Source organism: Homarus americanus, unplaced genomic scaffold, assembly GCF_018991925.1.
Source record: "Homarus americanus isolate GMGI-L3 unplaced genomic scaffold, GMGI_Hamer_2.0 scaffold48406, whole genome shotgun sequence".
NCBI lineage: Eukaryota > Metazoa > Arthropoda > Malacostraca > Decapoda > Nephropidae > Homarus > Homarus americanus.
In genome coordinates this window covers 5,970,633-6,114,811 of record NW_024753828.1, presented here as the reverse complement: position 1 = coordinate 6,114,811, position 144,179 = coordinate 5,970,633, and the positions used below count along the sequence as shown (strand labels likewise).

The 144,179-nt window shown below is 40.5% G+C and overlaps 13 protein-coding genes across 19 annotated transcripts; 10 read left to right on the top strand and 3 right to left on the bottom strand.

Annotated features, from left to right (window-relative positions):
* Nucleotides 1-20,057: 20,057 nt before the first annotated feature.
* Nucleotides 20,058-36,515, top strand: LOC121855572 (endoplasmic reticulum resident protein 44-like). The gene is made up of 11 exons (XM_042350577.1): nt 20,058-20,155; nt 21,338-21,410; nt 21,908-22,063; nt 24,256-24,440; nt 24,819-24,934; nt 25,383-25,548; nt 26,730-26,850; nt 27,827-27,952; nt 29,467-29,588; nt 30,004-30,144; nt 30,990-36,515. The coding sequence occupies exons 1-10, from the start codon at nt 20,111-20,113 to the stop codon at nt 30,133-30,135; spliced, it is 1,242 nt and encodes a 413-aa protein (XP_042206511.1). The 5' UTR covers nt 20,058-20,110; the 3' UTR covers nt 30,136-30,144; nt 30,990-36,515.
* Nucleotides 36,516-46,462: 9,947 nt separating this feature from the next.
* LOC121855545 (U-scoloptoxin(01)-Cw1a-like) lies at nt 46,463-48,042 on the top strand. The gene is made up of 2 exons (XM_042350536.1): nt 46,463-46,524; nt 47,250-48,042. The coding sequence occupies exons 1-2, from the start codon at nt 46,503-46,505 to the stop codon at nt 47,624-47,626; spliced, it is 399 nt and encodes a 132-aa protein (XP_042206470.1). The 5' UTR covers nt 46,463-46,502; the 3' UTR covers nt 47,627-48,042.
* A 7,383-nt stretch (nt 48,043-55,425) lies between these two features.
* On the top strand, nt 55,426-55,806 carry LOC121855508 (U-scoloptoxin(01)-Cw1a-like). The gene has a single exon (XM_042350482.1). The coding sequence runs from the start codon at nt 55,426-55,428 to the stop codon at nt 55,804-55,806; it is 381 nt and encodes a 126-aa protein (XP_042206416.1).
* A 3,515-nt stretch (nt 55,807-59,321) lies between these two features.
* LOC121855563 (U-scoloptoxin(01)-Cw1a-like) lies at nt 59,322-60,060 on the top strand. The gene is made up of 2 exons (XM_042350562.1): nt 59,322-59,355; nt 59,525-60,060. Exons 1-2 carry the CDS (start codon nt 59,337-59,339, stop codon nt 59,908-59,910), a joined length of 405 nt encoding a protein of 134 aa, XP_042206496.1. The 5' UTR covers nt 59,322-59,336; the 3' UTR covers nt 59,911-60,060.
* A 1,747-nt stretch (nt 60,061-61,807) lies between these two features.
* Nucleotides 61,808-62,546, top strand: LOC121855562 (U-scoloptoxin(01)-Cw1a-like). The gene is made up of 2 exons (XM_042350561.1): nt 61,808-61,841; nt 62,011-62,546. The coding sequence occupies exons 1-2, from the start codon at nt 61,823-61,825 to the stop codon at nt 62,394-62,396; spliced, it is 405 nt and encodes a 134-aa protein (XP_042206495.1). The 5' UTR covers nt 61,808-61,822; the 3' UTR covers nt 62,397-62,546.
* A 1,799-nt stretch (nt 62,547-64,345) lies between these two features.
* Nucleotides 64,346-65,280, top strand: LOC121855556 (U-scoloptoxin(01)-Cw1a-like). The gene is made up of 2 exons (XM_042350555.1): nt 64,346-64,373; nt 64,543-65,280. Exons 1-2 carry the CDS (start codon nt 64,355-64,357, stop codon nt 64,926-64,928), a joined length of 405 nt encoding a protein of 134 aa, XP_042206489.1. The 5' UTR covers nt 64,346-64,354; the 3' UTR covers nt 64,929-65,280.
* A 5,355-nt stretch (nt 65,281-70,635) lies between these two features.
* On the bottom strand, nt 70,636-73,027 carry LOC121855544 (U-scoloptoxin(01)-Er1a-like). The gene is made up of 2 exons (XM_042350535.1): nt 72,995-73,027; nt 70,636-72,214 (listed from the first exon to the last, which is right to left on the bottom strand). The coding sequence occupies exons 1-2, from the start codon at nt 73,011-73,013 to the stop codon at nt 71,826-71,828; spliced, it is 408 nt and encodes a 135-aa protein (XP_042206469.1). The 5' UTR covers nt 73,014-73,027; the 3' UTR covers nt 70,636-71,825.
* A 1,805-nt stretch (nt 73,028-74,832) lies between these two features.
* LOC121855529 lies at nt 74,833-77,070 on the top strand. Its single transcript, XM_042350507.1, has 2 exons — nt 74,833-75,277; nt 75,875-77,070. Exons 1-2 carry the CDS (start codon nt 75,188-75,190, stop codon nt 76,748-76,750), a joined length of 966 nt encoding a protein of 321 aa, XP_042206441.1. The 5' UTR covers nt 74,833-75,187; the 3' UTR covers nt 76,751-77,070.
* A 9,109-nt stretch (nt 77,071-86,179) lies between these two features.
* LOC121855524 (U-scoloptoxin(01)-Cw1a-like) lies at nt 86,180-87,065 on the top strand. The gene is made up of 2 exons (XM_042350502.1): nt 86,180-86,300; nt 86,435-87,065. Exons 1-2 carry the CDS (start codon nt 86,282-86,284, stop codon nt 86,809-86,811), a joined length of 396 nt encoding a protein of 131 aa, XP_042206436.1. The 5' UTR covers nt 86,180-86,281; the 3' UTR covers nt 86,812-87,065.
* A 3,382-nt stretch (nt 87,066-90,447) lies between these two features.
* LOC121855561 (U-scoloptoxin(01)-Cw1a-like) lies at nt 90,448-91,528 on the bottom strand. The gene is made up of 2 exons (XM_042350560.1): nt 91,428-91,528; nt 90,448-91,191 (listed from the first exon to the last, which is right to left on the bottom strand). Exons 1-2 carry the CDS (start codon nt 91,444-91,446, stop codon nt 90,806-90,808), a joined length of 405 nt encoding a protein of 134 aa, XP_042206494.1. The 5' UTR covers nt 91,447-91,528; the 3' UTR covers nt 90,448-90,805.
* A 19,061-nt stretch (nt 91,529-110,589) lies between these two features.
* LOC121855580 lies at nt 110,590-120,349 on the top strand. 3 transcript variants are annotated; one of them, XM_042350594.1, is made up of 9 exons: nt 110,590-110,868; nt 112,950-113,015; nt 113,830-113,901; nt 114,017-114,193; nt 114,373-114,512; nt 115,058-115,194; nt 116,733-116,939; nt 118,462-118,599; nt 118,982-120,349. In XM_042350594.1, the coding sequence occupies exons 2-9, from the start codon at nt 112,998-113,000 to the stop codon at nt 119,167-119,169; spliced, it is 1,077 nt and encodes a 358-aa protein (XP_042206528.1). In that variant the 5' UTR covers nt 110,590-110,868; nt 112,950-112,997; the 3' UTR covers nt 119,170-120,349. The 3 variants fall into 3 exon arrangements, with proteins under 3 accessions (XP_042206528.1, XP_042206529.1, XP_042206530.1); XM_042350595.1 differs by lacking the exon at nt 113,830-113,901; XM_042350596.1 differs by lacking the exons at nt 110,590-110,868; nt 113,830-113,901 and having other exon boundaries at nt 112,945-113,015.
* Nucleotides 120,350-122,883: 2,534 nt separating this feature from the next.
* On the bottom strand, nt 122,884-130,278 carry LOC121855577. Of its 5 annotated transcripts, none has more exons than XM_042350588.1 (9): nt 130,160-130,278; nt 129,266-129,422; nt 128,049-128,117; nt 127,514-127,690; nt 126,760-126,899; nt 125,915-126,051; nt 125,243-125,449; nt 124,236-124,373; nt 122,884-123,501 (listed from the first exon to the last, which is right to left on the bottom strand). In XM_042350588.1, exons 2-9 carry the CDS (start codon nt 129,281-129,283, stop codon nt 123,314-123,316), a joined length of 1,074 nt encoding a protein of 357 aa, XP_042206522.1. In that variant the 5' UTR covers nt 129,284-129,422; nt 130,160-130,278; the 3' UTR covers nt 122,884-123,313. The 5 variants fall into 5 exon arrangements, with proteins under 5 accessions (XP_042206522.1, XP_042206523.1, XP_042206524.1 ...); XM_042350589.1 differs by having other exon boundaries at nt 130,145-130,267; XM_042350590.1 differs by having other exon boundaries at nt 130,133-130,230.
* A 2,748-nt stretch (nt 130,279-133,026) lies between these two features.
* Nucleotides 133,027-139,431, top strand: LOC121855579. The gene is made up of 8 exons (XM_042350593.1): nt 133,027-133,183; nt 134,260-134,331; nt 134,966-135,142; nt 136,262-136,383; nt 136,500-136,633; nt 136,844-137,050; nt 137,463-137,600; nt 137,752-139,431. The coding sequence occupies exons 1-8, from the start codon at nt 133,178-133,180 to the stop codon at nt 137,934-137,936; spliced, it is 1,041 nt and encodes a 346-aa protein (XP_042206527.1). The 5' UTR covers nt 133,027-133,177; the 3' UTR covers nt 137,937-139,431.
* The last annotated feature ends 4,748 nt before the right edge of the window (nt 139,432-144,179 follow it).

The window sequence follows — 144,179 nt, the reverse complement described above, 5'->3', positions numbered from 1 at the left end:
ACACCTTACACCTCACCATCACGTGGGACACAACTTTAAGCTCGTCGTCAAGATGTCACGCAGGAAATACCTCTTCACGCAGAGGGAGGTAGAGCTATGAAATACCCTACCAGCTCAGTCTGTGAAATAGAGAGCAGTATTGGGCTTCCTTATAACCCTAGACAACATTACCAAGAATAATAGGGAGATCCTACACAAGCCATTAACCTCCTTCCTTCGACATGGCCATCTCTAGTTTGGGTGGCCAGTAGGTAAATATGGTAATGCAATGTGAGCAGGAACATCAAGGAACTTTGTAAACACCCACTAGAAATATGACACTACCATACCATGAAGTTCACCATACTATCATCAAGTCCACCATATATCATAAAGTTCACCATACCACCATACCATAAAGCCCACCGTACACATAAACCATTAAGTCCACCATGCCACCATATTGTCAACTATACACATAAACCATTAAGTCCACCATACCACCATAGAACCCAAGTGTATCCAGTAGGACCGGGAACATTACCATGAAAAAGTCGGTTTTACTGATAGGTGGCTAAGTTATATACCTAATACGGGTACTTCATTATTCACTAGAAATGAATATGTATCTATCCGCCCTTGTTTTACTACTGGCTGATGCTGGCATTTTGTAGCTTTTGTGGAGGCCATGGTGGCGATGGTGACACGTAGGAACTATGGTGGTGGTGACAACGGGGGAACTATGGTGGTGGTGACACGAGGGAACTGTGGTGGTGGTGACACGAGGGAACTGTGGTGGTGGTGACACGAGGGAACTATGGTGCTGTGGAGGTTATGGTGCTGATGGTGACACGGGGAACTATGTTGCTGTGGAGGTTATGGTGCTGATGGTGACACAAGGGATAGAACCTGATACACCTTACCGTTACATAACACACCATACAGTTACATAACACACCATACAGTTACAAAACACACCATACAGTTACATAACACACTATGCAGTTACATAACACACCATACAGTTACATAACACACTATGCAGTTACATAACACACCATACAGTTACATAACACACCATACAGTTACATAACACACCATACAGTTACATAACACACCATACAGTTACATAACACACCATACCGTTACACACTATACAGATACCTTACACTCGAACCGTGTGAGTACAATAGATAAGGTGGTTGGTTCATTGCTTCTGTGGTTTAGAGGAGGTGTGTGGAGGACGGTGGCGCAGGTGTATGTAGGTGTGTGTACAGGTGTGTAGAGGTATGTGTAATTGTGTGAAAGTGTATATAGGTGTGTGTAAGTATGTATAGGGAGATAGGTCAGACCGTGGCAACTCCCGCAGGATCTCGCTGCTGTCCGTAGCTGACAAGATTGTCGCCCGAGTCCTCCTAAACAGACTTCTTCCTGAGGCGGAAAACTTCCTTCCAGAATTTCAATGTGGCTTTAGACCATCACGTGGCACCACTGACATAATCTTTGCTGCCCGTCAGATACAGGAAAAGTGTTGGGGACAGCGTTGTGACCTGTATACATGGCCTTCATCGACCTAACCAAGGCCTTCGACTCGGTCAACAGGGAAGCCCTCTGGCTGACCTTCAGCCGTTTTGGCTGCCTACCAAAATTCATCGCCATTATGTGGCAACTCCACGATGGCATGAACGGCAGTGTCCTGCACAATGGCACCCAGCCTTAGTTCTTTCCAATCTAAACGGGGGTAAAATAAGGATGTGTACTGGCACCAACTCTCTTTTCCATTTTCTTGGCTGCCAGTGCCAATTTAGCCGGCGGGGTGGACATCCAGTACCGGATAAAGGAACTTTTCAACATAAGACGACTTCAGACAGGAACAAAGGTGTCGGCCGCTTCCATCATCGAACTTCAGTATGCAGACGACCTCACCCTCGTCGCTCACGCTGTACGCGACCTACAGCAGATCTTGAACACTTACGCAGATGCGTATGCACACTCTGGCCTTGAGGTGAATTTACGTAAGACTTAGCTTCTCTTTCAGCCTGCCCCTGGTTCAGCCACACCTCCACCATCCATCCAGGTTAATGGTACTACTCTCTCTAACGTTACCCATTTTCAGTATCTCGGCTCCCACCTGTCCACCACCGCAGTCATTGATGAAGAGATTCAACATCGGATCAGATGTGCATCTCAAGACTTTGGCAGACTTTGTACCCGTGTTTTCAGCTGTAGGGAGCTGAAATTATTTACAAAGTTGCACATATGTCGAGAAGTGGTCCTGCCCACCCTGCTGTATAGCAGCGAGACGTGGGTCACATACAAGATGCACCTCAAGACACTTGAAAACTTTCACCAATGTAGTCTACGATCCATCCTCCGAGTTCGCTGGGAAGACAAGAGAACAAATGCAAGTATTCTTGCTGACACCAACTGTAGGGGCATCGAGGCTACCATTATCCATGAAAAACTACGTTGGACTGGCCATGTTACCTGCATAGACGACAGTAGACTGCCAAAGCAGCTACTTTACAGTCACCTAACGAATAGTAAACGTAACGCCGGCGGGCAACTAAAAAGGTATAAGGATAGTCTTAAGACAAACCTGAAAAGTGTCAAATCGACCCCCCTCACCTGGGAGACGATTACTCCACACCGTAACGCTTGGAGGAGCGCGACTGCATACCGAGGCAGACAAGCACCAGTGCCGGAAAGACGCTGCCGCCGCCCCTCCCGCACTAGATGTAGCCCTCCACACGTGTAGCCTCTGTGGACGGTCCTGCAGGTCCTATCAGCCTCTCGAGTCACCTCAGAGCTCACCAACCTAGGTGACATCCTTAATAACTCATATCATTGAATAATAGCTGGATGATCGTCATACTTGATTCCGATTGACAATAAAGTAGTAGCAGTAGTAGTAGTAGTAGTAGTAGTAGTAGTAGTAGTAGTAGTAGTAGTAGTAGTAAGTAGTAGTGTAGGTGTGTGTAGGAATGTGTTTAGGAGTTTGTAGGGATGTGTAGGGGTGTGTAGGTTGTGTAGATGTGTGTAGGAGTGTGTGTAGGTGTTTGTAAGAGTGTGTATGTGCATGTAGGAGTGTGGATAGGTGTGTGTATAGGAGTGTGTAGGAGTGTGTAAGTCTGCTTAGGTGTATGTAAGTGTATGTAAATTGTGTACGTTGTAAAGGCATGTATAGGTTGTGTAGGTGAACCTATTTGTGTGTGTACGTTGCTTATATTGTGTAGGTGTGTGTGTGTGTAAGTTTATGTAAGTATTTAAGTGTATGTACGTTTGTAGTTGTGTGTAGGTGTATGGATATATAGTAGGTGTGTGTAGGTTTGTGTCGTTATGTGGTGGTATTTTGTATGTGTACAGCTTTTACTATAAATTAATGTAGTTACCGCTGTAAACTGTCTCATGTCATCGTTTTCTGTAACCCCCAAATACCTAATCTGTTATCATATCATTGGACTGTTCCATTGGTAACTCTTGGTCAATTTTGGTGTCATTTATATCAACAGTTTGTTCTATGGATCTGGTCACAAGTTGTTTAAGCTTGCTGAGTGTAATGCAAATTTGGAAACTCGTTATCTAGTTATTTTACACACACACACACACACACACACACACACACACACACACACTAGTTTGCTCAGATAGTCATTAACTCTTCAGGTGGATAGTTAGTGTCCCCAGGATAGTTAAAGAGCCTCAGGTGGATGGTCAGGGATGGTAAGGAAGGGAAGGAGGGAGAGTTTGTACACGTGAGGGCAGTTAGTGACCCACATAACACGACCACTGTCATGACCTTTGTAAACCCCGGATGTTCACTGATTACTTAACTAACTCACGGTCGTCTACGTGGTACACACACACACACACACACACACACACACACACACACACACACACACACACACACACACATTTTTAACAGTAATTATTCAAAGCTGTTAATGGGTGGAGAGGTGGAGGGATGGAGAGGGAAGGTGGATAGGGAAGGTGGAGAGGGTATATGGTGGAAAGCAAGGGCGAAGGGGAGAGGGGGAAAGAATGGAGGTGGAGTATTTTAGGATGGAGTGGTGAAGGGAGTGAGGAAGGGATAGTGGAGTGGTTGAGGCCTTAGTCTAATAAGATCCCAGGTACCTGTACTGTGTATGTACTTTGCTTACATACAACGAAACCTCTATTTAACGGATTATGTGGAGAAAGTCCGTTATATCGAGGGTCCCTTGGATGTGGAACACCCCTGTCTAACGGTTTATATGGAGAGAGAAGTTCGTTATACGGAGTTTCACTGTATCTGCAATTTGTATGAACATTTTCTGTATACCTTCACTGTCTGCTTAACTAAGCCACTCAGACTTCAACACGTACAGTATTATAGAATCTCATAGTCTCCTGCATCACTTGATCAAGAAACTCTGTCGTTAAGATAGCGGCAGGAAATGACATCAATATTATAATGATTGGTGTGGAAGTGAAGACGTTCTCCTAGCGAGCCAGCTAAGGCGAAAACATTTACATACGCACTGTGAAGAGTCCAGCAGTCCTCGACCACCGTAAACAAGTAAACAAACAGATCTCTTGTTTGTTTGTTGTTGTTACTGAGAGATAGAGACAGCAGTGATGACAAAATAATGTGGCTGATTCCTGACCTTTGTGGGTGACTGAAGTAAGAAAATGAAAAAAAGCAAGAGGATATATATATATATATATATATATATATATATATATATATATATATATATATATATATATATATATATATATATATATATATATATATATATATATATATATATATCATGTAGATCCACAATGGAAACGTGGACAAGATAAATCTTGATAAAACCTCACAGAAAAAGGGAAACACTGGAGCGCCTTCACTTGTGCGTTTACAGGGGTGTCGTCAGGTTTTGTGCAGTGTGGCAGTGCTGTGTTTGTTTGCATTCGACAAAAGGAAACTCACAATAGTAAACATATTATGGAATCAAAGTCAAACAATATTAAAGTAAATATTTCAATGTTATGATTTTTGGAATGTTTATGTGATGAGCCCCTATAAACGCACTAATGACTGGGACTGTATATATATATATATATATATATATATATATATATATATATATATATATATATATATATATATATATATATATATATATATATATATATATATATATATATATATATATATATATATATTCAACATGTACTTTACATAGACAATGTAGTGCAGGTATATAAATAATTATTTATGTATTTATGTATTATACATATTATAACGTGGACAGACAATTCAGATATAGTTTACATGGACACGACTGCCCGTTAGGGACAGTGTGGATACAACACACTGTACCCTAAGTCTTCAGTACACAAGGAGACAGCCTGGCCGGTACTGCACTCGACCGCATTCACTTCCCCAAGTTGTAAACTTAGATACCCATTTACAATTAGGTCGACTGTGAGTGCCCGGGAATCGGAATTGGAGGCGAGCTCTGTCAGTCAATTTGACCAACGAGAGAGCCCAAGAAAGCTGTAAAAACCTTAAATCCAAAATGAAAAATAAACTTTAAAAAATGTAAGTTGCAGCCCTGCTCAGCTTTATGCATGAAAAATGAGTGACAATCAATCAGTCTGGCTACGTAGGAGTAGTGCCTGGTGCCTGGGAGGACTGTAGTGCAGTGCGACATATATATTACCACACGATACAGGTGAGAAATATCATACGTCCGGCAGCATCACACAAGAGACACTACAGCCAAGTACAGTATAGGGCTGGCGACGCACACCAAATGGTAACATGCACCGTGAAGTTTCAATAAATATTGTATAAACGATGGATTATATTCAGCTTTTCATTGTTGTCTGTAAATAAGAATTGGGGACAGACGTATTATCACAGGCTTACCACCTTAATCCTTTAAAAGCTGACGCGCCACACGTATAAACAAGGCGAGAGGCACAAACACGTTGGGGGCTGGCATCACAACACCATCAATGTTTATGACGTCAGACCACAGAGACCACTAGACCATCAATATTTACAACGTCAGACCACAGAGACCGCTAGTTCATCAATGTTTATGACGTCAGACCACAGGGACCGCTAGATCATCAATATTTACGACGTCAGACCACAGAGACCGCTAGTTCATCAATGTTTATGACGTCAGACCACAGGGACCGCTAGATCATCAATGTTTATGACGTCAGACCACAGAGACCGCTAGATCATCAATGTTTATGACGTCAGACCACAGGACCACTAGATCATCAATGTTTATGACGTCAGATCACAGGGACCAGCTAGACCACCAATGTTTATGACCTCAGACCACAGGGACCGCTAGACCACCAATGTTTATGACGTCAGACCACAGAGACCGCTAGACCACCAATGTTTATGACGTCAGACCACAGAGACCGCTAGACCACCAATGTTTATGACGTCAGACCGCAGGGACCGCTAGACCATCAATGTTTATGACGTCAGACCACAGAGACCACTAGACCATCAATATTTACAACGTCAGACCACAGAGACCGCTCGATCATCAATATTCACGAGGTCAGACCACAGGAACCGCTAGACCATCAAATTTTATGACGACAGACCACAGGGACCGCTAGACCACCAATATTTACAACGTCAGACCACAGGGACCGCCAGATAGGTTAGGTTAGGTTTGGGTTTTCTATCTACACATAAGAGAAATAAGAGTGGTAGGATCTGAGGGTGTGGATGGTGTGTAGTGTAAAGAAATATCCTCTACACTTCCTTATCTGAGGAAGGTGAAGGCTCAACGAGGTCCAGCCACCAGTACTGTGTTGATACATAGACAGTACAGGTATACAAACAATGGTAAACAGTTGATCTGTCCAAACACGGGGCGGGGTTCAGATCGTACAGCGGTAACTAGCGTATCTCTCACCGATATGACAAGGGTTCAAGTCCTGCCTGGCGGACGCACGTTAGAAGGGTGTTTATCCATGTAAGATATTGCAGTAGTAACATAATCAATATAACCCGGTCTGGCTGACGTATCTATTCCCGCAATATTATATGTACTAAAGGAGTTACTTACATATACGTCGAGTTTTTTTACACACACGTATGGAAGTTGTTTGCATACGTTTACTAGAGTTCTTTATATATATATAGACTAGAGTTGTTTACACACACAGGATACTAGAGTTACCACGTATAGACACCTGCACGTGATGCTAGGCATATATAACACTTACCTCAAGATCAGCTTTTCAGTAGAAAGATGAACAAGATGCGAAAATCTGCGTAGGCAGTCTTGTGGGCATGCGAGGGACAGAGTGCAGGGGCGTGAGTGTGGGCGTGTGTGGGCGTAGGTATGTGAGTGCCACGGGTTTCAGAGGGTGAGTGAGGGGGTGGACGTGGTGGTGTAGTGTGGCCGCGGGGGGTCCTCTGTCAACCCCCACCATCGGGGTCGGCTATTTACATACAGTACTGAGGGTCGCGGGGGGGCGGAGGAGGGTCGCGGGGGGCGGAGGAGGGTCGCGTGGGGCGGAGGAGGAGGGGGGGAGGTGGAGGAGGGTCGCGGGGGCGGAGGAGGTCGCGGGGGCGGAGGAGGGTCGCGGGGGCGGAGGAGGGTCAGGAGGTGGAGGAGGGTCGCGGGGGGCGGAGGAGGGTCGCGTGGGGCGGAGAAGGGTTACGAGGGGCGGGTAAAGGGTTGTAGGGCGTCGGAGAAGGGTCGTAAAAGGAGAAGGCGAGTCACAGGGGGCGAGAGAGGGTCGCATGGTGTAAAGGAGTGTCGTAGGGGAGGAGACGGTAGCGGGGAGACGGAGGAGGGTCGGGGAGGCTGTGTAGGGGGCGGGTGAGAGTTGAAAGGCAGGAGAAGGTCGAGGGGTCATGGAGTGTCCGGATAAATTGGAGGTGAGACGGTATAGGAAGTGGTCACTTAGGGACACACACACGTACACACACGCACACACACACACACACACGCACACACACACACACACACACACACGTCACCTTGGTCTACACTTACACTCAGTGTCACCATCACGGTCAACACTCTTCAACACCAAAACCTATTGTCGAATTTAAGTGGTGTGGGACAGAAGGTGTACCGCTCTACACTTCCTTCTCAGCGATCAAAACACTCACCATAACACACTCAACACCACAACACACTCATTACCACCACAACACACTCAATACCACACTCATTACCACCACAACACACTCAATACCACAACCACACACTCATTACCTACACGCACTCAACACCAACACCACCATCACCACACACTAATTACATACACCCACTCAATACCACCACAACACACTTACCACAACTACACTCATCACCACCACACACTTACCCCACACACACTTACCATCACATATAATGAAGTAACAAAACCGCTAAATCACAAGATGCTGTAACCGCTAAACCTAAGGCAGTATTCCCCTCAGGCAGATGTAAACAAAACTAGATAACCAGACACTACATCTTAGACTGTGAGAAAATAACACCTCTTAGGGACAGATCCAAGCACACTGCTTTCACAACGGCACAGCACTTTGATGGCATGATAGCTGATATACTAAAGCTGTATCCATGTTTCCTATCTTATAGTTAAGTAAACTTATTATGTACAGAACTAAACCAACAATGTACAGTGTTGGGGTCTGGTAAACATCCTTTGTGACCTCTAGTCTAAGTATGGGGTGCACAATAAACTAGCTGCTGTTCTCGGCATAATTATAAACACTTGATTCACCACCACTACCACACGCACTTCTCATCACCACCATACACTCACCACCACCACCACGCACTTACTACCACTATACCTACCAAAACTCACCATCACCGCCACATACTCATCAACACCACACATTTACCATCACTATCACACACTCACCACCACCATATACTCACCACCACTAAACATTCACCATCAACACCACAGATAAGACTAGAGAGAGAGAGAGAGAGAGAGAGAGAGAGAGAGAGAGAGAGAGAGAGAGAGTCATTGACCTTAGTTAACAGATCACAGGAAGCTCCCGTGTTAACCTTTAGTGTAGTTACGTCTCCATGACCTTAATAAAAGCCTCCTGTTGTTATCTACCGTCACCTTCCTACCACTACTACCAATACTACCACTATTACTACCACTACTACCAATACTACCACTATTACTACCACTACTACCACTATTACTACCACTACTACCATTATTACTGCCACTACTACCACTATTACTACCACTACTACCACTATTACCACGATTACTACTACTTCTACCACTAGTACTACCACTACTACCACTATTACTACCACTACTACCACTATTACTGCCACTACTACTATTTTTTTTATAAGTGGCCTCCAGCCTCCACCAATAGCCACACCTTCGCCGCCATTGTATTACCTTAAAATTAAATATCCTAATACAACAGTAGCTACCCTGGCTGTGTTGAGTCAGTTGTGCCGCAGATCTATGCGGCATTCAGTGACTGTTGCCTCATAGTCGATATCTGCAACTGTTGTCAGCTTTGGGGCCGATTCTCTCGTTCCTCTGAGGCAAAGCAATGCAGACCTAAGCAGAGAGAAAGACAGTCAACATCTCAACCAGGCTGTAACATAACTTCTGGGCTGCTGCTTCCGTTCAGATAACACCTCCGCGAGTCTGGCGTAGAAGCGTCTTGCACTTGGTCCCATACCACCAGAGGTTGTGAACACCAGAGGAGTGAAGCTGCCTTGATCAACGTTTTGAATTCTCTCCCCGTATGCCCATATCTTGTCGTTCTCGTTCCTCCTGTGTGCAGCATCGAGAGCTAGGTTGCGGTGACATGCGGCCATGGGATAAAAAATCCTATGTCAAAAAAGGCTCACTGTCCCTGCGTCCAGAATCCTCGACCACTGACGTCCACACGGGCTTCGTTGGATGTGTTTGAAGTCCTGTGACGGAGGTTCTCGCCGTCCAATGGAAGGAGGAGCAGCTCCACCATGACGTCGTGGCAGATTTCCCTCAGTAGATTTGCTACTACTACTACTACTATCACCTACCATCACCCCCACTATCAGCACCACCACCATCACCACCATTACCAACACTACTACCACAACAACTACCAACACCAGGACTATCACCACCATTTAGTTACAAACTCTAACACATTAACAGTTGGGGAAATATATAACCCACGGGTACTAGTTGTTGTCCACTAGTTACCGGAAGTGTGTGTGTGTGTGTGTGTGTGTGTGTGTGTGTGTGTGTGTGTGTCAGCAGCTCACACAGATTACCGGGAAAGTGAATCATAGAGCTGTATAAAAATTGGTTGTGTGGTACTGGGCTGTTATCTCTTTGTACACCTGTGTGTGTTTGTGTGATGATACGGTACCCCTCTCTCTCTCTCTCTCTCTCTCTCTCTCTCTCTCTCTCTCTCTCCTCTCCGTCCCTCTCTCTCCGATGGCCTCCTTCCACCCTTCTATCTCTGTCTGCCTTCTTCCTTCCCTCCCTGTTTGTCTGTATCCCTCCGCCCCTTCCTGTCTGTCTCCCTCCCTCCCTGCCTACCTCATTGCCTGCCTGCCTGCCTCCATCCTCCCCCCTGTCTCTCTCTGTGCTTCCGTCAGTCCTTCCTTCCCTCCCTGTCTGCCGCTATATACGTACGAACTTATACGAATCCAGTTTTGTGTTGTTGCTGAAGTTAACGAAAAAATCCTACGTTCACACTTGTCTTTACCTCACTAATCCTCTTCACCAAATAGAAGGTCGGATGGCCAGTCAGTTTTCTGCTACACACTGTTGACAAGTACTGGAAGTGATGTAATGGCTCTTGCTTGTATACCTGAACATGCAGCAGTGTAGATCAAGTCACGTCTGGTGCCGTCACAACATTCTCTGGCAAGATAGCAGCTCACAAGTCTTTACTCCGAAGAATTTTGCTCTGAGGGCTTTCTGTATTGAGAATTTCTTTTACTTGCGGCTGTAACCACTAACTCCAATTAACTAATAATGTCCTTTGGGATGTTCATTTACTGTTTGTCTTGCTGTAGTTTACATTAGACAGCCGCTAAGCGTTATAATTCCTCTTGGTATGTGAGGCGTCTGAGTGCCGGCGCTAGTTTCATGACCCTCCTTTGGTCATCCCATAACCTAACTTAACCTAACTTAACCTAACATAACCTTACGAGAGACGGAGTAGATGCGTCTTGGTATGTGTTGGATCTTTGTCTTGTTGCCACCAGTGTATAAACAAGATTCACATTCTTCTCACTTGATCCGAGAACTTCAGATCGTTGTCAAAATAACCCGATGATTAATTTCAGTATCCATTCTAGTGACTATTCCTGAAGTCTATAGAGATCTTCCTGTAATGGATCCCAAGAATAGCTTAGCGTTATTTACACACATTTGCTACGTTAGGTTAGGTTAGCTTTTTAGTCATTAGGTGAAATAAGCAGTAGTTTCTAATATATTCAAGAGTTCCGAAATATAAATAGAATCTACAAAAACCATTTCTGAAACAAACGAACGCCATCGGTTCCGGCAAATACTCTCACACGGTCCACCAGTTGTCACGGGTACACAAGAAAATTCCAATCCTGGCTGTAGGACATCCCCCGGTATCCTTCTGTATCCTTCCAGTTAAATTTCAGTCTTTAGATATGTACAGTGTCATATACCTCGGTAAAACTAGAGTATATATTGTCATTGTTGCCTCCAGTTTCTGTGGTCACACATCCACCTCCTGGAGCAGTGTCAAGTGGGGGCGTTTGGGTGGCAGTCCTTCCCAAGGTTGTTCCGTTATAGACAGTCCATTGTGGCATTACTTAAGGTATTCTCTAGTACATCACACACACACACACACACACACACACACACACAAGTCAAACTCACCGCCTTGTAATTATTCATGCTGTACCGATCACCATCTTTATATGTTTGACTCCTTGTGAATCTTCTGCACATTTATTGTTTCTGCAGAACTATATCTTGAGAGGTTCACAGACATCATTACTTAACTTTCTAACTCTCTGGCCTTTTATGAGCCTGGAGTTTAGATAATTTAGTTCTAAGGCATTTTTCTGAGAACGCTATTTACGTATTTCCTATACCGAACTGTTTTTTTTTATCAAAGGCGAGTAACTTGTTTCCATCTTCTCTTGTAAACACCGAGGAAGATAAATCGTTTTACGCCTCCGACTTGTCCTGGTCTGACTCCACACACTGTACCTACTATCTTCAAGTGCTGACAGCCCATTGTTTTTTCCTATCTTAAGTTTGAGAGAAATATCAACGTAGGAACTTTGGACAATGATGTCACAAGGCCAGTGTGTGTGTGTGTGTGTGTGTGTGTGTGTATTACCACCTATTACGTTGTTGTTGTGATAATTACATAATATATTTACATTTCATTAATTGGAACACAATTTTACAGGGCGATGTACTGCACAGCTATACATGTGTAAGTACAAGTACAGACACAAGTACATGTATACAGATCTAGACGGAGACAAAATGTAACTACAAGCACAGTACAAGCACAGACATAGAGAAGGAGCATTTACAAGAACAAATACAAACATGAGGTAGAATTACAGTTACAACTACACATACAGGTACATCTTATGTATTTGTAACAGTTGGTGGGGTACAGACAGAGGTAAGACACAAATAAGGTACAGGGGGGAAACACAGGGTACAAAGATTTCACCATGATAACAGTACATAAACACACACACACACACACACACGTACAGACACCAACAAACCAAGCAACAGCTAGACGCTCCACCATAACGCTCACACAGACAGCTGGCCTGGTGTATGCGGGCCACGGGAATGACCTGCGAAGTGGTGGTGATGGTAGTAGTGGTGATAGTGGTGGTAATAGTAGTGGCAATAGTGTTGGTAGTAGTAGTAGTAGTAGTAGTAGTAGTAGTAGTAGTAGTAGTAGTAGTAGTAATAATAATGGTGGTGCTTGTAGTAGTGATGAACAGATTATGAGATTGTGAAGAGAAAAGTAAAGGTTGAACAACATTATCAATAAGAGTAAATGGCTTCAGTGTAAATAAACAAGAATTCACGGAGGGCATTGCTCTAAGGTAAGGCTGGCCAGTGGAAGAGATGCCCTCCCAATGCATGTCTGGAATGTCCGACGATATCCAAGCCCTAGTGTGCAAGAAGGGAGGTTTAGCGTGCAAGAAGGGAGGTTTAGCGTGCAAGAAGGGAGGTTTAGTGTACAAGAAGGGAGGTTTAGTGTACAAGAAGGGAGGTTTAGTGTATGAGAGACATTAAGAAATAAGTGACTTTACAGTAAACTGGTTGAAAGAGAAATGTCACGACGTCACTGTAGAACCAACCACCCCCCCCCCCCACTATAGTGTCCAGATGGTGGTGTGGTGGTGTGGTGGTGTGGTGGTGTGGTGGTAGTAATGGTGTGATGGTGGTAGTGATGTTGGTGGTAGTGGTGGTGTGGTGGTAGTAATAGTGATGATGGTGTGATGGTGGTAGTGATGATGGTAGCAGTAGTGGTGTTGGTGGTAGTAATAGTGATGATGGTGTGATGGTGGTAGTGTGATGGTGGCAGTATGGTAAAAAGTGTCGAATCATTGCTATTGTTTCATATGCTTCACTTCACTGCTTCGAAGGTTCAAGTCTAGAGAATATTTAATTAATACTGACTGAGGTAGCTCTGGTCACGGCAACATTACACGGAATATTAAGCAATTATTAATAGTATATAATTAAGGCCATTAAAGTGATATTTAATCTAATATATTTAACTTAGTCAATATTTTGATATAATTTTATTTATTTATTTATTTATTTATTTATTTATTTATTGCCAATTGCTAGTATGTAAACTGAATCCGAACCATTTATAGACAGAATAATGCATCAGTGTCTATCATTTGGGTTCAGGAATCTCGGTGTTTGTGAACAGCAGGAGACGTGACGGGACTTTTGCGGCTGACTGTACACTTTATTTAATTTTTGCTTCAATATATATAAAATAAAGTTTAGAAGATGTTGTCATTCACTGAAAAGTTATAGAGTATATCATTCATTATCTTTCAATCTTGAGCTCATAAAATTTATTCGTATTTTTAGATGGATGATAAATAACTTGTTTGTGAGGCAGAGGCAATGGTCGGTAGTGAGTTTAGCTTCACGCACAAATGTATTACATGATTTATAATTTATCGGTGTAATTATAGAATGTATCATGTTATTTAACCATTTATATTACTGAAAGTGTATGTTTATATCCGCCAAGACACGACAAATGTTCCTCGTAATTGAAGATATATAATTGAACTAACACTTCATCATAACCTAACCTAACCTTATAGTTTCAGTATAGTTTTGATATCATTTCTAAGCGATACTTTTGTAGTTATCTTAATTCATATTTAGTTACGAGCTTCAGTAAACCCGGGTGGAGCTGTCATCTGCCAGTGTATACCTGTTGCATGTGTCTGGTATCAGGGAACCAGACATTAACCCTCTACCTAAACACCTGGCTAATGAGCGTGTTGCACCTGCTAGCTCTGATTCCTAAACATTCATACAGTGTTTTTACCTGAACTTTACAGAACATTTCTAGTATCTGATACGTCTTGTGGTAATTGTGATGCCATTTTGTCCAATAATTGTTCTGCAGTTTATTTATGCTTGTTAGGTGCGATTTGGTGGAGTTAAAGGGAGAAAATAACTTATAAACCTTTGGAGAGAGAGAGAGAGAGAGAGAGAGAGAGAGAGAGAGAGAGAGAGAGAGAGAGAGAGAGAGTATATGAACAAACTGTCAGGTATGTAAACAATGTAAAAAGTGTATAATATATACATTCACATAATACTGGTAATCCAGGTATGAAAACAATATACATAGTTCAAGTATACAACATACATAGACAGTTTAGGTATACAAACAATGGTAAACAGTAAGTCCATTTAACCCATGATGACCCGAGATAGTCGTTCAAAGTTTATTACCATTGTGTTATTGTCTGAGTGTTGCCAGCAGCTGAAGGTGTGAGCAGTATAGGAGAGAACACTCTGCTTAGCTTCAGTTCCATGTGTATAAAACTAGTCTCTACATTATGAATATCTTTCAATCTGTTCACAAGCCAATGGTCTCCTCCCTTCGGTGTGGTCACCTTTCGTGGGTGGCCAATTTATAATAAGGTAACACATGTTCACTTCGTAAATACAACTGTTACACCGGTAAGGCTTCACAGGTGTGGTGTATTTACTGTATATGTTATTATAGAAACACCTGTTCTAAGTAAACACATCCTAGATTTAGTTTCAGAAACTTTAATCGTTATATCAATTCGCGTTCTTCAGCGTGTATAGAGACAATGAAGGTATACAATATACTCACAAAAAATATCTGTTCAATTGTGCAGCAGTTTAGGTTCGGTTGGTGTTTCTGACTGTGAGTTGCACCTGCAGTTATCATGGTTATTATCAGGTGCTACTCACAACCGAACCGAAACTCTGCTGTGCACCGGACCCAGGTAGGCAGTGTGTGTGTGTGTGTGTGTGTGATAACAACAATAATAATAATACCTGTAATAATGATAATAATAATAGTAATAATTAACCGTTTATTAAGATAACATGGCAGCCCGAGAGCTGAAAATATACAATGAACAGAGATGATAAGTTACATATGGTGGAATCGGGGAGTGGGTCACAAAAGCTTACAATAGAGAAACATAAGAAACATAGAGTCAACATATAGATTAACTACAGAACTGGTACTGTGGGAGCTGGTCTTATAAACATTCTTGTGACCTGATATTGGCGCCAACAGAGTTCTTCCCACTATTTGGATGGCCCTCGTACCTGGGTGCTAAGCCGCTCCCTCACTGCAGCTGCAGATGTTTAGCACATCCACCACGTGGTCCGGGTAGGTCCTTCAGCTCACACAGGGTGTTGGAGATGGTTCTTGTTCCTCATGTGACGTAGTTAGGAATTCATGATTCCTCACCTGGGTGGAGTAGGGAGTCCTCATTTCTCTCCTGATGGAGTTTGGAGTCTTTCTTGGCTTCTCATCCAGTGTTGGTCAACATTGGCCGCTAAGCACTGATTGTCACTCTTAACAGTTTTTTTTTTCTTTCGAGTTGAAATGTCACTTTTGTATATCACTTGTGGGTTAATCGTCAATCTTTGCACTGTGTGTGTGTGTGTGTGTGTACATAGAGAGTGCAGGTATACAAACAATGTACAGTTGTGGACAAAAGAATTCGTCAGGGAGGGAGTGTAAGCTTTATAATTATAATAAAAAAAATAATGTGTGGTGTGGAGAGGAACTCTCAGCTTTTAATCGCCACCTCTATGCTACGGTGCCACGTCTCCCTGCCGTACACCACCTCCCTCCCGCCCTGCCTTCCAAATTCTTCTTTTCCAGTGCAGGTATACAAACAATGTACACAGACAATTACAGTACAGTGCTACAGTAAGTGGTGACTGTAGCACGAAGATGGTGCCTAAACCTACATAATATAAATGGGAATTATATATATTTTTATGTATCTTAACCTTGTCACACACACACTTACGATTTTAATTAATATTTATCTACCAATCAAGTCATCACGGGACGCTTCTCTGCCCTGGAGGGTGTGGGACTGCACGTGGGATACAGCAACCGTAATCATAGCTATTTTGTGAATGACACTTTCTAGAACGCTGTCGATAAAGAATAAGATCTAGACGTCGTGACAAATTAATCACTGAATCCAGCGCAACAAGTGGAAACAGCAGTTAGCCAAACGAACTTTAGTAATTATACATTATACCGTGAAATACAAAGCAAATAAAATAATCCTTCAGCTGTATGAGTCTCTCGTTTGTCTCTATCTGGATTTCTGTGTACGGTACGGACATGGAGACTTCACCTTCAGAAGGACAACATCCCTGAAAAAGGTGCAACGCAGATCGACTAAGGTGATTCCTGAACTATGTCATCTTGATTATCCAAGCAGACTGAGGGCCTTAGGACTAACAACTCCTCAGACAAGACACAATAAGGACATTAAAAATGTTTAAAGGGCTGGAAAACGTAAATCTAGGCCAAATTTTGACACATGTCCAGTACTTGCCAACAGTGCGTAACAGAGACGTAACCGACCGACCAAGCGGTTACAAGCAGATCAGTAAGTAAAGTCACTAACACGGGAGGATACAACTTCAACCTCATTAAGATGTCATTTAAGATGAATATAAGAAAGTACTTCTTCACACAGAGGCTGGTAGACCTACGCCACAGTCTATCGGCTTACGGTGTGGAGGCGGGAACAGTACTGAGGTTCAAAATAGCCCTTGACAAGACGTCCAAGAAGAATAGAAGGATTCCATACAGGCCATTGGCCTTCTCTCAGCATGGCCACCTCTAGCTGGGGTGGCCATTAGGAGAATTAAATATATCTATCTGTCTGTGTATCTAATGACCAACCACTCTACGAGCACAGAGTTAAGAGATGGAGTAAAGTAGAGATTTGTTCCACCTTGTTGACAGAGTATTGGTGGAACAAGAAGTAAGGCCTGGCAGATAACAACTGTGTACAGGTGCGTTGAGTATAATGATTCAACACCTGTACATGTACACACCCACACACACACACATACACCCATGCACCCCTAGCCAACACACACACACACGGGGAAAGATAAAATAAGGGCATATATTCTGTACACACCCTTGGGAGAAATAGAGAGAGATAACAGATTTTATCAGACCACAGCTGCCACATTCAACTGAGTTTTTGTGGCAACTGTGGCAACCAGGTGCATGGTGTATGGCTGTAAGGGAGGAAGGTAGCAGAAGAGATGAAGTTGAGGAAAAAAGAGGATAAAAGGATGATCAAAATCGGGTATCAGGAGTCAAAATCGGGTATCAGGAGTCAAAATCGGATATCAGAAGTCAAAATCGGGTATCGGGAATCAAAATTGGGTATCAGAACTCTAAATCGGTGTGTCACAGTTAAAAATCGGTATGTCATGAACGGTAATAGTTAAAAAATGGGGAATATAGAAACTAAGCATGATAAATACACTCAATCTTATATACAAGCTTAAATAAATTATGTCACATGTTATAAATCAATTAACTCGAAAATCTACTTATGTACAAACGTGAATACTTTATGATATTAACACCAACAGGGAATTTTTTTCCAGGATAGGTCCCCAGCAACATGTTATAAAGGTTCCCAAGAATCCAGCTGGAACCTTCGTCAGAATTCGAGGTGGCGTCCAAATTGGTGGGCGGCAGAATCAATTAGGATAAAATAGCCATATTTTTAAAACCACTTGACATAGATATCTCATTTTGAAGGGTTTGCAACGATGCCCTAATTAAAACACACAAAGGGGACTCCATGAAGCTCCCATTGCAGCTCTGCCTACAAAATTTTTATACTCATTGCACAAGTTGAACATTCAAACAAGAAATAATAAGTGGAAACATGAAATATGACTGTCTTTATCATACTGTTTCGGTTGTGATCAACTCTGAAACATTTCCTCAAACGCAATTTTCACTGAGACGGAGAAGAGATCCCGGGTTGGTGCTGAAGTGAAATAACTGTGTATGTGTCAACTTGTAGTGAGGGTTGTAGGAATGTCTGAGTCAGCCCAGATATATTGTTTGAGTATGAGAATTTGACGGGAAGGGCAGAGAATTCCCAGATTTTTCTATATATTATTTTTTCATCCTAACATAAGAATAAGTGGGACGAGGGGATTTTCCATATGTTGTTTATATACACTGTCAAAGACTGATATTGTACAGTACTTGGCTGTCTTGCAATGTGCACACATCTTCTTAGTCTGTACTGTACATGAATAACAAAAACTGGTTTTATATAAAAAATTATCCTGTCCAGATTTACAAAAGAAAAAATAAAGAGACAAAATATATATTTTTTTTCGATTATAATAAATAATAAAGTCCTTGTGATACCAATCTTAATGGTTCTACAAATTTTATCAGTTTCCAAAATGTGGCATTTTAAGTTCTAATATAGTAACAGTCTGGCCAGAATTGTTCATGTTATGGTGAACACATTTAGAAGTTTTATAAACATATTTTAGTATTGTAGTAATTATCTGATGCCGGAAATACTGGACGGGTTACGTAATGTAGAGCTCTATTCTTGGTTGATGAGAAAGTTAGTTCTAAATAAATAATATAAATTTTAAAATAAAATTATAATTATTGAGTCTATAGACGTCAACAATAATTATCTAATAATTCTCATTATTTTTCTATTTGTTTTAGCTCCGTTACCCTGACAATGTTTGACAGCAGGAGACAACAACATGCCGACTTGGAAGTAAATATCAAAATAACCTAAATTAAAGGATGTCTATGAATTTAAATAACTTTATTACCTATATAAGTAATTTATATGTATTTAATGAAACATATTAAATCATAAAAAGGTAGGTAAGTGAAATAATAAGGAAGAATAATAAATTTTCAAGCGAGTGTTGGAAGTTCTCTGGAGGCAGTCTACGTGTTGTGCAGAGAGTGAGTCAACCAATGTTACATATATTCCACGAACAACACCTAATATATTTTTAAATGAAAGAAGCATAACCTAACCTAACCTAACCTAACATAAGTTATCAAAGACAAACAAAACTCTCGTATATTAGTTCAGGTTTGGTTATGAAAGGTTCGATTGGGTTTTATTATTGAATAATAAATAGCTTTGAGGTGATGTTAGTGGTGTTTTTTTTAATAACAGGTGATGTTAACCTACTAAAACCTTAACCTAATCAAGCTAAACTAAGCTTAACGATACTAGGTACCTTAGCTCTGTTTAAGGTAGATTTTGTAATATATTGTCGCCTAAATAAAAATAGTAATTTTAGATCATATTTATGGTTTTTCATAAATTTATAACTTTAACCGAATATAAACCTATTTTTGTAGAACAGAAAAACTATAAGGTAGATTAGGTAAGATAATTTATACATGTAATTATTATTATTGTCACTCAGGTAATAAATAACTTTACTGTCGTGTTCGCGGTACTTGTCAAACATCGTCCATTTTAGCCCAGAGAACAGCTGTTGTCGAGGCGAGACTCTGCGTGTCCCTTTCTCTCTCTTGTAAAAAATGACAAAATTAACATTACTCCAATTGGTTCTCTCTCTTGTAACGGTAAGATAAGAGTTTTTAATGTATTACTGTAACGTTATAACTACCATATGTTAATGAGTCTGTTATAGATAAGTAGTAGTGATGATAAGTGTGTGGTGGTAAGCGGCGTGTGGCCTAACAACCATTAAGGAGTGTTTTAATGTTTTACTGTTAATACTCACCTCTAAGACTCATACTGCTTATAAATATACTCACAGTGGTTCCTTAAAGTCGATGGTGTGGGTTATATGTGGTGTATGAGTGAGTTAATCAGTCAGGGTAAAACCTTAATGTCTTTCCTTCATTAAACTGACTATACCTTTATTAATAAACCTGTACTGACTGTATATAATGTTTGTGTATATCTGTATTTGTCTATAAATGATGAACTAATGTGGAATTATGTGATGATGTTATAAAATATTTCCTTTCTGTTATCACTAGTTAATAAAGTCAAGTTAAGTGTACAAGTGTGATAAAATTAATGATAATCTCCCAGGTTTTCCAGTCAATTAAGGAAGAGTATCTGTAAAAGAAAAACTTATTATGACTGAAGGAAATCAGGTGGAAGAATTTCACTCTTCTCATTACATTTTCTGGTTGAATTTAATTGATTTTAAGTATTTTTCAGGAGATGTTATCTGTTATTTGTGCTCCTACTATTATTTTAAGTTTATAGCCGAGTTTTACGAGAAAGACGATTATTCTATCTAATTCTTATGTATCCCTGGTCCTTCCACTTCTGGCATGGTGCGCCCCAAAGTTTTAATTTAAACTAACTATGTCAAAATAACAACATGAAAAAACACTATGATACAAAGAAAAATCTTAGTGAAATTGATAAAAATGTTAATGAAACTTCCTTTGCAACTACTGTACAATATTGTGTCATAGGTACATAGACAACACTAACTGCACACATTTTTTATTAGCTTTAATGGTGTTTTATTATTTTATAAACGAATTAAATACCCAGTAATAAGTACATAAAGTTTGAAGTTACCTACTACGTACATATGTCAGGCCTCTCACCTTAAGAGAAACTTAACTTACACAAGCACATACAGTACCATAATTGTTGTTGCTATGGCATGAGGTATCCAGTTTGACAAAGATTTAATTGTTTTGTGACACTAAACAGGACTGTACCTGTACTATACTCTAAATATAATAGAAAATAAGTCATAATTAATTTGATTTCAGCTGGTGTTACAGTTTACCAGAATACAAGGAGGGGCTCTGCAGTTAGACAATAGCAACTTTGACAGTATTATAGGTAAGTACACTGCTCATTATTATTGTTATTATTATTACTGTGTTATTATTATTACTGCACTATTGTTGTTCATAAGTGTTCTGTACTGGTAACACGAGCCTAAACTGGTCAATCAACTCAATGGTTATAAAGTTGTGAGAATTTAACTGGTAATACTGTGACTCTTAAAAAAGTAGCTATTGTATGTTCAGTACTGTAATCCTTGATATGTACTCAACTATAAATGCTCACTGGAGGTAATGATATCTCTGTATGGTCCTTGTTAGCCTGTGAGTAATCAGTTATAATGTATTCCAGACTTATCAGATTATCAGGAAATTGTGAAGGAATGTTTCTTTTTATGGTGTTGGCCGACAAGGGAGTGAGGGGTGTAAGGGTACCGTAGTGGGCATGTAAATTGACTTGGATAATCTTAAGGGTGTGCTTTTTAATAGATGCAGGGGGTAAACACTGCATCGGTTAGGTTTATTTTCTAATGTAATATTTTGTCTTAACAGGTGGTAATGAGCTGGTGTTCATCAACTTCTATGCAGATTGGTGTCGCTTCAGTAACATTCTAGCACCTACTTGGGATGAGGCTGCTGATAAAGTTCGAGAAGCATTCCCAGATGATGGACGGGTTGTCATCGGCAAAGTTGACTGTGATGCAGAGTGTAAGTTTTGTTTGGGGAATCTGTCATGCAGCAGTGGATTCATACAGGCTGTTTATGATGCTATTGACCATTAGGAAGAATATGACTATGCATCACACCATCACTCCTCCTCATGGATGGTTGTGTGTGTGCATTGAATACACATAAAAGTGATTTTAAATTTACTCTTATGTCCCTATTTATGTTGATGGATCTGTGTAAAGAATAAGAGAGGGGTGCTGCACCATCAACTCCGTTTATAGTACCACAATACCAGTTTTAAGGTGTTCGGTCCATAAGTTTTGTGGGACGAGGGATAATTTGCAAGATGCATGCCATAGCTGCCTTATTAGTCAATCTTAAAGGCCTTTGGAGGAGGTTTTACTTCAGTTCCATCACACTACAAATATCTGGGGAGACCTGTGGTGTTTTAGCAACTCTCTCCACCCTGGGAAATCAGATTAGTACTTCTGTGTTTACATAATACAGTATTCTCAAAAGGTTAGTTAGACTGTATGAAAATGGAGCAGTGAGCTCATAATAAAACATCACTAACTTTTGGTTGATCATGTGAGTACTGGAGGCTTGTAAATGTTTGACCTAATTTACTGTTGAGTTTTGCTGTTTTATTTTATGTACATGATGAATAAGTGCAGAGTTGTGTACTGACTGTAAACAGAAAGATACCACAAGCTAATGAAAAACTATTTCGTCCTTGACTTCCGATCATAAGGGTATCTGAGTTTTAGTGATTGAAATGACCCATCCTCTGTACGAACTCCTGCATGCAACTGATGCAGTGTCATAACCATAGTCCAAATACAGGAGAAAGTGCTGTGTAGCCCTTGGGGTTTGCATCCCTACACACCCTTTGGGTTGTAAATATGACAAATTGTGAATCAATTATTGTACACCTCTTGTAAAAATGGGGTTACCTTTTAAGGTCTCTAGTTTATACCCTAAAATTCATTGAAACCTGAAAATTATTGTTATCAGTTCTGATATTTTATTTAGTCCTAATGGGTCCTTGTATTAATCAATCTTAGTGGGCCCCATGTCCTATACTGTAGTCTGTTCACTCGAGTCTTGCAACTGAGGCCTAAGGTCAGTTCAAAGAAAAGCAATGGATTGGCTGGCAGACGGACATGCAGAAAGTTACTACAGTTCTGTATTATATAATTTATCGTACAGTATTTATATTCTGATATTTTAAGGGATAATAATTATTCTGCGTTGATCTCTGATAATTTCCGCACTTGGGGAAGCAAAAATCAGCACATGGAATGCTCTGGTAATAGAAATATGAGAAAGAACACGAACATGAGGAACAAGTTCTGGGAAGTAAATGCCTCCTTGCCACGTGACGTCACACAGTGAGGTAGACTATGTCGCTGAGATTTTGTGATCTTTTTGTGTTGTCTTTAAGATATTTATGTTACCAGAGTATTTCACTTGATAATTTTTACTTTTCTAAGTGTGTAAATTATCAGAGATCAACCCAGAATAGTTATTATCCCTTAAAATATCAGAATATAAATATGATAGATTAAATACTAATGAGCTGTAGTGACTTTTCCCATGTCTGTCCACCATCCAATCAGCTGCCCTGCTACAAACTGATCCTAGGCCTCAGTTGCAAGGTTCGAGTGAACAGACTGTAGTAAGGCCCAGTTTTAATGGAAAAAATAATGATTTAATCTTATTCCTTTGAGTGGCAGGGGCTTCTCTCAGCTGAATAAAATTTTCCGATATTAGCCAGAATAAATACATAGTGCAACACTGCTCCTTAAGGTGCCAACCTCTTGTGTATGGGATTCTTCCTCAGCTGAATAAAATATTAGCCAAATAAAATATCAAGAGTGTTCTCCCTATAGTGAAGGAGTAAGTTTGTGGCACATATACAGTAAGTTGAGTCTCACTAGGACATTGGAGCCCAGAGGACCCTAAGCTTCAATGGGCTTCAAATTGAGTAGCAAAATTTTTTTTTATTATGAAGATCAATTTGATCCTTGTATAGAATGTTCTTAAAATTTCTAGAAGGATCGATCTTTTATCTCATGAACTCACTTTATGCAGGCTCTGCACTGTAGAGACCCATACATGGACCATGGCTCAACAAATCCATGGATTGGTTAAAATTTCACACATTATACAATATATCCTCTAATTTGATGTTTATTAATAGGTAGTTAAAATGTGTCACTTTATTGCAGCAAGCATTGCCTCGCGTTTCCACATCACCAAGTATCCTACTCTGAAACTTCTCCGGAATGGTCAGACTTCAAAACGGGAATACCGAGGGCAGAGATCTGCAGATGCTTTTGCCACCTTCATAAAAGAACAGCTGAAGGACCCCATAAAAATAATGGAAGAACTAAATGAGATCCAGAATATAGAGGTGGGTCAGATATGTTTTGTTGCGAGAGATGGAAAGCTGGTGTCTAATGATGTCTTTACTAAGGGTAGGTATGACCCAGTCTGGTTTATGTTAATGTTATGTTGGTTTGTTGTTGCAGCACAGAAGAAGTCAATAATGAAGGAGTAATGAGGTGGATTGATATGATGTATGTGTAACATAGCCAACCCACCCATCACCACCTCTCACACATAGCTAACCCACTCATCACCACCTCTCACACATAGCCAACCCACCCATCACCACCTCTCTCACCCTCACATTACCAACCCATCACTCACTAGTATGAAGATAAGAAAGTTGTGTGAACAGATGTTTAATGTGTGTTCTGTCTTTATCAATACCTACTGTTTCTCTCAGGAGACCAAGAGAACTGTGGTTGGGTACTTCGAGCGCCAGGATGTGCCCGAGTACGAGGTGTTCAAGAAGGTGGCACTCAACCTCAAAGATGATTGTCAGTTCCTTGCAGGATTTGGGTGAGTTAGTTTTTTTTTATGCAGTTTTATAGACATGGTAATTATCCGATTAGTTATAAGGGTAATATGAACAAGTGATCCATATATCTACTCCATTATCCTGGTAACTTTTCTCCACTAAAGTATTGAAGCTCAGGATATTTCTATAAAGGTTTTTGGAAAGATACTACCGGACAGATAGCTTACTGTGTGTGTTAGATGGGTAAAGAGGAGGCTGATAGTCAGATGTAAGGAAACTGATGTGAATAAATTGTCAATGATACCGGTAGTAGCTACATTTATTGTCCCATCCACAAGGTATATATTATAACACGTGCATTGTTCTGCAAAACTAGTGGACCTTTTGTTGTGTTCCTGTTGAAGGTGGGAGACTCATTGTCTATTCTGTGTAGCATTAATTAGGGGCTTCATTGTTGGTGTTATTTATATATATTTTTTATCTAAACAGAGATGTAGTGCGCAGCATGCATCCACCTGGGGAAAGTATCATTGCTTTTAAGGCTTCTATAACTATGGAAGATGATGCCTTCATTGGTTCTCTCATGTCCTATGATGAGGTCTCTATTTGGGCCACCGAGCGATGCATTCCACTTGTGCGTGAGATCACATTCCAGGTGAGTGTCTGCTAATGTTCAGTGTCTCTTCTCTTACAGTAACAATGTTATGTCAAGAATGCCTCCTCTTAATTTACATAGATATGGTTTAATGTGTAATACTTGGTTGATGCTATTCCTGGTGGTCATTTTTAGAGATGATTACAATAATTTTCATCTCTTTCATGAAGTTGTGTTGAAACACCTAATGGAAAGCATTAACATTATAGTTCTTGCCTTTGGGATGACAATCAAAGGTATAATGCAATGTGAATGTTTAGAAAAAATAGCTTCGTGTATTCACTTATCATTCATTCATTTTTTTTTCTTCATAATGTACTACTGTATGACAATAACATTATATATAAATTAGGGACATGAAATTTGAAGTGAAAGCAATTTCTCAATAATAAGAATTATCAAAAGCTAATTTCGTACAGTACCAGGTATGTTTTATACTCAGTTTACACTTGTCATTTGTGGTCAGCTTTAGTCAGACTTTGTTTACACTATGGAGTCATAGTGGTGAGGTGAGGTGAGGTGAGGAGGAGGGAGGTGGTGAGGTGAGGTGAGGCAGGCAATTTGAAGAGGGAGAAAACTTAGGAGACTGCTGGTGATCACTTGATAATACAGTACATACAGTATTTCCCTACATCACTTAGTAGTACAGTACATACAGTATTTCCCTACATCTCAAGCCATTAAACTAGACTCTGTGCTGCAGTATTTATGAATTAATTAAAATTTTTAGCAGTGTAGAAGAAGAAGAATATTTGGTGTGGATGTTTGGTGCTTTTTTTCAGTGTAGTTTTATTGTGTCTTGGAGCCAAATTTTTCCCAATAGGTACAAGTCTCTAGTTACACAATGTGTGCCAGTTGGTGATTAGGCTTCTTTATATTTACTTAGGACTAGGACTGCAGTTATTTGGTAAAAACTGAATCTTGAACAGTACTGCTTATTAAGGGTGTACATCCCTGTTTTTTGTGAATGGTACGGGGCTGGTGCATTTTGTGAGATGTAAACAAACACACAGTTGCCACATCTCACAAAACTGTACCAGGTATAAGTGCAGGATTATTGTGTTTGGACAGTACAGTATAAATATCTTGATAATGATGCCAACACTGGTTGAAGAAGCTTTTTGAATAGGTCATTTACATATTTTCTTTGTTAATATTCATAGATTCTTGATTAATTTCAGAATGCAGAAGAGTTAACTGAAGAGGGGCTGCCTTTCCTGATTCTCTTCCATGCTCCAGATGATACAGATAGCATCAAGAAATACACAGCACTTGTACAAGGAGAACTTGCTGATGAAAAACGTGAGACAATAAATTTTTTCTTGGATGGTGTGTCTGTGGGATGGGAAAGCTTGGTGTCTAGCAGTTGTGAGGGGTGGAGATGCTGTTGATGGGTGATGCAGTAGCCTCGGGTTATTTCACAAGATAGGGACCGAGAACGTTCATGAAATACTCCAGTCATGATAAAAGACTGCCTTCCTGTGTTACCGCCAGTTATTCTTACAGCCGACTCGATTCCTGATGCCGTAAGTGTACCTATGTTAACACGCCTATCAAAACAAAACGGAGCTTTTCTAGCACACAAATGATGTATACCAAAGGTTGTTTGTTTCCTGCACACCTGAATAAACCATATATTATTTTACTGGGTTTCCTGCATCTTCCTCTATCATTTTGCAATTCTCCCTTCATTTATTCTGCCAAAGCTGATGCAGCCTCTGTAACAAGTCATACATCATAGCTTGGCAGTTTTAATGAAGCTGTGAAGCCAGATGTTCAGAGCATCATCATCCTTTCCTTTTCTCCAACTTTTGACCCATATAATATTTAGAGTGGTTCTTCATCTTACTCTCTTTTCTTCTTCTTCATTTTCTTGTTATTCTTACTCATACTCATTCTTCTTACTGTTACTCTTCCTTTTTACTCTTACTCTTCTCTTACTCCTACTCTTTTATCTTACTCCTATTTTCCTCTTACTCCTACTCTTCCTTCTTACTCTTATTCTTTCTTCTTACTCTTACTCCTCTGCCTCTAATTTTCTCCTGTTTCTTACTTTCTTCTTCTTACTCATTCCTCTTCCTGTGGCTCCTTACTCTTTCTTACTCTTCTCACTCCTTATCTTCTTATGACTCTTGAATAAAATGTGTGTTTTATATAAGATAGGTCATAAGAGACCATTTAGCTTGAGAAATTTCCAGCACATGAAATTCAAGCATTTTTCTGTGCTAGAGGATTACCTTGATGTTGCTGCTGCTGATATACCTTATTATGCCAACAGAAAATGTCAACTTCCTGACTGCAGATGGTGTGCAGTTCGCTCATCCTCTTCATCACCTGGGCAAGTCAAAAAAGGATTTGCCACTCATTGCTATTGACTCCTTCAGACACATGTATCTCTTCCCTGGTAAGTATTAGTTCGATGTTATCATGACATTAGCATTGTTTTGCCTTTTATATAGACAACCTTACAAAGCAGTTAGGATTGTCATGTCTTATTTTTTGTCATCACTTGTCTGCCAGTGTTGTTCTTCTGTTACTGTTGTTAATCAGACCACATTAACAGACAAAAGACAGATAGATAGATAAACAGATCAATTGATAGGTACATAGTTTTAAAGTAAAATTGTCATGCAAGTTGACATTGGTTCATCATATACTACAGTACAATTGCCCGCATATGTACAGTTGGCTCCACTCCTGGGTTTACCACCTACCGTTGCTAATCCCTTCTCTAAAGTGTGAATTCAAACCACTCGCTAGTGAGCGAGGGGAAGGGGAGGGGTGTGCCTTAACCCTTAAGCCCCGGGTTAGGGTGCTGCTGGCAGTATTCCCCCCGCGGGGATAAATCTAGAAAAAAATTAACTTTTCCAAAAAATAATAATAATAAAAAAAAGGCGGGAAAATGTGTGGACTTTCTGGAACGTCACCCAGGGATGCGCTGGTCGAACGTTCTGGAGCGTCACCGGGGCCTAAGGGTTAATGTGGGGGAGACTGAGTATTAGGGGTGTGGAGGGAAAGTGTGTATCAGTTGGGAGAGATTACAAAATGAGAAAAATGCTTTGACAATACCAACAATGTTCCTTTGCAAAAGGGGGCATTTGTGAACAAATGGATTGTGGATATGTTTGAATCTATATCTTGTAGAAGCAGCGAAGCTTTGTTTAACCCCTTGATTACAAGACGGAACTTCCCCCAGCTGAATAGAATTGTCTGGTGGTAGCCAGAATAAAGGAGATAAGAAGATATTCTAAAGGGATTAATTAACAATCAAAACAGTCAGGAAGTAGGCACCACATATTTATTGTAATACAAATTTGATGTAAACACAAATAGTTCAGTTGGCAGTTGTCCCGCATAGAATCAGCAAACCACAGTTTCAAAAACGATGTAGCTGTTGTTTAATGGTCTTAAATAATAAAGCCAAAGGAATATGTTGAATGTTTATTTTTTTTATTAACATTTCCCTTTTACTTATTCTTAAAAATAGATTTTTACAAAATCGTACCTTTATAAGGATCATATTAGGGTGGAGCAAAATGTTGAATATAGTTTCACATGTCAAAAGCTCAATTGATTAGGGTTGACATTATCCATCACTGTGTGGCTCATTGTCTGACTGATAGCTTTCTGTAAATTCATTCTTGGGTAAAAAACTTCTTCCCTTGACCAGGCAAACAGATACTGAATAAGATTTTAGCACTATTAAATTTTTTTAAAAGAAAGAATGAAACATATAGTACAGATTAGACCTTCCTCACCTGTTGGTATTACAGTTTTAGACTAATGAAACTGCATAAATGATGTGGGGAGATGGTTTGAGTATAGGTGAGTGGATAGGGATAGCTGGAGCTTCATTTGTTTAGGTCTTTGATAATGTGTTTTGTAATGATAATCTCCTTTTATTCTCCCTCAAATCAGATTACAATGAGGCTTATATTCTGGGGAAAATGAAGAGTTTTTTGGCTGATCTGTATAGTGGAAAGCTTCATCGTGAGTTCCATTATGGCCCTGATCAAGAAACTACTGAGGAAACTGCGCAGGTATGTTTCTGTGTTGGTAACTCACATAAGTCAGCTTCCTTGTTTCATCTCTCCTAAACACCGACTCTCTCCTAAGTCTCTCATGATCCTGTTATTAGGGATCCTGCTGAAATATTCCATCCCATGGCTAGTCTTTTTACTCTCTTTTTGATTCACTGGAGGGGTATTTAGGATTTATTTTTTGTCACTGTTATCCTTAATTTTTGTCATGTTACTCATTACACAGGAACAACCGAAGGAAGATTTTTTGGTGAGCTTTGCAAAAATTATAGCAGATGATACTAAGAAAATAATGGCCATCTGATGGTTTTTGGGGTAGATAAACATGACAGACTGGTAGACAGTAGTAGGTAGGAGACATGCAGTGTTGGACTATTGGACGTACTGTAATTACAACTCGTTATCCTTATTTCAGATTGCAGACAATTCAGACACTACGAATCCAAATGTGAAGAAGGAAAAACCGACCAATCCACCTGAGTCTTCGTTCAAGAAGTTGGCACCGTCTAAGAACAGATACACACTGCTTGACAGAGACGAGCTCTAGGAGAATAATGTACACTTTTGATTTTTAGAACTTACAAATTGGGAATGCTTTTTCTGTTTAAAGGGGGAATATTGGTTTGACAGTAATTTATGAGGATAAAAATTTAGATTTGTTATAAGGGAGGGTTGGGGAGGAGTTATCTAAAGGTAATGCAGCACAAGGGATGTTGATGGGGATAAAGAGGTCAGGTAGGTAAAATTTAATTTCTATAAGGAGCACTATGATTTGGTTTGTGCATGCATGCATGTATGTGTAGAGGGATGTGGCTCATGCATAGGTGTGTGTAAGGGGATGCATCTCATGTATAGATATGTGTGTATGTGCATATGCTCGGGTGTATGTATGTGCATATGTTCGGGTGTATGTGTGTGTGTATACATATGCTGGGGTATGTATGTGTATACATATGCTTGGGTATGTGTGTGTGCATATGCTTGTGTGTGTGTGCATGCGTGTGGGTGGATGTGTGTGTGGGTGGGGCTTTTTGTAAGTAATATTGGATGTGTTTGCAACTACGTGTATGTTTTCCCGACAGACTTTGTTAATAGATTAAGATGGATGAGAAGAGATTTTGGTAATTTATAAAGGTGGATGTGAATGACTATAGTAAGTGTTAATAGAGCCAACAGAAAATTTGAATGAGCTTGTGAGTATTGTCAATGCTTAACTGTTCCTGCTTAACAGATGATGAGAATTTTGAAAATATTGAAGATGATTCAGAGTGCAAATAGTAGGTTTTTTAGCTGTTTTTACTTCTATGGGTGAAATAAAAATACATTTAATATCTTCAGAATTTGATATCTACTCTGGTATATGATGTTAAGCAATCTTGAATTGATTTCTATCACTTTCAGGTCAAGAGGGTTTCAGTCTTACTGAAGTGCAATCTACTCTAACCATTAGGATTTAGGCCTATTAGAATTGGGGTCCATCGGATCTCGAGCTTTTTAGGAACTTGGCCCAAATCCTAATGATCAATTCAGACTAGGTTGGGAGCCAGTGGTAGTGAGGCTCAAGTGACCAGTGACTCCCGTGTCATGAGGGCTTTAATTGGCTGTGTCTGAGTTATGGAAGGTGGTTATAGCTAAATAATTAATATCTTTTTGTTTTTATTCTTTGGAGATTTTATTTAGAAATAAAAATGGTTATTCTTAAGTTATAGAAGCGGTCATTCCTTTTCATTTTTCATTTGCTCGGGAAGTACCGTACAGTAAAATGGTTTTAGTAAGTTTTCAAAAGACGTTTTAGGTTCTTGTGAATCCCTTTTATTTTTATTTTTTTCCTTCTGGCACACACTGCTGACAATCTCATAAGAAATATGACTCTTGTATATGTTCATTATGGTGTGTTGTTTTACACTCAAGATAGTCACTTGTTCAGAACCTTGTCCAGACTTTGTGGATGCCATATGTGTGTATGTGGAACATCTGGATATTACTGTGTCCCTTGGAGGGAATGGCGTATTATCGATATATAAATTGTAATACTATCATTGAAAATTATACATATAATGGTGATTGCCCAGGACAAGAAATATGATAGTATTAATGAATACCCATGTACTGTATGGTAACTTAAAATTCATGACCTGTTTGTATGAATAGATTTATTACAAATGACTTAGACTGGTTTCGTAAACCATTTCTCCGGAAAAGGTTGAAGTACTATATTTGTTTATACCAGTAACAGCTCTCAAGACTTTAAACATGGTACAGTACAGTAGAGATAATGTAGAAAAACAAAATCCTGTGCAAGCATTAGTGTTGCTCTTAGTAACCATGTTCTTTATTTGTATAGTTGAGTTATGTACCTTTATTGACAAGTATCTAGAACACATATAAAAGAATGTACCTACAGTTGCCTGCACTTATACCTGCTACAGTGTCTGGCGCATTTTGTGAGATGTGGCAACTCTGTAGAATGCTTATCTAGCATCCTTAGTCTGGCTACTATTGTGAGGTTCCTTAGGGCCATTCTGGGAGTTTTAATACAATGTAAACAGACAGTTGCTGCATCCCACAAAACGTGCCAGTCATTTTACCAGGTATAAGTGCAGGCGGCTGTACATATATCCATAGTTATGACTCATATGTTGGTAGCATTCCAAGTTAGCAGTTTGAAAAAATCTGGAAAATATCTAGTAATTTTTTAAATTCTATTCAATGTTAAATTTTGCACTTAGTCGCGAAATATTACACGGAATATTGTCATAAGATAATGTGTTGATTATAAATGCAGTAGAATTGTAATGAAATACTATAGTGATTGGATACAAAATGAGGATGGTAACCTGGTAAAAGCCTTCACCTGGTCATGATATGTAATAATGATCATAAAGAAGCTACAGGAATGATTGTGCAGTACTGTATATCCATAAATAAGCTCGGTCATGTGGGCAAGAAGAGTCATTAGTGTTGTGGGTGCTGGAGACACTACTTGACATCATAAGCTTTACCTCCTGTTCATATAAACTCACCTAAGGATTTTGAAATTTGTTGGAGAAAGAAATATTTTTTTTATTATTTAATGTTATAAAATAGTTGTAGAACACTTAAGTTTTTGTTGTAAGAATGTGTATATACAGTATATATATATTACTCTGATTGCGTGTATATATATATACATATATATATATATATATATATATATGTGTGAAGATCTTCATGAACATTTGAAGTAGAAATTATGGTACAGCCTTTCTTGATTACATGTACTGTATGTGCTTCCAGCTGATTTTAATGATTCAAGTTTTCTGGAAAGAATATTGATAACTAGACCTTAATTTGGTATGAAAGTAAATTGAACACACACACACACACGCATGCACATATATACACATACATTTTAATGCAAATTGTAAGGTACATTTGAGGATCAGGAATCTGAAAATCTATTTTTCAAAGCGTTTTCAATTAAAAATGCTCTCTAAATTTCATCAGGTGACCTAGCCTAGGTGGGATCAACTGATGAGGTGTTGTGTCCTCTGCATTACTCTTTTGTCACTCAGTATTGTGGGTGCTGACCAGGTATACTGCCCCTAAGATGTCTCAAAACAAATGAAAAAGTTATGATACTGAGTGGCGTAGTGCAAAAAGCAAACATGATGTGTTTAAAATCAAAGAAAAGGTGAAAATTCTTCTAAAACTCGTTAAGGAAACTGCCTGACAAATTACCTAAATTATATGCTAATAGCAAATCAGTTAAGGCCATGTGAAAAGAAAAAAAAACGGTGTAGCCAAAGTATCCAGCATGGATAAACATCATCTTGATATCATTATTGAAACAGCAGGAGCCACCGAGTTCATTTTAGCTCTTTGATGCTCCAGTTACGTACAGATACGCTAGCTGACTCCAACCTCCTCTATATCTTATCTATTCATTTTTCAACATTTCAGCTTTTAAGTTAATTAGCATACAGTATCTGAATAAAGACACAGAACATACTGCAGAATAATACTGTACTGTTGTATTTTGTTTTCCATATACGTACTGTACAACTTCAGTATAAATAAGGAAAATTTGGGTTACGTGCATGCTTGGGTAGACTGGCTGTGTGTGTGGCTGCTCTCTGGGTGAGTGTAGTAACAGTACTTTTTGAGTATTAAGAGAGGGAATGCTAAAAATTGAGTGAAGAAAAAACTTGTGAAATTACAAAACCAGTGATGAAATATGAGGTTGATAACATGCAGCTGGCAGTCCTACTACTGTACTGTACTGTACTGACTACAGCATTGTATTATGGAACATTCAGTAAAAATTTCAGTGACATTTTTTGTTAGTAATTTAGTGAAGTATGTACTTCTCCATCTTTATGTAAATACAGTTTATTGTATTGTCATTTGTTGTAACCGATCGTGGGCCACATTTTGTTAAAATAATATTTTTTTTTATTAGATATACAGTAGAGTATACGTACAATACTGTACTGTATATGTACTTCTAGAGTAACAAACTTCCATTATTTACCTCTTGGTCTCGTGCATTTTGGATTCCTGATACTCAAGTGTATTGCGATATTTTATTCATTATTTTCAATAACAGTAATTTGAGTAACCAATATTTTGTATAGGCCTATGTTGTTTCAGGTAAAAGAAAACTTTTTGAAAATCTATTCCTCATTATTGTTAAACTGTACATTGATTATTCCCATAAGTATTTATCTCTTAGATAATACTGTAATTGAAGGGCTTCTTGGTCATACAGTAGTTTGAAACAAGTCTAGTATATTGTGTACTTAAATTATATTATTGAAAGTTTTTCATCTGAAATTCAGTTTTACACACATTATAAACTTGTATACAGTATTATATTTTTTAATATTTTTCTTATACTTGAAGAGGAATTTTACTTTTGTATTTTGAGGAACACTTTTGGTTAAGGAAATGACTAAATGTTCTCAACTATTCATTTGATAATACTGTATATTCAATACAAATTCAGGGTAGAGGGTAGACTTTACTACTAAGTTGGTTTCAGTTAATTTATCAGACATTGATTATTCCATGATATGCTTAGACTTACATCTGCATTTAATGAGTAAATTAATTGGCTGTTACACAATCAAGTTCAAAGGTTCTAACATGCAAGTAGTTCATATTTCGGATAAGAACTGGGAGGAAAAGGATTTAAATATTTTTTTAATATCTGTAGTCTCAAGTCGGACCATTCTATATGTGAACAGGTTCATTCATTCACTTTTATTTGCAGCGCATTAGATTATCTCTTGTTGGTACTTGGCTACACATGCTGCAGCAACATATGGCGAGATAAATTTTATATCCCGTAAGATGGGACTTGTAGCTATATTTTGATGATGACAGGGACTCAGATATTAATTTTCTAAACATGGATTTCAGACGGTGATGAATGACCTTAATAAAACTACAGTCAAGGTTTGAGGCACTGTTTTGCTTCTACACAGTGCTTGAATTAATGCAAACTTTTGGACTTGACTTCAGTTTTGCTTTTGCATTTGTGAGTAGCTTGAGGTTCTTTAAGAGTGGGTGCACCGAGGAAGTGAGCGAGTGTGAGAATGATGGGTGCACTATTTCAGATTTTATCAACCTTTGCATCATCCTTCACCTGCTCTGAATAATACAGTAATTTACACGAGTCAAAGAGTATTTGTTTGCTAGACATTGTATATATATATAAAAATCTATGTGCAGTTGTAGGAGTAACAGTTTACTTAATCTATTTACACGTGCTCACTTCCCAAGGATTTATATCGATTTATGCATATGTTATAACAGTACACTCATACAAGGCCATAAAATTTGACTATACCTTATTGTATTATCTTGTAAATAAGACTGTTGCTTGTAAGTGTTCCATTCACTCCACCTTGATGAACAATGGGTTAAAAATTTATATTTGAGTCATGAATAATCAAAATTTATGAGATACAGTTTCATATGTTAAGAAATTATCAAAAACATGTTAACTGTAAGTATGTATACAGTATATTACATTTCTTTTAGTCTTGTGGAACACTGAGGTCTTCAAAATTTCACTGTAAACTTGATATCTTTAATGGGGTAACTGTAATACCAAATTAATTCTGTCCAAAAATGTGGAAGCTTCAGAATTTTTTTTATTAAATAAGGTACGGTGTTAGTTTTCTTTATGTACTGTCTACAGTCAGGAAGATATTGTGTTGAATGGTATTAACAACTTGAAGGTACCGTTACTGTATATTGATTGGTATTAACAACTTGTCTAACTTCCTACAGTACTGGTAACCTTTGTCATCTTAAAGAATTACTGTACTGTACTGTATTTACCTATTGTATCACCAAAATTGTATATTTTTTTTTTTAGAAGGATTGAGCATTTTTGTTGCTTATTTGTTTCACTTAAGTGATCTTCAACGGGAAATTTCTATTGAGGCTGCAGGCCAATATTTAGTGTGTAGTTCAGTAAGGATTTAATGCCCCATCTTGTCTTTTTTCTGCAAATTCTTAACTGTCATTACACTGTCATGGTGCAATATGGTAATTCATTCACTGTGGTCTAGGTTAGGAATTGAGTCATGTACATAATGAAAAGGTATAAATTTATGCTTTCTCCAGAAATCTGAAGAAAATATGTATTTTTTCAATTGATAGGCTTGGACCCTTACTGAGCTAAGCCCTGGATATATAAGTGTGAGATACGAGTTAATGGATACCTAAATAGACTCTCTCAAACTGTCATGTTGTGTACTGTGAAAAAATTACAGTATTGTTTTGATGTGGTGCTCTTGTTCTCATTTTGATAAATCCTGTCATGTCATTTGTGTGCCGCACCATGTACAAAATCATTCCATGACTCATTCCTCTGAGCTAAAAGCTTATGAATGTGTTCATCATGAAATCCATTAAAAGTTTGATATATATAAAGGTAATATGGACTTCCCCCCCCAAAATGATCATGATGTTTTAAATATTTCAGTGTACTATACAGTACTGTATTGTACTGTTCTGTATCTTATAACATGATTACTAGGACTTGCTAATTCTGGAGGGATCTAATATTCATGTCTTATTTTGTACACAGTGGAAGGTAACAGAAGCTGGATGCTGTAAAAAGTATTTAACAAAAACAGTTGGAGTACTAAAAATATAATCCTACAGTATTAAAGAAAATCCTGATTCATGGGGGTTTCTATGGCTGCATTTCTAAATATTGTCACTTGTAAGAAAGAAAGGCACAATATTTGTTGATAGTTAATTTCTCATGACCAAAAATCATGTGCCTTGATACTGAGAGAACTGCCTATTACTGTACAATAGATCTCAATGATGGACTTCTCGGTACAGTACAGAATATTCCCAGTAATGGGTGTCTTTTTTTCTTCAAATATTTAGGAACATCGTTGACCTTTGACTAGATGCAGTGTAGCAGCTGACAATTCCTACAGAACGATGTGTCAAGATACACTTGAGCTTACATAAGTGTTGCATCGTTAAAACACACCAGTATTTCCCCTAAGCACTATTAACATTATATTTTATAGATTATTATTTTCAATAAAAATCATAATATTGTATAAATTTATATAACAATACTTGGGTTTATTCTCACCAGTTTGTCAGTTAAAACACACTAATATTTCCTCTGAGCACATTTTATAGAGAAAGTATTAATATATTTTATAAATTAATAAAGTATTTTCAATACAAACCGATTAGCTATTATGATACAGTATACTGTATTATAATTACTGTATATACTGTACAGTACATACTGTATTGGTAGCAGGAGTGTATGTTCCTCTTTAGCTTGTGTACATTAAACACTATATTTCCTCAACACATTTTATGAAAACTTAATTTTCCAGCACATGTACTCATAAATTACTATTTTAAATGTGAATGCTTCATATGTTATGATATTTAAATATAAATCTTTAATGTACATATACACAGTGAAAAAAGTACCGCACGGATGATGTGCGAAACAATATGACACCACGGACGAGTGATAGTGGAATATGTGTGTTGGTCCTGTGTTATGGTGGTAGCCCTGCTGTCCTTGCCCGAGGGTGTCTTCACATATTATCTGTTGCCCTACCATAGGTAGAAGGAAACCTTTCCCATACAGGCATGCATATCAACCCTCCCGGCACATCAGGTGATGTACAGATCATTACAGAAGTCAGCAGACTTCCCTGTGCGATACTTTTATTACTGTGTGTACGCTACATATTGGTAGCTTTTTAATAACAACAATAATAATGATCTGGCTAAGTGTTATTCCATAACTGTGGCATAACCAAATGCACTAACATGCTGGTCAGTAAAGGAGTGGCCACTTCAAAGTAACATTGTTGGGACATGGTTAGAAACAGTGGACAACAGCTGGTGTAGGCTGTTGGTGTGTGTAACAATGATGCCATCGTTATTCCGTAATGTAAATGACAATGTTACCGACATTGTTACACTGATGTGGATGCAATGCAAATATTTTCAGTAACAGGTGTTGGCTACACTGTTAACAACAATATTATGACGATTTCACAAACATGTTGGCGACATTATAAATGGGAACAGTGTTGGTAACATACAACTGCTTCCCAGTGATGACATTTATATTAGCAACACTGGTAGTTAGCACTGATGTGGACTTCAGGTCGCAACATTCTGCCTAGGTGACGAGAAAGGTGTGTGGTAGATAGTTCCATAGTCTACCTGAGTCAGCATGAAGTGGAGTAAAGAGAACGTGTTCATACTAATCGAACAGTGAACTGTATATCACTCCAATCCATTGTTGTGGGATCCCACAAATGTAGATTACAACAAATAAGGTTATAAAGACGGATGCGTGAAAGGTTTCCCAAGTGTTAAATATAGACAGCAGAGGTAGAAAGGAAAAATTAAATAATTGAATCGCCAGTACCAGTGAGAGGCAAAGAAAACAGCGGAGAAGAAATCAGGTGGGTACAAATTATTACATGGTACAATACATCATCATTAACAAGGCGTACACACACATGGTGTTGACTATGATGTTTCTATTATCTTACCCTTACATATTCCTTGAGTATGTAGTGGAATTCTCCCCTACAAACGCTGTTTGTCGCTGAGTAGTCGACCCCACCAATTCCCCAGTGTATGCCTCGTGGTCTGGGTCAACCAGCGCCGCCATACATCACGGAGGTCAACTACTAAGCCACGCCTACCCCTGCTATTTAAGACCTGACCTCGTGGTGCCCTCTCTTCTTCTAGCTACAGCCGCAGCAAGCTACACCACCTCCTCCGCCGCTGCCTGGCGGCCCTCGCTCCCGCCGGCGAGCATGGCGACTCACAAGCTGGTCCTCCTGTGAGAACCCTCACCAACCAGCTCTCTCTACATCACGCTTGTAACCATGCTGCCTTCCCAGCACCAAACCACCTGTACCCCACAACCCCATACCGTGCTTCCCTTGCTGATGTGGCCAGGGAACTGATTGATGGGCTGTTTCCCAGTACAGTAAACTTGTTTATGCCAGTATTTGTATACATGCATTAATATTTTAAAGAACAATCTTCAATGGAAATAAAACATTTTTTGGTTTCTGTAATACATACAGTAATTCACAAAAAAGAAGCCTTTGAAAAAAAAGAGACAGTGAATGGAAAGGGGAGGGAGGTGGGGGAAGGATGACAGGAAATTAAAAGAGTTAGGAAGTGTGAAATAAAGAGAAATTAGAATAAACAGAAAGTGGTAAGTACTGTAATGTTTTTGGAACTATATCTGGGTAACTTTCAGCTAAGGGTTATTAAATGCCAGCGTCTGTAAGATGCACCAACAGTGTCACTTACTATTTTGATATATATTTTTTTTTAATTCACATCCTTCACAACACCATGTCCCGGGCACTGCGCCCGGAAAACAACCGTTTAAGGGATATAGAATTTGGGCAAAAAAATTCACCTCAAATAATTTCCGAGTGCATATCCTGGTAAACGATGTTATGAGAGTGAAGTTTTTGGCCGGTCATACAACTTTTGGAGTGCTTGAGCAAAAGGTGCAACCTCAACCCCCATAGAATATATATGGTGAACCCTCGTTAGATTGTGGGAAATAGACAAGGACCGAACACCACAGCCGCTCCTCTAACACACGAAGGATGAGTGAGAGCATTTATGCAAAAATCTGCAAACAATTATGTACAATTTAATACTGTAGTCTCCCCCCAAACAGACTACACGAGGTAATTGCTAAGAATAGTGGGTGTGCAAAGTACTAAACTGTAACTGGCTGTTCAACCCCCCCTTACCCACCCCAGATTCACCTGTTATGCTCTTGCCACCTGTAACATGATTAGTACTGGTGTACTGCACTGTGACACTAAATAAAGCGTAACATAAATCATTTTATAATTTTTGCCTTGTGTAATCACATTTATCAGTTTAAAACATATTCATTTGTTTGTGAGAAAAAGGTTTGTGTTGTAATAAATAATGCATCCAACCACCATTTATTTTATCCTACTATAACAGTACTGTGCATTTAAATAGTTGAATATATTCAAGAATTAATTATAAAACCTGAAATACTAAATATATTAAATTGGTAAATTTAATAAAATCGACAATAGTAGATAACAATACTATTTACAAGACTGACATTAAAGCAAATGATATCACTTGCAACAAATAATTACAACCACTGGAAAATAGGGCAACTGTTATCCAGCAAGTTTACTACAGAGTTCCTAACAATGTTACGTTTGTGTGGACTGGAGTCTGAACATTGTTCATAACACAGTCGCCATCACATGTTATAAACAATGGTTGTGTTTGGTGTGGCCATACTTTAAAAGTGGCGCCGACGTGGTGTCACTTGTCAGGTCAGGCAAGTGTCGGCCAAGAATTGGGCCATCTTCACTCTACTGTACTGTTTCCTATTTTTTTTCCGATTAGTTTAATGAAATAAAATAAAAATTATAATATTAATGTATTCAAAAAATGTAGAACACTGTACACAGTAGACATACCAAAGACCACACAGTCTTTGGCCCCAACGATGTCGTATGACCCGCCAATCAGCATTGCTCTCGGGTGTCACCTGATCCTGCCCATCCTCGGAGTATTTTTCTTCCTCGGAAGCTTGGCAAACCATTCATCGTATATTTGAAAATGGTGCCACTCCCAATGACATTTTAAGGTTCATGGTATTTTGTTGAGTGGTTTAGACTGTCACCACCGTCAAGATAAGAATGTTTAGTTTTTGTTTCTGTGTTTAAGGGCACTTGACTGGACAAAGCACGCCTGTCAGAGTGGAAGAACTGGTTATTTACTAAAAGTAAATACAGTTGAAGCTTTAAACATCACTCACAAGCGTTCTTGAATGTTTCATATGTAATCAGAAATATCTAATTTAATGTAAAACACATGCATTCACTCTCAATTTCAAATCTCTGAACACTATATGAGGCATTAAGAAATATCAGAGTCTCTGAGGTACATGAGAGAAAACGGAGGACTCAGGCAAACTGACGCGGTGAGAAAACGGACGTGTTAACTGTGGGACTCAATAAAGAAGTTACAGCTTCATGTTTTATGGGCCATTGAGCGTAATAAGAATCGCCTGATTTTACGTTAACTAACATGTACGACCGTGGTCAATATAATACGAGATATTGTCAATTTCATTGTAAGTGCCAGTATCAGTTGTTCATCTGGCCTAACAACAATGAGTTACAATTAACATATCTATGCCTTATTTAATAATTCATTAGAGCTTTTTTCTTTACCTCTCGAGTCTTGAGGAAAGCAGTGGAATTTAAGATCATGGAAGTGAACCTGTCTTCCCTGCACACAGCGCATTTCTTCCCTCCGTGGGGATTCATTGTCACCGATCTTAATAAAGATTTATGTTCTCCCGCGCTTGCCATATTTGCAAAGATATAGATCTTTCTTGACTTTGGCTCCCCGTCCTCTCTGGTCCAAAGTTCACCCACACAATGAGCCATTTCTATTCTAGTTCGAATAGATATTCATGTTGTGGTGTTGCACACGATAAGTGTCACTGTATTCCATTATTATAAACGATGAACCTCTGTATTAATACATTACCAGATGGGTGGTGTGGCCATATTTACTTTTGAATAAATTGACACCATGAGAAGTTAATGATGGCTTTGATAGACACGACTGTGGTGTTGACTCCCACACAATGAACCAGCCACCAAATCGAAACTCGGTTCTAGCAGTCGCTCTTGTAATGCCGAAGACGAGACATTACATGTTGAGGGTTATTGGCGGGAAAATAACAACCTGAGTTAATGTTACCAAAGGTAAAACAAGACGTTTTTTAAGCAACTGATCTACAAAACCATTGATGGTTCAGAGAGATGTGGCTCAATGCTCGAATCCTGATTCAACGCTTTGCTCGTGGATTCCCAGTTACTCTGAACTCTTTTAGTATTTCAATTTCAATTTCAATTTCTGAACTCTTGATACAAATGGTCGGCTGTACTGCTAGCGGGAGAGGTTCTCCATCACCAATAAAATTTTAATTAATACACGTACTGTACTGCCTTGGTGCCAAGATACTAAACGAATCTTTTTTACTTGATAAATTATGATATAACAATATTGATGACATGTCCTACAAATGGAATTAAAAAAAAACAAAAAAAAAACACGAAACAATAAAACTTTTAATTTGACCAGCCCCAAACTATTAAACTGTACCTGCTGACAACCACCCCGATGAGAATGTATGTGGGGGAGAGGGGCACAAGCTCCTCTTTCTTTCAACCCCCTTAATCCAGTTTTAACAGTGAAGAGAAAAACCTTCGTTCTCAGTTCCTCAGCAATACATGATACACAGTGGCAGGTCTAGGATTTTATGAGGGGCGGGGGTGGCAGATCTTGACCAACTCTTTCAGTGGACAGACGGAGTCACATGTGAGACCTTCTTGGGTGTGCCTGGGGCTGAAGGCTGGGTTATCCAGGTTACCAAGCTGCAGCACTTACCATTATTGCTTTCCTTCAGTCAAAGAGAAAATATATAAATTGATACGTTGTTGATGACTAGTGTACTTTCTGACTTAAACTATGAACTTGAAGACTTTAGTTGTCAAAGTGCCTTAATACACCGTGCCAACAAGCGGTGTTCTGTTATTACCTACCTCATTGTATGAGTTTGGCGCCCCCAAACCCTACGTCGGGTTGTTCATTGTCTTACGAGATGAGGAGTTTACCTCTTCTCAACATACAACTCGATGGGTTCTACAAGGCGTATAAGCTGGACACGATAACCCACCCACTGTCATCCGCCAGATGCCATATACTGTACTGAATATTACAACCCCAGCACCGCCCTGTGTTGCCTCTCCTCTTTGCATGCCATGGTGTCTCTCCGCGAGGACAAGGAATGTACACACCTTCAATATCATCTCTGTTGTCTCTCATCTCACCAACTTCCCAAGTATTAAATATACAAATAAAGAGAGATTTTATACTATACGAACATGTTTAACATTTTTAACTTGCTAATGTAACCGAAAAGAGACTGTCAGGAGGGAGTCTAGCTGAAGGGGTCGAGTGGGCCACATACAAAAGGGAAAGTGTGGGGACAGTCCTGTGAACAGCCAGCGAGTTGACAGCAATAAGTTCATCCCGGCTAGCTTTCGCTTCCTATGCTCACGTTACGAAGATCTGATCACCCATCTTTAACATTCTTTTAGACAGTAAGATTGTTCTGTGCCTAAAACAAGAATAACTACAACTGCAATTGAATACTAGCAATGTTATCCTTCCACCGGTATGGCTGCACGTGAGTGGATGTGTCTTTCTTAGGCAGTCAGTAGCTATAATCTACATCTGGGCCAGGGAAGCTGAGGTGCCAGATAGCGTCTTAAGATTCTCTCACATGTTACCCGACCACGTCTTTAATATTAGACCTCTGATCCCCTAGCAGGAGACACACTCACCCAAAAGTATTGTAGAAATTTGGAATATGGGAGAAGGCAATGACGTAAGAAGTTGTAGAAGAAATATGGACACAGAGCAAAGGAGACAGAGGCTGAAGAACTAAAGAATGATTGTACACAGGGACAGTCGTTGTTTATATGTTTTTATAACGTGAGAAGCGCTGCCTAGAAAATCCTTTATTGGGAGGCACCTCTGAGTACTAGTTAGTATTGGTGACGTGTTGTTGTTGTTGTTTGTGTTGGTGAGTTTTGGTGACGCTGAGGCAGACTTTTCTTTTGGTAACTGGCGTAGGTTCTCATGTTGGTGTGGATATTGATGGTGATGAGGATGTTGGTGTGGATACTGTTGGTGATGATGGTGTTAGTGCTGACGATAGTGATAGAAAAGTTCTTTTGAGTTCACCTTAAGTGTTCGTTGCAATACATTTTCAAAGTAGATTTAGTGGAGGTGAAAGTTGTGTAGTTCTGGCGTGGGGTTAATGTGGCGTTGTGGGCGCTGGTGGCCATACTTGTTGAAAGGAGTGTGACGGTATGGATGTTACTGAAGTCTCTGGTTGGTTAGGTTAAGTTGACAAAGAACACCTAACTTAGTATGATAAACAATAAGCGTTACAGTCTATGATAAAAAAAAAAAGGTTTACCAAGAGGATCCTCGATTGAATCCCACGAGACAAGAAAATACCAAAATGAAAGCAAACTACAGGGTTTACTAAATGGACACACACACACACACATCATGAGATAAGGAGTGGACACCGAGGGATGCTACACAGCCGGGTGGGCCATCTGCCGTGCCCCTATACAGTACCTGGCGATCTACGTTCTCTCGCTGTCCCTTCCATCACCGGTCGTGGGCGTCCAAGATGAGGTAGCCTCCTGGTCTACCTTTGTTTCAACGGCACGTAACGAAGAGGGGGAGAATCGAGTCTTTCTGCTCTGCTGCAGGTCTGAGAGTGTAGGAACATTTCTTCACATACACAACTTGTACGTAGATTAATGCTCAGGTTAAATTCGACTGGGTAAAGTATGTATAGGTTAAGTCAGGTTTTGTTACGATAGCCTTAGACTGGCACAGTTAACGAGGTAAAGAATAGTACCATAGTTAATTTTTTTCGATGCCGCTATGTGCTGTACTGTATTGCATTCAATACAGTATGGCCAAAGGTATATATGTATATAACTTTACAGGATTTTGCTTATGATTGTTTTGGATTTATCAAGAGGCGTTAGTTTTTACATTTATAATCTTGGTTAATGAGTAAACGACTTCAGAATTGAGGAGAATAAATTACTGCTCTCTGCTTCGCCTTAACACGACCAGACACACTATTTTCCATATTCCTTAAAAACTCATTTAAAGCAAAATTCGGCGAGGGAATTCTGGAATATAGCTTTTCATTTGATTTCGGATCCCCCCAAAATTGACGATACTCTTCTAAAGATTAGTTTTCTTCTCCGAAACCTGCAGCGTCGTGTAGCCTATAAGACACCTTTCTAAGCGAACACACGACACAGCGTTATAAAAGAGTGAAACGAATCAATACCAACCCTAAAATATCAAAATGAACCCAGCAGCCTATTGAGAAAATAAAACCTTTCTAATGGCTACGACCTTGACTATATACGCCCGTTTATGGTCGCGGAGTTCTCTTATCCTCGTAGTAATATGACTGATCCTTTCCTTGGCGGCATAATCCTGTTAGTTCCTGGTTTAGTTAGGCTCTGCGTCAGCTACATGCAGAGGTCCTGATGAGCGTGGTGTTGGCATCCAGTGTACTTACTATACGCTGCGCGCTCTTCCTACTGATAATGACACTACGACAGGCTTACATAAGATTTCACATATCTACGTGGCCTCACAGTACTGCAGAAGACTTTCATAATCTACGCGGCCTTATATTATTTGAACTGTGGACCTCCTACAGTACAGGTGTTAAAATGTGGTCCTAACATACGTCTTTCCAGCTGAAGTCTGAAAAAAAGAATGGCAGAGAAGGATAATGACGGAGAAAGAGATAAATAAAGACATAATGCGAGGACAGTAGTGCTTGTGAGAGTATAATCAACACAAAGAAATTAAAATGAGAAAGAGAGATAAAGGAAAAAGAAAAAACGAACCACAAAACAGTCAGCTAGAACGCCAAACATAATAAATCGATGGACGTAAAACTGAAAGTAAGAGAAGAACGAAAGGAATTGTGAGTGAGAGGGCGGCATTAGCCAGGATCTGATGGACAAGGGAACAAGGAGGGAGCACCAGGGGGGGGGGGACATGATCGTCAAGGGAACAATCAGGGCGCAGGGACAGGCGGTTAGAAAGTGAGCCAAGAGGAATGAGGTGATAAGTTATACGATTTCGAAAGAGCAATGAATCCAAACGAGACTTGTGGCGAGCGACAGGGGGTGTTGGGGCTGACGATGTTGAAGGATGTTGGAGATGTTTGAAGATGTTTAAGGATGCTGGGAAATGTTTTTTTTTTACTTAAATTGTTATCCTACATTAAAAACAAGTTTCTTCTTTCTGAACACTTTGTATTTTTCTCTAAGTGCATTGACCATTACAATGCAAATTTGTTTTCTTTAATCAGGTGCCGTAGACGAGAGAGAGAGAGAGAGAGAGAGAGAGAGATCAGATCAACACACACCTCACCTTCCTTTCATTAACTAACAGACAAAGACGAACACAAAATGAAAGGCGCAGAACATGAACTCAAGCCATCCCTCTATCCCTCTCTCCTTCCCTTCCCTCCCTCCCTCCGTCCCTTTCCAGGTGACCCAAAGTAATTGTCCAGGTGACCTAACAACTGACCGGGGTACTTACTTTTCCACTTCCCATCCCATCTCCTGCTCTCCCTCTCTCCTCGGGACCCCAGGACAAGTATATAAGGAGCCAAAATCTTTGCATGGTATTCAGTCGCCCTCCATCGTCTTTGGTCTCAACATCCACAGTTACTCCACCATGAAGTACCTCCTGGCAATCGGTACGTAGATGTTTATTACTCGAGTGATGCTTAAACCTCTACTGGTGTTTAAATCTCTTGTGGGAAGCGAATCTTGTGTTTTTAGTGACAGGTGTTTGTTTTTTTCGACCTAATGTGGGTTGTGTTTTCGTACGACACTTGTGAAATGCTAAAATCTATGGATAGAGTGAAATGACTATTTGCATTTGATGAATTTGTTTGAATTTGATGGGTAACTATAGTGTAATGCAAAGCTTCTAGGATAAATTTTCGTGTGTATGTGAACAATATAGCAGCTGTCACTAGTGCATTCTCCATACCCCTAACCTTAACCAACCAAATCCTAACCATAATTGAAGTATAACCTAACTTAACCTAACCATTCCCCAGAGTCATCATACACGTGTAAGTCGTATGATTTTGTTCCTCTGCATAAACAAGAACTTTGATTATAAAAGATGAAACATATGGATCACCCGTAACTATTGTAAGAACGGTAAATTATAATCATTATGTATAAAGGGTTAAACATTATCCTCAGAGGGTTGAACAACGTCCTAAAAAGGGTTAAACATTGTCCTCAAAGGGTTAGCATTGTCCTCAAAGGGTTAACGTTGTCCTCAAAGGGTTAGCATTGTCCTCAAAGGGTTAGCATTGTCCTCAAAGGGTTAAGGTTAAATGACTAGTAAAGGGAAGGGGTTTACTTACCATACCAGTCTTATCACCTGTTGTATCACCCTTCACAGTGTTGGTGGGCGTGGCGTCTGGTCTGCCTGGTCTCCGTCGTCGCCGAGACAGTAGTCCAGACTTCTTCGAGCTGCCGTCCAACGCCTCGCTCATCCTGGGGTCAATCACCTCGGGGTTCGGCTGTAGTGATCTGCCCTACGGCTACTACGCTGACGAGGCCAACAACTGCGCCATCTTCCACGTGTGTCTCCCCTACATCAACTTCGGCCAGATCATCACCAGACAGTTCTCGTTCATGTGTGGGGAGGGCACCGTCTTCGACCAAGAGAACCTTATTTGTGACTTTCCGGAAAACGCTCTCCCCTGCAGCAGCGCCCTCGAGTACAGGCGAGTCAACGAATATTTCGGACGCACCGACAGGAACTTCCTCGAATAGTCGACGATCGAGTAATAAGAATGGTTTTGTTGCTCGTAATATGGCAACTTAGCAACACTATGATCAATATTCACAAGTTTTAATTCATCCTTTGTATCGTCCTGTTACTCTTTGTTTTGTTTTGAACATTCCTAGCTAGTTTTAGGACACTGTTCTTGGTGCTGTAATATATGTTTTCTGTGCTGTTGTCTTAGCTACCGAGTTATTCATCCCTTTAATACTCTCAACATGTGTATTATACCCTGAAGAAACTTTATCACAACTTGAAAATCGTCCTTCTTTAGCCTCCTGTACAACACTGTCATGTATCTGTCCTATTGTTAAAAGTTTATCATAATATTACTAACATTATTTCTCAGTAAGTACAAATTTTATTGTTGTCTATATAATTCAATTTAATAAATCTGCAAATGTTATCAACATTTTTAATTTATTCTTCTTGAAAACAATATTGATTTCTACTTAATAAATGACTCCCTAGAAGTATTTGTTGTTTCCGATCACCTGAAGATTGGCCCCAACCAGCATATTTTATCTAATGATTAACTCTTATTATACTAACCTAACCAAATCTAACCCCCGCAGGTAGTGTTAAGTTAGTTAATCTTCAAGTGAAATAAACTGGAATGTATAATCTTCAAGTTAATCAGGAAGTTCAGGTGTATCTGTATAATATTGAGATTTTGAACGAAATCAAAATCTTCAAGATTTCGTCAGAAACGGTAAGCACTTGCCGAATATTTCGACCAAAATAACCCTTTACGCTTGGAATTGGAACTTAATGTTTAACTAATTTAGAACATCCAGAATAACATAAAACACTAAAGATTGCCATAGAGAAATTATAAGTGACGTGTAAGAAGAATTACAAAATTAATTACAAACTTCTAGTATTTATTAATGTACTATACACTGGCTTGCTTAGTTATATATTTACATATTTATTTTATATTTATCTTGAAGAGAAGAGTAAAGCCATTATATTTAATATTGGTGACTAATACACTGTTAAGCTGTATTACCTGTTCTCTACCTGAGCTGTGTGTTTTACAGTCTATTAAATACATCTATAGACAACAGTTTCTCTTGTGATAGACTTAACATCAAGAATAAGTCATAACACTCGTTTGCTATTTACATAAACACATTTTTTATATTCTGTTCTAATGTATATTTTGTACTGTATATAATCTCCCCGTAGGATATCAGTCGCTAATTCGTCTTCCTTCTTCAGGTATCCTAAAGGAGATAGGACTCCTTTTTCTCACTCTAGGAAGTTCCTCTCAGTGCGGCCGAAGTATTCGTTCACGGACCTGAAAGATTCTGAGAGCTCGCAGGGCGTCGCGTTTTCTAGGTCAGCGTAGACCAATTGTTCCTGTGGGTGATGAAGAAGGTGACTGAGGGGTGTTGTAGCCAGGTAGCGTCGTGTGTATGTGAAGGAGAGAGAGAGAGCGAGAAAGAGGGTGAAAAATTCCGTTACATCATCATTATTCAACACAGAACACTGATGTGGAACCTTCGACCCATACATCAGTGAACCAAGAATGGCCCTGCATCTGGTCGAAGACGGTGCCCTCCCCACACATGAAGGAGAACTATCTGGTGATGATCTGGCCGAAGTCGATGTAGGGGAGACACACGTGGAAGATGGCGCAGTTGTTGGCCTCGTCAGCGTAGTAGCCGTAGGGCAGATCACTACAGCCGAAGCCCGAGGTGATTGACCCCAGGATGAGCGAGGCGTTGGACAGCAGCTCGAAGAAGTCTGGACTACTGTCTCGGCGACGACGGAGACCAGGCAGACAAGACGCCACGCCCACCAATAATATGAAGTGAAGGAAGATAATGTAAAAGGTGAAGGATGGAAGGAGACGGAGGGAAGTAAATGAAATGAGAGGAGAGAGAAAGTGCATGTGTGTAAGAGAGGAAGGTGGGGAAGGAGGATAGGTGTCTTAATGGTGTTAGAAAACCTCTTTCTGAACTTCATGAACCTTCTTTCTGCTCTAAAAATCATTTTAAACTCCCACAATAACCTTATTGAAACTCCATAAGGAAAGTAAAATACATCAACCCGCATCTACAGTATGTTATAATGCGAGAGCACCTACAGTACCTCCTGCAGGTTAGGGTATGAATTAAGATTTTTTTCTGATAATTGCAAGCGAAACACACACACACACACACACACACACACACACACACACACACACACACACACACACTACGTATTTTATCCAGCGAAGTGTGGACGAGGAGGAAGACGAAATTAATAAAATAATAACACGAGGGAACGAAGAAGAAGAAGAAGAAGAAGAAGAAGCGTAAAGTAAAGGAAGATGGGAAAACAAAGAAGAGTGAAAAAGGAGGAAGAAAGAATAGGAGAAGAAGAGAATGAGTAACAGAAGCAAAGACCTCCTCTCCCCAGTCTCACCTTGGGTTAGTCTCTCAGCGTGTTCGGTCACCTTTCACCTGGTGGTAATGTGACCGTCCCGTGGGCCAGGATCACGACACAGCGTCTGAGTGTGGATTTACTATAGAGCTTTATATGGGGTTATTTATCTGATCCAAGATACAGAGGAGTGGTGGGGGACTCAAGTATCACAACAAAGCCTTAATAGACGATGGCTGAATAGTAAAGAGCTAGATGATGGTGATGTTATAAGCCAGCCTTGAGGAATTTCTTGTTTGGAAAATTCTCTTTCTGTAGCGTTATGACACACACACACACACACACACACACACACACACACACACACACACACACACACACACACACTCTTTTCCAGAGCTATTTCCTATTCATTATCTTGTATTGAAATTGTTATTATTTGATACTGATTTATAAGTAACTTGAGGTCTGTTAATGTTGTTCAGATATAACACGTAAAGACGCCTCGAGTGCCAAGGTCTTTAAAACATTGTTGTCTGTGTCCTGGACTTGACAACACCTTCTGGTAATCAGGAAAAGTGGTGTTATTAATATTACTAAAACATATTTCATAAAGTAATATTTACAAGATGATAAGACCCTTACTGCCCTCCACTGTCCGGATGAACTAATGAAACAGCTCACCAAATTCGGCTTAACAAGTAAAAGTAAAGTTTGAAACATCATCTCTGACAAATTTTAATCACCTTCGGATGCTAAGGTCGGTTCATCCCCTACACAGTGAGCAGCTATGACCTCTCTTAACCTCAGTTAGCCTAGATGATACATGCTAGCCAGGTACTTATTACGGATCATCGTAAATGAATAATTCAAGAAGATACCATTCCCCCCCGCAGTGCAAGTCTGTAAGGACTACGGACATAGAAAGTCTACTTATGCATACCTTGTGGTGTCTGAGTTACCATGTTGATATTTAAAAAAAATGATCGTCTGTATCGTCTCTCATAGCTAATAGTCTTGTATTGTCTATATCATGCAAATAGCCCTTAAAATTATGATCATCCTAATAACACGAATTTAGCTCTTTCAAGCAGGCTATTAACTTATAGATTATTCTCATTCCACCATCTGAAATTCATTAATGTTTCACTAATACCGAATTCATTTTTATATATATTTTATTTTTATTTTTGCGTTTGTATTGTTTATAATTCAGGCCCCCCAAAATATTTAATGTTATCATCTTCCTCACTGAGCAACCTTATGCCAGTGTTGCCAACTCTACCACATACGGTCTGTCCTTCGTCACCCTGTGCTAGAGTGCTGATTGGTGATTCACATTAACAAAGATTATCGGTGGCAAAATCATGAAGGGTTACGTGTACCGTAATGAGTTTTATGTGCTACTACTGGGACTACGACCTACTTCACTAATAGCATTACTACTACTATTTCTTCTACTTCTGCTACTGTTGTGCTGTGGCTAATAATGATACCACTGTTATTTATACAATATTACTCCTGCCATGCTTACTTCTGTTTTCACAGTCACGGTCTCAAATTGAAGAAGTCACAAGTACAGATAATTGTAAAAGCTAACTGTTAGAATAACCTGCCAGTATTTTATCCTTGGTTGTGGCGGCACCGGGTGTTAGCTGATTCAAGACTAAACTTGACCAACTCTGCGCTAGAGCACCCCAGTTACCCAGAGAGATTAAAACGCCTGTAATATCCTAACTTATACTATAGGCGGGCAAAGGGGTGACTTAATTTAAGTTACGAACATCTCGAGTGGGCCCCAGATGGTCGGTGCAAAGGCCCACCGGCATGTGGACACGCCCAGGTGCCTATCAACCACTGCTCCATTGCCTTGTGGATTAACCCTGGTAGGTATAAGACTACGGGAGTAAACCCCGAGCGAAAAATCTGCGGTGGAGCCCAGCATTCGACAGACATACATAACTCCAACAGGACCCCAACGGCGGTATAGGCGGAAGAGGTGACCACCATGGGAACCCAACGACTACTGGCGGATAAAGACAATGCAAGATGGACAGGCTACTAAGGCGAAGCCCAACAAATGCCAGTATTCTTGCTGATACCAACTGTAGGAATATCGAGGGTATCATTATCCATGAACAACTACGTTGGACTGGCCATGTTACCCGCATGGACGACAGTAGACTGCCAAAGCAGCTACTTTACAGCCACCTAACGAATGGTAAACGTATTGCTAGTGGGTAATGGAAAATGAATAAAGATGTCACCTTCGTTAGTGAGCTCTGAGGTGACTCGAGAGGCCGATGTGGTCCTCGGTGCCAAAGCGCAGTTATACACTATAAAAACATCTCCTGCCCTTCAGTATCACGAGGGCAGCGGTAGGTCGGTCATGAACACAATCTGCTCGCGAGGACTCAACAATGTCTCCGCTGCCTCCTCTCTAACTTTGCGGCCAGGGTAGTGGTCCTACTATTCACCTTGTTTATAACATTCATCTATATATGAAAGAAATTGTCTCAAAATTTACAGTATTTTCCTTGAACATTGTCCTTACAGAAGGTGAACAAAATAATTAGTTTACACATTTTTTGACCTGAAACGCAGGAGGCTAATGACCATATTATTGAGGAAGAGAAATAGTCGTATAAAACGATCTATTATAGAAAATAAACGTACAATATACATCGGTTAGGGCTATGAGGAGTTGTGAGCACAATTTTACAAGTGTTAAGGCCGCCTGACCACAACAAAACCCGACCACAACGAAGCTCATCTGATGCGTTTTACGGCTGTCTCGAATGACATTTGTTGCCGTCAGGTGTTGGTCGCCGAGAAACAAATAAATAAACCACAGATTTGGACGATTGTGTTATGGCAGAGGAAAAACCATGACTGCCTATCATAGAAGATTTTATCTTTGAAAACGAGAATGATAATAATGATGGCGATGATGATTATTGTAGCCTATGAAAATTGAATCTTTCTTCACACTCTTTAAAAGGTTTATGACCTCTAGAACACTACAGTATATATTACAGCTTTTTCATTATTCTATTACAGGCTTACACTCCACGTCATCCATGGGTAAACTACGGCACTAATTCATTGAGGTATATAGACGGAAACTTTAGTACACTGGTCATCAGGCAACAAGAGCTTAGTTCTGAGTGTGGAGCGAAGAAAGACGTCCTTCCGAGACATACAAATGCTCAAACAAGAAGAAAAAAAAATGCCATTTTTTCTAATATAATAGAACCAAAATCTCTGATCTGACGATAATAAAAATGAAGACTCTCTCTCTCTCTCTCTCTCCCCTGCCATTGTTTTCCTTAAGGGAAGTCGGGTGCTTAGTTGTCACGATGTATTGCACTTCAAATGGTAATGTACAGTAATGTATAGTACCATTCTAGTAATTCCTCTTTGAGACATACAGCCATTTAGAAACAAGGGGAACAAGTAATTTGGTTCTCGTCGTCAGTCACGCTAAGACGACACGAAAATCAAAGAAAATTGATTTAACTCTCAAAGAAAATGGGTATAAATCAATCAAAGAAAATTAATAAACGCACAGGATAGACTTAAATTTTTTTTATCGATCTCGCCAAAAAAAAATTTTCCCAGTTTTCTTGAAGACCTGAAACATATCAAAACTTAAGCAATCACATTCAGATCATATGTGAATGTCTTACAGATATACTGAAAGTTTTTAAGTTCCTTTTAGATGTATCGGGGATATTTAATTTGTGTTGTACATGTACAGAACGTTTTTAGGTTGTCTTGTACAGAAGAGGTATCAAACGTTTTTTGTACGACACATAGTAACCAAACATGACCTAACCCAAAGAAAAAACACCCTTAGATGGTTTGGTTTGGTCAGGTCAGGATCGCGTCATTTATATAAAAGCCTATTCTATTTTTTCTTTCAATTCTGTCTACCGTTTTTCTTTCCATTTATCCCCTCTCTTTTTTTTTCTCTCTCGTCTCTGTTAACTCTTTTAGTTTTACCTCTTTTTTTGGCATGTCTATTTCTCATTCTTTCCTCCTTAGTCTCTCAACTTTTTACCCTTCCATCCAATCATCCAACCTTTCCATCTCTATTCTTTCAATCTGTCATCTTCCCATCTTCTGCCACTACCCTAGCCCGGTAATCCCATTATTAATTTCGTGGTAGTCACCTGGGTTGGCTATAAGGGGTAAACAATTAGTCATATCTTTACACAATATTTTACGGCAGAAAAGTTTACGTGTGTGTGTGTGTGTGTGTGTGTGTGTGTGTTTGTGTGTTTGTTTGTTTTATAAGATGGCCAATAATATGATCAAAATTAAACTAATTCAACTTTAGCTCCTACATAAAACAGAGTATTTCCCCGGGGATAAAAAAAGAAACTCAGTCACCATCATCACTTTCCACCTTGTGATCGTCTTAGCCACACTTTAAACAGATGAAAGCGTCCGAAAAACCGGTCTAGAATAGATTCCTGAGACGGGGATCTGAGCTCCCTGCCGAGTCTGGATGCTGTGTAGGGGTGGATGGGTAGATCAAGAGGCAGAGAAAGGAGGGGGGAGGGGGCAAGGGGGAGAGATAATGGGGCAGGTTAGGCGACAGACGGACATTCACCCTAGTAAGTTATCTTGATGAACATGTTATGCTGCTGCTCAGACTCTCCACCAGATAAACGTTGATGTGAGGTTATGACCGCTGACCCACCGCGCTGTACCTCGTGATTGAAGAAGTGAAAACAAAAAGTGAAAACGGAAATATATCATAGAGTTTCTGACGGACTAAAAATCTGAATGATATCAAACTATAATTGACAGGATATCAAGGTATAAAATAAGCATTCTATAATCTGTGTTTCAAATGCCAAACTCATCATATATAAAACTGATGATGTAAACACTATACCTTCTGATCTCACATCATCGGGAAGAAGAGAAGGATGCTGATGAGATAAATCATTGTTAGAAGCAGGAGTGAAAGTGGTAGCCAGTTAAAATGGTTCTGGTTAAGTTACCCCTCCACTTTTGAGTTTTAATAGTGTCATTGTGAAGAGGAGAGGGACAGGTGGTGGTATGAGGCACAAGGTCGGGATGGACCATCACCTTGATATATTGTATATAGGAGCTTCTGCCGCGTCTCCATATCACAAATGTCTCTTCACTCTACGACCGTCAACATGAGAACCTTAGCTCTGGGTAAAATTGTTGTTCCTCCTATTTCTGTTTCTTTGTTGTCTCTTATTATCCGAGGTTCGAGGTGACGACCATAGGCTATGCGTGACCTCCTTCACAACCGTTAATATTAATGCCGAGAGTTGTTGGCCAGTAATTAGCTAACCCCTGAGGAGACTGGTTTAACCCTTACGTCTTCAAGGGCTGATATATTTATTCCTCTTCACCCCGAGTATGTGTGATGGCGGGGTGTGTGGCCGCCCTGCCTGGCCTTCGTCGTCGCCGAGACTCAACATCTTTGTTCTACGAGCTGCCGTCCAACGCCTCCCTCATCCTGGGTGACATCCTGGCGGGTTTCGACTGTAGTGATCTGGCCTACGGCTATTACGCCGACGAGGCCAACAACTGCGCCATCTTCCACGTGTCTCTCCCCTACATCGACTTCGGCCAGATCATCACCAGGCACTTCTCCTTCATGTGTGGGGAGGGCACCGTCTTCGATCAGGAGCGTTTCGTTTGCGACTTCCATCAAAGCGCTTTAGCTTGCTCTCAGTCTGCCTCCTTCAGGAAATCCAACGTTTATTTTGGCCGCGTGAATGCTAATTTTCTTGAGGAGGAGTAAGACCTTCATCAGGGTCTCCCTCAGACTCCTGAACACTGTACGTACAAACTAGTTCCTAAACTTTTTCAGCCTTTTATGACAACTGTTATAATATTAAAGATAATTTTTCGTGAGTATGATTCTCTATAACCGCTGTTGTGTACGAGACTCAACAGAAAAAAGCTGCTCAATCTTAAACGCACTGACAAACAGATCCTTCAAACATGTGAGTCCGCCGTGACATCTACAGTACATACTTCATCCAGTGGGTAAGGATAAGTGATCTAACTCTCCCTTAAAAGACTCCTGTGTACGGTCCTAGGCTGGTAGGAGCTAGGATGAGGGTAAGATAGATTGGGATAGGAATAAGAGGTTGGATAGAGATAGGATGAAAACCGAAGAAACAAAAAAGGATGAGCAACACACAGAGCTCAGGATGCGTTAAGGATGGGTACGACTGACCACACACGGGAGGAGGATGATAAGAGTAGGAATGACTCAAGGTCGGCCAGCGGACGAGGACTGGCAAGAGTTTCCCGAGTTTCTTTCCTTAGTATGAATCCGGACGAGGAACAAGACTTGGGACACGACCTACTGGATGGATAGATGTACAAGACATGGCGAAGGATGATTGTGGAGAAACAGTAGCAGGGATAGGTCATGGATAAGACAAGCAGATTAGGATAATGAGTGCTTCTTTAATAGTCATATTATACAAAGGAATTCTTTCTTGGGAAACTGACGAACAAAGTTACCAGAAGCGTTCGTAAAGGCACACTAGAGAGAGAGAGAGAGAGAGAGAGAGAGAGAGAGAGAGAGAGAGAGAGAGAGAGAGAGAGAGAGAGAGTGAAATCATTATGTAGTTTCACATAAAAAGTAATTATTTCGTCACAGTGTGTATGGAGAAGTGTGTTCTACGAAGTATTATACTACATACACACAGCCAACAGGGTAGAGGTGTGTAGATTGTGTCATACACCTTCATACAACATACACACACGTCAACGACACAAATCCACGAGGAAAGGGAAGCTTGTCTGGTGTCATACAGGCGATGTGTATATGTATGTATGCTAGAGTAACTAACATACATACAGGGAGGTTAGAGGAATGTATTATATAAGGTCATACAAACCCACAATGCATATGGTAAGGAAGTAGCAGTGGGAGAGAGGAGGAAGGGGGAGGGGCCCGGTCTCAACCCATTTAATCCGATACCATTGCACAAGGTCAAGTAGGGAAAGGGTGCGGGTGGTTACACTGTAAACCCCCCTCCCTCACCCCTTTCCCCAACACCCCCATTCCCCCTCACTTCTTCACCCCACCCCTTTCTCAACATGTAGGACCCATCTTCTCACAATCTCAAGGACCATTACGCTAAATTTCTAACCTTAACTCGGTACACAAAGAAGGGATCTGATTACGGTATTGCCTTCGGTACTAAAGTCAACAGAATTATACGTACCCGACCCTCCCCCCCTCCTCCTCTCTCTCCATTACGTTGCATTGTATCGTATAGTCTGAGTGTGCCAGTTTGGGTGCATTATGTCCAGTCTAGGAGGGAAGGAATTTTTATGTGGCAAGTGTTGGGAATATTCAATCCTTGCAATCTGGCCCACCACAACAATCTATAGTCAGGTTCCCTTCACCTTCCTTCCCTCCGCCCTCTCATGAAAGTGTTGTAATCTGAGTCTCCGTCTTCAAATTAGGAAGTTAGCGGCAGTAAAACAAACCAAGGGGTACAGAAACACCTTTACTTGAGATCCTATTCGTTCTTAGTCGGAGATGTTTATTATCTGTTATTACCATCTTGTTTTGTCTACCCGACTTGTGTTGTCTACCCGACTTGTGTTGTCTGCCCGACTTGTGTTGTCTACCCGACTTGTGTTGTCTACCCGACTTGTGTTGTCTACCCGACTTGTGTTGCCTACCCGACTTGTTTTGTCTACCCGACTTGTTTATCTAGCTGACGTGTTTGTTTACTTCTCTTGTACAGCTGAGTTGAGGTCCCAGCAGAAGATTTGTTATGTACTGTAGTTATTCATAAATGATTTGTTTCGTGTTAATATTAAAGACAATTAAACTTGTCTTCATTGATCTGCTTCCAGGCCAGTTGAAGTATTGCCGAGGATAGAGACTCTCCCTCACTCCTTCCCTCCCTCCCTCCCTCCCTCCCTCCCTCCTTCCTTCCTTCCCTCCCCTCCTTCCTCCCTCCTTCCCCTCCCTTCCTTCCTCCTTCCCTCCCTTCCTTCCTCCTTCCTCCCTCCCTCCCTCCTTCCTTCCTCCCTCCTCCCTCCCTCCCTCTTCCTTCCCTCCCTTCCTTCCCTCCCTCCTTCCCTCCCTCTCTCTCACCAATATATAACTTCCTCCTTCACGCTAACAGTTGATCGTTTGTTGTCCATTAAAATTTACGTTATTGCCAATACATTAAAACCTCGATTTAACGGACTATATGGAGAGGAATGTTCGTTATATAGAGGATCCTTTAGATATGAAACCTCCATCTAACGGATTATATAGATATAGAAGTCCGCTATATGGAGGTTTCACTGCAGACCATCACAGACACAGGATTGAATACCTTAAGGCGGAGTTCACTTTGTTTATATAAGTAGTAATTAGCACATTACAACAACAACAACAACAAAAACAACAATATTAACAACAAAAACAACAACAACATTAACAACAACAAAATCAACAACAAAAACACCACAACCACCAGCAACAACAACAACAACAACAACAACATTAACAACAACAACAAAATCAACAACAACAACACCACAACCACCAGCAACAACAACTACAACTATTAAAGAACCACCTGGATACATTATTAATACATTTGTTTAAATGTCATGATAATAATCCATCAATAACACTAAAGAAGCGAATAATTAGTTAAATATACAATAATGCCAAATAAAACAAACTGGTGTATTAATTTTGTACAGGATATTGACACACACACACACACACACACAGTCACTGAACCTTTACATACAAATAATTGTATAGGATCGTAATACGTCGACCTCTTACCACCCCCATTCCTTCTTCCTTCTTCCCTTCCATAACCTCTCCCATCTCCTCCCTCCTCCACTGTTTCCTTCCTCTTCATTCCCACCCTTTCCCCACCATCATTCCTCTCCTCTTCTACTTCTCTCCTCCCTTTCCTGCCCCTACCATCACCTTCCACACTCGCCTCCCTTTTTTTCCCTCTCTTCTTCCACTCTTTCCCCATCACCATCACCTCTTTCCTTTCCTCTCCTACACTCCCTCTTCTCCCCCTCCCTGTGTGTTCTAAACTAATTAACTGTGTAAAGGTGTTCTATAATGTCCTAAATACACATCCACCTGCCGTCCACCTATCCACCTGCCGTCCACCTGCTGTGGGTCAGGTTGTTGCCTACCTGAGAAGCAGGCTGTGTAGGACAAGAGGTTGTTGGGGGAACTGGCAAGGTCGCTGCCGGTCACCTTCACTATCGCCGGCTATATAAGGCTGTATCACCACCTCTAGTCATCATTCTTCACCCGTCTCTGTCAGCATGAATACTCTTGCTCTTGGTGAGGTCTTGAAGGCTCTTTAACTTACTCTTGTCTTTGGCCTCACGGTTGTGATGGTTTTACTGCCGGAAAAATCATTAAGGTCTTTCGTGTAACATTGTTTATATTTCCTATTTTCTGTTATCTATTATGTTATGTGTATTTATTGTTGTTTTGGTTACTCTTCCAGTTCTTTTGTTGGTGTGTGCTGTGGCCGCCGTGCCTGGCCTCCGTCAACGCCGTGACTCATCTTCCTTCTTCTTCGAACTTCCTTCCGACGCTGAACTGGTCCTGGGAGGGATCCAGACGGGCTTCGACTGTGCTAATCTGCCCTACGGTTACTACGCCGACGAAGCCAATAACTGCGCCATCTACCACGTGTGTCTCCCATACATCGACAACAACATCGTGGTGACCCGCCACTTCTCCTTCATGTGTGGCGAGGGCACCGTCTTTGACCAGGAGCATCTCGTGTGTGCCACCCCCGAGAACGCCAGCCCCTGCAGCCAGTCCTCCTCCTTCAGGAGGTCTAACGAGTACTTCGGTCGCACTGACATTAAGTTCCTCGAGAAGTAAACAAATCAACATATAATAATACAATAAGAAACATATAAACATATAACACAAAGCCTTGGTAACCTTTAATCATCTAAAACAATGTATTTTGTCTTAATAATTGTGTTTGCGAGTATAATAATATTTGTTAATAAAAAAGTTTCCCACGTATCCGTAAAGTTTCTTTACATGTTCGTCCTTGAATCTCCAAGAATAATAATTCAGTTATCTACTGATTTCTGCAGTTCAGGTCCTTTGGTCTATACCACTGTGCTTCAGAGGGCACTGTCATCTCTGCCTCTCTATGTCCATCTGAATGTTAAAGAAAATGTGTCGCTTTCTGTGTGCGAGTCAAAACGATATTCAATAAAAATAATCACGTATCAGATTCTCTTCATCATCACTATTAGTAAAGTGGAGAGTTGTGAGGCAGCCTGAGGTCTCACTCAACCCTTTAATTTGTTCTTTCCATCGTTGACTAATGCAGAGAGCCATTAATAATTTATGTTAACCATTAATAGATGCAATAAACGACTGAAATAAAGAACCATTGACTTAAGCCGCCAACTATTGGTAAATGTTGTTAACCCTTAATTTATGCAGATAACTAATGATTCTCTTATTCAACTGTTAGTATCAGAAGTAAATCATTCATTTATACAGACAACCATTGATTTACAGTCATTAAATGAACCATTGCTCGATGCTGTGAATGAGTAATTTATACACTGAGTAGTATGCTTATAAAACGGACAGTAATTTATTTATGGAACAAGACCAGTATCTATCTAAATAAGCATTGGTGTGCAGCGTCAAGAGTCACGCAGGTGTTGATAACATCACATACAGTATTTCCGGCATGTTGAAAACTCTACCTTTCCCTTTAACTCTCCTTCCCTGTCACACACCTTCTTGTCACAACTTCCTATTCTATTCCAAAATCCCTTTATATCTTACCTATTAAAATGTCTTTCTCTTGAGCATGAAGAAAAAGTTGTTGCAGTAAAGTGACAAAATATTGCATCTTCCGATGTGTAAGTTAAAGATATTATCATTCCCATTAACTGACTGAGTGAGTCAGTGACGGTATTGCACATGGCTCTACTGCCGCTTTAAAACTGTGACTAAAACTAAAACTCAGTTATGTATTAAAAAACTTCTCATTAAAATTGTAAAAGAATAAGTAGAACAAGTTATATATTTCTTCATAGATGATAAAAGTTTTTAACAGGTTATATAATGTAAGTTAACTAAGACTGTTGATGATCTTATAAGTTTTGTCATTTTATATATATTGAAAGTGTTATTATTCTCCTAAGACACTTTTCCAGTATTACCATACAGCTGCATTAGTTTAGTGGTAGTTTGGTATAAAGAGAGTTTCAATATGAACACCAAACATTAGGTTGAGATTGATTCAGAAATGTTGTAATAATAATAATAATAATGATAATAATAATAATAAGGACTCAATACGACGATGGTTCTAGGGTAGCGAAAGACACACAGGGTCAGAGAGACAACTTCTATGTTGACGTTTTGTTACAAACTCCTTAGTGACACATCGTCAATAATAATAATAATAATCATAATCATAATCATAATCATAATCATAATAATAATAATAATAATAATAATAATAATAATAATAATAATAATCTCTATCACTATTTTATAAAATTACAACTTTTAGCATCAAATTATTCGGCATTGAGACAATTTCAAAATCTGTAGGAAACATTTATCAGAGGTAAACATAACGGTACACTGTAAACTGTGACTGATCATGTTCATACTCGCGGGTGTAAGACAAGAAGGGTGTTGAGGCAGCTGAAGGTACTGGCAAGGTCGCTGCCGGTCACCTTCACTATCGCCGGCTATATAAGGCTGTATCACCACCTCTAGTTATCATTCTTCACCCGTCTCTGTCAGCATGAATACTCTTGCTCTTGGTGAGGTCTTGAAGGCTCTTTAACTTACTCTTGTCTTTGGCCTCACGGTTGTGATGGTTTTACTGCCGGAAAAATCATTAAGGTCTTTCGTGTAACATTGTTTATATTTCCTATTTTCTGTTATCTATTATGTTATGTGTATTTATTGTTGTTTTGGTTACTCTTCCAGTTCTTTTGTTGGTGTGTGCTGTGGCCGCCGTGCCTGGCCTCCGTCAACGCCGTGACTCATCTTCCTTCTTCTTCGAACTTCCTTCCGACGCTGAACTGGTCCTGGGAGGGATCCAGACGGGCTTCGACTGTGCTAATCTGCCCTACGGTTACTACGCCGACGAAGCCAACAACTGCGCCATCTACCACGTGTGTCTCCCATACATCGACAACAACATCGTGGTGACCCGCCACTTCTCCTTCATGTGTGGCGAGGGCACCGTCTTTGACCAGGAGCATCTCGTGTGTGCCACCCCCGAGAACGCCAGCCCCTGCAGCCAGTCCTCCTCCTTCAGGAGGTCTAACGAGTACTTCGGTCGCACTGACATTAAGTTCCTCGAGAAGTAAACAAATCAACATATAATAATACAATAAGAAACATATAAACATATAACACAAAGCCTTGGTAACCTTTAATCATCTAAAACAATGTATTTTGTCTTAATAATTGTGTTTGCGAGTATAATAATATTTGTTAATAAAAAAGTTTCAAACGTATCCGTAAAGTTTCTTTACACGTTCGTCCTTGAATCTCCACGAATAAAAATTCAGTTATCTACTGATTTCTGCAGTTCAGGTCCTTTGGTCTATACCACTGTGCTTCAGAGGGCACTGTCATCTCTGCCTCTCTATGTCCATCTGAATGTTAAAGAAAATGTGTCGCTTTCTGTGTGCGAGTCAAAACGTTATTCAATAAAAATAATCACGTATCAGATTCTCTTCATCATCACTATTAGTAAAGTGGAGAGTTGTGAGGCAGCCTGAGGTCTCACTCAACCCTTTAATTTGTTCTTTCCATCGTTGACTAACGCAGAGAGCCATTAATAATTTATATTAACCATTAATAGATGCAATAAACGACTGAAATAAAGAACCATTGACTTAAGCCGCCAACTATTGGTAAATGTTGTTAACCCTTAATTTATGCAGATAACTAATGATTCTCTTATTCAACTGTTAATGTCAAAAGTAAATAATTGGTTTATAGTCAATAATATATATTTTTTTTTCTTTTTCTTTTTTTTACGGTCATTAGCCCAACCGGTCATACTGTAGGACATTTTATGACCCACATCAAGGCCTGGTGGCCGAAAATATAATAAAATAATAATAATAAAAGTAATAAAATTTAATATAAATAATAATAATAATAATAATAATAATAATAATAATAATAATAATAATAATAATAATAATAATAATAATAATAATAATAATAATAATAATAATAATAATAATAATAATAATAATAATAATAATAATAATAATAATAAAATTAATAGAGCCATAAGAAAATATCAAAAATGAGAAACAATATACAGTGTGTATGTTGTGTGGCCAAAGTAAGAGAAACAATTGAGACCCTGAAATTGTTTATAAATGAGGCAGAAAGTCAGATGAGCAACCTGGGACTTGGTCACATATGGCAGCAGGGTCTACCATTAGACAACACATTATGCTTCCAATATCTTCCCAGCCGGTAGTACCTCCCTGTTTGGTAGCTGCCAACTACCTACTGCATTAAGGAAATAATTTATTCCCTGAATAATTGATTTGTGCAACGGACAATAACTTTTCAATGCAGTTAGAGCATTTTTTTTCTGAACAAGTATTGGCGTGTGAGCGTCGAACGTCACTCAGCTGTTGAATACATCACCACATACTCCTGACATGTTACAAGCTCTACTAATATCCCGTAAACTCTCCTTCCTTGTCACCCTAATTATCCTGTCCTCTGCACCCAACCTTTACTTCCCCTGAGTTTCTATTCTCTTCCTAGACCCTTTTATTTCTCACCCATAAAAGGTCGTTCTCTTGAGCATCAAGGCAAACATGATGCTGCAGTAAAGCGGCAAGATGTTACTCCAGTTAGTTTGTAAAGCAATAATTATCATTATTCTCCGTCTGTGACTGAGTCATTTAGTGCTTGAGTGAGTCAGTCAGTGACTGTACGGTATATAAAGCTGCTGATGTTGTATACTTGTAACTAAAACCGAGACTCAGATATATATTAAAAAAATGTCTCATTATCATTGTTTAAGAATAAGTGTAACAAGTTATATAGGTTCTATTTTAAAGAACTACCACATTTTCTTGTTATCAGTTAGAAACATTTATCAGAGGTAAACATAACGATACACTGAAAACTGCGGTTGATCATGTTCATACTCGCGGGTGTAAGACAAGAAGGGTGTTGAGGCAGCTCAAGGTACTGACAAGGTCGCTGCCGGTCACCTTCACTATCGCCGGCTATATAAGGCTGTATCACCACCTCTAGTCATCATTCTTCACCCGTCTCTGTCAGCATGAATACTCTTGCTCTTGGTGAGGTCTTGAAGGCTCTTTAACTTACTCTTGTCTTTGGCCTCACGGTTGTGATGGTTTTACTGCCGGAAAAATCATTGTGGTCTTTCGTGTAACATTGTTTATATTTCCTATTTTCTGTTATCTATTATGTTATGTGTATTTATTGTTGTTTTGATTACTCTTCCAGTTCTTTTGTTGGTGTGTGCTGTGGCCGCCGTGCCTGGCCTCCGTCAACGCCGTGACTCATCTTCCTTCTTCTTCGAACTTCCTTCCGACGCTGAACTGGTCCTGGGAGGGATCCAGACGGGCTTCGACTGTGCTAATCTGCCCTACGGTTACTACGCCGACGAAGCCAACAACTGCGCCATCTACCACGTGTGTCTCCCATACATCGACAACAACATCGTGGTGACCCGCCACTTCTCCTTCATGTGTGGCGAGGGCACCGTCTTTGACCAGGAGCATCTCGTGTGTGCCACCCCCGAGAACGCCAGCCCCTGCAGCCAGTCCTCCTCCTTCAGGAGGTCTAACGAGTATTTCGGCCGCACTGACATTAAGTTCCTCGAAAAGTAAAAGATCAAACTCTAATGCAAATACAAAGCAGCTTTAAACAATTGGTCTTCTCGCTACTACTTACTTAACGACTCTGTTTTTCTATATGTGTTTGCGTGTACATTATTCTCAGTAAACCATGTGACCTGGTAGGACCTCTGACCTTCTGCTAACCATTAACCTATGGGAACCACAAGTCTCACCCTAACTCTCAATAACACCAACAACATATAGTATTAAGGACTGTATCTGTGTATGGAAGTAACACGCCTCTACTTCAATAAACCATTTTTTTTTCTATTTCTAGTCATGAAGAAGTTAATAAATAAACCATTCATTGTGAGTTGCAAGAAATAAAAACTATACCAATTTATATATATTAATTTTATTATCCGTTTACACCTTTGTTGATTAGTTACTTATATTTTGTATTCAACTTGTTAACACTGTCAAATATCCCTGATATATTGCCATTGAAACCCCTTAAATTCACTTATATATAAACGATTACAGCCTCTTATCTTCACCCTGATATATGAACCATTAAAACCCCAGAAATACAATGCCAACCCCTGAGTACATTACCCATTGAATGCGATATCTTATTACATTGAGTATGATGACTTAAAATCCTCGAGTACTTAGACTCAATCACCTTGTCTTAATCCTTTGAATACGACTACCAAAATCATTGAGTACGATGATATTGTTCCCAGGAGGTTAAGTAGTCGTACTCAAGGGGTTAAATCGCCGTACTCAAGAGATTAAGTAGTCGTACTCAAGGGGTTAAGTCGTAGTACTCAAGGGGTTAAATCACAGTACTCAAGAGATTAAGTCGCCGTAATCAAGGGGTTAAGTCGTCGTACTCAAGGGGTTAATTAACTATACTTAGAGAGTAAACTTATAGTACTCAGGCGACTAAATTATCTTACTCAGTGAGAATAAATAATCGTAATCAGTGGTTAAATCATCATACCTAGAGAGGTTAAGTCATCGTACTCATGGGTTTAAAATACCATTAACCTCATCATTAACTTAACATACAAAAAAAATACTCTGTTATCCTTCTATTACGTCTATTAAACAACCAGACAAAACAAAAAACAACAAAACACAAGACACAGAAAATACAATAAAACAACATGAGGGAAAAAAACGAGATAAAAAAAACACCCTTGCTTTTTTTTTTTCAGAGGTTGTAAATCATCTGGGAAGTTTTATCACAAGTTCCCTGTTGTGTTGTGGTGGTGTTGTGTGTCGTATATCTGCTTGGGATCTTAATTGCTTTCCTGTCTAGTCTTAAGGAACCTTGTAATGATCTGGTTCTTATCTGGTTCTTATTTTTTTTTTACTTATTATTTAGTTGTTTGTTTGTTTGTTTGTGTCACTGGGAGAAGTTTATGTTAGGATTTTTTTTAAAGATTTTGGAGAATTTACTTCCGATGGTGTGTGTGTGTGTGTGTGTGTGTGTGTGTGTCTTCCATAACTATACCTTGTAGTAAAAAAAAATGAGCATCCAATAAGGGATATTTTTTAACTTGATTCTAAATAACTTCCTCTGCTGTCGAACTACCCACCAGGCATTTTAAGTACCTCTTATGTATCACCAGTGCCCAAGTCAACCAGCCCACAATCCTTAAACCAGCTACGACCTATTGCAATCACCCCAATACCCAGCCTAATCTGTGAAAGTTTTGTGTTTGACAGGGCTTATGCTGATATTGCAGGAGTCGTAGACCCTCAGCAATTTGGCAACATGAAAACTTCCTCCACCACTCACTGTCTTGTCAGCTTTCTCGATTACATATACCGCCATCTCGAGAAACGAAAAACGTCTGTAGCTGTCGCCTTCGTTGATTTCACTAAAGCGTTCGACCTAGTCGACCACAATATAATCATAAACAAAGCTATTGACCTCGGGCTTCGGAGAAGTCTCATACCATGGCTTACAGACTTCCTCAGTGACCGACGCCAAGCTGTACGCTTCCGAGGGGCTGTCTCCACCTTTCAGTCACTCACCTGTGGCGTCCCCCAAGGCACCAAGATGGGACCACTCTGCTTCCTTATGCTCATCAATGATGCCCTAAGAGAAACCCCTGCTCGCTGGAAATATGTCGACGACTCCACCATTGGGATCAGCGTCAACAATTCTGCTCCCAACTATACCGCCCTTCAGGATTTATTGAACAGTCTCCAAAACTGGGCCACCAACAACCATGTCACCATCAACCATACCAAGACCATGGTTATGCACATCAACCTCTCCTCCGACATTGTCCCACCTCCCTCCATTACCCTAGGTCCGAACACACTCCAGGTTGTAGATTCCACGAAGCTCCTCGGCGTCACCATAGACAACAAACTAAATTGGAAACCACACGTCAGTGAAGTTGTCAAATCCTCCAGTTTCCGTCTCCACCTCCTCCGCCGACTCAAGTCCCTCGGAGTTCCCGCACACGAGCTCCTCAGTGTATACACAACATTCATACTTCCCAAGCTCACCTATGCCTCCCCCACCTGGTCTTCCTCTCTAAATGCCACACAACGTAAACACCTAGAAAAAGTGCAAAAGAGGGCATGCAAGATTATTCTCTCCCCTTCCTACACCACATATCAAGAAGCGCTCAACACACTGACCCTTTCGACTCTCACTGACCATCACCACGGCCTCATCTGCAAATTTGGTAAGAAGCTTCTACACCATCCCCGACACCGGCCCCTACTACCACCTGAGATCCCCTGTCCGAGAATTGCTGTTCGACACCACAACCGCATCCAGCCCATACGTGCACGAACTGATCGCTATAAGAACAGCCCAGTCCCAACCATTGTAAAAATTATCAATAACATGTAATAAATCAGTGTATTCACTCCCAGTAAACACTGCTCCCTACACTGTCACTATGTTGAAATGAACTGTAGTTTGAGCTGATCCCCATCTAAGTTACTATATGTCTTATTTGTGTCACTTATGTCACTTGTATATTATTTGTAATTCGTAACCCATTCCCCAAATATGTAACTGTATATTTTCAGCCTTCTGGCTGCCAAGCTCTTTCAATAAACCGTTAATTATTATTATTATTATTATTACACACACTATATGCGCAGGTTGTCTCTTCACCAGCGTTCGATCATCCATCAAGACTCCGAGATGGTCTCTGCTGAATACCTGACTCTTGTGAAAAAAAAAATCCTTCCCTTTATCTTCAATGGGATCGAGCTCCTGTAGAGAGGCCTCGTATACTTCACCACGGGATACGTAAATATATATTTACATTCATAATTTTTTTTCCCCCCTTCAGCTTGATATTGCGTTGTCTGGGCTTCTCTTAGTCAATTTTGCGGAGGGATTTGGTTAGGTTAGGTTAGGAGAGGGATTGGAAGTCTCCTGGTTTCTTGGGAGACAGTCTTGAGAAATATTTATACGTGGAGATAGATCAGGAGGGGGACTTTTCATTCACCCTTATGCCTGTCTATGCCATCAAGAAGAGTTTACTGTATTAACATATAAAACAACATTATTTTAGGTGATATATTAAAGAAGAACACGAAAGAAAGAGAGAGAGAGAGAGAGAGAGAGAGAGAGAGAGAGAGAGAGAGAGTCAGGGGGAAGAGGGAGGGGGAGGAATCGCAAAATTTGTTTAGTTGAGTGGAATGCCAACCAACACCACTCACCACACTCGGGCGTAGGTGTGGGGTATCTTGCTATCTTGTCCACCACATCCTTTACTCTCTCTCTCTCTCTCTCTCTCTCTCTTTCTCTCTCTCACACATACCTGGTTGGCTTATGGGGTGACACCTTCAGTCCTCTTCTCTCCTTATCCTCCCATTATCTTTCCCCTCTCCTCTCTTATTCTCTCTCCCTCTCACTCATCTTTATTCTCTCTCTTCCCTGTTCGTAGTGTTGTCTTTACTGCCCACCATCTCTTCTTTCCTCATTCATCTTTCTTCACCCATTATTATATTCTCTATAGCTTCTCTATCATTCTCTTTCAGTTGTCTATATCTCTCGTTTCATCTCCATTTCTCTTTCGTTTCTCCCCCTCCCCCCTTTAAGGATGACATCAGTGACCTTAAGACGTTTAGCGACGCCCAGCAGGTGACAGACTTGTGGTGGTGGTGATGGTAGATGCCCCTCCCCTACCCCCACACAAACCCCTACCTCCTCCCCCTCCCACTACCCCCTACCTCCTCCCCCTCCACCGGTGTTGATATACAGATAAAGATTTTATTTTTTATTTTTTAGTTTTTTCTATTTTGATTTTCTGTTTCATATTACTAAAGGATTTGAAGTTTTTAGGTATATATAAATTAATTACCTTCATACACTAGAGTAACTAGATAATAACAACTAAATTAAGTAGCATTTGGTGTACTTAATTCACCTTTTTAATCAATAATAATTAACTTGATATAGAATAATTACATAACATATTTACCTGACTTTAAATTTAATAATACTTTCAAAGTTCCTAAAATAGTTAATTATTTTTACCTCACTAAACACTTCAGGTAAAATTAATACTTTCCACTTGCTATTTTTTTTTCGATAATTTTATTTAGTTTTTTATTAACAAATCTTCCTTATGAAACATTTATATTAAATTAGAGCAGTTAGAAGAGTGTCTTTGAGTTATATATTTAGAAAAATTATATGGAAGTAGTGTGTGTGTGTGTGTGTGTGTGTGTGTGTGTGTGTGTGTGTGTGTGTGGACCCATGAACTTAGACTAACACAAACATTCATGTGTCCAGAAAGATACTCGCCGATTAAGTTTTAACCCTTAGTGGGCGAGTGGATTAAACTATCGTCCTCAAAGGGTTAAATGATTAAATCATCGTCCTCAAAGGGTTAAATCATCTCTATCAAAGGATTAAATTTTATCGTCCTCAAAGAGTTAAGCAATCATCATCAAAGGGTTGCACCATAAGCATTAAAGGGTTAAACCAACATCATCAAAGGGTTAAACTATAATTCTCAAAGGGTTAAACCATCGTCCTCAAAGGGTTAAACCATCGCCCTCAAAGGGTTAAACCATCATTCTCAAAGGGTTAAGTCATCTTTATCAAATGGTTAAACCATCGTCCTCAAAGGGCTAAACCATCGTTCAAAGGGTCATCTTTATCAAAATGGTTAAACCATCGTCCTCAAATCATCATCAAGCACCATACATCAAAAAACCATCAAAGTTAAACCATCATCAAGGGTTAAACCACGTCCTTGTCATCTTCATCAGGGTTAAACCACCGTCAAATCTTCAACCGTTATCTTTATCAAAACCATCGTCCTTAAAGGATTAAACCATCTTTATCAAAGGGTTAAACCACCGTCCTCAAAGGGTTAAGTCATCTTCATCAAAGGGTTAAACCACCGTCCTCAAAGGGTTAAGTCATCTTCATCAAAGGGTTAAACCACCGTCCTCAAAGGGTTAAGTCATCTTTATCAAAGGGTTAAACCATCGTCCTCAAAGGGTTGTCATCTTCATCAAAGGGTTAAAACCACCGTCCTCAAGCTTAAGTCATCTTTATCAAGGGTTAAACCACCCCCCAAGCAACAGTCATCTTCATCAAAGGGTTAAACCAAACCATCGTCCTCAAAGGATCGGGTTTCTATCAAAGGGTTAAACCACCGTCCTCAAAGGGTTAAGTCATCTTCATCAAAGGGTTAAACCACCGTCCTCAAAGGGTTAAGTCATCTTCATCAAAGGGTTAAACCACCGTCCTCAAAGGGTTAAGTCATCTTTATCAAAGGGTTAAACCATCGTCCTCAAAGGGTTAAAGAGTAACTTGCGGGATTTTTTTTCCAAACAGAGATAACTCTTGTTTTCGTTGCTCCAAATTAATGAAAATTAATTCCTATATGGTATACTTTACTGTCATACAAAACGTCATAATGCGTCTATAAATGCATGTATATTCCCTTGTATGAAAGTATAAAGGAATTATGTATGATTACTTATGAATAACTGTACTACACACCTGTACTCTATGTATGTGTGTATACCTGTATCCTCAGCCAAGTGTTCAGAAGAGTATTAGACATTTAGGAAAATTTAGGTAGAATCTTACTGTAATTTTGTCTCTAAATTGACCTTACATAAGTGTATCTATTTAAGAGGAATTAGTAGAGTGTGTGTGTGTGTGTGTGTGTGTGTGTGTGTGTGTGTGTGTGTGTGTGTGTGTGTGTGTGTGGTCAGTTCACCTGTTAGTCACATAATCATTCATCATATTGACAAACATAAAGAACACTGCCAATAAATAACATCCTCTACTGATCTTACTCTCAATATACTAAATGTATTTCTCTTAGTTAAAAGTCCCCGATAGTGGTAATATATCTTTAACATATCCTAATCCAGTTATATGATACAGTTATATGGTATACAGTTTATTTCGTTGATGTAAATCTTGTATGACATTCAAATTTAAGGTGTTAACTAAGAGACAGCCGGAAAAAATTCACAAACTCGTACTGACAGAGAGAGAGAGAGAGAGAGAGAGAGAGAGATCATGTACGGGTTATAGAGTCTAGGGGCCTCGTCAGCTGGTGGAGGATCACATCTGACTGGAGGAGCAACACGAGGCACTTCACCTGACCGGAAACTTGAGGAGGATTCAGGGAACATCACACACACGAGTGGAAACTGTTGCACTGTTATATTCGTCAGTCTGTTTACTAGAGATTGTTCCTGAATTCTCCCTGTGGTGGAGCTCACACTGGAAGACAAACACTCTTCGGTAGTGTGTGCTAATGGAGTACACCAACACGGAGCCTTCGGGTAGTCGCGTTTACAATCTTTTGCACGACAAGAACATGGTCGAACTACTGTAGAAGGGAATTACAACGTGTTGCTGTTATATTCTGTGTTGTCGTACAAAGATTCAGAAGGTTAAGCACAAGGCTGGCTCATGAAGTTCTATTTCTCGAGGAAGTTGATATCTGCACGTCCAAAGTACTCGTTGGTGTTCCTGAAGGCGGCGACCTGGGAGCAGGGGAGGGCGGTCTCTGGGAAGTCGCAGATGAGGCGCTCCTGGTCGAAGACGGTGCCTTGCCCACACATGAAGGAGAAGTGGCGGCTCACGTAGACTCCGTGGTCGATGTATGGGAGACACACGTGGAAGATGGCGCAGTTGTTGGCCTCGTCGGCGTAGTAGCCGTAGGGCAGGTCACTACAGTCGAAGCCAGTCTGGATCGGTCCGATAGTCAGAGAGGCGTTGGACGGCAGCTCCAGGGAGAAGACTGATGAGTCCCGGCGAAGACGGAGGCCAGGCAGGGCGGCCACACACCCCAGCATCACACACACTCCTGCAGGGGACAACATAAACACTTCCCAGTAATATAAATTCTCTGGGGATCCTTCAGAGATCAAATATGTGTACACGAGACGTTCATAGTGTGCGTATATGTGTACTGAAGTCGTTCATAGTGTGCGTATATGTGTACACGAGACGTCCATAGCGGGCTTACATGTGTACGGGAATTAAAAGGCTTAATGTGTTTATGAGATCACAAGTGTCATGTTAACTGTAAGCACTTAAGGTGACTCTTGGATAATATATAAACTTATCTTAATCAACGGACTTATTCATTGTACTCAGGGGATTGGCCTCCTACTTAAGGGGTAAAATAATTGTACTCAAGGGATTAAGTCATTGTAGGTAAGGGGTTAATGTTAAATTAAAAATAAACTTAACCTGAGAGTTGTTCACCTTCTCACAACGACACAGACAGACGACACCTAGCTCACAGGCACACAACAATTACACCTACACTCAAAATACACCGTCACCACAAAAAACACCTTGAAATTGCACTCTGCACCCTGACATCCCACACACCTCAATATTACACCCTACACCCACACAACACGTCAACATTACACGCTACACCCTGGCAATACACATGACACATCCACGCTACACTCTCACACTACAAACAGCATCTTGTAATTGCACGTGACACAAACAACACACACGACACTGCAACGGGTATAGGAAGAGGGAGTCCAGGTAGGGAGAGAAGGAGTCCAGGTAGGGAGAGAAGGAGTCCAGGGAGAGAGGGAGGGAGGGAGAATGCAGCACGTACCCAAGTAGAGGACCTTCATGGCGTAGGCCGTCAACTAACTGTGAGCCTCGACAAATCTTACCCCTAATATATATATATCCACCCTCACCCCCTCTCCCCTTTGAACCCTTTACTCCCTCCTCTTCCTACAAGCCACCTCCTCTCCTCACCCCTCCCCTTTCCCCTATCTGGATCGGTTTCGCCCTCCCCCTACCCCCCTTTCTTAGCTTCTCACCCTCCGCCCTTCCCATATCTAGATCTGCCGCCTCCGCCTCCCTCCCTTCACCATTAAGTCCATTCACTCACCCTCCACCCAGCCTTGACCTTGAAGAGTGACTCGAGGCTTAAAGGAGGTCTGTCGTCACTTCTGCTCTCTCTCTCTCTCTCTCTCTCTCTCTCTCTCTCTATTTCTCTCTACTAATCTATCTCTCTTTCTATCCATCTTGCTTTATTTCCATTTTCTCATTTCCTTGTTTCTATTTAACGTCTCATGATAAATCCCCTTCAACTTCCGTCTAAGAACTTGGAGTAAATATTTTTTCCTTTATATTATTGATTAAAAATGTCTACCTCGTTTGGAGAGAGAGAGAGGGAGAGACAGGTAGACAGGTAGACAGGCACAGGTAGAAACAGACCTCCGCCCATTTTTCGTGGTATCATTGCACCCCTCCACCCTGCAACACCGTCACGACCCACAAAGACCATTATGAATTTATGGGGTAAAGGAGGAGTAGGAGGAGACGGAGGGAGGGGAGTGAAGGAGGAAGATGAAGAAGGAAAATATGAATAGAGTGAGTGAATGGGGAAGGATGAGGAGGAAGGAACGATAGGCCTAAAAGAGAGATCAATTTCTATTCTCAGATAGATCATAACTCCTCCTTGTCTCCTCCCCCTCCTCTTCCTCCTTCTCTCAACTAATCATTGTTTGCCACGGTTTACACGCGCGCACACACGCGCACACACACACACAAACACAAACACACACACACACACACACACACACACACGCTACAGTACAACCATCTCCCCTGAACTAGAGAGGTACAGGAGGGAACACAAACCAACTTCATGTGCCTGACGACATCACCATCCCGACGAAGCTGTAACAGGTAGCGACACTCCCTGGCCCAGCAATTATCCTCCAATCTCCTTAAAATAACACAGGTACAGGGAGGAGGGGGACGAGGTAAGGAGGAGGGGGACGAGGTAGGGACGAGGGGGACGAGGTAGAGAGGAGGGGGACGAGGTAGGGAGGAGAGAGATGAGGTAGGGAGGAGGGTCACTCGTTACTCAGGCTGCCCGACACAGCACCGCAACACTCGTGAATCACAGCTCATATCCACATTGTCCAGTTGAGTGATGTTAAACTGTCTGGTCCTGGGTATAGAATCCTAGTGAAGGTGTTCTCCTTGAAAGACACTGCATACATACATACATACATACATACATACATACATACATACATACATTACATACATTACATACATACATACATATATGACGTCATTTATGAGTATGATGTTGAAGGAAGAGTGAATTTGTCTAACCAGCTGTTAAGATATTGTGTAGACAGTGATAACACACACACACACACACACACACACACACACACACGGCAAGAATAGCAATCTCCACTCCGGTTTATTTATAAGTTGGCTTATGTGGCGTGCTTGAAGGTATTAGCCCCAAGGAACCTTAACCCCGCCCAGGTCCTTGTTGCTCACCTGGCAGTCTCTCACCTGGCAGTCCCTCCCACCTTATGACGTAGGAGGAAAGAGTCTCACTATTTCCTCGCCCAGTATCAGGGGAGTCGGTATAAGGAGGTTTATAATCAAGGTTTTCCTGGAGTCAAAGGACGGGGAAGTAAGACCTGATCATCACACCCGCTCGCTCCAGTACTTGTCCACGTGTGACTCGTTAAGTTATGTATATTTAGACGAATATGCTCTGGTCTATAGAGTATAACAGCATGCTTGTAACTCACTTAATCTGCAACATTTAAATTTGTACAAGATTAATTCGTGTTTGTTGTGATTCTTCTGTAGAACTAATCCTGATGGTTGACCTTTGAGAATAGTTTTGACCTCTTAATTGGATATTACAGGGAACGATATACGGGGTGAATATTGCCTTGACAAAAAAAATCAAACCTTTTGGTATAGTTGTCACCAAACAAGTGTAAACTGTGTGTGTTATCGTTGTAGTGAAGATACAATGCGCTATAACACTTTACAAAGACTAATTGTTCTTTGCCTGGTTGTTCTTGTTCTCTCCTGGGTCCTGTTCTTCATGTTCTTCTTACAGGTGAGATTTATTAGTTATTTTAATTAAGTAGCTTTTAAAGTAACGTTGTAACACTTGAAAGTAACCTATATCTTCAATAATCTTTCTTTAACATAAGTAACTTTAATCAGTACTTTGTTTATCCTTGGTTATTTATACAGGTGAGGTTCATTAGTGCTTCATACAGGTGAGGTTCATTAGTGCTTCATACAGGTGAGGTTCATTAGTGCTTCAACAGGTGAGGTTCATTAGTGTTTCATACAGGTGAGGTTCATTAGTGCTTCAACAGGTGAGGTTCATTAGTGCTTCAACGGGTGAGGTTCATTAGTGCTTCAACGGGTGAGGTTCATTAGTGCTTCAACAGCTGAGGTTCATTTGTGTTTCATACAGGTGAATTTCATTAGTGCTTCAACGGGTGAGGTTCATTAGTGCTTCAACAGGTGAGGTTCATTAAGGATTAGTGATAATTTTCAGATACAGTATAAAGTGTGACCCGCCCTAGTAGGAACTCTAGGGCGCTGTACAGTACACGTGTATGCATCTCTTTGTACCTCCGACTGTTAGGAACCTTAAGCTATGCTGGTGATTTATTCCTATGATATGTTTTCTTCACTACAGGATCCCTTGGCAAGCCAGAGTAATGTACTGTACAGGATGGCTGGTCCTTTGTCCGCTGATGATCCTCAAGTCCTGAAGATCCTTAAGAACGATTTCCTCGACCTTCCTTCGTCCCTTCCTTACAACATCTCCGACAACAGTCACATAGGTTCACAAGACTTCACTTGGCCTTGGATCAACGAACACCTTCAGGAGATGTTCCACGACCAGCACGGTGGATTCTTTGTGGAGGCTGGAGCGCTGAACGGTGTTTACCTATCCAACACACTCTGGCTTGAGAAGAATCTTGGATGGACAGGACTTCTCATTGAGCCGGACAGGGAGAGCTACAAGGAACTCAAATTTAAGCACCGCAAAGCCTGGAGCTCCAACACCTGCATCTCTTCTGAGTCTTACCCTAAACAAATTATTCTTGAGTCACATTACGTCGTACAGAAAGAATGGCTGGACAAACTTTACTTTTGGGCTTATCGAGGCCACAGTCACGAGATGCGGCAGGATAATCTAAACAAGGAGGATAAGACGAAAGCGTGGGACTTCACCTACAGCAGTGTACAATGCTTCCCTGTCCTCTCCTATCTCCTGGCACTCAATCTAACTACCGTCGACTTGCTTTCACTGGACGTCCAAGGCACTGAGGCACTTATCCTGGAGACCATACTGAAGGACACAAGGGTCTCCATCAGGGTCATAGTGGCCGAGGACGAAAAACACAGCTTCAACCACTCACACATGGACAGGCTGGGCTACGTCTTGGTGGCCTCAAGCGTAGATCACATCTACGTTAAGAAAGGTGATGGAATACTTGACCGCAGGAACGTCAAAGCGCGAATTGCCAAACTGAAAGCTGACAAGATGACGCCATCCAGCTCATAACCCTCGCTGTGAGTTGTGATTAATCCTCTCCGACACACACTGCTCAGAACCCTCGCTGTTACTGACTCTCTCCGACACACACTGCTCAGAACATACCATAAATAAAAAATAATAAATAAATCAGGAAATCTAAGTATTTATCCGCACACAGGCATAGTATGTACACAAACATAGTTCAGGTAGACAAACAATGGTTAACGATGAGTCGACTCACACTAGGACAGCCTCGAAATGTGTTAAGCTACAAAATAGATGAAAAAATACGTAACTACAAAAGGAAAACATTGGGTTTACTCGCTTCAGTGTAAAGAAATAAAAGAAAGCTCTAATTCTTGTTTTTATTTGTCCTACCCGATGACGTCAGGCTATTATTATGAGGATTTAGCCAACCATAACTCTCCAATTCGTTGACGTCATCAAGTGAGGCGCAACTCTTATGAGGGCAAGAGGGAAAGGCGAGCCAATCACAGGTCCCCAATACGATAACGTCACCTACCATCCCCTTCGTCAGCAGTAAGTAGTCCTGGGGTTGGAGGAGGCGTGAGTGACATGTTAAGTCCCGAAGACAAAGTGAAGCGACTCCAGTAACAACATTAAGACGACCTCGTAACAATGTCTCTCACAGATAAGAGAGACACGGGTCACTGTCGAGGATGCCAGTGAGAGAGAGATGAGACATAGGGGGAGAGATGAGACATAGGGGAGAGATGAGACATAGGGGGAGAGATGAGACATAGGGGGAGAGATGAGACACGCTGCTTAAGACATGCTAAAGAAGACACGAGAGTAAGAAATATTATCCAAGAGATATATATAGTTACAGGTGTTGTGTGTGTGTGATATATACTGTGTATGTAGAATATCACACACCAACACTTTCACTCACATGTGCACCACCAAGGTCCTCCCTCGACATCAGATAAGCTGAGATATATTCCCAGGTAACTCTTTAGTAAACAAACTCCATTTACTGGCCTACCGCCGCCCCCTCTCGCCTTGTCTTGTGATGTAGACGGGGTGAATCCGGGTTGGCCGTCGACGAGCCCACGAACGCTACCCCACCAGTGATGTTCGAATTTCAAATTGATTTCTAGTCAACATTTCCTTATGTAGTTGTTTTGGTCGATTTAATTGTGTGTTTCTTGAAGTTATATTATTTTTGTTATTGTGTTTCTCTTTTATTCGGCCAAATACTGGATGAGAAGAAGTGATGCGACTAAATATGAATGGTGAATCCTCCGCCCTCTTGATCCTACAATTGTCATATGAGGTTTGTGATTGGTCGATCCCTCCACACCAAGCCGACTGAGCGGCCAATGAGAGAGCGTACAAACACCAGGATAAACTCGGATATCAAACTCGCGAACAATCCATCGAAAACCATTTTATAACCACTAAAACATTATATTCATATGATCAGAAAAAATACAATCCTTTTTCAAAATTCAAAATATCGTCAGAAAATATTTAAATTTGTGGGAAATGACTTAAAACGGCAAAGATGATATCAGAGTTAATTATTGTCGAACCTTTTATAGAAGTGTTCAATGGCCGCCAGTCAAATTAAATCCCCCTGACGGTGGTTTTAATCCTTTGAGATGTGTACCGCGTGATGTTCAGTATAGTGGTGGTCGCGAGGGTAGCCGGGATGGTCCTCTCTCTCTCTCTCTCTCTCTCTCTCTCTCTCTCTCTGACATGAATATTTATGAGTTGTGTTGTATGGTGGAGAGAGAGAGAGAGAGAGAGAGCAACATAAAAGTCTAATTGTTAATCGTCAATTCCCAAGATGTCCCTTTGATCAGCTGAAAGTTCCTGAGCCGTGATGAAAGCGGCTATATTAAGACACACTTAGTTTACAAAGCCCCACACACACACACACACACACACACACACACACACACACACTCAGCTCATACGATCGATCTCCTAAAGCCTGTAGCTAAGCCTTGCGATCAAAACAACTTTATACTTAAGATCCCTTCAGCCAATATATGTACTCTCGTTAAATAAATCTTTCCTTTCAACAAAATTATATATACCGTTTTACACTACAATTTTAAGGTTAAAAAAAACAGTTATTTATTATATTTTGAGTTATAATCAAATGCTCGTTTTCTTTCAAGGTGGAAAATGATTTATACCGCTCTGACCGCAGCTGAACATCATTCTCAAACGCGCCAAGGCCTTCACTATCTTATATCATCGCCTATCTCATGTCAGATCACGTTTTCTCCTCCTGGCAGCCTCTACATGTCTGTTCATAAGACCACACACACACACACACACGTCCATAACTGAATATTCTGTTACACTGTAGCTACGTCCTTTCGTAGTTAAGTCTTTCAAGCGCGTAGTTTTAAGTTAGATCATACACTCGACAAACTGATCATACACTCGACATAGTTATTACTAGGTAGGTTAACTATTCAATAGCCTGAAGACACCTTGGATAACTACTTTGTAGGTGTTAAAGTCTCCTAATAGATAGCCCCTGGATGTCACCTAAGCCACACTACCTTCCACGCCACATACAGGCTTATAAAGGTAAATTAAACAGGTAAATATTCAACATAAAAGCCTTCTATAGTTACTTGAGATGTTTGTTGTTATGGTGAGTCAGACCCATATTCCTGATGGTCCATTGAGGGAGGTGTGGATATAGTGTACTGCAGGTTTTCTGGTATACACAAAGAGAGTGAGAGGGCACTGTATTTGATTGGTTTTATTTCCTCAAGTGTAAAGTGAGGTATCTATTTTACAGTTGGGTGAACTAGGGGTGCCCTCGGCTTAAGCCATAAGTGGGGATAATAGTTATCTCCCAATAAAACCCGAGACGTTTATCTCTCTTGATTGTCATTGGTTGATGTTCAGTGTAACAAAAACCAAAACTCTAAAAGAAGAAAGAAAACCATTCATAAATTTCAAAAGTTGTTGTTGTCTAGTAGCTGAGACTCGGCCAACCTGGTGTTGACGTCACTCAGCACATTATATAATTAACCATAATAATCGTGATCGAGAAACACCCGGCAGCTCCCCAACAGCACTGGATAAATGTTAATGCCACAGGTCTCCAACCACTGCTGGGTAAGACAGAGGCTGCAGCTGGCGGAAAGAAACTTACTTAAAGAAAATCCTCCCTTGAGAGTCAAACCCAAGACCTCTCACCTGCGAGACGAACAAGCTACCACATCCAAAGGGATTAGACCCATAGAATCTGAGAATCTAAAGAATGCCTATTCAGCTTGTAATAATTGCCATCTATTACCGGGGTGTCCATGTAGCTGCTGGCTGACATATGCAGCACCCTTGGTGACCTGCAGGCTGAGGGCCACGACCCACCTGTCAGCTACACCTGTGTTGTGGCTCCCACTGGACCTCCAAGATGCAGCCTCTCTCACCTTGAAGACTCTTACTCCAGCCACATTATTCTGCGTCGGTCTTTTTTCTTCAGGTTCCTCCTTTCATCCTATATTATACTTAATTGCTCACCTGTTGCCCTCAGCTCCCACCGCTGTGTGTTTTCTTTACTCCCTGATTTATCACCTTTATTTTTTGTATCGAATTATAATGTTTACCCTTTCCTTAAATTCTCGGTGAGTTTCTTTGTAAGTAGAGACAAGTTTTCATTAGTAAGGAATTCGTGTAATTTCTAGACGCACAAGACCACTCAACCGCACCATAAAAGCATCCCCAAGTGGAGGTACAAGCAGCGCCTGGTACTTGTTCCCTTTCACTTTTCATATAATTCCTTGGGTATGAACGCCAGACGTTCTTACACCCGCCTTCTACCAACACCGGCATCAGCTCTGGATACAATAAATAGTCTCTAATCCCATGAATAGTGAAATACTAACTGAACCTAAATTGGCATCCTGAGTTAACTTCCCTCGGTACTCCACCTTCACTGTCCTTCCCTTAAGCGACAGATTTCCCTCCCACTCTCACCAGACCATTTTTTTTACCGTCTGGGACTCTGCTGCTCCACCAGTTGTATCTAATCAGTAGACGCGGGGGAGAAGGCGTTCCTTGTCCAGCCAGCAATCGACACTTGATGTATCAGGACGCTTAACAAGAGATCCCCACCGTGATGGATGACTCATTTATTATCCTTATCGTCCGTGACTCTCCTCTACGAGTCTTTCCCAATCACCAGGCTTATTGGTGAAGGACCTTCCTATCTCCAATTACCAATCAACTATCGAGTAACCTGGAATGTCCCTTTAGCAGAAGATTCCTTTCCTCCCTCGTAATTCTAAGGGCGTCACCGACCATCCCTGAACTCTTCTTCAGCCGTTTGTGACTCTAGTCTAACAGTTCCTTCCAATCAGCCAGCCAGGGAGTGAGGGGGGCCTCCGTGTGTCTAATCGCAAATCAGCTAATAAGGAGAGCCAGCTGGGCTCCTCTGCCACACCATCGTTTGTCTTTTATCTTGAGGGAGATCTGGGTGCCCCTGACGTAACAGAGCTTTACATACTACAAGGACGCAAGAGATGAGCTACAGTGTACGTAGAGTTATGTTGATGAGCGCCCGTAACTGGACACAGTACAGAAATATTGGCTCCAGAGTCACACGAATTAATTCTGGACATGGCCAGGTGAACTGACCAGCGGTGATGATAACGATGGTGGTGGTGGTATTAATAGTGGTGGTGGGGAGATGATGGTGATGGAGTGGGTACAGTGAGAGGGAAGAGGGTGGAGACTGAACAGAAGGAAACATGGAGAGAGTGAGAGAGAGAGAATGGTGTGTGGTGAAAGAGGGAGAGTAAGAGGAAAGGTAAAGAGTTCGAGGAAGAGGGACAGAGAGAGGAATGCACGGAAGGAGAGATATGTGAGAGAAAGAGAGAGCGAGAGAGAGGCGGAGAGGTAATTCAAGAACTGTAGGGAGGATATTGCAGTGTGCGGTGGTCTGGTCCAGAGTACAGGACGGCTGGCAGGAGACGACGGGGTCTGGCAACACAACTCTCTGTCCTCTCTAGTTCTACTGACGATTCTCCCATCACTCTTTATTAACCCGAGAGAGAGAGAGAGAGAGAGAGAGAGAGAGAGAGCACAGATAAAAAAACACAGAGACCCTTACAATGAAAGGTCACAGAAAAATCCACCTCCCACACCCCACGCCAGCAGACTCACCAATACCTTTGAAGAGGACGAGGTTACGGACTCTCTCTCTCTCTCTCTCTAAAGATGTTGTTGTTTGTAATGATGATGCCATGTACTCTCAAGGCTTTCCAGTGCCATCCTGCCAGGGGCCTCACCCATCCTGAAGGTGAAGAAGAGATGAACCAGTTTTTAGCTTGACTCTGTCCATTTAGTTCTTTAAGAGAGCGCCAAGGTGGGTTAACTAACTTTCGTCTGGCGCATAAAAATTTTATAGATCGCCAGGCGCTGTTAGTTGCTCGTGCTGGTGATACTGAGGCTTTTTATTTAAATGATATGGGGTCAATATATAGTATGGACGGTGTAGGGGGTTGTGAGGGTGGACTCTGTGTGTGTGTGTACATAAATATCCGTTTGCATGTCATCTCTCAGGCGTTCCCGTTGTTACCGTTGCAAGTTCCTGTTTCCAGGGGGTCCCAGAGGAGGGAGGGAGGGAGGATAGCTGAGGATAGGGCGGGCTCTACTCGCGGGTTATCAAGGTCACCTCCGGGAAGAAGCGCTCAAACAACACAGGCCTCAGGCAAAGTGCTGGGGAACGCCAAGCCTCCACCCTTTCCTGTACTGCCCCGTCCACTTAAGCTCCGCACCACCTCCCTCCCTCCCTCCCTCACTTAGTGCTCCCTCCCTCCACGTTCCTCCCGACCACCACTCACCTACTGACGCCATTCATACTTACTCTCTCCATTTCCTTGTCACATTCCTCCCCATTTTTGTCATTTCCTTGTCCCATTCCTCCCTATTCTCCTCTTTCTTTTTCTAATATTTCATTTGTGTCTCATTGTTCACCCATTTTCTACATTCCTATCTTATTTCTCCCCATTATCTCTCTTTCTTGTCACATTCTTTTCCCTTATTTTTTTTAGTTTCTTGTCTCTATGTTCACTACTGTCTCGTGTGTGTGTGTTTGTGTGTGAACTATGAACCCCTGAATTTAGGTACACATTTACGCATCATAAAAGTCCTCTACACACATACACACGAGCACACACACGAGCACACACACACACACACACACACACACACACACACACACACACACACACACACACACACACACACACACACACACACACACACACACACACACACACACACACACACACACACACACACACACACACACACACACACACACACACACACACACGGGTTCCAAAAATAGTAACCAGCCAACTTTGAACACCTGATAGAACCCTTCATAGAACCCCCTGATAGAACCCCCCTTATAGAACCCCCTTATGGAACCCCTTGATAGAACCCCTTGATAGAACCCCCTGATAGAACCCAATAAAATATTACTATGTTACATCTTGGACGTGGTCAAGTACTAGAGGCAGAGGAGAGAGGAGGAGGAGCAGGGTGATGATGATGATGATGATGATGATGATGATGATGATGAGGATGAGGAGGAGGAGGAGGAGGAGGAGGAGGAGGAAGAGGAGAGTATAAGAACGAGGAAAGGAAGAACTGAGGAAATGATGGAGAGGGAGGGAAGAGGGAGAAGCTAGGAGTAGAGGGAGTAGGATGAGGTGAGAATGAGAAAGAAGAGAAGAAGACGAAGAGGAAGAAGAGGAGGAGGAGGAAAAAGAAGAGGAAGAAGAGAAGGAGGAGGAGGACAAAGAAGAGGAAGAGAAGGAGGACAAAAAGGAGGAGGAAACCGTTGAACCACAACCCCTGCCACTTTTGCCTCACCTCCTTTTACTCCCCCTCCCTCTCACCCCTTTCTCCTCCTCTTCCTCCGCCAAACAGGATGTTCAGATTCCAGTCTTCTTCTTCTTCTTCTTCTTATTCTTCTTCTTCTTCTTCTTATCTACCCTACCCAGCACCTGCATTACAAAACAAAATATAACACCAGTTTAAAGTCACCAGAGACTATTATCATTGGCTTGAAGGGCCCCAACAAACACACTCCAGGGGTTGAGGATTCCACCATGCTCCCGGCGTCATTATAGAGAACAAACTGAACAGGAAAGTAAACTTCACTACAACCTTCGACTATTCCAGTTATCGTCTCCTTATCTCCTGCTTCTGAGCTCTTGAATGTTTACACAGCATTCATACTTACTAAACTCACTTATGTTTCCCCTGTCTAGATTGTTTTCTTCCTTGTCTTTCTGATCTACTACACAACGAAGACTCCGGGAGAAAGGGAAACAGAAGAGGTACAAAACAATGCTTTCCCTCATATTACCCTGACCTCATCTGTAAGACTCCTCCACCTGCTACCACCTGAGATCCCTCGTCTGTGAATTGCTGTTCAACACTACAACCCCATCCAGGCCATACGACCACGTACTGACCGCTACAAGAACAGTCTCATCCCAACCATTGTAAAAGTTATCAACAACTCGTAGATAACTTGTGTCTTCATTCTTTGCCAGTCTCACTTTTGTACTCTGGTGAAATTGCTTGTTAAATTATTATTCTCCTATATCATTACATAACACACACACACAGTCACACACACAGTCACACACACACACAGTCACACACACACACAGTCACACACACACACAGTCACACACACAGTCATACACACACACAGTCACACACACAGTCATACACACACACAGTCACGTATAAGCATGCCAAAAAGTATTTCACCACACTCACTTCTACTCTCCTCTTAGGTGTAACTCACAGGAAAAATTAATTAAACCTTAACATCCAGGTAACAACACTAATAACAAAGGGTTCCCCAGCATCCAGAGACTCACCTGGAGAAACTAACTCATGAACAGAACAATTAACTCAAATTAATTATCGCAGTCAGACAATAAGTGTTATTAATCACGCTGTGAAAACTAATTAAGTGGAACGAAGAACGAAGATGGTAATCAAAATATATAATTCACTAGTTAAGTCATTAAGGATTACTATTGGCTAACAGGTAATGAGAGTGGATCAGGTCATTAGTAATTTGGTGGCGTGTGATAGTTGTGTGAGGGAATTCCTTCAGTTACACCTAAGTCAAGTAAACTATCAGGATTTTGTTTTTGCTAGATTATTTTATTGTCTGTTTGTTTATTATTGTTGTTGTATTAGTTGTTGTTGTTGGTGACGTTGTTGTTGTTGTTGGTGGTGGTGATGGTGGTGGTATTATTGTTGTTGTTGTTGTTTTTGTTATTATTGTTGTTGTAGTTGTCGAGGTTCTTGTTTATTTTTATTAATTTATTATTTTTTCTTACTTTTGTTGTTGTTTGCGTGACTTGCCACTAGCGTTTGTAAGCACCGTTCATGAAGACACAATTCCTACATCAGCAAACAATTCAAATGGAAAAACCAGCACACAAAAATATCTATCTTGTTCACATAGTTTAACTCTTCACTGAGTATATCCACCAGTTGAAAAACCTTAATGATTCACTTGATGTAACAATCGGGAACTACCGCCAGCTAATTGGTTATTCAAGTGTGTTTTTGTTTATGTATTCATCATTGGTCATTTTTTGATGTATTATGGAGTTTTACGGAGTGCCGTGGTCGAGAGGTCATGACACTCACTTGCTGCCCTAAAGTTACCCCGTTTGCAACCCTTACACACACACACACACACACACACACATACACATACACACACACATAACAATAATAATAATAATAATAATAATAATAATAATAATAATAATAATAATAATAATAATAATAATAATAATAATAATAAGTAGTAGTGATGGAATCTACGTGAGATATCTTCAACAACCTTCCGAAATATCAACGTCCTGCCTCGAACTCTCTCTTGTCTCTCTGTAGGAGATGTGTGGAGGTAACCAGGATGTTGTCAGGACATGAGGAACGCGTAGGAGGAGAAGAGAAGTTGGGAAGGACAGGGAGGGGTCATAAGGAAGAGGAGAGAGAGTGATCGTGGTAGTGTCTGGGGAAGGCGTGTGGGAGGGAGGTAGGCTGGGAGGGAGTGAGGGAGGGACAGACAGGTGGCCTTGTTGATTTTCTAACATGATTGTCTGACCGACTGACCTACAACACTTGCCTGCAGCCTTATTACGTGTCTTCCCTCGTACAGACATAACACACAACACCTTCAATGTTTCCATCACCTGGATCCTGTTACCATAATGACACGCTAACTAGAATCACAGAAAGGGTTCTTATGGTCATTTAAATTATGTGTTGGATGGACAATGAACAAGCAACTTGGGACACAGGATAGATCTGGCAATGTTGCACTCAGACATGGGAGGTCGAGGGTCTAGTCTCGGGCAGGATAAGTTGGGGCAGAGGGGGAGGGTGAGAGAGCTATATAAACCCCTCATCGCCGCTGGATGACCACACAGTCCATTCTCGTTGCTACAACATAGCACAACTTATCTCCTCTTCCTCCTCCTCCTTCGCCGCCTCCGTCACTACAACACCATGAAGAACCTGGCCTTAGGTGAGTAGGTCTCGTGGTTTCGGGTCTATATAAGTTTTCTTTGTTTATATGGAACGTTTGCTCTGTGTTTTTTTTATCTCTTGTGTTTGTTTGTGTGTGTAATCTATCGAATTCCTGGTGTTCTCTGTCGACAGCACTGGTACTGGTGGGCGTGGCTGCCGCTTTCCCACGCGTTCGTCGCGACTCCACGCCCTTCTTTCTAGATCTGCCGTCCAACGCTTCCCTCATCGTGGGTGACATCCAGACGGGCTTCGATTGCAATGATCTACCTTACGGATACTACGCCGACGAGGCCAACGACTGCGCTATCTTCCACGTGTGTCTCCCCACCCAGAGCTTCGGCGTGGTTGCCGAGAGACACTTCTCCTTCTTCTGTGGGGAGGGCACAGTCTTCGACCAGGCGCAGCTCGTGTGTGCCACCCCCGAGGAGGCGCTTCCTTGCTCCGAATCCACCGCCTTCAGGAATGTCAACGAATACTTCGGCCGAGAGAATGTTAACTTCAACGAGTAGAAGCTAGGAGCACTAAGCCACAACCTACCCAACGGAGGCAAGAATGACGACCTCCTGATGACGACTACGGCAAGAATGACGACCTCCTGATGACGACTACGGCGAGGATGACGACCAGGCACCGAATACCAACTCTGAATTTGACTTGAGCTTTATACTAAACAAACGGAGTAATTTTAAGATACTGTCATCTCGTTCCCCAGTCAGCACACCGTGTACTATTATGTCCATCTTGTAATAAATAAGAAACTGTCCAATGGTCAATAATTACCCCACACACAACACCCACCTCTCTTACCCCACACACAACACCCACCTCTCTTACCCCACACACAACACCCACCTCTCTTACCCCACACACAACACCCACCTCTCTCACACACACTCCCGTCCCAGTCCTCCTCTACATTACCTATATATGTGTATTTATTTATTTATCTATTTTTCATATTCTATTTTACATTTTTTTTAAAGAAGGGACTTTAATGTTTCTTAATGGTACACTATTATTAAAAACAGATACGTGTTTTCTTAAGGACATAAAAAAAAAGAGAATGAATGGAAGAAAATGTTCGTATTTTTTAAGGAGAACTATAATAAATTATGAGTGTGTGTGTGTGTGTGTGCATGTGTATGTTGGTGTTGTGTGTGTGTGTGTGTGTGTGTGTGTGTGTGTGTTCACCTTCACAGTATCACCACGTTCTGTTTGTATCTTTACTTGAAATTTGTCTATTTTTCTGTCCTCTCTCTCTCTCTCTCTCTCTCTCTCTCTCTCTCTCTTTGTATTACTATCTCTTTCTTTATCTAATGGTTAAGACGACATGTTGCCTTGGTAGTTCAGTTATTATATAAACAACAGTCCCCCTTGTTATTATATGACGTCATCTCATAACGAAACTACTTAGCGATGGTTTAACCCTTTGATGACGATGGTTTAACCCTTTGATGACGATGGTTTAAGTACTGCCTTGGGTTAAGCATTTATTTTATAATATTATCCGGTCTTTGTGTAGTTTAACAAGACTTAAAGAATTATTTTGTGTACGTTATTTCCCTGAGTTTTTTGTACAGTATGTATGTATGTATGTATGTATGTATGTGTATGTATGTATGTGTATGTATGTCTTTTGTTGCTTTCTCTTTATATGTTCTATTCCCCATAATCTTTTTTCTCTCCTTTCCTCTCGTGTCGTCCTTCGTCACGTCCCACCCACACCGCACACCTCTCCCACGGCCCCCGTTCATCTTCCTGCCATCAGCATCAACACAAAGAACTTGAACGATCCGCCTGCCAGCCTCCCTCCCCTTGTCCATCACCTGTTCATGTACTTAGGTGAGAGGTTCCCCCTTAACCACCTCCCCTTAACCCCTTCACCTACCCCAACTAAGGGACGTAGGGCAGGAAAAGGGGGTTATTGTCGTAAGGGACTTTAGTGGTGAGTAGAATGGACCAGACCGCTCGGTATGTATGGAGATGTTGATGGTGGGGGTGGGGGATAGTGGGGAAGGGACAATGGGGAGGAGGGGAAGGGGGGGGGGGGATAGGGGGGTAGGGATAGTGGAAGGGACAATGGGAAGGAGGGAAGGGATAATGGGGAGGAGGGGAAGGGGGGTAGGGGGATAGAGGGGTAGGGGATAGTGGGGGGAAGGGGATAATGGGGGAGGAGGGGAAGGGGGTGGTAACAGTGAAGAAAGTATTGTTTGTTTTTTATTATTGTATGAAGCTGGGTGGTCGTAGGGGAACTTTGCTCTTGGGTAGAATGAGTCGTTGTCTGTGGTCGTAGTTGAGAGAGTTTTGTTTTGGTGAGTGGTTATGGTCAGGGAGGAGAGTGTACTTAGGAGGATGTGTTTTAGAGATTAATAAGTCATGTCATTTTCGTTATGTCAAGAGATAAAGATAACATTAAGTTCATGGTTATTTACTGCACGGACTTCGCCTCTTAGTAAAGTCTCTTCCCCGTATCTCAAGTCTCTCTACCATTGAGGCTCATCTCTTGGTCTATAACTCATTCCTCCTGGAGAGTCTTTCCTTGACCTCATGATCCGGGTTGTTTGAGGTCACATCCTAAGCCTCCTGAAAGATGTGACCTCACCCTTTTAAGCTCATTATTGGTAAAGATTTATGACCAACAGAGACTAAAGGGTATAAGGAGCAGGTTATTATGGGCTCAAGGCTGTGTATTAAGGAAGCCTTCATCACACAACACAACACAACACGACACAACACAACACAACACGACACCATTAGTAATACCTGCCACATAATATGGTACAGTATATGTTTATCATCCGTAATACTCTTAATGTACAAAGGTTCGGGACAGATGCTTCAAATACTCTACTGGTGTGTCACGTGAGGTTGACTTCACCTGCCTGACCACCACGAGTGTTTGTGTAGCTGTGGTGGGTCTATCAGTCGACCAGAGGAACAGCTATCACTAAATACCATAAACAAGCCGGAGGAGATGATTATATAACAATTACATGGGTTCCAACTCTCTCATGCACTGTCTCTCTCTGATGCGGGGTTCTAACTGTGTATACAACGAGAATTAGTTACAGTTTTCTTCATAGGTAGGTTAATGAGGCCACAACACCATGAGGGAACGTGTGTGTGTGTGTTTGTGTGTGTATTTTGAGCCCACTCGTTCCTAGTGACGTGTTCACCTCCTCCCATTCCTTCCTCTCACCTCCTCCCGCTCCTTCCTCTCGCCTCCTCCCGGTATACTGTTACTCTATATTTATCATCTATCCTTCGGCGTCTTTCAACCTTACTGAAAGTCACTGGGCGCTGCTCTTCCCATCTTCCCCCAAACCCCGTCTCGACCGTCTCACAGCCCCGTCTCAGAGCCTCGTCTCAGCCCCGTCTGGACCGTCTCATAGCCCCCGTGTTACAGCCCCGTCGCCCCGTCTTAGAGTCTCGTCTAGACTGTCTCAGCCCCGTCTCACAGACCGACTCATAGCTCTGTCTCGGCCCCGTCACCGACTTACCAGGACAGGTATTGCAAGTAAGGTCCGGGATCCTATGGCGACAACACGTTCATATACTCTTTCTATGGTCAGGGTTGCTTAGCACTGTCTTGCCTAACACCCTGTATCACCTTTCGAGGGCATTTGGTGGCTGAGTGACGTCATTTGTCACAAGATTTTGTTAAGTTTAAACTCACCTGTGGCAGATTACTGTAGCAGATTACTGTGGCAGATTACTGTGGCAGATTGCTGAGGCAGAGTACTGTGGCAGAGTACTGTGGCAGAGTACTGTGGCAGAGTACTGTGGCAGAATACTGTGGCAGGAGTGTGTGGCAGAACACAGTGTGGCAGAACACAGTGTGGCAGAACAGTGTGTGGCAGAACACAGTGTGGCAGAACACAGTGTGGCAGAACAGAGAGTTAAGGAAGAAACACCATTTGAATAGATCTTGCTTTTGAGTGAACACAGACAAGATTATACAGTAACTATCCTTGACATGTAAATACGTCTTCTTCCTCGCATTAATTCACTTTCTTATTTACATTGGCATGATCCGGTCTTAACCCCAGCAAGTGATTGACGAACTCTTAATGGCCGAGAATCTTGTCAATTTTTTCTCACTTGGAAGTTGGTTTGGTTCATAGTGTTTAAAAAAGACGCGTTAGTTATGCTCAAGGATTTAATATCAACTTTGAATCTTACATTACGATACATAAATTTTATGAAGGAAAATTTACAGTTATTGAATCATCTGTATTGTCTGTTCCTAACCGAGCTGTGTTACAGATTCATACAGTGTGTGTGTGTGTGTCATAAGTGTAAGGTTGGCAACGAAGAATGTATAATACTGCGATGATCAATGATTTACAACTACAGTCTGACTGGTGAGAGTCCCAAGTCCCTCACTTCAGCTCTTCTCAGAGACATTCACGTAAATGCATGAGACTTGGAGGTCCTCAGACGGCTCTCAGGAGGTCATTGCTAGTGTTCTTCGCCCTCTCCGTCGGAACTGTTGCTGACATTCTACTTCTCCAGGAAACCAATATCTGTGCGGCCAAAGTACTCGTTAGACCTCCTGAAGGAGGAGGACTGGCTACAGGGGCTGGCGTTCTCGGGGGTGGCACACACGAGATGCTCTTGGTCAAAGACGGTGCCCTCGCCACACATGAAGGAGAAGTGGCGGGTCACCACGATGTTGTTGTCGATGTATGGGAGACACACGTGGTAGATGGCGCAGTTGTTGGCTTCGTCGGCGTAGTAACCGTAGGGCAGATTAGCACAGTCGAAACCCGTCTGGATCCCTCCCAGGACCAGTTCAGCGTCGGAAGGAAGTTCGAACAGGAAAGGGAAGGAGTCACGGCGGTGGCGAACACCAGGCAGGGCGGAGGCCAGCCCCACCAGGACGAGTGCTGGGGGACAGTGAGAGAGAGATGAACTCTCTAATAAAATCATTCAGAGAAACTAAATAAACCAACATATTACCATCATACGTTCCCTATATGACCATCCACCCGGTAGCAGTAATATTTCATAACTCTTCATAATCTTCAAGTTGCGAGAGCAATAAGTACTTAAGAACATATAAGTCAATGAAAAAAGAAGCAGTTCACACAAGCGGAAGACCCTGACAGAGTCCGATTCTTACCGACGAGACAATTCTTCATGACGACGACGATGGTGAGAGGTGACGCAGATGGTCTCTGAGGTGCTGAAGGAGGTGAAGTAACGTCCTGCTTCTCACCAGCCGCCTTATAACCTCACCAACTATGGTCTCAAGTTTCTGAAGAAGGGAGAGACGACCTTCAGGTAGGTGATCCCCTGTTGATGTTAGGTCACCATCACTCACACACCTCGTCAAACCTGCCATCTTGAACTCCCTCTACAATAACACACCTTATGAGCCAGCTGCTACAGACACACAAGGCAGAAACAAAACAAAAAAGTGTCAAGGATTTTTCATCACGAGAAAGTAAATTAAGTGTCCTTCAGTGGCAGGTGACGAAGAGGGACGGCAAACAATGAGACACCAGACACCGGGGGCCACCTTAGTCTTGGTAGCTATATGTAGGTCACGGGGATAAGGTGTGCACAATAGGCAGGTATGGAGGGCCCTCTATTGGTGGTGGTAGTAGTGATCCTAGTAGTAGCAGCAGCAACAGCAGTAGCAGCAGCAGTAGTAGCAGCAGCAGTAGCAACAGCAGCATTAGCAGCAGCAGCAACAGCCGCAGCAGTAGCAGCAGCAGCAGCAACAGCCGCAGCAGTAGCAACAGCAGGCATTAGCAGCAGCAGCAACAGCCGCAGCAGCAGTAGCAGCAGCAGTAGCAACAGCAGCATTAGCAGCAGCAGTAGCAACAGCAGCATTAGCAGCAGCAACAGCAGCAACAGCAGCAGCAGCAGTAGCAGCAGCAGCAGCAACAGCCGCAGCAGTAGCAGCAGCAGTACAACAACAGCATTAGCAGCAGCAGCAACAGCCGCAGCAGCAACAGTAGCACAGCAGCAGCAGCAGCAGTAGCAACAGCAGCATTAGCAGCAGCAGCAACAGCCGCAAGCAGTAGTAGCAGCAGCAGCAACAGCCGCAGCAGTAGCAGCAGCAGCAACAGCCGCAGCAGTGCAGTAGCCAGCAGCAGCATTCAGCAGCAGCAGAACAACAGCCACGCAGCAGTAGTTACAGCAGTAGTAGCAGCAGTTGCAACAGCAGCAGTTAGCAGCAGCAACAGCCGCAGCAGTAGTAAGTAGCAGCAGCAACAGCCGCAGCAAAGTAGCAGCAGCAGCTGCAAAAGCAGTTTAGCAGCAGCTAGCAACAGCCGCGCAAGTAGCAGCAGCAGCAGCAAATACGCAGCAGTAGCAGCAGCAGCAACAGCCGCAGCAGTAGCAGCAGCACAGCAACAGCCGCAGCAGTAGCAGCAGCAGTAGCAACAGCAGCATTAGCAGCAGCAGCAACAGCCGCAGCAGTAGTAGCAGCAGCAGCAACAGCCGCAGCAGTAGTAGCAGCAGTAGCAACAGCAGCATTAGCAGCAGCAGCAACAGCCGCAGCAGTAGTAGCAGCAGCAGTTAGTAGCAGCAGCAGCAACAGCCGCAGCAGTAGCAGCAGCAGCAGCACAGCCGCAGCAGTAGCAACAGCAGCAGCAGCAGTAGCAACAGCAGCAGCAGTAGTAGCAACAGTAGCCGCAGCAGGCAGCAGCAGCAGCAGTAGTAACAGCAGCAGCAGCAGTAGCAGCAAGCAACAGCAGCAGCAGTAGCAACAGCAGCAGCAGCCCTAAACAAAGGAATTTCACTTTCCTCATCATTAACATAGGAAATTCTTAAATCAAGGTCTCAAGTATATTTGTATAAATCACACACACACACACACACACACACACCTTTGCAGAGTGTGAAGGAGGAAGGGAACACAATTTAGTCTTTACGTGTAGGACAATGATTACTTTTGTGTTTCTGCCCTCTAACCTCCTCCCCGTCTTACACGAGTTCTCTCTCATCATAGTTCTATACCATGTCTTACCCTGCCCTCTTTGTCCCTCCTCAACCATACCCCCCCCCACTCACCCCTGCCCCTCCCCCAACCATACCCTACCTCACCCTGTCCTCCCCAACTATACCTTACCTCATCCTGCCCTCCCCAACCATACCTTACCTCACCCTGCCCCTCCCCAACCATTCCCAATCCTACCCCCACATCCTGTTCTTCCTCAATCATACCCTACCTCCGCCCCCAACCCTCCCCACCTCACCCAGTCTCACCCCAACCATACCAAACCTGGCCCACCCACCCCATCCCACCCCACCCCACTCCCCTTCTGTGTCCTTCTAGAAAGTGAGAGTAATTTGGGTACCGGTACTCGTCTTGCCTGGGATTCCCACGATGAGAGCGGAGGGAGAGTGGATGAGGGAGGGGGAAGGAGGGAGGGAAGAAAACGATGAAAGGGGAAGTAAAGAAGGGATGAGGAAGGATGGATACATGGGGAAGGAAAGAGGGAGAAAGGGAGAGAGACAATAGAGGGAAAGACGAAGGAACATGGAGAAGGAAAGAGAGAAGAAAGTGAGTGTGTGTGAGGTAAGGTGCGAATGAGGGATGACATCATCACCACCAACATACTAAGACTTCCGTTGTGTCTCCCTCCTCTCTCTCTCCCTTCTCTCTCTAGGGTGAAGAAGAGACAGGTCCCAAGGTGATCTGGTGTCACCCCTGTCACTGTAGGTACTCCACCCCTCACACAGTCACCTCCTGCCAGGGGTCTGTGTGATAAGCTGTGAGTTGTGACGGTGTAGTGTTTAATTAATGGTGAAGATGAACAAGGGAACGTTCTTCTTCTTCTTCTTCTTCTTCTTCTTCTTCTTCCTCTTCTTCCTCTTCCTCTTCTTCTTCTTCCTCTTCTTCTTCTTCTTCTTCTTCTTTTTCTTCTTCTTCCTCTTCCTCTTCTTCGTGTTGTTATTGTTGTCTCACACATTGTGGTCATTACCGATAAAAACATAAACAATATGAATCACCAAAATTATCACCGCATCATGGACACATACAGCACGGATATGGTATGATCTCCCGTCTCTACTGCTATCCAACGTCACTTCCCTAGCTAACAAGTTTGACGAGCTGGCAGCTACAGTCAGGTCAGCCGCCGCGAGCGTCGTTGCCATATGTGAGGCTTGGCAAATTGTGCCTGAAACGTGTCATATTGAGGGATATCAACTCTTTCATCACCTTCGTTCACATAGACGCGGAGGGGGCGTTGCCCTCTTCTGTCAAGATGACCTACGCCCGTCACGCCTGGATGTTCAAGTCCCAGCAGATGTGGAAGCATTATGGGTACGTGTTGTGCCACGGGCCCACCCGCGCCACACTGCTTCCATCATAATCTGTGTGGCATACCATCCGCCTCGCTCACCCACCAGAGACACTCTTATCAATCATCTCATTACCACCTCAGACCACCTCAGAGTCAGGTACCCATGTGCCAAGTTAGTATTATGTGGGGATTATAATGAAATTGACACCACTGATATCCAGGACCAGCTATCACTATCACAAGTTGTGAACTTCCCCACACACGGTCAAAATACCCTTGACCTTATCTTAACTGACTTAGCGGACCAGTACCAACCACCTCAACCAATGCCTCCTATCGGGTGTAGCACACACTTATCAGTGCTCTGGTCCCCAGCTGCCACTCCCACTCAAGTACAGAGACCCTACATCAAGACCTACAGGCCGATTACTGACTCTGCAGTGCGCCTCTTCGGGCAGTGGATAGTTCACCATCCCTGGACTGAAGTACTTAGCGTGGATGACGTGGAAACCAAATGGATAAATTATACCAACACCACCACGGAAGCTCACCACCACTTCTTCCCCGAGAAGTCCGTCAGATCTCACCCAGCTGACTTGCCCTGGATCACACCTCGGATCAAAAGACTTATGCAACAGAGAGACAGAGCCTTTCATCTCAATGACCACATCCGCTACAGGTCCCTTCGCAACCGAGTCATCCGCGAAATACGCACTGCAAAGAAGTCCCACTACCCAACCAAATTACAACACCTGAAGCAGACCAACATCAGTCAATGGTATGGTAAGCTTAAAGAACTCTGTGGACTAAACAATAAGACACACCCCCTCCCCTTCCTTAGCCATCTCACTAATGTTGACGCAGCTGAGCAATCAAATAACCATTTCGCTACTATATGCCAGACGCTCCCCCGGCTTGACACAACCACTCTCCCTGCTTACCTACCAGCCCCCCTTCCCACTGACTTAGTAGAAGAATTTGAAGTAGCAAAACGCCTGGACAAACTAAAATTAAAACGCTCTATCACCCCCATTGACTTACCAATGAAACTCTTCAAGGAGTTCTCCCCGGAGCTTGCTAAACCCCTATGCTCCATCATCAATGCTTCTCTCAGTCAAGCCAGATGCCCAGCTGACTGGAAGACCTCTTATGTATCACCAGTGCCCAAGTCAACCAGCCCACAATCCTTAAATCAGCTACGACCTATTGCAATCACCCCAATACCCAGCCTAATCTGTGAAAGTTTTGTGTTCGACTGGGCTTATGCTGATATTGCAGGAGTCGTAGACCCTCAGCAATTTGGCAATATGAAACTTCCTCCACCACTCACTGTCTTGTCAGTTTTCTCGATTACATATTCCGCCATCTCGAGAAACGAAAAACGTCTGTAGCTGTCGCCTTCATTGATTTCACTAAAGCATTCGACCAAGTCGACCACAATATAATCATCAACAAAGCTATTGACCTCGGGCTTCGGAGAAGTCTTATACCATGGCTTACAGACTTCCTCAGTGACCGACGCCAAGCTGTACGCTTCTGAGGGGCTGTTTCCATCTTTCAGTCACTCACCTGTGGCGTCCCCCAAGGCACCAAGATGGGACCACTCTGCTTCCTTATGCTCATCATTGATGCCCTAAGAGAAACCCCTGCTCACTGGAAATATGTAGACGACTCCACCATTGGGATCAGCGTCAACAATTCTGCTCCCGACTATGCCGCCCTTCAGGATTTATTGAACAGTCTCCAAAACTGAGCCACCAACAACCATATCACCATCAACCATACCAAGACCATGGTTATACACATCAACCTCTCCTCCGACATTGTCCCACCTCCTTCCATTACTTTAGGTCCGAACACACTCCAGGTTGTAGATTCCACGAAGCTCCTCGGCGTCACCATAGACAACAAACTAAATTGGAAACCACACGTCAGTGAAGTTGTCAAATCCTCCAGTTTCCGTCTCCACCTCCTCCGCCGACTCAAGTCCCTCGGAGTTCCTGCACCCGAGCTCCTCAGTGTTTACACAACATTCATACTTCCCAAGCTCACCTATGCCTCCCCTACCTGGTCTTCCTCCCTAAATGCCACACAACGTAAACACCTAGAAAAAGTGCAAAAGAGGGCATGCAAGATTATTCTCTCCCCTTCCTACTCAACATATCAAGAAACGCTCAACACACTGACCCTTTCGACTCTCACTGACCATCATCACGACCTCATCTGTAAATTTGGTAAGAAGCTTCTACACCATTCTCGACACCGGCTCCTACTACCACCTGAGATCCCTAGCCCGAGAATTGCTGTTCGACACCACAACCGCATCCAGCCCATACGTGCACGAATTGATCGCTATAAGAACAGCCCAGTCCCAACCATTGTAAAAATTATCAATAACTTGTAATAAACCAGTGTATTCACTCCCAGTAAACACTACTTCTTGCACTGTCACTATGTTGAAATGAACTGTAGTTTGAGCTTTTCCCCATCTAGTTATTATATATCTTATTTGTATCACTTATGTTACTTGTATATTATTTGTAATTCGAAACCCATTCCCCAAATATGTAACTGTATATTTTCAGCCTTCTGGCTGCCAAGCTCTTTCAATAAACCGTTAATTATTATTATTATTATTATTATTATGTGTAGTGGCTGCAGTGATAACAAGCATCCTCAAGTGAAGGAAACAGCCTATATACATCACCGTAGAGGGTTAAGACATCGTCCATAAGGAGTTCAGATACCTTACACCTTAATACTAAGAGGGATTAACAGTGAAGGGGTTAACGCAGCAGACACAGACACATGCAAGCTTAAAGGGCATTTCTCTTGCTTACACTACGAGGGCTGAGTGAGGTGGGTGGGTAGAGGTGATTGTGATAAGACATTTGGCGTGTGGTGGAGGAGGGAACTCCATGGAGACGGTGGCTATGTCTATGTTCTCCAAGTACACGTAGGAAGACTCGGTAAACATGACGTACAGAGGGCCAGGTGAGAAGTGTCAGTAATTACAGGTGAGAAGAGTAGAACAGGGAGAGGTACGAGACAGCCAGTTGGTGAGACAGGGTTTGTAGGCAGTAGGGGAGTGAGCTGTCATCAGTAGATGAATCAAGCTGTCATCAGTAGGTGAGTCAAGCTATCATCAGTAGATGAATCAAGCTGTCATCAGTAGACGAGTCAAGCTGTCATCAGTAGGTGAGTCAAGCTATCATTAGTATGTGAGTCAAGCTGTCATCAGTAGGCGAGTCAAGCTGTCATCAGTAGGTGACTTGATCCTGGCTGTTGTCGCGATCATGTAAACAAGATAATAGATCGCGGCCCGAGGCTAGAGACGGATCTAGGAGGACCTGTGTGATGTTGTCTCAATACCATAGATGTGATGTAAGTCTGCTACAAGAGGTGACAGGACTCATCAGGTGGGCTGGGTGACCCTCACATACGACTAACGACGTCAACATTAATCTCTCTCTCTCTCTCTCTCTCCCTAACTTGGTATCAAGTCCTCGACGTGTCAACATTCATTTTCACCGAGGTATCAGATCCTGAGCCGAGCTAATGACCAGGCAAGACGCCTCTTTAATTGGGGGGGAGGTGTCAGGTGTTCATCCCTTTCCCCTCCCCCCCTTCCTCCGACCCCCAAGAGAGGAGGGGGATGAGATAAGTAGTGGATAGAAGATATAAAAGAAGAAGTGGTTATGGAAATCAAGGTAAGAGAGAGAGAAAGACTAAAGTACTCAAACTAGGGGAGGTGAATGGATGCAGAAGCGCTTGTTTATGTAGGGTAGAGGAGGTGAAGGGGAGAGAGGCTCGAGGTAGTCTCACTTTGGGATATAACAAAGCACGTAATTACAGTTGTCGCACTAGAATCTTGGCGTCCTTTTGGCAGCCATCTTTAATGTAAGGTTAAGAGAACCAAGTAAATAAAATTTAATGTTAATCCATCAGAGAATTTGAATATAAGTAAATAAACTTCCCGAATACAATCTCTGAAATAAATATTGAGGTATAAATGATATAACAGGAGACTTGAATACCGCAAACATCCCTAAAGATACAATTGGTTATATAAACAAACCTCTGAGCCCATTTGTCTGACTATCTCTCTCCTGTATACTGTATATCTTCCTTACCATGCACTGAGGACATATTTTACAGGTATTTACGTGGCAGTTGAAGAATAGAGACTCATTTGACGTAACAGTTCCGAGGGGGGGGGGGGGGGCAAGGCTACAAATCTTACCCTGCACAGTGGGTTCCAACACTCCTTTCAAGGCTTAAACATACCCCCTTGTAGGAACCAACACTCCTCCGCCCTCCTAAACCTTCATCTGAGAGGCTTGGATGTTCACGCAGGGACGAATGACCATCTGAAACGCTTGTGGTTTGTTCCCGGGATATGGGCGCCGAGTATAGAGGTTTAAATCACAGAAAAACAGTGTTCAAGATGATGTTTACAGTGACAAGTTTAAACGGAAGTTCTTGATTAATCAAATATGACCATAAGAGACGCCATATCCAGCAGGTTTCTCAGGAGAGGACCCGGAAGAAACAACATAATGACGTCTGCTGTTTATAATAAAATAAACGTAGGTAAGAATAAGTGAATCTGATTGTCAATGTGTGTGTGTGTGTGTGTGTGTGTGTGTCTATATATTATGAATTTCCGAGGGAGTCAAGTACAAAAAAGGATATTATACGAAGTCCAAAAGAAAGATATTTATTCAGTCTTCCCAATTAAAGGAAAAAAGATGACAATTATTGAAGAACATTCATTTCCATACACAATAACTAAGCGAGTCGTGCAGACTTTCACCAGTCACATGTACTGACGAGCAGGGGCTGGAACTGTGCAGCGGGGAGATCTTCTGACACACACACACACACACACACACACACACAGATAGATAGATAGATTAACTAACTCAAAAAGTGTGACGGCCGCCTGGCTGGACGCGGCCTGGTGTTATCAGTTCACCCTCGTAATACCATCAGTGTTGCCAACTACTGTACTTCACACTCTCCCTCACGCGAACCTGCGCCCAAGGACGACCTCTGCTGCCTGGCGGGGGAGGGGGGCTATCCTATATTGGGCGGCGGAGAAAGAAAGGAAAGAGAATACTGCACACTAAAGGTCTGTTATGCACGAGGACTCCTTGAGGCGGGTTTCTGGGGTAGGTGGGCGTGCAGGCAGGACTGAGCTGGGCGAGGTTGGGCAGGGTAGTCGTGCATAGCCAAGGGGGAAGTGTGCCTCAGGGTATGGCACGGTGGGTATGTTAATGAGATGGGTAGACGTGTGGGTGAGAAGGGCGTGTGGGTAAGGTAGGTAGGTGGGTGGGCTTACAGTTGTTAGAGCGCTGTGGGCAGGCGAGTGGGGCAGAGAAGATTTATGGGTGTGTAGGCGGGGCGTGGTGGTGGTGAGGGCGGGGAGTATACCTACCAGGGACCGGGAAAGCAAGAGACAACCAGCCACGCGCGTCTCTCCGTCACACACTACACACCTCACCTCTGTTATCCTGACCCCGTGATGGATGTACACTACCTGGGAGACTTATTATTAACCCATGACCTTATTTATTTACTAATAGAATGTCACTACTCTTTCACTCCCAGCCCAGAGGACGCGGGTTCTTCTCCACGGCCAGGCGAGGTCACTGGGAAGGAGGTATTGGTAGCTCCTCACTCAACCACGCGAAGGCCACAGACAGACACACTTCCCAGCAACTGAGATTATAAAGTACTGCTTCTACCCTGTGATACTTTGGTTGTTGTTGTTGTTGATGATATTGTTGCATTGATGTTTCGACGTGTTAGCTGTTTGTTGAAGAAAACACACAAACACACACAAACTTTACCAACATAGTGTACAGTACAGTAGGCTCAGAAGCGGACCCGGTTATGGGAGCATCCGGACCCCTTATAGTGGGTTTAAAATGCATAGTGGCGGCTCGCAACAGAATGAAAGAGACAGTTACGACAATGAAACGCTCCGAGTACATGTTCACCCAGCACTCCCTTGTAAATTAGTTTAGTCACCGGTGAAAGTCTTCTATCACTAAGATTAACGAGAGAGAGAGATTGTGTTATTAACTGGAGGTACAAAGGATCTATTTATAACGTTATGGCTCTTCTTCCCATCGTTGGTTATTTCATTAACGTCAACACACACACATAGGTCAACATGTCAACAGGAGGTCGAAGGTCAATACACATGCACTCAAGGTGGGTCAACAAAGTGTGAATTGGTATTTGTCATCGGGTTAAGATGATATTGTTGGTGGTGATCCATGGCAATGATATAATGTAAACAAAGAGGTGGATTCGAGAGGATTCATCCGCATTCGTCTGGATTCTTATAGATTTATTAGCCATACTATTAGGTTAGGTTAGGTTAGGTTAGGTTTTCTGGGAGGGTAAAGGGTTCTTATAGTTACTTATAAAAGTTTTGGTCTGGTAAAAGAACTCGTGTTTTCACTCACAGGGATTTAATGCAAGACAAGATTCCTTTAAGGGAGTTTTAATTCGGTGTAATGGGTTCTTTATACTTTAAGGGAGTTTTAAGGTATAATATGGGGTTTGAATTTTCTTTAAGGGTTTTTAGGATTAGGTGAGAGTTTCTGTTTTTACCTTTAGGGTTTATTAAGACAGGATAATCAGGTTTCATAATTACTACATTAAAGACACTACAACTCGGTTCAGAAGGTACTTTTCTTACGTAAATTAGCCTTAACAACAAAGACCAAATCTGACCCACAAAATTTCCCAAGGTGGACCAGGGTAGTATTTTTCAGGGTTCCAGTCAAATGAGAAACAAAACGTAAGAAAATCTGAGAACTTACATCTAAAGCTAAGCAAGATATGTCCCGCTCCTGTCCCTGGGTTCGACAGTTCTCCTAATACTGACAAGGTTTAAGTAGTCTCCCCTGCCAGGTTAGTGTCAACAAAAACGCTCAGAAAACGGAAGACGATGGAGGGAAGAGAGAGAATTTCTGTTTCTCTCATTCTTTTTGCTTTCTCTCTCTCTCTCTCTCTCTCTCTCTCTCTCTATCTCTCTCTCTCTCTCTCTCCCTTATCACTCGGAGGACACGGGAATATGTCGAGATAACTATAGCTTTAGAGGAGAGAGAGAGAGAGAGAGAAGCTAAAACACTCTCTCTCCATAACTAAAATGAATTACCTCATTTCAGCCCAACATTTATTAGAGTTATCATACGAGAAACATTATTTGGTCACGGCACAAACTGGGGATTATGGCAACTCCTTGAACCGGCCATAAACATGTTGACATAAACGGCAACACCTTCAAAAACTACCTTATTTTCCGGATTATTTTTTCTGATTTATTAAACCCCTCAAAATAAGACTCAAAGGTGAAAACAGCTAATCAACAGGTATCCAAAGATGTTGTCATATGATTAACCTTTCTTTACTAAGGGTTAAAGGGGTAAAGGGTTAGACGCCTCCCTTAATGGAAGAGCTTAAAGGGTTATCACCGTGGCCACGTCTTCAGATTTGCGGGGTTTTAGCGTTAAGGGGATTTGTGGCAGGTGGCAGTGTTCAACTTTTATTGTGATACAGGAATAATGTACTCAAGGCTTATTAACACTAAGAGTACTGATAATGATAATAATAATGACATTAATGATGATACTACTACTACTACTACTACTACTACTAATAATAATAATAATAATAATAATGATATGATGATGATGATGATCAATTGAGAGATCTCATTTGATTAAAACAAAGAATATAAGTAAGCAAATCTGATAATTACCCAAAGAATAAATGAATTAAAGTAATGGAAAGAAAAAATAGTGAAGGAAGAAGAAGAAGAACGTAGAGGAACGTTAAGCTGTTATATATGTACTTTAACTGGTAGACAGGTGAGTGACAGTCAACAAAACTGTCTAAGTTACCGTCCCGTGAGTCTCTTAGTTTCCTGGTGGTACAAAAACTGTCTTCCTGTACCTGTCTACTGATACAAGTAAGGAGACGCATACATTAATTAGCTAAAACACCTGGAGATAAATTTACTTTAAATGTTTCCTCAAAAGCAATAAAAAAATTATTTATTTCTATATACAACAATAATTTACATTTTGTTTTAATTTATAGGAATTCTTATATAAACTACAATGCTTAAATGGTAGGAATTAATATTTCTTTACTTTAAAACGCCAGAGAAAACGATCCACAACTTTTTACGAATAATTTTGAAACGAATCTCAAGTGTATGGGATAAACGCGTATATAACATCGAACCTCCTGTGGTAAGGTATCCAGACTTATCATAATGTAACACAATGTATCGTTCATTGTCGACACTTAAACGTATACATAAGAGGACTGCAGTGTCATCATCATAATCCCATAATGATGGTGATGATGATGTGGTAGTGATGGTGGCGGTGGTGTTGTTAGTGGTGATGATGGTGAGTAGTGGTGATGGTGTCCTTGAGTAAGAAGCTACTGTTTTACTCTCTGTCTGAAGCTTAGTGTTATCGCCCCTCAGGACCAGTGGCAGGGGAACGCGTCGATGTTGTTGATAATTATAATAGTATCATCAAACACAGAGATGCCAAGGTCACCTGTTGTATGCATGACTCTCTGGCTAACATGCAGGGCCTGTTACTTAGTCTTGCGAGCATGATTTCCTGGCTAACATGTAGGACCTGTTACCAAGAATTAAAAGAGAAAAAAAAAACTGCAAGCCCATTCATTAACGACTGGGTACACTAAATCCTACTTCATTAATGCCCCATTTCTTCTATCTCCGTGGAAAAAGACAAATAAATTCACAATGGCAATGAAGTTAGGTGAATATTATATAATCAGAGGAAGACCTGAGTATACCTTAAGGCTGTAAGAGTTCGTCTCATCTGCGTTCTGGTTACTTATTCACTCACTTTACTTTCATGACCTCGTAAAAACCTCCTTTTAGTGTTGCTCTTCCCTACATCACGGCTCCTGCTAATTGCTGGCTGGAGGGACCGTGCAGTTTGTTTTATGGTCTAAGGAGTTGCTTTTATCACCGTCTTTGGGTATCTGTACAACCCTTTGTCTACTAGTCTGCCTCTCTCTCACCTTGGAATAGGCTGAGAGATCACACATGAAGGTATGAAGTAGGAAGATAGGAGAAATATAGAGCTAAAGGACATTATGTACCATAGGCTGGATGTAGCGTACGTGAGGTCACAAACGCTCACAGTTTAAGTCCTGATAATTATTCCAGGACTCCGGGACTGGTGAGACATTAGCGGTACTGCGGAGTCATGTCCACGGCAGTAAGGCGACACAATCAAGGGTGAATGGAGCGCCGGCCACACACCTCACAGCCTCGTAATGTTTCTCCTCCGCTCTGCCCCCTAGTGGGTTGTCAAGCCTATGGAACCCAAGTTCGCTTTCACCCAATGTGTTATGGTTAAAGTAAGGACCAAAGCTTACTCATGTGAATTTAACACGAACATTCTAAGTATTGTCGACTTTAGTGCTTATAGTAACAACCAGATCTCAGACAGATGGCACCTGACCTAGTACCTCCATAATGCCGTGTCAGCGTGGAGAGTCATTAAGTGCCCCCTCGATGTAAGATAAAGAAATAACAGATAGATAGACAAACAGATACACATCATATCGTTTATAAGTTCACATTACTTCATTATGTATATAGACAGTTACAGATCAACAAAATACAGGAAAAATCCATTAAACAAAAAAACCCGTTGGGATCAGTTAACTTATTTTATATGTACTAAAAACGGCGGGTGACGCGTTATGTTTAAAATACATTTGTAATATTTTTATGGCTCACTTTCCTTCCTTCTTTCTCTTTCCCATTCTTCTTCCCCATTCAGTTCAAGATCCGCCCTCTGTTCTGTTATGGTTACTGCTGCAGGACCAAGACGGGGGTCGTTTTCTGTAATGTGTCGCGAACAATATTTTATGGATAACTTAAATAGAAATTCGTACCCAACTGTGTGGACAATTAGGGTTCTATCTCTCATAATTTTTAGTGTTGTTTGACCATTATATTATTAACCTTGTTACGAACTTAAATATCTTCATAGTTGAAACATAGTAATAACATTATAACAACAATAATAATCGACAAACAAAGAATTCGTCGCTATGAAGTTCTTTTTTTTTATCATATTCGCCACTCACCACCACCTTACTAGCCGTTTGGGCGGTTTATCCAGTGTTAGTGGCAAATCTTCCACATTAATATCGAAAGGTACACAGTAGTATTTCTTGGTATCTTCGGCAAGAATATAGTGTTTGATCCTTCTCTGATATTGTTCAAGGTCTCCAAGACACTGCCACGAATGGCCTCAAATGACGCTGATGCAGTTTGTTCAAAGTCTTCCAACAGGTGGCATAAGGACAGACAGACCTTAGTCTTTTCTCTCTCCAATTTGCCTTTCCACAACGTCAGGTCACTTGGAGCAACCATTTTGGCTCAGAGATCCTTCCTGTCAAACTATAGTATGCGAGTGAATTCAATAATAAAAAAAAATGCATCTATGTAAGCACATTTCCCATCCTGAAAAAAAAATACAGAATACGAGTCAATGGGTAATTCAGCAACCCTCGACACAAACCTCACACAACCAGATCGAATGAATGGAGAAGAAACAAGGCGTAAGATGATGAAAATTAAAATCAACTAAGAAAACTAGATCCTCATACCAGATTACACAGATGTTTAAATGATCAGCAGCGAAATAAAGACTGAAGAGTGAAGTGTTTTCAGCCTTGACAACGATAATGGTCTCGCTACCTATTCGAACACCTTGACAACCCATAGTTCAAGAGCCACAGCTGTAGTACAATATATTAACACCTGGGAAGACGCTTTATCCCTTGTCTGGTTCTCTTGTAATATAAGTGACTTCGGTATTAGCCTTTCTTAAACTAACTTAACCTATTCTATAAACTTAACCTAATTTAACCGTAACGTAACAGTCAAAACTAACTTAACCTACCCTGAACTAATTAAACCTAACCAAAATTAAGCTAACCAAACTTTATTTAGCCTAACCTGACCAAGCTTAACCTAACCTGATCAAGCTTAACCTAACCTGATCAAGCTTAACCTAACCTCACTAAGTTAACCTAACCTAATTTAACCACTGAGCAAAATTAGAAAATCAGGCTTGTCTTAAATAAATGTTTCGTTAAATTTCAATTAGTCGATTAGCTAAGATTAACCACCCTATTGCTAACCTAAATTAACCTCATTCCCGAAAATAGAGGTTGGGGTAGTTAATCTCTAGGTGAAATAAACTGAGGTGGATATTCATCAGGTGATCCCGAATATCTAACACTATTTAATGGTTTCTGTCTCAATATTCCTTCCTTCTTGTGTGAGGCGAAAAAGCCGGGGTGGAGTCCCTCTCAAACACTTCTCTTCCCGGCGTACTCTTTTCCTCCTCCACCGCCCGCACACGGCTCACTGGCATCAAAGTGCCTCAACCCCGACACTTATACTCCCAGAGTTTAATAAACGCCTGGCAGAAGGTGTTCGATAGCACTCGCCCACCCGCACGCACGCACACACACACACACGCAGGAGATTCGGATACCGTCTCCAAAGCCAGTGCGGTGAAGCTCTCTTGTTTCATTGTTCCTCTGATATGTTTCTCTTTTTTCTTTATATCTGTCGATCCATAGAATACTTCATTATCATCGGTTTGGTGTTTATTCTTGGAAGCAGGTGAACAAAGTAATAAGAAATAATGAGAAAGAATGAGTAATGCAAGTATTGCAGGGCTAAATATTGACTTTGCTATTCCATCAGATTATTGCATTTAATGGGTGCAAGAAAGGCTTTGATCTGATGCTCATTTGTCACTTATCATCTACTGGTGGAGCTTCAAGAGTTTATGACTGTCCTGGGTTATGGCACTTATTGCTGCTATCCAGAGTGAATAAACATATTTATTTCATTTTCACGGATCATCTGATTATATTGTTGCATTCAAACTTCTTCTCCTTAACACGAATCACCATGGCTTAGTTGGTTTACCAATAACAATAAAAATTAAAGACAACAATAACCTAACTTAACCTAACATTAACCCTTTTTGTTATTATATAATCATCACAAACTCGTAATTACCTTCCTCTCTCATCCTCATCTTTATACATATGCAGTATGTATATTAAATAAAATCATCACATCTTAATATTTTTTTACGACACAGAATAAAAAATAAAAACACATTCGTAATCCTCCCCCCCCCCCTCCTCCCCCCCACCAAAAAAAATCGTCCGCGTTTCTCATAATTTTTCTCATTAGTCAGGGCGTCGCGAAATAGAGCTGGCAGGTGTGAGGGAGTATAAGCCTTGTGCAGGGGGGCGGGAGGGTGACAACTGTGTATACTCGCTCACTGCAATTTTCCCCAAGTATTTACCTTCGCAACCGTGAAGTCACACTGGGTTTCTGAAGTTCACTCTGTGTGTGTGTGTGTGTGTGGACTGCAAGATGAAAAACAGAGACAAGTGTAGAGACGAGGCCAGGCAGCGGCAGACCACATGCTATAACGCCTGAGGACGATCACAGGAAGCAATACAACAACGTCTGCTGTACACTTGTGATCCTCGAACTATCAGTCCAAGTTTTCACCCAAACAACATATTGTACACTGCTACTTCCCGGCAATAAGAGACGGGTGTTTTTGGCGCCCACAATACTTAGTGACACCTGTAAGCCACCATGACCCAAACACTTCCCATCACTTACAAAGCTTCATAACACAAACGGTTTTACAGTACAGTACTTTTGAACACTTTACGTTACTTACGAACACGTTATGATACACATGTTCACTTCCCAATATTTATGGAAACTTTACGGCACTTAAAAGTACGTTATTGAAACTTAAGACCACTTTGAGACACTTAGAACTAATTTACGACACTTATTAACACTTTGTGACACTTGCGAAAGCTTCAAGACATTTACAAACACTTACCTCCACTAAACTGACGACACTTCGCTATACTTTGCAGATATCGTCAAATCCATTCTCTTCACCGGCTACTTGTTTGGAGCTGGCGGACGTCCACCCCACAAGGGATCACAGCTCAAGGTTGAAGAAGCCACAAGTCCAGAAAACTGTGAGGGCGAATCTTTTCGGAGTGAGAATTGTGAACTCTTGAAACAATCTGCCAGAGTGTGTTGTGACGACACCGAGTGTGAGCTCTTTCAAGGTCAGACTTGACCAACACTGGAGCAGGTTCCGATATATTCAGGAGCCAGCGCATGCCCATTATCCGCCAACAATGCGTATCGAGACGTGACCGACCGCCCAAGCGGCTAACGTGCCGATCAGTGGCGAAAAGAATAAAAGTATATAGTAAGCCTTCTGTACTTCCTTACCCGCACTAAGGCAGAGACAGCACTGCGACTGTGCGAGCCCTCTGTTGACATTCTCATAAATCCGAAGCCGTGAAACGAGACAGATTCAAGACGTGACCAAACCCGCCAGTGCCATGAAGGACTGAGTTGGCTCGTATTTTACTTCTTCGTTTTTCAACACATGTGTCTTTAGATATCTTTGTCTTTATCTCTTCTAATTATAAAGTATAAGGCAATATATTTCACAAGATTATATGCTAATATTTTAGTTCGTAAAATGGTTCGATTTTGGATGATTGAGTCTGATGTGTCGAAAAGCTGTTCCTGAACCCTGGAAACACTTACGTCATCGAGGGAGCGGTATACACTACCTGTCCTTTTAATGTTATAGTTTTATTGTCAATAAAGTATTTCAATTTCAATTTCAATGCGTCATCGATATCTCAAAGTTGTGTCAGTCAACTGGTGACAAAAAATATCCCAAACTGTTTACATTGTTTATACCCGCTTTATTTGCTTGACTCAGGGAATAACACTTCGCCTGGTCTGGGGAGATACTTATGTACAGGTTAGGTTAGGTTAGGTTGGTTAGGTTAGGTTAGCGTCAGGGTGGTTAGATTAGGTTAGCGTTAGGGTTAGCGTCAGGGTGGTTAATTTAGGTTCACGTTAGGGTTGTTATCTTACGGTGAAATAAATTAAGGGATAAGCTAATCTTCAGGTGATCTTAGACCCACAGCCTTACCTGGTTAAGAGAACTTCCACGGGAAATAATTTAAGACAGGTAACATTGACTGAGAAACGATAATAATAACAATAATAATAAAAGTGTTGATCGTCTTCGCAAATAGACGATTAGCCTGTTTTCCGGACCACTTTATCACCTGTGACTCATCTCATTATCGTAAAATTTCGTTCATTAGATCCTCCGAAACAAGTCCACCCCTCAAAACTAATCTAAAATATAAAGTTCCTCTCTGTAAGTGCGTAAGATGATAGTAAAGGCTGGCGCCCCTTCCTCCCAGACCAGTTTCCAGGAAGACGAAGAATATGCAATTTAAGATCCACCAAATTGACGCGATCACTTCCGTTGACGCCCTCGAGCTCTCCTACACCAGCGAGGGGAGAAGACCTGCTGCCTACCTGCTGGGGGAAGTACCTGCAGGGGTCACCAGGAGGAGGAGGAGGGAGGGGGAGATAGGAAGAGGGGAGAGAAAGAGGAAGAAGGGAGAGATTGAAAGAGATGGAAGAGGAGGAAGAAAAGGAAGTACAGGAGGAGAGAAAGAACGAGAATAAGAAAGAGGAAGAGGAGGAATATGAGGATAGAAAATGAGGAGAGAACGAGAAGTGGTAGAGGAGAAGAAGAGGAGGAGATAGAAAAAGAGAAGGAGGTTTTCTAGTTTAACAAATTTATTGGCAGAGCTTGTAGTACAGTTTGCCTATTCTGAGTAATTCAGTCAGGTCTTGACACTGAGGGTGGTATCACTTCTCACTGTCACGCAGGACAGAGGTTCACACACAAAGAAATACATCATATTCATTAACAACTATAAATGTATATACATGTAGGTCAGGTTCATATGGATAATGTCACTGTTCACTGCCATGCAGGACAGAGGTTCGTACACAAAGAAGGAAATACATCACATTCACCAGCAGCATATATAGGTCAGTGGATCACATACATTGGAGTCATATTCTAATTGAAGACTAATCAGTGTGGGCTAGCAAATTTGGGATAAACAGCAAGAATGTCCTCAAGCACACCTGATTCAATGAAGTAATTACATAGTTCAAGATACAGTAAGTCAGGTGGCCTGAAGTCTTTGACAGTGTCACATTCAATAATATAGTGTTCAAGTGTATGCTTTTAAGGTTTATCACAAAGTTTACATGCTGAGTGTTCCGGTATGGGTACAGCGTTACTAACTTGCCAGATGTGTCTGTATCCTAGCCTAATTCTGGCCACGACTACATCACATTGTCTGGTTCTGTCCTTATGCTGGCCATACCGGTACCTCTTGTTACAAAATTTGTCATATTTACTAATGCTACAACTGTCAGGAGCATGAGAAGGAAGATGATGATATGAAAAGAGGAGAAGGATGATGGGTGATGGCATACGAGGAGAAGGAGGAGATAGGGAGGAGAAAGCCAAGGGTGACGGGTAGAAAGGAGGAGGAGGGGGTGGAAGGAGGGGAGAAGATGGGAGGGTGAAGAGAGGAAGAGAGAAGGGTGACGGTGTGATCTGAGTGGGAGGGGAAATAAAAAGCGGGAGGGAGTGTATGAGAGGGAGAAATAGGGTGAGAGAAAGTAAGCAAACGAGAAAAATTAGCCAATCGGTCGTCAACTCAGACCAGCTCCTGCCGCTCTATGACGTCATACTTTCAACCGACCAATCAACAATCACCTGAGGCAACACACAGCTGACCTGGCAGAGACAAGTTGCTGTATCCGACCGTCACATATAAGTAATAAACAGATCCATTTACATAAAAGATACTACCTTAATATCTATCATTGACAGAGTTTATATCTATATTTACTTATGAATAGTAAAATAACTAGATATTGACATTCCTTGACTGGTTATACCGCATGATGGTAGGAGTCATCGTGCGTCAGGCAGTTATACAGATCACAACATGAACGCTTCGTGTCAGATGTTTGCTCACACCGAACACTTCACAGTGGCCTAGACTACTGTACGGCGCTAGTGACCCACCGATCAGTGTATAAGTTACACGCCTTGTGCTGACTGCTAGTGTATATTTTCTGAAGACAGTGAAGTCGCTTGCTGAGTTAATTTCCACGTGTTGGTTGGGTGAACATTACAATCCCAACACTTGCTCTCATAACTTGGTGCTAAATAATCTTGATAGTTGATTAGAAACAGAAGATAAACAACATAGCGAACAGGAATAACAGTAAAAGTGGTAAGTATATAGCGTAGGAGACCATTGTCAGCTGATGTAGGTAAACCTTTATAATAATACAAGTGTTGCCATGTTAACAGATTCCGTATAATTAAATACTTCATACATACATAAATATAAATTATATATGTACAATAGGTATATATACAATATATATATATATATATATATATATATATATATATATATATATATATATATATATATATATATATATATATAAATAATTAGCATACATCTGTCATTGCAACTCGAGGTAATATAGTAATTATTAATCTATTTATTAATTTATGAAGACATATTCATCGACTATCAGATTCACTGTAAATACTGAGGTTAAAGTTTGTGTAAAGGTCCAGTTCCAATAACTGATGACGTGATAATCACAGGAATTACGTCAGTTTTCACCACACAGGTTCATAACACGTAAATCTTATTGACGACGGTGGTGGTGGGTGAGGCGTTAATGAGAACTAAACTATCATTGAATAAAACTAAGCTAACCTAACCTAGTGATTAACACCCCAGCTTAGTTCTCCTGGTGATTGACCACCCAGCTTATTTCACCTGATGATTGACCACCCAGCTTATCTAACCTGATGATTGACCACCCCAGCACTACCTGGGGACTATAAGATTAGTTTGTTAGGTTAAATTATGATAGGTAGACTAACGTTGAGTGATTAATCATCAGGTGAAATAAACTGGGGTGGCTAATCTTCAGGTGATCCACTAAATAGATTTTTAGATTGCCCCCGAGGGGGGCTAGATTGTTGGGCACCCCCGTACATCCTGTGCAAGGTGAAGCGCGGAAGCGTTTACAGCGCCCATCTGTGAAGCATGCGGAGTTCATGCTTGCCTGTATGACTCCTGCATTAAGGGCGCAAAAGCCTGAAGGGTCATGGGTTTTGTCAGCAAGTTACATAAAGTGACAGAATGGTGAGTGTGTGAGGGAAAATTCCCGGTACATTTCATCTGTTTACAGCAAAGTGTGGCAGGTCCCTAATAATGGCAAGTGCCAGGCCTGTCACTAGGAGGAGGGATATCTGGTCAGGGAGGGAAGAGGTGTTGGTAACGGCTGGGGACCTGTAGGAGGAGGTCATAGGGCAAGTGAGGATGTAGTGAGAGAGTGTGAGTCGGGTTGACCACAATGTTTACAAACAGTGCGGCCAGGCTCAGGGTTGTCTATGTACTCAGAGTGGCGAAGTACAGTGGGGGTGATATGGTGTGGTGGGACAGGTACAGTAGGGGTGGAGGGAGGCACATACAGTAGGCATTGACAATATTGAGGGACGAGTTTTATATGAAATGCGTTTAGATCTGCCACGGTCAATAAGGAGCGGCGACATTAGTGTCCCCACACTGTGATCACAAGCGGCCAACCATATTTCCTCTCAATCCTGCACTGCCAGACTCACTGTTACATGTTGTTGCCTGCCACCACCACCTCCCTAGTGGTAACACTCGGCCAATACCTCCCTGCTATCGACCTAACTTGGTATGGTATTAGTTGAAGCAACGATTCTGGAGCTATAAGAGCATGGAGCATTAGAGCATTCCATTGGGCGATCGCGTTCACCTCCGAATATGACACCACCAAGCGGCCGCGACGTATAACACACATTAACCCCACTGCGCCTTACATGGTATTGTGCGATAACACCAAATCATTAAATAAAATAAATATATATACTGTATATAGTCAGTAGGTTATTGAAATTCAACTTCAGATACCTGGATCAAAATAGTTCTGCATGTAGGTTATCTCTGATCGCATGAAGATTAACTCCCTCAGCTTATTTCACCTGATAATTATATACCCTAATGCTGCCTGGAAGCTTGAGGTTAGGTTAGGTTCATCAGGTGTTCCCATACAACAGGTGTGGGCAAGTTATAAGTTTGGTTGGGTGAAGATATTAACAAACAGTGATAACACGTGTAGATCATGTGCGACAGGTGTTATATTTCGATAGTCGTGTGTGTGTGTGTGTGTGTGTGTGTGTGTGTTTGTGAGTGTGAGTGTGTGTGTGTGTGTGTTATCAGGTGCTCAATAATAGTATATAAAGTCCAAAACTCCGCAGGTTGGGAACAGCTGTGTCATTCTTCTTCCGGCAATTAGCTGTACAACTATGCCGCTCCCAGAAGAGGTAAGTGATGCTTTATACCCGATATTCTGTTTACTACATGACAGCAGTGTTGGCAGTAGCGGCACTGCTAATTGTAACTACGTAGCATAGCTAGTAGTGGTAGTTGTGGTGTAACTGTTTTAGAAAAAGTAGGGAATACTGTAGTGGAGCATTTTAGAGGAATTTCCGCCATGACACACCATTATTGCTTGTATTAGACACGTGGTGACCATGGTGTTACTGTACTGATAATGTTGAGACGACCGGAAGGTGAGACAAAGTTGTCATTTCTAACCCTTCAGGAATAGTTGTTTATTATTTAGAAAATTAATATAAACAAATTAGGTTCATATAGTTATATACATTTTTCAGTCAACCGGCAAATATTTAATTTTATTGGAAGCCACATGCTGTATTATGATGTAGTCACAGTAATTTAGTTATAAATAAATGCTGGATATAATATGTGAGTGTTCAGTAACAGAAGACGACAACTGAGCACATGAATGATTTACAGGTAATACATTGGTTCTAGTTGGTGTTATATATTGATGAATTAATATTCCTAGATTGAATGCTTATCAACAAGCAGCGGTTGTGTGTGTGTGTGTTAATTATAATACAAGACACTAAATACCCTGTAATAATAGTAATAAAAATAGTTGATGATAATACACTAATCATAACAATGTTCAATAATGATATTAATCAAAATAATAATAATAATATTTCTTAGAAAATTTCTTCCCATGGTTGATCTTACTTAGTGAGCACAGTTATGATACAAGCACAGCAGTGTATGTCTCGGTAATTTATTTATTTGTTATTCCCGCAGGACGTGTTGGTGCAGAAGATTTTGCATGAGATGAATAAAAAGGCCTCGTGTGCTGTCAACCAGAAAAAAAATGTTAGTGCATCTAATAACTCAGTTTATTTGTAGATGGTGAACAGTTTTTAATATTTGTTCAACTAACACTGTAAATGATTAACAGTATTTGATTCATATTGTACTCCGGCACCAGATGGTGAACAAGCTGGTGAAAGAACTGAATCATCGCCTGCAGGAGGAGACGGACATTCTGAAGGGCACCACCATCAGGCGCTGTGGCACTGCCTATGAAAACCTCACTGTTGGTATGGAGGAAGACTTTGATTTGATCTTAGTGCTTGGAGAACCCTTTGTCAGTAGCAACTTTAAGGTGGGTCAGACCATGTGTGCATGGATGAGAACGTTTACATGAACACACTTACACTACATGGAAAGAAAAAATCACACATTTTATTAGTTCTGTGGGACATTGTTGAGTGAGATCTTATACCTGTGAATATTATGTTGTTCCTCCAAGCAGATGGAGTGACCTTAATATCTTTTCTCCAGATAACTCGGGAGGAGAGATCAAAGTACCGATATTACAGTCTGAACAAAAAAAGGAATGTGAATATCAATAAGAAGAAGAACTTCTGTAGCAACAGGCGTAACTTGAACAGTGAGGCTCTACGTATCCACATCTTCGAAAGGTATTCTGTCTACAAGTCTTTGCCTTTCTTTCATGTTAGAAAACTCCAGTAAAGTTTGTAGAAGCTAAATTTTATTAAAAGAAGCTAGACTATACTTTTAAGATATTACTATGCTTGATATCATTAAGTGTATAATGTAGTACGGTAGTTAGATGGTGTTATTGCTTTAAAATTCGTTTAATGAATGCAATATTCTGAATTACGTATAGGAGAAAGTGGCTGGTGGCAGGTAACCTTTATCAGTTGATGATCCATTGTACTTTGAAGATTTGGTGATGGTTTCTGTACACCAGTACTAGTTTAGTCTTGGTCCCATTCTCTGTAATGAAAAAGTTGAAGTAAGAAATTTTAGCTTTTGAAAACTTTCTCTGATATCTTTTAAATATTGACGTCATAAAATTAGTGCAGTGATCACATTAATTCAAGTAAAGAATACATTTTAAGGTTAATTTACTGTACATATGAGTATTCTTCAGTTTGTTTGAGCAGTTACAGATCTAATTGTCATTGACAGCAAACAAAATAGAATAATTGTCCATGTTCAGGCTGGAGCAGATTCTGAGGACCATCACAGTGCAGGGTGTGTCAGTGACGTCAATCCCACAGTCTCCTGCCATGAAGCTGAACCTTCGTAGTAAGAAAGGAAGGACGATTGAGATAGATATAACACCTCAGATTGCTCGTGAGTGTCTATCTATACAGCATCTGGATACAATAGTGACCAAGTACATGTATTATTATTAGTAGTAGTAGTAATGGTAGTAGTATTGACACATTGTACACCACCCTTCCCGTTGTAGCTCCAGTGCCGGTTGGTATAGTTACAATAAGGCCAAATTTTGTACGGCATTTTAAGATGCGAGGAATAGCTAACGCGTTAGCTTTCCCGGACTGTCAATAAAAAATACGACCGTACCGAGTCTTGGGAATAACTGTTCTACAACACAGTCTTCAGAAAACAATAAAACTGTGAGAACTGAACGTAAAGGACACCGTGATAGCTTTCTACTTCAGTGGCAGATTGTACTGTAAGAATTGAGGATTTGTGAGGTATTGGTGTAATATCTTTCCTCTATTACTTGCAAGGCTTGATCCATATTTTCTACAGGTAAAGTTGTCCACTGCGTATGCTCTCTCGTCTCGCGGCTACATTGTGTTGTTTACAGGTATTCGCATATATAAACACGAAATACGACTAATTTCATGTTAATTTAAGTCTTAATTTTTGCAATTACAGAATTGTAATAAATTTGTTCACCCATATTTAAAGTATCTTATGGATAATGATATTAAAATCTTAATCATATTTCAGTAATTAGCAATATTTTACACAAAATTCACAAGCGACTAATGAAATCGGACAGCGCCCATACGCTTTGTTTTAGGCCCTATCGAATATACTATCAAATATAGAATTACATGATAGTTTTATTATTATATCAGATTTTTTTATTGCCTTACATGCACCCAACTCTTCAATATTAATCAAAATATTCTCCATAAGTGGCCATGATCCACGTATTTACACAGTGTTTCAGTAGGGGAAACTTGCTGATTGGTTGTTAGCTATTCGGGCGCCTCTCCTGCGCTGCAAACGCTAGCTCCTTGTACAGTATTTACGTCCTTCGTTTTTCTGCACCTGCAGGATACAACTGTTTTGATACCTTGTTGACTTCACATTGAGGACAGTGTTGACAGCAGACAAGCTCAGATGAGAATTATCGTAACGGTACCCCAGAATTATTGCTTTTCACCAAATTTATCGTACGTTATTATTGATTAATTTCTCGGGTTATTAATCTCCGTGATTTTATTTACATGAGTGTGGTCCAGCAGAGATGCCAAGCATTACAACATATATCCAGTGGCTGTCATATAACAGTCGGGACTAGGGGCCCTCTTAGCGGTCTGACCCTATGCTGAGTCAGACATCGAACACATCCACGAAAGCGCTTTGGAACTTCGTGTTTTCTTGTGTCCTATGTGGTTATCAACATATACATGGATCACACGCACCACACGCACCTACAATAGAGACATCAGATATACACAGCACAAGTGTACACTGTATGAAAAGTTCTTACATCTTGAAAATTACTGCCCTTTTGACCTTTTTATCTAAGCTTTTAAACTTTTAAGTATCTTATCTAAGCTTTTAAAACTTTTGACCTCAAATATGTGAAGTTAGTGAAAAACATTCTCCACTGTTCTGGTCCACAGTTAGTTCCTGGGATGAGTGTCCTGGCCTGGTGCCTCTGTATACTCTCCCTCAGTGCCTTAAGGACTACATTGAGGGAAGTGATGGAAACGGGTCACCAGTTCTGTACTTCACGCCAGCAGCACCAAGGACTCAGAGGTCGCCTTCCCATCCTATCTGCAATATGGTTGGCTGCTACATGATGGAGAAAAAGTTTTTTAGGGAGGAAAGTAAGTAATGTGATGGCCAGCTTGATTAATTTCTCATGATAGTGATTATGACCAATCTGAAGAGTTTTTGAATAGTATACTGAAATTTTTTATATACCAATTTTATGATTTTGTTGACTGTTAATACTGTACACTGTACTGTAGTATGCATGGGCGGAACCAGGGGGGGGTCCTGCAGGTTCGGACCCCCTCTTTTAATCAGAAAATTCCAATATTTTTTCCTTAATGCAGTATTATACTCGGGCATTTTTGTAAAGTAAAAAGTAATTACAGTACTATTAGCCTCGGAATATCTCCTGATATTAAGTGCACATGACCATGATATTGGTTAGATTTAAAAAAAATTCTTGGGGGGGGCCTTACAGCGCCCTACAAAACCTCCCAGCTGAGTGGGCTCTCTGTGCTCGCCATGTTCTCCCACTCACGACTTCATGAACCCCTCCCCCTTTTTATATACTTGGATCCGTCCCTGGCGATGTACTCTACTTGTATCAGTACAAGTACCTGATGCATTAATGGAATGAATGTAATGAAAAGTTCATAAACTAATATGTAACAAAGAATAGAATACAAATCATAACTTACATATTGTGCTTCACATTGCAGGAAATAATGGAAATAACAATCTTATCTTTTCAGTTATTGCCACAAATTGTCAAAGTTGTTTGAGAAACAGTTAGTAATGTTAAGTTTAAAAGAAAATGAATGTTAGTTGGTTGAAAATGTTCAAAGGAGGGCCACCAGACTGGTGCCTGCACTTCGGCACCTCAGCTACCCTGAGAGATTGGAGGGCCTGAACTTGCCTAGCTTATACTACAGATGGGCAAGGGGGGACCTAGTGAGGTGTATAAGCATCTCAAGGGGCACTACTCAGTCGAGTGTCCTTACTTGGAGCTGGCTGACGCTCGCCCCACAAGGGGTCACAGCTCAAGATTGAAGAAGCTGCAAGTCCAGAAAACTGTGAGGGCAAACTTTTTTGGAGTGAGGGTTGTAAACTCTTGGAACAATCTACCAGAGAGTGTTGTGATGGCACAGAGTGTGAGCTCTTTCAAGACAAGACTTGACCAACACTGGAGCGGGTTCAGGTACATTCAGGAGCCGGTGCATGCCCAGTATTTGCCAACAGTGCGTGACAGAGATGTGACCGATCGCCCAAGCGGCGAACAAGCCAACCAGTGGCGAAGAGGATAGAAGTAAATTAAAAGTTAAAGTCGTGGTTACTTTCCTGAAAATGCGAAGTTATAGGAAATAACGTTAAACAAATCAATTTTCCCCATGAGAAATAGATAAAATATGGGAGTTACGTTCCTGAGCCTCCCTTTGCTAACGACGTTGTATCGAAACACCGTTAATCGGGGCGACGTTATACGAGAACTTACTGTACAGTACTTTATTAATTCTAAGAGAATCAACCAGGTGATCTGTGGCACTAAAGAAGAAATTCCTGGTTACTTTAGTACTGCAGTGAATCATCTTATAAACTTTATTATGAGACTGCATATTTACACATCAATATTTCCAGCTGCAATTTGGGACATGGTGAGGTTGGCTAAGCTCGTCAAAGATAATCGTAACTGGACAACGGAGTATGGTCTAAAATCCTTTCATCTGAAGCGTCTGGCCATCAAGAATGCCAACACACTGAGGTCCATGACGCCCTGTGAGTACTTTTACATCCAGTGCCACTTTTCTGTAGCCTAATATTATAGTGAAGCATCATCACCACGACTGGATGATGGCCACCTCTCACTAATAACAGTTACTGTACTCGTGTCCTGAGTTGATTATGAGCAGTTTGTTGAGGAAAGATGTAATAAAGGGTACAGTGTATTTGGTTATAACTTATGTACATAATCTGAATATCCTGTAATCTGAGTTGATTACAGTGACAGTGAAGTATTTAAAGCGAAAGGTTTCAGAGAATATAATAAATTGTTTATAATTTTTTTTTGTCTGTAATGTTTAACATAGGATTTAAGACTGTAATACTCTTTAGGTATTCTGTACTGTATTGAAAAACTTTTATCTTTTTTTGTACCCAGGGAATGGCTACAAGGCTTTACTGAAATGCATAGACAGGGAGCTAAAGGCTTGTAGTGGACTGACCGACTGTTTTGTGGAGAAACAGTTCATATACTACGAGAAACATCTCGGTAAAGTGAGGAAGCTCCGGCGGGCGCTGACTGAGGCACAACAGCTGACACCAGAAGACCTGAAAGCTATGGTGTAGTGACAGAAGAATGTAGTTTGATTTTTTTTTTGTCACTATTGCAAAATATTGATACAGTAATCGTAAATTACAACTCTGAGCCAAGAGTGCGATCCTGAGGCCATAAAGGCTTATATGCCCCCTCCTGAGTACTGTACAGGGTGGATCACTTAGTCATGTTGTCAATATTAAGAGTTAAAACACCAAGTTCTCTAGTTATCCTTGCTGAGGAACTGCCACATTTTGGCTAGTCAAAGATGGAGTAAATATGGCCTTATTTCTTTTACATACTGATTCCATTACTAAATAGAGCCCCATCATATGAATTCCCCCAAATTATTACATTACTGTACCTGGAATAGCTACCGTAACCTCCAGTCCGTGGTATTCTCATTTCTGCATCATTGTTTTGCGTAAATTACTGGAAGATTACTCTATATTCCTAGAGGTATAGGTGTGAAACAATATATTGGAATCATTTGAAGGTGAAATAAGTTAGTTATTAAAGGAACAAAGGATTTGGAAATATTTAGGAATTTCTTCTGTACCTTTTGTGTGAACCAAATCCTTAAACAAACTGTTACTGGCCTTGGTAGATATTAATGTTATAATATTATACTATAGACCAAAGTTTAGGCATATATTTATCTGATAACACTTTCCTAGTTGTCACCTGGAACTGGAAAGGTGATCTTATACTGTACAAACCATTCTACTCTTCAGTTACATTCCACTGTTTTTCATATACAGTTTTAGGTTATACTGTAGATAAAAACCCTAAGTGCATTTGGTATGTACAGTTTACAATGTTTATTTCTTCCAGGTATTGGTGATAATAACTAGAATATTATTTCTCTGATTCTTTGGTAGCTATTCCTAAGGATGAATGAGAGCAAAAACCTATACGTACATTTATATTGATTAAGTATGGAGTTATTTCACTACCCCAAAACATGTTATTGTACCTTATTATTCCTGTTTTTTACTTCTGGTGAGGGAACCTTTCTCTTCATACTAAAAGGTTAATCAGATGACAGCAATGGTGATGAGAATGACAGCAGTGATAATAAGAACACAGTAACATGATGATAATGACAATAGTGATGATAAGATAAGAATGACAATAGTGATGATAAGATAAGAATGACAACAGGGATGACAAATTTTCGGGTACCTAAAATTAATAAATAATATTTTGGTACATTGGTGTTTTATATTATATAGTGTATTCCCTGTTAATTGTTCTTACCAGAATATTACCATCTCAAATGAAGGTGCATATACAGTGACCCCTCGGTTAACGAACTCAATCCGTTTCAGAAGATCGGTCGTTAACCGAAACCATTGTTTCAATGGGTTTTTGGGTAATTGGTTCCAGCTCACCGAAAATTTCCTAAATTCAACAAAAATGGTAGAAAAGTTCACTTGCTTTGAGGTGTGTATGTAGAAGGCTCCTGGATGATGATGATGATGATGGGATTTAGAATGGGGGTGGAGGAGAAGGAAGAAGAGAAGGCATTGGGGTGGAAGAGAAGTCACCCCATGGTGCCATTTCACCCATAAAATTTTAGCTCTCTTGGTGTAATTCAAGATTATTTTCTTTAAATCAATACTGCACTGCATTATATATTGTCAATATGTAAAATATATTTCAAAATGACCAATAATTTGCTTGGAAACACAGAAAAAAAGTGTTTAGTTGGATAGTCTCAAGCAAGATGTTACCTCCAGTGAAAACAGAGAGAGACTAACACCTGTTTGCTGTGTTAAGAGGCTGGATGCCGCGCATTAAACTAGTCACTTTACCTTCAATTATGTTCAATAATTGTTAAAATGACTAAAAAATTGAATATTAAACTTTTAAAATTATTGAATAGTATAAACTTCTTGATATTTACTAAACTAGTAAGGAATTTAAGCCCTAGAACCGATTAATGTATTGGCGGACTGATACTAAAACTGGTTGCCCGGTCAATGCAAGCGAAAACATGTTGAGGTCGGTTCGTAAGAAATTCGTTAACCGAATTTTTGTTCGTTAACCGAATTGAAGATCCTTATGGAAGGCAGTTCGTTAACCAAGGCGTTCGTTAAACGAGGGGTCACTGTAATACACCTCTAAGAGAACTTTATCCTTGTGATTGTTTAATCTACTCCAGCAGCTAAAAAAGAATAACGGTAAAATACAGTAGCCCAAACATACAGGATGTAAAGTAATTACCTGCATTATTACAAAATAATTACAAATAATCAAGGGTCATTAGAACAATTACTGTACAGGTATTTTATTTTTCTTATTTGGTTTTAGTTAATTACACGGTTCTTAAGTATCATTCACCTAAGAGCCATATATTGGGAGACTTACACTTACAATAAAGTATTTGTAAATTTCCCTGCTGTTTCAGTTTTGTTTGCATTTTCACTTGGAATCATTTCTGTACTGTCATATCCTATTTAAATAATCCTCTTTCTATATTCTACTTATAGTTATTCCTAAATTGTAAATTTGTACAGGTACTGCACGTTTCCATAACTTCCAAATCTTTGTACCAGTGTTAATGTTTTAGAATTTATCAAATTACCGTATTTAACTCTTATTTACTTATATAAATATTTTGTAGTATCTTATATAAATATTTTGTACTCATACTGAAACATTACCCAGAACACTCGGGCAGTAACCATATTAGAGACAGCTGGCGGCACCATACAACCAACACTACCCAGTGTAACTTCCCCACTTAAGGCAACTACACTACACAAATATTTGCGTGCCATCGACCTACAGTACCCGTTAAATGTAAAGAACATTACTGAACAGGTAATGTACAGTGTCAGTACTGTACTAATGTACAAGAATGTTTAATGAAAAACTTTTACTGTTGGGAATCCTTACTTTTTATTATATGTATATGAAATAAATGGAAATATTGCATCCTTGATTACAGAACATCAAGCAGTACAGCGTAATTCAATATCATAATACAGTTCACCCATTGCATTTGGGGCTCTCTGCCGAATACAAATGTATGGCACTAGCCAAACAATATATTTAAGTGGAGTCCTATAATGAATGGGGTTAGGGATCAAATGAAACCACACTTAAAGCTATGTTAAAAATTAGTTATTATGGTACATAGACAAACTGGTAAATGAGAAAAATAATATTTAATTTATTATACAAAGTATACTATATATAGTATATTATTATTATATGAAGCCTATGGACTGTGTATGAATAGTACAAGAATTATATTCCCTACCAAACAGGGAGGTACTACCGCCTGGGAAGATATTGTAAGCATAACGTGTTGTCTAATGGTATACCCTGCTGCTATATGGCATTGCAAAAATTGTGACCAAGTCCCAGGTTGCTGATCTGACTTTCTGCCTCATTTACAGTACACACAATTGCAGGGTCTCAATTGTTTCTCTTGCTATTGACAACACAACATACATATATCGTTTCTCACTAATGATCTTTTTTTTAATTTCTTTATGGTTCCTTATTATTATTATTATTAGTATTATTAGTATTAGTATTATTATTGCAGTGTTTTCATTATTATTATTGTTATCATTATTTTATTTTTATTTTAGTATTTTTTATTATAAATTTTACTTATCTCAATTATTATTATTATTATTATTATTATTATTATTATTATTATTATTATTATTATTATTATTACGTTTTCGCCCCCCGAGCCCTGATGTGGGTTGGTGACCTGTGTCCGGGTGGGCTAATACCCGTATAAAAAAAAAAAAAGACAGCTGGTCCCTGTAAAGAGCCACTCTTTTAAACGGTGACAGGCAGTTACATACATACATACATTGACCTTGAATGAGTACAGTATAGGAAACATCTGTGGAGAATGTTCAGAAATTATGTAGTACTGTATAGAAATTATGTAGTACTGTACAACACCAAGCACAATGCTGAATTTAAGCCAAGATCAGTACATAATTTTAAGATCCTGGAGCAGATCTAATTAATGTCACCAGCTATACCATTACTGATTTTCCTCACATGATCAACTCATAGTCTCTCAATTTATTTATAAAATTTACAACTTGAACACTTCTCAAACAAATTGAATTGGGAAAATTTAACACTTCTTAAAATAATGGAACCTGAAATTTTTAATGTTAATCTAGTCCAACCTGATCACACCATGGAATTCAGCCTATCAGGCTGCCATCGCTGTACATCACGCAGGGCATGACAGAAACCCTTCACTTTATTGGGCTTTGTTATGTAATAGATAAAATTGCCGTTCACGAAGCAGTCAGTTATGCCTCCTTTTTCCTCTAGTTCCACATCAAGGAATTGCAGTAGAGCCTTAAAGCCATTCCCTGTCAAGGTTAAAAAATGAAGACATCAGCATACACAGGTGTCAACTACGTATTGTAACTATTTACAAATATACAGTAATATTGTGGTTTACAGGATTACTTCTTTAAATACTGACTATTGCACAAGCATTGAAGCAGATGTTGCTTTCAGATGAGTTTAATGTTATAAATCAATTCTTCTGTTGTTCTCTTTCAAATGCCTATATACCGTTAAGTACCCAGTACAGTAGTTCTCTTCCACAGAGCTCAAGCTCATTTGAGTGCAACGATGTTCTCATTAGCAGGGCGGATCCAGGGGGAGTCCTGGGGTCTGGACTCCCCCTTTTTTTTCAGAAAATTCTAATACAGGGTACTTTTTTTTTAATGCAGTACAGTATTGTACTCAGGTATTTTTCTTAAATAAAAAGTAACTACTATTGACCAGAATATCTCCAAATATCAAGTACACATAGCTTCAAAATGGCCTCATAATGCCCATGATATTGGTCAGATTTAAAAAATCATAATTCAGGGGGAGGGGGGACTGCCAACCCCCAGCTGGAAGGGCTCACTGTGCTCGCCATGTTCCCTCACCCACAACTTCTGGGACCCTCACTTTTGATATTCCTGGATCTGCCCCCGATGAGTGTTTATTGTACACCTCTTAACTGCTTATATTTCCAGACAAGTGCTTCAGAATCCTATTGATGGTGCTAAATAGTATCAATAATTATATACAACGTAACTCCACTCACATGTTGTCATGGTCCTCAGTGTGTCAGCGTTCTTGATGGCCAGACGTTTCAGATGGAAGGATTTCAGACCATAATCGTTTGTCCAATTCTGTTGATCCTTGACAAGCTTGGCCAGCCTCACCATATCATGGATATTAACTGTAATTTATATTTGTATGAGGAATGATAATAAATTGGATCAAAATACTTTCAAGCATGAAAAAATTATTTATATAAAAAGCAAAAGAACAATGATTATAAAACCTGTACCATCACTGGCTACAAAATATCAATGTACAAAATCAGATGGAATAAAAATGTGTAATCTAGGGATGTAGTTAAAGAAACCAACTAAAGTTTATTGCTCACTCCGAATACATTTTCAGAAATCAGGGGAACAAACTTTGGTGAACCAGAGGCATGGACACAGTGATCATTATGACCCCAGCATAACTTAGTTAATTGTCATCTGCTAGCTGTCACCAACTTTACAGATATAAACAGATCATATGACTAATTTTCAGTTACAATGTTATGAAAAAAATTTACACACGACTTTTTCTCACCCTGGTGTAATGTTGCCAACATAAAGTTAAGTGCAAACTGACTCTCATTTCACTTGTCTTTAGCCAATTACTATGATATCCCTTATACTGAAAACATACTCAAGATTAAAAGGATATTAAAATAACTCTAACCTGTTTATGTCTATGTTAGTGCATTTGTTATACAGTAATTTACTGCTTAGGTAGGGGAAGGTGGTGGCTTGTTTAATCATTTCATTGTTATTGATGAGATTGTCCTTCATTGTCTAGTGTCAGTACTGTATTGTATAGGAGAAAACTAATAGTATCCAGAGAAACTTAGTGATATTTGGTAGCTGGACAATACCTTTCTCATATCTTACCTAAGAGTGGAAAGCTGTATAAATGATATGTAGGACTTCAGCCGAGTACAGAACTGTGTAGTATTTAGTCATCACATGTATAGTATAAAGACAAAGTAATTAAACTGTCACATCCACTGACCTTCTTCTTTAAGAAAATGCTTCTCCAACAAGGAAAAGCTCACCATATTACAGACCTCATGAGCTTCATTCTTTTGAGCACTTAATACTGCTGGTGTAAAATACAGAACTGGTGCATTTCTTCTGGAGTTGCTTTCAACGTAGACTACAAGGCACCGAGGGAGACTCTCCAGGGATACCAGACCAGGGCAATTCTTCCACTCACAGGCTGGACAGAGCAAAAATTTAAATGCAAAATTTGCTTGGAAAAATTAATACTGTACAGTCTATACAGTACATTGGAAGTACATTATAGCCCTAAGCTTCATTAATACAACTGTATATACTATACTGTACATTTTATGTTTGAAATGATTAAGAGGACCAATTACACCAACAAAACAAATAACCAAGTACTGTACTCTGTACACAAGTTTTAAATACAATTAAACTTATACCTAAGTGAAGGCATCCAGTTTGTGATACTGTCACCACATGGGAATTAATTTATTTTTCATTTATACAAAAATCTATACAGTACTTGTACTGATAATACTTAATTACTGTACCTGAACACTGTGTTAACTCTTCTTCACCAAATGAGCTTATGTAGTTCACATTAAGTAAAAAATATCCTATCCACTCCCATGTTCAAATTAAAATTGTAACTAATGTATTACAAAAGAAATCTTACCAACAATCTGAGGTGTGAGATCCATCTCAATTGGCTCTCTATTACCGGTTGTGAGGATCAGTTGCATGGCTGCCAACTTGGGATATGCTTTAAGTGTCATCCCAGGGACCTTGATGGTGCTCAGGATTTTCTTCAGTCTGAAAATTAAATAAAAGTAATTATATCAACCACCAATCAGAATCAACTCATTAACTACAGTATTTGTTGGTGGTACTGTACAGTGGTAGCATGGTCTTCTCTCACAAGATTCTTCCAGCTAAACTCCCTGGGTCAGGGTTGAGAAGTGTTTTCTCTGGGTACTGTACTCCAGTTTCTTACTGAACTAACATGGACAACAAAACTCATTAAAAAGAACTACCCAAATGTATAAGCAAACTGACAAATGGTTGAAGTAATAAATTAATATTAACAGAAATGCATCCATATGTGGAAAAGTTCCTCAAAGGGAAGAGACATATTCATAGATACTGTAATGAATGGTAACCAAATCTATTTGCAGGTGGCATGTACAACCTTGAAATGGGAATTATCTGCATACTAATGCCGTATCATGTGTAGTACTGTACATCCATCATGTATACAGTACTATTAAAAACTACTGTACATAATCTACATGAATCTTTAATTGAATGCTTTCTGCAGCAGTACTGTGCTTAGTTATCATGTATCAAGACTATAAAATTTGAAATGAAACTTTTAGAAATCCAATACTGTAATACCGTACAGTATTCCTTAAAAACTAACTTAACAATGGTAAAAAGACCTTTATACACCCCACATATCTTCCATATACAGTTTGTACTTTATTGTAGTTTCTGTCAAGCAAAAACGCAACACAAGATTACCTTTCAAAGATGTCATTGCGCAGCTCCTCCGTTTTTAGGTTGCCCCTCTTGCTGCAGAATATGTCCTTATTTCTTATTAAGGGGTTTTCTCTTCTTTGCAATGTATACAGCATAAACCTTTCATGAGAGTCTTGAATTATCTAGAATAATAAACATTTTGTCTAACCTCAAGGAGTTGTGTCTGTAAACCACACAATGTGTCCTGGCCCAAACCTGTCAAATCCAAACCTGTCAAAACCCAAATCAAGAGAAAAAATCTCAACAAATGCAAATATTAATAAAAATATTAAAAAATTCATTTAGGTAATCTGAAAGTACTGTATTTAATTTATTTGAAGGTTTCAGTCACTACCCACAAAGAAAGTGACAAAGTACAGTACAGGTGTATAATAAATGATGTACAGTATATTACAAATAAAAATGCAAGTGGTTATAGAATATGGTATCGAGTTACCATCATGCCACTGCCAATAATTATTGCCAGCCTTCTTTTCAGGTCAATCAAAAGGCATCTGTTGGCACTGTCATCAAACCACATTTGATTACTTGCACATCTGATTTTGAGGCTACCTTAGTAAAACTTTGGCAACACTGTTGATCTGGTGGTGCATTTATACACTAAGTACTGTAAAGTAAAATGCTTAACTTACTGCACCTGTAAACCCTGCTTTAGAAGTGCTTTTATCTCAACAGTTATGAGAGAAAAATTATTGATTAAACATGAGAACTTGGCTATAGTTAACGTCATACATACCGTAAAATTGTTACTAACAAAGGGTTCCCCGAGCTGTAGGATCAGGTCATAGTCTGCCTGGTTTTTGACAGCCAGGTTCTCGTAAGCACTGCCGGCGTGCCTAATGGTGGAACCCTTCAGAGTACCTTCCTCCCTTTGGAGGCAATGACCCAATTCTGTCACCAACTTGTTCACCAGCTGTTATATCAGTAAATCACTATTAGTAACTTCATCCCCACAACCATTGGGGCAAAATCCTCACTCAGTTTCAAGCACAGAAATTCATGTTAAAAACGATAAAAACATTGGCTGGAACAAGAATAACTTACTCAAATGAAAAGCAAATCATAATACAGTAGTTTATAGTCATGGCAGAATATTTTATTACAGCTAAAGGGGATTATGTGATGTCTGAATTTGTTATACAGGAAATATATATCAACTGAATTCTACCATAATCCATACTTATTTTTTAGGACTTTTAAATTGCTATTGGTAAATCTTCCATTAATTTTAACTAACGTAGTGTACAGTAATTAGTTTATTATTAACCAACCTCCTTATTCTGGTTGACAGCGAACGAAACCTTGTTGAGACGCCCTAACACGCTCCTCACTACTACATCCTAGGAGAGAGTTCAATAAAACATGGAAATAATTTAATTTTAGTTGCCATAAGAAAAATAAAATCTTTAATAGGCATATTTATTTATTTATTTATGGGGTATGCTATAACGAACGGATCCTACTACGAATATTCCTATAACGAACGGTTTTACCTATAAAATTGAGAATGCTATAACGAACGAAACTCCTACAACGAAGGCGGATGAATACGGGACTACTTCACCTGGCGCATGAATATTGTTGTACCGCGACCCACAACAGGCGCCATCTTTGTCTCACTGTTATTGTTGACATTTCGTCTTTTGATGTGGAAATTCGCGTTATTTGTATAACTATTTTGTTATACAAGTATACAATTGTAACAATGAGTCGTCCAAAGCGAGTGAGAAAGCTAATAACCCTTGAAACTAAGAAAGAAATTATAAAGAAACGTGAGAATGGAAGAAGCATTGCCAAACTTAGTGATGTATGGGATGACTAAATCGACTATATGTACGATTTTGAAGAATAAAGAGGAGTTAAAAACTGTGCAAGTGGCTAAGGGAATCTTTAGACTTAGCAAAGCAAAGTGTAATGTGATTGAAGAGATGGAAAATTTACTCTTAGTGTGGATAAAGGAGAAAGAAATGGCAGGTGATAGCATTAGTGAAGTGAGAAGGCTAAACAATTGTTTGAGGACCTTAAAGCCAAGACTCCATAGTGATGTGCCAGTGTTTAGGGATACGTGCATGCTGAACAACACTAAGGTAAGATAAAGTACCGTATTTTTTACATTTTCCACATAATTTTTTCAGTTTTAAGCGGTTGTATTTGGGGGCCTGGAACGGATTAATCCTATAACGAACGAATGCTATAACGAACGAGGTTCTGGAACCAATTACGTTCGTTATAGCATACCCCACTATATATAATCAACAACAATTTCAACCCGCCAGGACTCGAACCCACGATCTTATGTGTGTGACCTGTTCAACGAGCTTATGGCGCCGTGAATCTCCAAATTGGAGGTGCATATGGCTTCAAAATGCCCCCAAGTTTAGTGTCACTTTACATAAGTCGAGAGTGAGGATCGGCAGTAATGAGTGTTAACTGTACATATTCATACTTAGTACATAAAATGATAATGAACTAAAGTATACTAACTTACCTCATTACGCCGTGCCATCTTGCCTCAGCTCAGTGGTAGTAAGACGTTATATGATAGGATTGTGGGGAGGAGAGCATTTAACGCTCACCCTTTTTGCTCCCTCCAGTTGCCAGCTGCTGGACGTTGTTTTCTTCAATTAGTCCTTCCTAAGTTCCGTCTGTACAACCATTTTAGATGTACCAAAAAAAGAATAGAGATTGATCAACTAATCTTCTTTGTAGATGAGGAAGACTCATATAATAAGAGGGTCATAGGGTCATAAAAATAAATTATTACTACCACCAAGTAACTACAGGCAGTGAGTTTTAACATGAATAAGTCTTGTCTGACTTCAGTGGTGTGTGTTGGTGAGCTATCTACTTCCGGCTCCCTTGCCTAATGTATGATAACCACCGAGCTACGCCGCATGAAATTGTTCCTTATCTCGCAATACGGATTTAGCCTTTAGGCCTCGATGATTAAGTTCACTAGTATTTTACAGGTATGTGAGTCTCACCTTTATAACATGGTCACCACAGTGAAAGTCCTGCACCTTGTTATAACATAATACATGTTTGCCTGGACTAAAAAACGTTATTTTGATGTACCCGAGATATTAGTAGTTAAGATTAGATAAAGATTGGTAGGTTTACGTCCCTCGCAAAAACATACGGGTCTTAGACACTCGAGACGCATATACGGTACGGGACAAACGCACAAGTTGATGATTCTATAGGACCACCAGGCAACTGATCACTTCCTTGACCGTGTGAGCAGCAACACACACAGGGCGACGATTCAATCAATGACGTAGTGTTGTACGGCAAACTTTTATGCCTTTAATGATAAAATGTTGCACTTTTATCTCCGGCTTAAGTATACACGTACAGGGACACATACACGTATTGTACACACCACAAGTAAATATTTTACAGACTGACTGACGTGTACAAGTCATGTCTAGTCAGGGAGCGTAGCTGAGGCTTGGCTGCTGGGACCTTGAGGGGAGGAGGGCCCGGTGAGGGAGAGAGGTTACCATATGCACTATAACTGACATCTTATAACGACCGATAATCCTCTCAAACACAAATATTTCACCCAAATTTTACATGTTGGAAAATGAGTATACTTGCTTCTATTGCTATGTGTGTATAGGAGTGTACATGACTCAGTATATCTTATTCTTTGATAAATTTATATGTACACATTAGACCTCAGGCACTAATACTTTAGAAGTGACAGTACAGCTACACTCCTGAATAGTATCATTATTGTTCATTATCATCCATTTATAACAATAAATTTCGTTCATCTTCCGTTTTTCTCTATCATTTTCTTTTAGTTCTTACTATTTATCCCATTTGTCTATAATTCTTCTTTTCCAATTCTCTTATTTCACTCTAAATTCTTATTTTGATTTTCTTTGTCTTATTATGCTTCTTTTAGTTCTTCTCTGTTTATTCCTTTGTTTTCATTTTTCTCGTAATTCTTCTACTCCTGTTCTTGTTTTTTTCCCTTGTTCTTGTTTGTCTATTCTTTCGTATTCTCTTTATATTTCATCTTCTTTTATTATATTTACTTTTTATTTTATTGTTTCTCCTCTTTCTTTTATTTTATTTAGTTTATCATTTGTTTTTTTATTTATTTTATTTATTTTTTCATTCTATTTTAATGTTTTCTTTTCTTCTCATTATTTTATCAAGTGTTATTGTCTTAAGATCACCTGAAGATTAACCTAAGCTAACCTAACCTGAAGATTAAATCACTCTAATGCTAACCTAACCTAACCTAACCTAACCTAACCTAACCTAACCTAACCTTAACCTAACATAATCCATCTGGTTATTAAAGCGTTGGGGTGGTTAGACTAGGGTGTCTCAAAATGCACGGAATATAAATGGCAACACAAGAGAAGAAAGATTATGGGAATAAACTGTAGAACAAGACAACTTTACAATAAATTCTAAAATGAAATGAAGAGGAAAACTCGCAATTTTTTTTTGTATCAGAAAATTATGAAAGAAAAGGGCGAATCAAGGAGAAATCAAATAATTAAAATAATATAAATTGACGAATAAAATTACAAATTGGATTCGTTTCCCTTTAACCTAAACTTACTTCAAATATTGCAATGTCTGCTGCCTCCATTACCCGTAAAGCCCACAGTATCACCTACTCATAATAACTAAAAAAATATAACAAAACAAATTCCTATCCCTGACTATCTCTTTATCGTGACCCTCTAGCCCAATAACACTATATTTGTAATGTGGGCGATAGCACAGTTCCAGGAAGTGGTTAGGTTAGGTTAGGTTAGGTTAGGTTAGGTTAGGTTAGTGGGGTCGCTCGGCATGAATTAGTCAGTGTGTACCGTATACATTCCTCGGTGCGGTAAGCGGTTAAGCAGTCAATATTGTGCGCCAGATTAAAACGATATAATGATATACTGTGGTCAGATTATTATTATTTTATATCTAATTAGTTGACATAAATTATCTTTTTGGGGCGTTCTTACTATCTCTCGTTCCATCGATCTGTTTCTGTCTGCCTGTCGTTCCTCTCGTTCTTAACAATTGCTCTCTCTCTCTCTCTCTCACCAACAGTGTCTATGATTAAAGGGTTTAATTTACAAAACTTGAAGAAAAAAAACTTGTTCAACACCTACTTCACACATGTATCTACGCGTCAGGCAGGTGTGCGAGATCACGGTAATTAACACCTGCACACACGTCTTATTATTAGGCCATTTGCCTCTCTTTGGCGTGTTATAAGGTATGTATTACTTGTAGAGTAACAACATGACTAAACAAGGTAAACAGGGCGAGATAAACATTACAAACAAATAATAAATAAGTGAATATTGATGATTGAAGAAAATAGAATGAAAATTAAACAAAAACGGAGATAAAAACAGAACAGAGAGAGAGAGAGAGAGAGAGAGAGAGAGAGAGAGAGAGAGAGAATTAAATCATACGAGAGATTAATACAAATATTAAAAGACTTACCATCAGCATTAATATAATATACAGGTAAAACTAACAAGCAGATCAAAAGAGTTATCACCAACATCACCTCAGCAACGACAACATTCCGCTGAGTGTGAGTGAGCGAGAGTCTGTGGGGGACTGTGGGTGTTGGGGGGTGGGGTTACGGGGGACGGGAGGGTGTCCGTAGCGTCGCCACAACACTCCACCACCACCACCACCACCAGCTGAACGTGAGTCATACACGTCGAGTTGGGGCAGTCAGTAGGCAGGGAGGTAGCTAGTCAGTCGCTCTGTCCCGTGTGTATTGTGAACAAGTATCGATTTTATATTCGTCACCACAACAACTATCCTGTTGAACTTTACTCAGTGCTACCACCAGTGCCACCACCACCACCAGTGCTATTAACATTCGTGCTACCAACACTACCAGTGCTACCACCATTAGTGCCATCACCACCAGTGTTACCACCAGCGCCACAGCAACACTGGATATCACCACTACTAGAAGCTACCACTATTGACAACACCACTACACACTACTATTGTCAATATCACTTCCCACACACAATCCATTCACCACACGCCACCACTATCCCACATTCACCACCACACCCCACATTCACCACCACACCCCACATTCACCACCACACCCCACATTCACCACCACACCACCATTCACCACCACACCCCACATTCACCACCACACCCCACACAACCACCACACCCCACATCACCACACCCCACATCACCACCACCACACCACCACATCACCACCACACCCCTCTTCACCACCACACCCTCACCACCACACCCCTCTTCACCACCACACCCTCTTCACCACCACCACACCCTCTTCACCACCACCACAATCATCCAGAACAAACAGAACTTCATCACTCCTGGACTGAGCAGAACTAACGCTACTGCTTCTTAGAAATTCTTTACAATGTCGGTAAGTGGAGCAAAACATCAGTATAGAGAGAGAGAGAGAGAGAATGATGATGATGATGATGATGATGATGATGATGATGATGGGAACAAAAGTAACTAAATCATGTAGTATAGGTCAACGCTACAGTATAGTCGGGATCCATAATCATCTTAGGAGTGAAATATTTCCCTCGTAAGTGTTATTAAGATCTATGGTTTAAGAGCACTGATACTAGAGTGGTTTAATAATATGGTTAAGAGGAAGATGGTTTACTAGTTTGAGGGTTTGATTGGGTAGTTATGAGAAGGATGGATGATTTAAAGGTGATTTATTAAGGTGGTTTAATAGGAGGATGGTTTAAATCTCAGGGTTTATTTTGAGTGTTATTGTCAAACTTCCTTCCACGTTTGACACCAACATCAGCTATTATTATTATTATCACTACAGTCATAATATGTAACTAAAATAACTGAAAAATACAAAGAAAAATCAGAATATAGTATAATAAGAATAAATTTTAGTCAGGTTACAAAATTAGTCTTTGTAATATGAATTAGCGGAGATTTTCCTATAGTGTAATGATGTTATCGGTACAGTGTTGTGGGTAATCTATGTAATCACTAGGTTAATTTTATCAGTGGTTCATTGCGTGACGTATTTTATTGCCTTAGAAAAGTATTGATAATTCTGAATAAGATTTTTTCTTCTCCAATCTAGAACGTCCACGATTACAGATTATAAACACACACGCTCAACACACACACACACACACTCAACACACACACACGCTCAACACACACGCTCAACACACACACACACAACACACACACACTCAACACACACACACACTCAACACACTCACACTCAACACACACACACTCAACACACACACACACACTCAACACACACACTCACACTCAACATACACACACACACTCAACATACACACACACACTCAACATACACACACACTCAACACACACACACACACTCAACATTACCAATAATAAGATAATTTTATTGTTTTTGTTAATGTGATTACTGAAATGTCATGTAGGTGAGTGAGAACTAACCCCCCTCCCCCTCTCACCCCCCAGGAGCAAGTTGTGAGGGAGATCTTCAACAAACTGGACAAGACTTCGACCTTGGCGGTGAAGCGACACGTGAAGGTAAGAGAGAGAGAGACTGACTGACTGACTGACTGTCTGTTTTGGATATTTGGTCAGGTTTGCATGCTCGAATATCTGGCCAGGGACTATTCTTCACCAGTGTCTTGTGTTCTATCAGCTGTTATATTTTATAGAGAAACAAATGAATAACGACTCCAACAGGTGGGGCACAATTTAAGATAGTTCACCTGCCTGAAGATTCGCTCCCACAGCTTATTTCACATGTAGATTGACCTAGCCTAACCTATCATAACTTACCATTACCTAAGGTACTGCACCCTTCCATACTTTAAACATGTTCATAAGGACAATTAAGGTTATTAAATTTAATATACCATTAAACCACAGGCTAAAGGTTTTAAGGTCATGACAACACCATAGAATAATGTTACGTGTTGATTATTATTGATTATATAAGAAAAATAGTTAAGTAGTGATGGAAGAGCAAAGAACGTATTATGGTATCCGGCAACTCTTCTTGGTCACCTGGTGTGTGTGTGTGTGTGTGTGTGTGTGTGTGTGTGTGTGTGTGTGTGTGTGTGTGTTTTTTGAAAGAATATATCGCAAGCGTAATACATAAGTGTTTTCTTATCCTACTGGTGGTGAGGACTTAGGACTTTATTTTATCCTGCAGGTGGTAGAGACCTTTTTGTCGAAACTCCAGGCGATGGTGGCCAGATCTAAGGGCCAACTAAGGGGTTCTCGCCTCCTGTTCTCCGGCGCCCACCATGAGAGCTTAGCAGTCGCCACCTTCAGCGACTTCGAGGTGGAACTGATGCTTGGACTACCTTACTCGTCTGACAATTTCACCGTGAGTAAAGACCACATACTGTACAGGGTTGTGGATGACTGTTGTGGTTGGTATTGTTATTAATGTATTTGTAGTTTGTTATTGTTATTATTGTAGTTATTAGTATATTATTTTTAGTGTTATTGTTAATACTCTTTGTGTTGTGATTATTGTGTAGTTTGTTATTGTTATTATTGTAGTTATTAGTATGTTATTTTTAGTGTTATTGTTAATACTTTATGTTGTGATTATTGTGTAGTTTGTTATTGTTATTATTGCAGTTATTAGTATATTATTTTTAGTGTTATTGTTAATACTTTATGTTGTGATTATTGTGTAGTTTGTTATTGTTATTATTGTAGTTATTAGTATGTTATTTTTAGTGTTATTGTTAATACTTTATGTTGTGATTATTGTGTAGTTTGTTATTGTTATTATTGTAGTTATTAGTATGTTATTTTAGTGTTATGTTAATACTTTATGTTGTGATTATTGTGTAGTTTGTTATTGTTATTATTGCAGTTATTAGTATATTATTTTTAGTGTTATTGTTAATACTTTATGTTGTGATTATTGTGTAGTTTGTTATTGTTATTATTGTAGTTATTAGTATTTTTTAGTGTTATTGTTAATACTCTTTATGTTGTGATTATTGTGTAGTTTATTTATTGTTATTGTTGCAGTTATTAGTATATTATTTTTAGTGTTATTGTTAATACTTTATGTTGTGATTATTGTGTAGTTTGTTATTGTTATTATTGTTATTGTTATTATTAGTGTTATTATTTTTAGTGTTATTGTTAATACTTTATGTTGTGATTATTGTGTAGTTTGTTATTGTTATTATTGTAGTTATTAGTATGTTATTTTTAGTGTTATTGTTAATACTCTTTATGTTGTGATTATTGTGTAGTTTGTTATTGTTATTATTGCAGTTATTAGTATATTATTTTTAGTGTTATTGTTAATACTCTTTATGTTGTGATTATTGTGTAGTTTGTTATTGTTATTATTGTAGTTATTAGTATATTATTTTTAGTGTTATTGTTAATACTCTTTATGTTGTGATTGTTGTATTTATTTATAGTATTGATGTGTCTATTATTATTATTGAGTGACCTGCGGATCTTCTCTGGACAGATATATTTCGACACTAATAGCGAGTTGTACGCGTTGGGCTGGAGGAAACACAAGAAAATAGACTTTGCCGACAAGGAGGACTTCCTCAAGACTCAGAGACTACAAAACAAGATCTTCTCCGAGTGAGTATTTGCTTTAATGTTTCTTCCATTTATCTCTCTTTCTCTATCTCACTTTACACATCTTTTATCAAGTGAGTACATCGTCTGAGGTGACTTCTTTCTCTGTCTCTAAAAAGGCTACGTGCTCTGGTGGACACCCTGGTAATACCCGGAGCCAAGATACAGGCCAAAGAGACACCCAACGACCTCAGTGTCACCATCACCATCAAGAACGAAGCCACACGGGTCCACCTCACTCCTCTGATTGCAGGTGTGTGAAGACGTTACCTGGTTGTATCATTTGTTGGTTTAAAGTGCCTCAGGTAACAGAGTGTTCTAGGTTAGGTTAGGGTGTTTAATATTATTGTGAAATAAAATAAGGGAGGGGGAATCTTCAGGTGGTAATATGAATTATTTAAGGAGAAGCTTTGGATGTTTTACACTTAATATGAGAGTATGACTTCTCGAATCAACCCGGCAGGAAGGTCTTGGGAGGACTGCTCGAGGCTAACTTCACTGCAGGAGTTACCAGAGACAGTGAGACAGAGCGTGGAGGACCTCCGTAACAGTTCCGGCCCCCTCATGTTCTTCTCCCTGGCCGTCCCTCAGCGGAAGACGTGGGATGATGGACACAGGCTCACCGATGTGTCCTTCACCTTCCTGGAAAATGACATCATCAGGAACAACGGTATGCATACCATCCTCATACACCTCATAGCTTAGTGTTGACAGTAAACAAACCATCCAAGTTCAGTCGCATCATCTCATTGAGGATTGAATCTTAATACCTGTATACAGTTAACTTAGCGTTGTGGTGTAAACAATGGTGTGGGTTTGTCGTCCAGCTCAGTATATCGTAGCTCTGAGTGAGGACAGACTACAGCAAGATGCAAGAACCATTTTTTTAACTGGTGTCAAACAGTTCGTTCACTGACTGTGGCTTGATGGGGGCAGAGAAAAGTTGTATATTTTGGTCACAAAAAACAGTATTGTTTATAAACATCTCAATTTGTATATAACAGCTCACATTGTTTACTGGCAGCTCACGTAATTTTGTTTCTATAAAAAAATCAAACTGTTAACTTCTTTTTTGTTCACAGCTGAGTTACGGGACATGGTAAGATTGCTGAAGCTGGTGGCTGACCGCAGCAGCTGGCACACCAAGTACAGCCTCCAGCCCTCCCACCTGCACCGTCTTACCATCAAGTATGCCGACCAACTCAAGGAAAAGACCACCTGTAAGTTCTTGGTCTGGGTTCTAACAGTTGAATGGTTCTGTATGTTCTTAAAGAGGAAAGTGACTTTCTTTCTCTCTCTCTCATACAAATGAAAATATTCATTATTACTATAAAATTTAAAACTCATTTTCCCTTCTCTTGGCTCCTACAGGGGAAGGCTACAGCACACTTCTCACATTCCTCTACAGTGAACTCGGCGACTGGAAGCTAGACAGCCTATTCGTCAAGGGGCGTCTAACCATCTCCACCACCTGCCCACTGAGACCCATGGACTTTCAGGACGAGCTTGCTGTGGTGATGGACTACAGACCTTGCAAAGTCAGAAGCCTCGTTTAGGATTTTTTTTATATTGTACTACGTCTGAAGATTTTCATGATGGCAGAAAATCCATCTGTGAGTAATATAAGGAAATATACTGCACTATATAAGGGTTGTGATAGCCTTCAGACGAAGAGATTTCAACAGTATCTTACAGAGGATTTTAAGGAAACATAAAGTAGTTTGTATAACGTCGATAATCGGTGTGTGTCTTAATCTGATCCATGTGATTAAGAAATTTTTGTGTTGGGGTAAAACTCGCGTCAAGACTGAAGCTTCGTCACGGCAAATTTCAAAGAGTTCACCCTGTTGTATATCGAGGATGATGGAAAAGGCTTAGGTGAGATGACTGGTGATCCTGATGTGAAACTGTGAAGGTGGAACCAGGAATTTAGTATCCACAATGATAGATAATAAATGTGGGATGTTCACTGTGTTAGGAATTTACGATCTTTCTCTACTAGTTTGCATAATGAGGGAGTGACAGCATTGGCGTGACGGGCTGTAGTCTTTGTGAATTGTTCAGATAATGGAATTACACGTGATAAAACGGTACACGTAAGGCTACTGAACCCCGAAATGTTGTGTTGGACAGAAAGCTTTGATACTGTATGAAGACGGTATTTATCCAGACGAGTCGTAGTAATAGATAAGCTTGATCTGAAAAAAACAATAAAATGAGAGAGGTTATTCTGTGCATTACATGATTCTTACATTACTGAAAAGACGATCTGGGGAAGAATTAAGTTTATTTTCTGGTTAGAGTCTTTTGTTTTTCTACTTTAGGTGTCATATATATTACAATAAACATATATACTACACAAAACTGAGACATGGACAAAACTAAATGCTAAAAAAAAAATAAACAATAATAAAAACAAAAAAATGAGTATATTTTGTTATATTAGTTTTAATTTCAACTTAACAATAATTTCTGGATCGTGTAAGGCAATTTATTTAGATAATTCATTGTTTCTTGTAATTGTGTTATTCATTTATACACTGAATGGTTATTGAGACTAAAAGATAAAATTCCCATTACATTAAGAGACAATATTAATGATTTTTAGGTGATTATGTGATTGGTGACTTAACTTGTGATTTATTTACTAATTGGTGATGCTCTTTTGTTTACAGTTGGTGATTTGTTTGTTTACAGTCGGTGAATTTTGTGTTTACAGCTGGGCATTTTGTTTATAGCTGGTGGTCGTTTACATTATAACACCACCAAAACAATCATAACACCACACGTAGACAAACCTGGGGTAAACAGGTGATCAAACCCTAATCAACCATTACCTACGTGACTCAAGAAAAGTATTAAATATTGTCAATAATGTCCAGGGAATTCTGTTCTAAACTGCACATGTGGAAAATGGTGATATTAATTTTTTTTTTTGTGTGTGTGTGTGGGATGATCTAAAATAACCAGACAAAGGACAGTGTTGTACCTGATTTGTAGATATATAAAACTGTATACAGTATATATATAATCTTAGAATAATTTTGAAAAGTTGTATAATTTCCCCCAAAATTATTTCGAATCCAAAAATGCTAACATGGAAATACTAAGATAAACAAGAAACTAACATAAACACACAGTAACACAAACAGGAACTAAAACGGACACCTAACACAAACACTAAATAGACCTGACCAGAATTAAACACGTACTGAGCCAACCAGACGGAAAGAACATGATAAATACTACACTAGGCTGACATGGTATTATCTAGATTCATACAAGAACTACTCCCGTCCTCCCTCAGTCTTCTCACACACGCGTACAGCACACGTTCAGGACTGACGGGCCCTCAGTCTCAAATTCCTCAATATTTCTCTCTCGTTTTATTAAGGATGCCACTGTAGTTAGACCACTCCACCCTGACTGTTGAAGAATTGTGTCACGGAATATCAAAGTTCATGAGCTATTTAATGTTTGATGCATATGATGTAAACGTGCTATTTATTTTGGATTCGTTCTCAACACTATACGTTCTGGTTGGCAACATCCTCGAGGTCGGTTACACCACACATCACGCCTGCCACACCACACGCTACACCTCATACCACAGCTGCCACCCCACACACCTCTCCCCACCCCTGCCACACCACACACCTCTCCCCACCCCTGCCACACCACACGCTACACCTCATACCACAGCTGCCACCCCACACACCTCTCCCCACCCCTGCCACACCACACACCTCTCCCACACACCACACACCTCTCCCCACCCCTGCCACACCACACACCTCTACACCACAGCCACACCACACACCTGCCACCCCACACACCTCTCCCCACACACCACACACCTCTCCCCACCCCTGCCACACCACACGCTACACCTCATACCACAGCTGCCACCCCACACACCTCTCCCCACCCCTGCCACACCACACACCTCTTCCCACCCCTGCCACACCACACACCTCTCCCCACCTACTAGCAATGCAGGTCCACTTTCTCCGTCCCCTGACCATATCATCAGTCTTGGTAACGTCGAGGATTGAGTTTCTTCTCAGTTGTCAAAATCTCGTGTCGGGTTCCCACTCTGTCTGCCCACAGGTACAGGTTGACGTGTGGACGGGAGCTGTGGGCGCTATTTACCCCTGCACGTTCCTTGATTAACCACAGCTCATTGTACCAATTTCGAGTGGTTCTGTCTACCTGTATATATGAGTTTTATTAGCTGCTATTATTATTGCTTCTTTTTTTCTTCACATTCATTAGCGTTTTCTCAGTGTTTTCAATATTGTTGGTTTATTGCAGTACATTCTATTGTTAAGGAATATGTCATCACACACGAGAACCCCGCCGCCACACCATAAGTCACTGTGAACCCGCCTATCAAGCACTCAGTACACGGACCCTTCATCATCACACATTAGTTTGGGACAAGTGTTGTTCCGTCCTCATCTCTGAACATAACTCGTCAACATCATCATCATCATCATCACACTTAATCGTCATCATACTTCACCATCGCACGTCATTATCATCATCGCCAGCACCACACGTCAACAACACGACCAGGACGTGACGAACGCTCCCTGTGTACATCAGTCATCTCTCAAGGTCCTGACTTTCCCTCACCACAGTGGGGCAGTGTAGCCAAGTCACACCTACCCTTCTCCTCAACAGTAATAATGATGATGCTTATAACACAAATTATGGTACGGTAATAATTACAATACAACTACTACTATTATTACTGGCAATAATGATAAATATGTACAGTAATTATAATAATAATGATAATAGTAATAGTAATAATAATAATACAGTAATTACAATAATAATAATAAAAAAATAATCATTGTTCATACAGTACATAGCTTGATTTACGAGGGCTGCACGACTAACTGCAGTTATTTGCCGCCCAGATGTCAAAAATTGAATGTTGTGTGCTGAATGTTTCAACAATAATGGGAAAGCTTTCTTTAATTTCTATCAGCTACCAGCCAATGATAAGAAAAAAGTGAAAAAAAAAATTATGCTTGTGGCGGCATGAATCATCTAGTGCGCCCAAATATGGTGTTCAGTGTGTTTATATTGTATAATTACATTTTAAATATTTATAAATATAAATAGGGAGCATAAAATCAAGCTATATAGTCTAAACGTTGTCAGTGGGTCCGACTAATTACCCAAATGTAGCCGCAATTAAGTCAAATAATGGTCCTACAAGAGTAAATCGGACTGCCAATCACTTCTCGACTGGTATTTGGTGTCACAAAGTAAAAAAAAATTGGAAAACTTACTTTAATCTGAGTTAATAGATCGAGTGCATGTACCTAACCTAACCTAACACAACTAAGATTAAATTAAGTTTACCAATTTTTTGTGACTTTGTGACACCAAATACTAGTCGAGAAGTGATTGGCAGTCCGATTTACTCTTGTACGACCATCATTTGACTTCATTGCGACTACATTTGGGTAATTAGTCGGACCGCCTGGGGGGCATTGGTTACCTGGCATATTTGGACTTATTAAAATATGATATTTACGCTACAAAGTATTTATAGTAAGGAAATAATTATTTTGGTAGTGCTGGACTGTTATTAATTGCCCTCATTACGAAAATTGGGTCGATATTAATTCTGATACAGGAGGTCATTCACCATCCCAGAGGAAGCTGTTCTCACCACTCTTCAAATAGACCACTTACGACTTTTTTTTTGCCGTAATTTGATTTCAATACATTTTTACACATAAATTAGTTGTATTAGTTATCTTAAAGGCTTACCTTTTATGATGGTTAGGCGAATTAGGAGGATATAAACGGCGATGAGACAAGTAGAGGCTGGCGGCATTTTTCGTACACAATACAATTCTGCATGTGCGGTTCTATATGGAGTATATCGTATAAAAAATATTATTCCTTTGCAGATTTATACATTCTATGTGCATCCAAATCAATTTTCTTTCTTTTGGTTTCAAAAATAGTTCCATCGTAGCTATCATCGGGCGGGGGGGGAGGGGGGTACACCACGGCTGATCTTGTAATTGGCCCTAATCCCGACCGTAATATGGCAGGGTCACTGGATATAAGTTGTCAAATTTGGCCTTTGGTTTGGTAACTCTCCCAGGCCGCTCTCATGTAAATAATATCACAATATTTAATAACTTGAGAAATTAATAAAAAAAAAAGCACGATAATTTGGGTGAAAACCGACAATCTGGGGTCACCGGTACGATAGTTCTTCCCCAGTGCTGCCCTCAACTCTAGGAACTTTCGGGCGGCAAAAAAACGACGGAAGTAACTACACCAAGATGAAACTGTTTACTCAGAGCAAGGGTAAGTTATTTCTTGAACCTTATCATGTGTTATGTTTTATAATACTGTATAGGTTAATAATTGCCGACCATATTTGACGTTTACTGACGTTCTTGACGGATGACATTGCCGATCACACTAACCATATACAGTGACTCAGCAAATTATTAAATAACTTCAACCTAACTGTTAAATATTTCAAAATTTTATAAGTTCTCATATTTGAGTTGTTCAGGGTGAACGTGTCCAACATATGGGTTAAGCTTCAGAGCTTACAAAGCTATCTGAGTTACTTGATGAAATTCCGAGTGGTAGTTTTCAAAATGTCCACTAGTAAATGAAAGGGTCCTAGGACAGTGGTAGAAAATATAACAAACCGGGGGACGATGACGAGCTAGGCGTTTAGCTGACGCCAACTGGTGTTATCAAGTATCATGCTCCACCACCATTTCAGATTAAGGTAAATCTTCACTGATTATAGATATTATGTTTATGTAATTATTGGGCTCTCGATTTTAAGTGAAAATTTGGTTTTATTACGACATTTTAAGTGGATATTGTAGGGGAGACTTTTATTTTGTGTGGATTGGAAAAATAACCTTGTGCTTCCCATCCATAAAGTTTTGGCCGAATTTAGGGCGGTTTGGCCGTGAAGTTGGCCGTGAAGCTTGTCGTACATCTGCAGAGTTTCCCGCTTCAATTTACCACCTCGGTTATTATCCATTTGCAACGACAGTGGTATTAGAAAAAGTTGTTGTAATTAACGAGATATAACTTCTTATAAACCCAAAATTACTCTAATCCAATTTGGAGTGAAACTGCAATAATATCTTAGGAACTAGCCCCACAATTCTGAGAAACTTGCTATAATGTTGAATTACCCAAACTAACATTAGAACAAAGTCTGTATGTGATAAATGGTTAACCCTGTATGTAACATTAATAAATATCTTTGATGCCACCCCCAAAATGCTAGGGCTGAATATAAAATAAGACTAACTCCGAGGTACTACTTTGCTACGCGGACTCGTGCTCACATGAGGACGTGGAGGCTGACAGAGGCTGTAGGTGGCGTCTGTATTTGTCCTGCTAAAATGTAGGTGTTAATCATTCTCTGCTTTATTGTGTGTAATTATACTCATAAGTTGTGCGTTTTATTGAAAATATATTATGTGAACAACGCATTGTTATATTGAAATTAGTTAATAAAATAAGAATAGGCTAAGGCCAAACAAACTACAAGTTATTGTTAAATGGTTCTTGGTTTTTCTGGATTATTAAAGAAAATAGTGCAATTTATTCTCAAAACTAATTCTGGAACTTGTCGTATATCTGGTTACACTGCAGTGGACTTGCTGTCATCAGCATCAAGAGAGTTTGTTCACCTCTGTTCAGTGATGACAAAATAGATGACTACCTGAAAGAAATGCAGGAGTGTGCACCGCTAATTTTTGTTGATTTGTTAGATGATCAAA

Bases quoted from the DNA above. Each gene is read 5' to 3' on its own strand.
- LOC121855572 (XM_042350577.1), top strand. From the start codon at position 20,111: ATGACAAAATTAACATTACTCCAATTGGTTCTCTCTCTTGTAACG. The intron at 21,411-21,907 runs GTAAGTACACTG...TTGTCTTAACAG, and splicing joins CAACTTTGACAGTATTATAG to GTGGTAATGAGCTGGTGTTC. The intron at 25,549-26,729 runs GTGAGTGTCTGC...GATTAATTTCAG, and splicing joins TGCGTGAGATCACATTCCAG to AATGCAGAAGAGTTAACTGA.
- LOC121855545 (XM_042350536.1), top strand. From the start codon at position 46,503: ATGAAGTACCTCCTGGCAATCG. The intron at 46,525-47,249 runs GTACGTAGATGT...CACCCTTCACAG, and splicing joins GAAGTACCTCCTGGCAATCG to TGTTGGTGGGCGTGGCGTCT.
- LOC121855508 (XM_042350482.1), top strand. From the start codon at position 55,426: ATGGCGGGGTGTGTGGCCGCCCTGCCTGGCCTTCGTCGTCGCCGAGAC.
- LOC121855529 (XM_042350507.1), top strand. From the start codon at position 75,188: ATGCGCTATAACACTTTACAAAGACTAATTGTTCTTTGCCTGGTTGTT. The intron at 75,278-75,874 runs GTGAGATTTATT...TCTTCACTACAG, and splicing joins TCTTCATGTTCTTCTTACAG to GATCCCTTGGCAAGCCAGAG.
- LOC121855580 (XM_042350594.1), top strand. The intron at 114,194-114,372 runs GTGGGTCAGACC...TCTTTTCTCCAG, and splicing joins TTGTCAGTAGCAACTTTAAG to ATAACTCGGGAGGAGAGATC. The intron at 115,195-116,732 runs GTGAGTGTCTAT...TCTGGTCCACAG, and splicing joins TATAACACCTCAGATTGCTC to TTAGTTCCTGGGATGAGTGT.
- LOC121855577 (XM_042350588.1), bottom strand. The intron at 126,900-127,513 runs GTATGTATGACG...TTATTATTCTAG, and splicing joins TTGTTAGTAACAATTTTACG to ATAATTCAAGACTCTCATGA. The intron at 126,052-126,759 runs GTAATCTTGTGT...TTTAATTTTCAG, and splicing joins CGCAATGACATCTTTGAAAG to ACTGAAGAAAATCCTGAGCA.
- LOC121855579 (XM_042350593.1), top strand. The intron at 136,384-136,499 runs GTGAGTATTTGC...GTCTCTAAAAAG, and splicing joins CAAAACAAGATCTTCTCCGA to GCTACGTGCTCTGGTGGACA. The intron at 137,051-137,462 runs GTATGCATACCA...TTTTGTTCACAG, and splicing joins TGACATCATCAGGAACAACG to CTGAGTTACGGGACATGGTA.